Here is a 144,179-nt window from a genome sequence, read left to right as displayed (position 1 = left end):
GCCTTTATTAAAAATATTTATATGCTGCTTTTTTAGCAACAGAGTTCTCAAAATGGCTTAAATAGCAAAATATGAGAAAATGGTTCTCTCAACGTGTTTCCCCTTTTAATCATTGCTATTTTATTTTATTTTGCTTTGTAGGAGAAAAGGGAGATTTTTAGAGTGAAGGAAACTAGTGGGAAAAAGAGTGTATATCTTTAAGAGAGCATGAAAAGGTTTAATTAGCAAAAAATGTGGGGAGGCTGTGGGACCAAGTCCTGGATCTTTTAAACACCTAGCAACACCTCTGCAAGGGAAAGAAGGAGAGGGAAGAGTGGCAGGATTGTCCATGCAAAATCTGGTATTGGCAGGTATGTTCAGAATTTCTTCTAAAAATACAAAAAGAAATCAATCTTTCCCTGAGTGTATTTTAGTGTAAAAAGTAGTGAATTCAGCTAATGTAAGGGGCAGGGCAAGAGAGGGGGTTGGGAGTGGAAGAAAAGGAATGAGAGGAAGAGCAGAGAGGACGACGACGACGACATAAGGTGGTGTGAGGTGGACACAAGGCTATGTGTGGCTCCCCAGAGGTGCATCCGATTCTAATCTAATCTAATCTAATCTCTAAGAGCCCCTGGTGGCGTAGTGGTAAAACTGCCGCCCTGTAACCAGAAGGTTACAAGTTCGATCCTGACCAGGGGCTCAAGGTTGACTCAGCCTTCCATCCTTCCGAGGTCGGTAAAATGAGTACCCAGAATGTTGGGGGCAATATGCTAAATCATTGTAAACCGCTTAGAGAGCTCCGGCTATAGAGCGGTATATAAATGTAAGTGCTATTGCTATTGCTATTGCTAATCTGGCCCACCACCAGATTTGAGTTTGACACCCTCTGGCATAGTGCATTTGCAAGAGAAAGACAATCCAGGCCCCAATATTTTTATATGGGGTGGGGGTGGGGAACTTTTTATGGGGAAAAAATCCTGTTGCACCCCCTGTAATTTCCTGCTGGATCCACCCCTGGTCAACATATGGGAATCCTTGTTAGAGGGAACACTGTGCATGAGATAGTTTGAAACAGACCTTTATTTCATCAACAAAATTCCTGAAAACCCATAAAACAGCATGATTACACATGAGATGTGCTCTCTTTGATCCTAAAAGCTCTCCTGGTTGTATAATGCAAACAGTGCAGTTTTATTTTTTAAGCTGTACTTTCACAGCCAGGCATTTAGAAGGTGCATCCTGCGGCTCTTTAAGTGCTATCAGCTGTTCTTTCTCTCTTCCTTCCCCTTTGTCTCCTTTGGCCCTCTTTTAGCTAGCCTTTTCGTTATCCCATGGGGTACAAGGTTTTGTTGTTTCTGAAGTGTTCTGAGTGTAGATTCTCTGGTAGCAAATGAGATTTTCAATGACAAACCATGAATCCACTCACATTTGCAATCAGAGAATCTACACTCGGAACACCACCCACCCCACTTTTGTGCCCCTAGGTGCTCCACAATAGGGGATAATGGGCTGGTTTGAGTCCCTTATACCCTATGAGAACCCCCCCCCTAAAAATTCATTAAAAAATTGTACGAGTATCTGATTGCTTTGCGGGTTGGGTGGTAGGCACCCATGGGTGCCAACTACCACCCCACCCGCTTCTGGAGGTTCGAACCAGTTCAAATCAGTTTGAACCGGTTTGAAACTGTTTGAATTCAAATTGAACTGGGGTGGATGGGTTTCGGGCAAAACCAAAACTGAACTTCCCCCTCCTGGTTCGAACCCAGTTTGAATTCAAACCAAACCGGGCGAACCAGTTTTGTGTACATCCCTATGGGTGATGCTTCATCTTATTTTTAGGAGACTCTCCTATAAAAATAACACTTAACTCTGTGATCCCCTCACTGGAATGAAAGGATTCCTGTAAATCAGCAGCAGTTCTGCTCATGAACTAAAAATGTAAATGTGAAAAGTCATCTGTAGTTGTGAATGCATCACTCTGTGCATTTCATCAATCATGTTCACCAACAGTGAGAAAGAAGAACCAACAGCTGCATTCCAGAGAAACAGCAACATAATTAGGATCGAGACAATGGAGAAACCTACTACAGCAACAGTGGATTGTACCCATCCTTGTACAAAAATAAGTAGGCTTGTGCAAGGAAGTTTTCATGGCCCCTACTCCCTGCAGAAGCCCCCTTCCCCTTTTAATAAACCACTCCTGAGGTTGGGAGGACCCTTGGAAGTGGGGTGGAATGGGACATGGGGAGCTGCATTGGGAAGGGAAATTGCCAAAAATTGCATTGAGGCACCTTGCATGAGCACAGCAATACCATTAAAAGGTACTCGGATATTATTTTCTTGCTCCACATTTGATCAATCAGTTCTCCCAAAGTTCAGTACATAATATCTAACTTCGTTATCTATTAATATATATGATTGGTAGTGTTTAACTATTAGTGATGTTCAAACATGTTCGACGTCCATGTTCGACATCAAACCAATTTGGTTCAACTGCTTGGGGGCGAACTGAACCACCCCCTGTTCGGTCCGACCCTGGAACGAAACCCCCTAGCTCAATCCCCCCCCCGGCCATTTGGGGGGTTTGCGAATCATATTTCCCCCCCAAAATTTATTTATTTATTTAGAACTTACTCCTTCTAGGGAACTTGCTCTAGGTGGTGGTGTCTGTGGGGGTCCCCCCTCCCCCTGCTGGCCTCCTTGCCTCCCAAACCAGCCCATTTGGCTGGCTGTTCCCCCCTCTGGTGTGGAAGCCATTTTGGAGGCTGCCGCGCCTGCGCAATCAGCCTCTGCATGGCCTGGAATGAACGAATTTTGCGGGGGTCATGCGGGTGCCAGGCCTAACTGGCCTGGTTCAGGTCTGGTGCAGACTTGAAGTGGGCCATCCAGTTCCGTGCACACCCCATGTAACTATAATACTCAAGGTTCACCACAACATACATATATGAGAGCATTCAGGACCTCCATCTTGGAAGTACAGGTGCACCCCATTATTCACAGTTCTGCTGTTTGCAGTACTACAGGTGAAACTCAGAAAATTAGAATATTGTGCAAAAGTCCATTAATTTCAGTAATGCAAATTAAAAGGTGAAACTGATATATGAGACAGACGCATTACATGCAAAGCGAGAGAAGTCAAGCCTTAATTTGTTATAATTGTGATGATCATGGTGTACAACTCATGAAAACCCCAAATCCACAATCCCAGAAAATTAGAATATTACATGGAACCAAGAAGACAAGGATTGTAGAATAGAACAATATCGGACCTCTGAAAAGTATACAGTGTACTGTGCTTGATTGGCCAGCAAACTCGCCTGACCTGACCCCATAGAGAATATATGGGGCATTGCCAAGAGAAGGATGAGAGACATGAGACCAAACAATGCAGAATTGCTGAAGGCCACTAATGAAGCATCCTGGTCTTCCATAACACCTCATCAGTGCCACAGGCTGATAGCATCCATGCCACACCGCATTGAGGCAGTCATTGCTGCAAAAGGGGCCCAAACCAAGTACTGAATACATATGCATGCTTATACTTTTCAGAGGTCTGATATTGTTCTATTCTACAATCCTTGTCTTCTTGGTTCCATGTAATATTCTAATTTTCTGGGATTGTGGATTTGGGGTTTTCATTAGCTGTACGCCATGATCATCACAATTATAACAAATTAAGGCTTGACTTATCTCGCTTTGCATGTAATGCGTCTGTCTCATATATCAGTTTCACCTTTTAATTTGCATTACTGAAATTAATGGACTTTTGCACAATATTCTAATTTTCCGAGTTTCACCTGTATGTATCTGCAGTAGGGATGTGCACGAAACTGGCAGGGGCTGCTTCAATGGCGGGGGGGATAACTTTAAGGGCAGGAGAGGGTGCACTTACCCCCCCGCCCGCTGTGCTTTCCCCACTGGCGCTCACTGAAAAAACAGTCAGGTGGGGTGGCTGTCCTGTCTGCTCCCTGCTGTCCTGTCTGCTCCTTGGACTGAAAGTGACAGGCATTTTTATTTATTTATTTATTTATTTGATTTCTATACTGCCCTTCCAAAAATGGCTCAGGGCAGTTTAAACAGAGAAATAATAAGGTAGTAGTGTGCATGCCCGACGTGTGTGCGCACATGCCAACATGTGCATGCGCACACACTACTTACTGTCACTTCCGGTCCGAGGAGTGGATTGGGCCGCAGGGAGGTATGCTGCCACCCCACCGGACCAGTTTTTCAGTGAGTTCCGGCAGAGGAAATGCAGCGTGGGGGTGGGGGATGCAGTGTGTGTATGGGGGGGGAGTGCACCCTCCCCTGCCCTTAAAATTATCCCTCCCTCTGTCAAACACTTTGAACAGGCCCATAAAAAGGCCTCCGAACAGGTTCATGCACATCCCTAATCCACACTCAGGAAATATGCACCCAGCCTCAATATTCATATTATAGTGTCCTGTGTATCTGCAGTTTCTGGCATGCAGGTCCCTCCATATATGGTTGTGTTCTTGCTGTACATGCTCTATGGGTACTGAGAAGGAGACAGAGAAGCTAGTGTGTGCATGTGTGTTCACTTTAAAAACACTATTTCCAGACCTTTTGGCAGCCTTGGATAGCCTTTGGTGTCCAGCCATTGAGAGTGTTTTGGAGCCATTGCTCTTGAGCCTTTGGAGCCGTGTGTGTCTGTGTCTGTGTCTGTGGAGCCTTCCCAAGCCTGTGGGAGCTCTTTGGAAGTATTTCCTCTGCAATTCCGGTGGGGCTTCTTGGTGGAACTTCGTGCAGCAATGTGCAGCACTGGTAATATGCTAAGTATAACTTTAATCGATTTAATTTCTTATGAATTTCTATTTTTAAGTTTAAAAATTTAAATAATTTTTAAAATTTTCATCTTGGTAATTAATTATAGGACAGTACTGTACCATATAAGCCACCATATAAGCGGGGAAGTAATGCCTAGGAAGCAAGGGGTTGCTGGTTCGGATGCCCGCTGGTATGTTTTCCAGACTATGGGGAACACCTATATCGGGCAGCAGCAATATAGGAAGATGCTGAAAGGCATCGTCTCATACTGCGTGGGAGATGGCAGTGGTAAACCCCTCCTGTATTCTACCAAAGAAAACCACATGGCTCTGTGGTCGCCAGGATTCGCCAGGGACCCGATGGCACAACGTTACCTTTTACCTTACTGTAGCGTTAATTTAAATAACAATTAAATATGTAATTATCCATTACATATTGTGTACAGTACAATACCCACAAAAAATATTTTAAGGATCCATTGAAAAACTATTTAAATACTGTGTACACTGAAAATTAAGGATCCATTGAAGATTATTTTTGAATACTGTACTATATCCATTGAAAATTGATTTTAAGCATCTGTTATAAATTTATCTTAATTATCTACTACTGCCCTGGTCCGTACTTTATCAATGTTGTGTACACAGGCGGAGCCACCATTGGGCGAATGGGTTCAAAGCTCCCGCGCCCCCCCAGGGGCTGTGCCTTGTAGCCCCAGACATGCCCCCGTGTCTGATGTCAGAAGTGTGGGGGGCGTTATTTCGCTCCCAAACGGGACCACGCAGCCCCATTTGGGATCGAAATCAACCCACGCTGCTTTGGTAGCACAGCCAGAGTGACTTTCTGAGCCTTTTAAAGGCAGGGAGAGACATTCCTGGCCTCACTGCCAATGCAGCGAGGCTGATCTCCCTCAGAAGCGCGGCCCCATTTGGGAGGGAGATTCGCCTGCGCTGCATTTCAGTGTGGCTGGAATGGCTCTGCCTGCCTTTAAAGGCAGGTTGAGTCACTTTGGCCATGCTGCTGAAGCAGCATGGGCTGATCTCCCTTCCAAAACGGGGCCATGTGGCCCCCTTGGGGAGGGAGACCATGCCTCCGCGTCTGTTGTCAGACGTGGGGCCGTGGCTAGCAGGGACCCTGCATCTGACATCAGATACTTGGGGGGGGGGGCGGGACAGGAGGCCGTGGCGGCCGAACATAGGCTGACATCAGCTTCCCTCCATGCGTGTGTGTGTGTGTTGTCTGGCACAATTACTGTTCTGTACTATAGACTACTGTACAAACTTTTCCTTCCTTTAGTCAAAATGAGCATGCGCACAGAGGAGAACTCTGCTGAGGGGAATAGCAAAGATCTCAGAAAGTTTCACCCTTGAGCGAGAAGGTGAAGCTGCCGGACATGCTGTCTCATGGGGAAAGCACAGCATCCATTGCACACCGTTATGGCATCAAGAACACTGTCCGCTCCATCAAGAAAAGAAAAGCCAGTATCCATACAAGTGTGGGGTCTGGCATGTTGCAGAGTCTTAAGGTGGAATTCTATCCATGCGAGTCCCACATAGAATGTTTGGAAAAGGCCCTCAGCCTGTGGATAGAAGACCAAGCCCAGAGAAACGTGCCACTGAGTGGACCAGTAATCCATGAGAAAGCGGTACAGCTCTACAGGCGGTTTGCAGCAGAAGGCGGTCAAGCAGCAGGAACACCCAAAGGCACTGAGCATGGTTTCCAGGCAGGCAAGGACTGGTTCGAATGGTTCAAGCTCTGCTACAACCTCCACAATGCAAAGGTGTCAGGAGATGTAGCATTGGTGGACCACAAGGTACCACTACGATATCCAGCGGAACTCCAGTGGCTGATTGAGTCTGGAGAGTACAAGCCAGAGCACATCTTCAATGCTGATGAGCCAGGCCTGTTCTGGAATCGGATGCCATCCCACATCTTCATCAGCAAGGAAGAAATAACTGTTTCAGGTTTCAAGGCAGGCAAAGACCACCTCACTCTGCTGGTGTGAACAAATGCTTCCTGCATGAGGTGCAGAGATATTTGGCCTCCAAGAACCTGGCTTTCAGAGTCCTCCTGCTACTCAACAATACCCTGGCCATCCCGAGGCCCTGAGGTTTGCACGCTTGGACCTGCAGATTGTCTTCTTGAGGCTCAGAACCACCTCATTGATCCAGCCAATGGACCATGGTCTGCTATCAACCTTCAAATCCTATTTCACTTGCTGCACCTTCAGGAAGCTGCTGGATCTCATGGAAGCCAACCCCTCTCTGTCAGTCAGCAATTGCTGGAGGAGCTACATTATTGTAGACTGCATAGAGAACACTGCAGCATCCCTTTTAGAGATCAAGCCCCATACATGGAACACGGTATGGAAGAAGTTGTGGCCTGGGGCAGTCACCTCTTCATCAACTGTGGCTCATGAGGTGCAGAGGATGAGGTTCCCTCTGTGGCTGGTGAAGTGAAGCAGATTGCCAACCTTGTACTCACTGTTGATGCAGAAGCCCTGATAGACCTTGAGTCGCATGAGGTGGAGGAGCTCCTCCAATCCCATCAGGAGGAACTCACAGAGGAAGAAATGGAAGAGATGATCCAGGCAGCTCCCGAGAGCGAAGGAGAGGAGGAGAAAAAGTAAGAGATGCTTCCCAAGCCCTTCAACACAAAGGTGCTCTCCAAGATCCTGCATCTGGGGACCACCTTGGCGGACAAAGTGTTTGAACTTGATCCCCAGATGGAACATAAGAACAGCCCTGCTGGATCAGGCCCATAGCCAATTTAGTCCAGCATCCTGTCTCACACAGTAGCCCACCAGATGCCACTGGGAGCCTACAGGCAGGAACTGAGAGCATGCCCTCCCTCCTGCTGTTTCTCCCCTGCATCTGGTATTCAGAGGCATCCTGCCTCTGAGGCTGGAGGTGGCCTATAGCCCTCCAACTACCGGTAATAGCCGTTGATAGACCTCTCCTCCATGAAGTTATCCAAACCCGTCTTAAAGCCATCTAGGTTGTTGGCTTTCACCACATCTTTTGGCAGAGGATTCCACAAGTGGATTATGCGTTGTGTGAAAAAGTACTTCCGTTTGTTGGTCTTAAATTTCCTGGCAATCAATTTCATGGGACAATCCCTGGTTCTAGTGTTATGTGAGAGGGAGAAAAATTTCTCTCTATTCATTTTCTCCACACCATGCATGATTTTATAGACCTCTATCATGTCTCCCTGCAGTCATCCTTAAAAAAAAACAAAAAACCTAAACTAAAAAGCCCCAGGTGTTGTAGTCTTGCCTCATAAGGATGATGCTCTAGGCCCCTGATCATCTTGGTTGCCTTCTTCTGCACCTTTTCCAGTTCTACAATGTCTTTCTTTAGATCTGGTGACCAGAATTGTACGCACTAATAGTTTTGTATAAGGGCATTATAATATTAGCAGTTTTATTTTCAATCCCCTTTCTGATTATCCCTAGCATGGAATTGGGCTTTTTCACAGCTGCCGCACGTTGAGTGGACACTTTCAACGAGCTGTCCACCACATCCCCAAGATCCCTCTCCTGGTCAGTCACCGATAGCTTAGATCCCATCAGCATATACTTGAACTTGGGATTTTTTGTCCCAATGTGCATCACCTTACATTTGCCAACACTGAACTGCATTTGCCATTTTGTCGCCCACTCACCCAGTTTGGAGGGATCCTTTTGGAGCTCCTCACAATCTGTTTTAGATTTCACTACCCTAAGTAATTTGGTATCATCGCAAATCTGGCCACCTCACTGCTAACCCCATTCATAAATTATTCATTTATGAATAAATTAAAAAGCATCGGTCCGAGTACAGATCCCTGGGGGACCCCACTTCTTACTTCTCTCTGTTGTGAAAACTCTCCCTTTATACCTACCCTCTGTAGGTATAGGGCACAACATCAAATTCAAAAGTCAGCTGGAGACTGATTTGGAACCCTACAAGGACACATATCAGGCTCTGCAAAGCAAGGGGAAGCAGATGACCACCACTGGCTACTTTGGAAAGGTAGCTACACACACCACCACAGCTGTGGAGTGGCATTGGCCATCATCATCTGGAAGACATGCACTTTCACCAGCTTCGAGGAGGATGGTGATGACAATGACGTCAGCACATCTGCCTCTACAGGGCCAGCTTCTGCTAGGTGAACTGTGCTCCAATCAGAAGGCTGAAGATGCTGCCAACTCCAGCAGTGGAGTAAAGGAACTCCATTGCTTTTTCAGTTAGATTTTTTTCTGCTGTGGGCCAGAGCCTGGAGAGAGATGGAGTGCTGCAAACTCCAGCAGTGGAACCATGGAGTGAAGAAATTCCCCTGTGTGTGTTTACTTGAACAACAACCAATTCTGTGTTGCCTCTTTGGCCAATCTACCAACCAGTGAAGACAGGTTTGTGCTGCTAAGTGTTGGACTTCAACTGTGGGGTGGGGAAACTTTACTATTACACATTACTGAAGAAGCTGGGGACCACTGCTAGAGCACCTGGAGAGTGGCAGAGCTGAGGTGGCCAAGGTACAGTGCTGTGTGCTCCATCCTTATATCTACGTTCTTCCTGGTTTTTGTGTGTGATTTTTTGGGGTCATTTTCTGGGGCTCTGGAACCTACCCCCCTCCAATTCCTATAGACTCAATGTCTCATTATTCAGTTTTGTTATCCAGTTGTAGGTGTGAACCCTCATGAATAACGAAGTCCACCTGTATCTGCAGTCAGCTAGCCTGAATGTAACTTTGATGGTGCTAAAAGTTATACAGCAGAATAGAGAATAAGAGAGTTCATATCTATGCACAAGCCTTCAGATATTTTGACTGATGTTTTTTTATTGCCTTCTCTTGCTTGTGATATCTGGAACTGTTAGATGATGCTGGCATTATACACCAAGCCACAGAATCATAGAATGTCTGAGTTGGAAGGGACCCCGGAGGATCCAGCTCTCTGTCCAGTGCAGGAATCTCCTTATAGCATCTTTGACAGATGGCTGTCCAGTCTGTGTGCAAAAACCTCCAGTGAAGGAGAAGCTTACCACTTCAAAAGGCAGACAGTTCTTTTTAATGTCTAGACTAAATCTGCTTTCTTGCAATTTTTACCTATTGCTTCTAGTTTTGCCCTCAGGAGCAACAAAGAACAGGTCTGTTCCTTCTTCTGTTTGACTGACAGCCTTTCAGATATTTGAAGACAGCTATCATATCACTTAGCAGGGGCATAACTATAATTAAACAAGGGGGGACAAATGTCCCTGGGCCCATGAGGGAGGAGACCCACTGGCTGGGAAACAGCCCACTCTTTACTTTCCCCTCCTGCCTCCCTGACATAGTGGCGAGTTCTTGGCTCCTGAACTGAGTGTGGATATTATTTGCATAGGACATGTCAAAAACATTTTGGTTTTCACCTTATCCACATCGTTCTGCAGCAAAGACATGGGACAGGAGGAGAAAGCAGCCCATCTTCACTTCTCATCCCAGGGCCCATTTCAACTTTGTTACGCCCCTGCTTTTTATTCTTCTCTTCTCCAGGCTAAACATAACACTTCCTCCAACTGTTCCGTACAGGACTTTGTTCCAGACCTCCCACCATTTTGGTTGCCCTTCTCTGAACTTGATCCAATTTATCAATACAGGTTGAGTACCCCTTATCCAGACATCCAAAATCCAGAATGCTCTAAAATCCAGACACCACGCCATAAACAACTACCACCACCCCGCCTCAGCTTACTTTAAAAATGTGGTCAAGCCGCCTTCCTCAGGGCCAGGGCCGTCCTGCCTCAGGGCTGGTCTAGGCTGTCCTGCTGCTGCCGCCGCCTGCCTCAGGGCTGGTCCCGGCCGTCCCGCTGCCGCTGCCACCGCCACCAGCGGCGACTCCCACCTCCTTCACTTGCCCACCTCCTCACCGCCGCCATTGTTTTTGTCACTGGAAATTTTGCATGCTCTTGCAAGAGTTCCGCCTCACTGTACTATTTATGGACAATTCCGGAACTTATCCAGTCCCAACTTATCCAGTCCCAAGCGATACTCGACCTGTACCCTTCTTAAGATGTGGGGCCCACAGCTGGATACAGTGGCCAACATCCAGTGCAAGCTTCTAGTAACAGGAGGGCTATGCTGGATTTGGCCATGATTCCAAGCGTGGTCTGACCAGTGCAGAAGAGTGGAATGATTGCTTCTCGTGGTCTGGACACTACACTTTTGTTAATGCAGCCTAAGACTGCATTAGCTTCTATAGCATCTACATCACACTGTTGGCTTATCCTCAACTTGTTGTCCACTAGGACACCAGGGCCCCTTTTCACATGTACTCCTGCTGACTTGTGCATTTGATTTTTCTTACCCAAATGTAGGACCTTATATTTGTCTCCACTGAGGTTCATTGATTTTTGTCCAATATTCAAGCCTCTCCAGATTAGATCGAATCTTGTTAGTCTAATAAGCTATGGGTTATTTCCTCACGCAGAGCTTGGTGTCATTTGCAGATTTGATAAACATCCTCTCCACTCTCTTCTCCAAATCATTTATAAATACGTTGAACAGCACAAGGCCCAAGATGGTATAGATATTGTCCTCCAGGATGATGCAGAGCCATTAAGGGGTACTTGCTGGGGATGCTTATCCAATCAGTTATGAAATCACCTAACAAATGCATTGTCCAGCACAACCAGGATATCATGGCAGACTTTGTAGAAAGCTTTGCTTAAATTACACCACATCCACAGCATCACTGTGTTCTACTAAACTAGTAACTCTGTCAAAAATGGAGGTGAAATAAGTCCAGCATGACATTTTTGCGACAAATTCATCTTGGCTCATCCTGATCACCAGATTCCTTTCTAAGTGCTCACAGACTGTTTAACAATCTGTACTAGGATCTTGCCAGATATAAACATCAAGCTGAGAGGTCTATTGTTTCCCAGCTCCTCCTTTCCCCGCTTCTTGAAGATAGCAACAACATTTGCTCGTTTCCAGTCTTTGGCACTTCATCTGTTCTCCAGGAGCACCCAGTCGTTCTAAGACCACATCCGCAGGTTCCTTCAGAATCTTGGAATGTACTCCATCTGGGCCTGAAGACTTAAACTAATTTATGGTAGCTAGTTGTTCTCTTAGCATCTCCTTACCTGTCTTGAAGCACATTTCCCTTCTTTCTTCATTTGTGCATCTGTTTCCTGGCAGTAGATGCAAAAGAGGTGTTACGTAGCTCTGCCTTCTCTCCCTCACCTGTTACTAGTTCACATCTACCCGTTTCCTTTTGTGAGTCTTTTTGATACACAGAAGCCATGGGAGCCAGTGCAAACATGCAGACAATATAGGTAATAAGCAGAAAGGGCCTGAGGGCAGGGGTTTGCAACCAGACAAGCCAGCAAGAACCAGTCAATCAGCACATTATTGAATTCTAGTTCCCAGATACGTTGGTTCAGGAGTAATAAATATTTTCGTTACATCTAATGCTTGTGGAGAGGGGATACTTTGCATTAAAAAAAAAAACTCTTATAAATGGAATGGGGAAAGGGAGGACCGGATTCAATTTAATGTCCCACTGATATGCACAAACTTTCTAGTGATGCTAATATAACAGAAACCCTGATTTTCTAACCGAACAAACTATTACAGCAATAAAAGTAATCTTGGAATTGCAGCCACCTTCTCTGATCCTTTCCGCACACTTCGCCAGACTCTATTACAATGTCACACTTCTCCCTCAGACTAAATGCCTGTTCCATGGCACCATTTAGTTCTCTTTGCAATTATCCAAAAGTACTATCCTGAAAGGTGCTGGGTGCTATCATTTTGCATTTCTAGTGCCCAGTCTGTCTCCTCCAGGCCCTAAGGTACTGTTAGTTATACATATACTATATCCTTGACTAATTTGCATGCCTTCAGTGTATATAGCATCACAGGCCTAGAATGGGCCAGAGGGTCCGGATCACATGTATTCTGTCCTGCCAGAATCTTTGCTTTTCCTGTGACCAGAAGAATAAAGTATGCACATGAAACACATTTAAACAAATGTGTTTGATCTGCATCATGTATGTAGGTTGCTGGATTCTGCCCTTGGTGGTGCAGAATGTTACCGTACTGCACAATTGTTTTGTCAACTTTTTTTTAGTGGCATATAAGCAGCTTTACAGAAGATCTGCTTACACATATACTTATCTACATATCCTGTTGCACAATATAGTGGATCCACAGAGGAGAGGGGAAGAACAATTCATATTGAAGGATGGTGCTGGACTCTACAGTTTGCCTAGGAGCTTGCCCCTTTCAAAGGGCACAATGTCAAGAACAAATGTCTGCAAGTAAAAGCTGGACTAGGTAACTGGTAAAGGGTGGACTTGGAGTCAAGAATGGATCTTAACAGCCAGCTGTGTTCAGTGTGGAAGTGTTGACCTTCACAGGCAGTTCAGCTAAGAGAAGCAGTTTAAAGAGGCTTAAGGAGAAATCATTCCTTTACTGAATAGTCAGGGTTTTTATTCCACTCTCAATCTTTTCCCAGCCAACCTAACCCTGGATGGCAGGACTGTCTACCCTCACAGAGATGAGGGGCCCACAATGTATGGGGCTTTTCAACTCAGAAGCTTCTGAAAAATTTGGATGTGCAACACAATGGCATAGAATTCATCAGATGAACATATATTGCACTCATTACCTACATATGTCCAGTTGAGTGTAAGAGAGTGTTAATAATTAACTACTGCATGACCTGGGACAGACCCACACCTTCTGTCATCCTGAATTTATCCTCTATTTCAGGGATATAGCTGTGCAGAGAAGCATCCCTGTGTCACCACTGATGCTCATAAGTAGGCTACATAGGTTCAGGTCAACCTACAGTGGCTGCAAATGCCAGAGGTGTGGGATCAGTTCCTTTATAGAGGGAAGTAGTCTGGAGATACCAGAGAGGCTGCATCAAGGCCCAAGGTAGATTATCCTGCCTGCTCTTCAGTCGTACTGTTAATGACTTTTGGATAAGGAAACAGCTGGTTTCCAGTTTGCTTCCACAGCGGAAATGATATATATATATATGAATACCAATAGCCATGGGGCAACAAGGCCACAGGTCCCTGGCTTCCCAAAGCTGCTATTCTTGAGCTACAGCAAATTCTATGCCAGCCCTACAGGTGGCAAAAGAGTATTCTACAGGGAAACCCTATGAACAGGGGAATTCCTTGCTCTGCTCTGTGCCAATTCTTAATAGCTATGGTCAAATTAAAAGACTAGCTGATATTCTTTGTGGGGTAACGTAGATGGTTCAGTGCTGCCCACACTCCTATGTGTCTCCAGCACTACCTGTGGGGTTGCAGGATAGCCCTATTCTGCTACAACTTAAAATTGTGCAATTGCAGTTGTGCAATGTGGCACCCATTTCCAATGGACGTCACAAAACTGCAATGGTGCAGTTTTAAGTTATACTGGAACAAGTCTGTTCCACAACATTGTGGGTGGTGTTTCAGACACATGAAGAGGTGTGGGCGGGTGCTGAGCTCTCTGTGTATCCTGTGGAGAATGTCAACTATTATGTTTTCAAAATCACTTTAAGGCTAATTAAGGATAAAGATGGGTGCATTTAGCAAGGGGGAGACCATTTTTCTTAAGTTAGAGAAATCCAAATATGATTTCTCCACTTCACATAGCATTTTTTATAATTTATCACAGGCAGCCTGGTTTTATTGGTTTACATATACTAATGCAGCTTAGTAACTTGGGTGATGGCAAACCCGCCTGTGGTGCTGTTGGGCTCTAAAACACACAGCAATGCTGCTATGTACCGGGACTGCTGACTCTTGTATGACCAAATGTTGCAAACAGCTTCCATTATTCCCAATGGAACAGTAATGGCAGGAAGGACTTCAGGGCCAGCCCGACAGCCAAGAAAGAGTCTTAGAAAGCTTATATGAAGGAGCAACTGAAGGAGCAAAGTGGAATTGACAGAGGGAGTGCGACTCTGTTGATCCTTTAAGATCTCTTGGTGGCTTTTGATACCATCGACCATGGAATCCTTCTGGATCTCCTGCGGGGACTGAGTGTAGGGGGCACTGCTTTGCAGTGGTTCCACTCATACCTCCCAGGTAGATTTCAGAAGGTGTTATTTGGAGACTGCTGCTCTACAAAGCGAGATCTTTTGTATGGGCTCCATTTTGTCTTCAATGCTTTTTGACATCTACATGAAAATGCTGGGAGAGATCATTAGGGGATTTGGTGCAGGGTGTTATCAGTAAACTGATGACACCCAGATCTACTTCTCAATGTCAGCTTCATCAGGCAATGGCATAATGTCCCTAAATGCCTGTCTTGAGGCAGTAATGGGCAGGATGAGGGATAACAAACAGACTGAATCCAAACAAGATGGAAATGTTCACTGTAGGAAGGCACAGTTCAGGAAAAGGGATAAATCTGCCTGTTCTGGATGGGGTTACACTCTCCCAGAAGGAACATATTCTCAGTTTGAGAGTACTTCTGGCCCACCTCTCTCCCTGATACCTCAGGTGGAGGTGGTGGATGGACAGGAGTGTGTTTTTATCTGCTTTGACTGGTTCACCAACTGCAACCTGGAAGTGAGTGACCTTAATACAGTGGTACACATGCTGGCAACCTCCAGGCTTGACTACTACAATGCACTCTACATGGGGCTGTCATTTTATGTAACCCCTCCCAAACTGAATAGTGGAATTTGGACATATATGCCATATAGTTTGCTATCTTCATTGATATGGAGGATAAGAGTAGATCTTCCGCCCTATAGCATCCAGCTTCCAACCTTCTTTATCAGTGGGAGCAGGGTACTTGCAATCAGATTTATTGCCCATTGCACGGTCCACAACTAAAGACTTCAATGGAGATGCTTGAACAGGAATTACAGTCATCCTCCTGGACTCTGTATTAGTTCTCCAGTCTTTTGGAGTATGATGTTGCCGTAGATGGGGCATCCCATCCTGACTTGGTTGAATTTATTAGCACTGGAAGCATGGGAAGCGCCGCAGGTTGAGAGGTGGAAGTGGAGGCCACAAAATTGTAGACCAGGTCCTTTAGAGCTTGCTGGGGATTTAGGTTGGAGGCCAAGGACTTTAGCCATCTTGGCTACTTGAATCCGATATGACTTGGTCTCTTCCCTTGGAGAATTTGATGGATTGTTTGGCACATTGCCATCCGGTGAAGGGTCGGATGGGTTCTCAATGTCTGAATCTGATGAAGAGGTACAAGTCATCAGAATAGGGTCTTTTAGCTAAAGGAGTGGTCCCATCCTTCCAACGCCTGCAGAAGGGGTAGGTATTCCAATAGGGAAAGCTAGAGTAGCCAGTTCCACAGGCCATAGCACAGGCAGCTGTGCTGGTGGTAATGATGCGAGGAGCTGGGTCCCAGGGATGTTTACATGAAGTATCAGCAGTAGGTTGGGATAAAGAACTCTGTGATGCAGTAGTCGACTTGAGTTTAAGATTCCAGAGCCTGAACTCCTCATAATCATATGGAAGAGCTGGTGAGGGCATGCATGTATGTATGGTCTTTAAATAAGCCTAGTTTTCTGACATACCCTGAATCCAGGGCTCCAGGAGAGCTCCAGTAGTCCAGTCATCTGCGATAAAGTGAGTAGGTGGATAGAGAAAAGTGTAGCCTTTCCTTCCAGGGCTGAAGCAAAGATGAGATGGAGAACAATGAGGAGTTGCTCTTCATGGAGCCTTTGGAATCTCCAATGCACCAGAGCTGTTATCATTGAGGCCGTGGAGTGAGAACCCTTAAAAGTAGAGCAGGATGGTGTTATAATTGGTGAGGCCAGAGTGTAGTTAGTGTCCTGGAATAAAGGCAGGTTTCTCGCCTGTAACTGTAGTTCTTCGATTGGTCTTTTGTGCATCATACATGGGCTTTGCACCTGTGCAGAGCCACCACCCGGAAACTTCTGAAGCTTTACCTTATTAGGAAAAAAGAATGGGAAACCCAGATCCCCCTATCTGATGGTTTACCTCACTCCCTCAGTCCTGGCGATCGCCACAGCTCTAAACCTAGTCTAGATAAATAAAAAACACAACACTATACTGCAGTGGGGAGGAAGGGTAGATCATATGAATGCACAGAAGACCACTCAAAGAACTACAGTTACAGGTGAGAAGCCTGCCTTTCTTCATGGTCTCTATGCATCACACATGGGAGAATAGCAGGTTATCATATCTGGATGGAGGGTACAGCCCAGACCAAGGAGAAAAAACCTTACAAAAGAAGCTTAATGGGGGTGGGTGTGGGTGGGGGGAATTATCATGGAAAACAGAGTGAAGTACAGAGGAACCAAACATTGCATGAGGCCTAGAGTGGATGTCTAAGGCATAATGCCTGACAAAAGTAGTTGGATAGGACCACATAGCAGCCTTACAAATGTTGGCATAGAGACACCCTTATAGAAAGCTACTGAGGTTGCCATTACCCATGTGGAGTGCACCCTAACTGGGGTAGGCAAAGGTTCTGAGGGTAACTGATATGCCAGAGAGATAAGCTCTTGGACCCCTGTGGCAATCCATTGTGATGAAACAGGTAAGCCTTTTGAGGGCTCTGTATATGAAACAAATAAGGACTTTGACCTGCGGAACTATTGTGTTCGGTGTATATAGAAAGCAAGGGCCCTTCTAACGTCCAGAGAGTAATAAGCACATTTCTCATAGGTTACAAGCGTAGGAAAAAATGTAATCAAGGAAATTTCTTGTGATAAGTGGAACTCAGAGACAACCTTAGGAAGAAATGAAACATCATTAAAACAACTCAACCTCTATGAAAAAACAGATATGGTGCATCAGAATGCAGTGCCCTCATTTCGCTCACTCTTCTAGCTGAGGTAATTACAACCAAAACACTTTCTTTAAAGACAAAAATTTAAGGTTACAGGTAGCCAGACTCAAAAGCTTTCTTTAACTGTCTCAGGACCAGCAATAAATTCCAAGGTGGGGAACACTTGAGAGCAGGGGGAAACAAATGAACGCATCCCCCTCTGAGTCTGGGTCCATTCCTGCCCTGCTGCAGAACCTCGCACACTGAGCGTTCTGGGCTGATGCAAACACATCTAGATGAGGTATTCACACAAGTGAATATGAGGTATACACATGAGGTATACACAAGTGACAAATCTCATGCAGTATGCACGGATCCAGGTGCCACTCATGAGAGAGGGTGTTCTGGTGACAGTATATCCACTAGAGTGTTGACTTTCCCTGGAATGTGCACTGCAACCGGCCAAATTCTCCACTCCAGGCACAAAAACCAGAGGTGCATCGTCAGATTGAGCAGGGAATGAGATGCTGTCCCTCCCTGCATGTTCAGGTATGACCTGGCCATGTACTGTACATGAGGACTAGTACCGGGAACCCTGCTATCCAATGATGGAAGGCCTTGAGTGCCGGAACATTGCCATAAGTTCCAGATAATTGATATGACAGTTCTGCTGCCTTCGAGACCAAGTCCCAGAGACCACTAGGTCCTTGAAATGCACTCCCCACTTGGTGTTGGATGTATCTGTGGTGATTGTAAGGGTGGGTGCCAGTTTTTGGCAAGGAGTCCCCTAAGCAAGATTGGAGTACTTCATCCACCAGGAAACAATCCTTTGCACTCTGCGAGGAGCTGTAAGCACCCTTTGTTGAGAGTATATCTGGGGGCGAAAATTTCACAGGAACCAAGCCGATAACGCCCGTAGGCAAAGACGAGCCTGGAGAAGTACTGCGGTGGTTGATGCCATCAGGTCAAGTAAACATTGGATAAACCTTGTCTCCGATATGTGCAGAAAGTGTGAGCCGCCTGTTGTATCAACTGGAGGAAGAGTGGCCAGCAAAGCGTTTGAGTCCAGAATAATGTCCAGAAACTCTATGGACTGCATTGGTGTTAACTTTGATTTACTCTGATTTACTGTACTAGTAGGCCCAAGCAATGACGAAGATGAAGGGAGAGCTCTAAATCCTTTACAAGCTGGGTTCTTGTGGAAGAAACGATAAACCAGTCATCTATGTACAGAAAGACTGTACATAGTCTTTATGTACTCCGAGGTGTCAGAGTCTCAGGTGGGCTGCCACCACTGCTATGCATTTGGTAAACATGCACGGAGCGGAGGCCAGTCCGAATGGAAGGGCAGAATATTGGTGAGTCCAGGAATCCATGTGGAATCTCAGGTATTTGTGGTGGTGAGGCACAACAGAGATATGGAAATCGGCGTCCTAATGGTGCAGTGGGGAAATGCTTGACTAAGAAGTAGAAGGTTGCCAGTTTGAATCCCTGCTGGTATGTTTCCCACACTATGGGAAACACCTATATTGGGCAGCAGCGATATAGGAAGATGCTGAAAGGCATCATCTCATACTGCGCAGGAGGCGGCAATGGTAAACCCCTCCTGTATTCTACCAAAAGAAAACCACAGAGCTCTGTGGGCACCAGGAATCGAAATTGACTTGATGGCACACTTCAAGTATGGACGCGAACCACACACCTGGGAAGAGCAAATGGAGAGTGGCAGGGATGGTCAGCATACAAAATCTCTTGTATATCACAGAGATTTACACCTCTCTGGAGAGGAGAGCTGGTCTTGTGGTAGCAAGCATGACTTGTCCCCGTAGCTAAGCAGGGTCTGCCCTGGTTGCATATGAATGGGAGACTTGATGTGTGAGCACTGCAAGATATTCCCCTCAGGGGTTGAAGCTGCTCTGGGAAGAGCAGAAGGTTTAGAGTTCCCTCTCTGGCTTCTCCAAGATAGGGCTGAGAGGGATTCCTGCCTGCAACCTTGGAGAAGCCGCTGCCAGTCTGTGAAGACAATACTGAGCTAGATAGACCAACGGTCTGACTCAGTATATGGCAGTTTCCTATGTTCCTATCCCTTAAGTCAAGAATTGGCCGCAGCTCTCCATCCCTTTTGGGCACTGTGAAATATCTTGAGTAGAAACCCATGTTTTCGTTGTCAGTAACCCTATGAATAGTCCCTTTCCAGAGTAGGGAGTCTACTTCTGCCACCAGCTGATGAGAGGGAGGTGTGGTGCAGATTCCCAAGAAGTTGGGTAGAGAGCAGAACTCCATCTTGTATCTATTCCTCACGATGGCAAAGACCCAGGCATCTGATGTTATCACCCTCCAATCCCTGTAAAAAGACAACAGGGGGTTGCCTCACTATGGAGTCACTGCCGCTTAGGGCAGGACGCCTTCAGTTAGAAGTTTGACTGTGGTCTGGTATTGAAGCCTGAAGCTGGGGCCTTTTGGTGCTGGAAACACTGCTGCTGATAAAAATAATTCCCTGAGTGGTAAGAGGACTGCCTAGACTGAGTGTAGTGCGGCCATAGCTTTCATCTTGTCATACAAGAGGTGGAAGCAGAAGGCTGGGAGAAACCCATTGATTTCACCATGGTGCATAGCTTCTGGACTCTCTCAAGCATGTCATCGGTCTTGTCGCCTAACAAGGCCTCACCGTCAAAGGGCAAATCCTCTATATGCCCTCCAGCCTCCTGAGATAGGGAAGAAGACCTCAGCCAGGGATGTCTGCTCAGGGAACCCGCAGATGCCACAGAAATGGTTAACTAACCAGATTCCCCCACATGGCAGAGGGTGCAGCCGTTCCACCCACTATTCTAGAACTCTCTTGAGTACCTCTCTTCTAAATTTGGCTTCAGCAGCCATAAGTAGGTCTATGGCATAATGCTTTATGAAATGTATATGTGTAGTCCAAGTGGCAGCTGCACACAAGTCCTTAAAATGGAGCTCAGAAGTGATCAGTGGAAATAGCATACAATCTTGTGGAGTGTGCTTTTACCACCTTTGGAAATTGCCAGGTCTGTAACTTGTATGTTAATTAAGAAAATCAGTTCAACAAACCAATGAGAGAGCAGTTGTCTCAACACCGGCATGCCCTTGGTCTTGCCTTTAAATAATACAAAGAGCAGCTTTTACGTTGAAAGTCTTTTGTCCTTTTCAGGTAATGGAGAAGGCAGCGCCTGACTTCCAATAAATGTAAAGCGCGTCTCATGTTCTTGAAAAAATGACAGAAGTAAGATATTTTGATTCAAACGGAATTCTGTTACTACTTTAGTTAAGAAAGACTGATCAGTATGCATAACCACCTTGTTGAGGAAGAACTGCGTATATGGTACATCCACCCTTAAAGTAGCCATTTCACCAACATGACAGGTAGTAGTTATGGTGATGAAAAAGGTGGTTTTCAGCATCAAATAACGTAAGCTCGCCTCATTAGGCGGCTCAAAAAGAGGTTCCATTAGTGAAGCCAGTACTAGAGATAGACTCCACTACTCAACCAGGTGGCATATAGGAGGGTATAGGTTATTGATGCCATGCAGAAACTTTTTGCATTGAGGATGAGAGAAAGCAGTCCTGCTTTGCCAGCCTCCATGCTTAGCTGAAATAGCAGCAAGGTGCACCCATAAGAATATATTCACCAGAACAGATTCTTTCAGACTGGTTAGGTACAGTAGGACCTAATCTGAATGGGTCAAATCCATGGTCCTTAGCATAAGTGGTAAAATGCTTCCATTTACTAGTGTAACTCTTCCACGTAGAAGGCCTAAACCAGTTTAGCAGGATTCTCTTTGATAGCCGACCTTCCACACTGTCAGCTGCAGTGTCCGCAGAGCCGAATGCACTATTCAACCTCTGTCTCGTTAGCAAATCTGAGTCAAGAGGTAGATGGCAATAATTGTTCCCCGTCAGTCTAAGTAGCAATGCGAATTACGGTTGGTGTGGCCACCATGGCATCACTGAAATAGTTTTTGCTCCATCTTGTATCAGCTTGCCTACAACTCAGTTGAACAGGGGCAGTGGAGGGAACATATATAGTATGCCCTAGTTCCAATTGTACTGAAAAGCATCCCCAAGAGATGCTTGCCCAATGCCCACTCTGGAACAGAACAACAGAAATTTTCTGTTCTCTTCCATTGCAAACATATCCACCCCGGGAATACTCCATGTGGCGGTTAGACGGTCCAGGCACACTTGCTTGAGCTCCCATTCGTGATGCTGTTGATTCTTGAATGTCCTGCTCAAGTCATCCACTAAGACATTCTCCACACCTTTGATGTGGATGGCAACCAGGAACAAATTTTGGGATATGCACCAGTTCCAAAGTTGTGTGCTTAGCACACAGAGACCTCAAAACTGTGCCTCCCTGACGACTGACATAGGCAATCGGCATAGTATTGTCCATTTGAAATTGTACTGTGGAATCCCTTATTAGGGGCACAAAAGACTTTAGAGCCAGAAATGATATGTATCTTCCGCTGCTGTGCCATCCACAAGCCCTGAGTTGCATGACTCCCGTTATGTACCCCACACCCTGTCAAGGAGGCATCTGTTGTCACTCACCTTGTCAGAGTCAGAGGTTCAAACATGCCTTGAAGTAGATTCTCCCGCACTTTCCACCATTGCAAGGACTTCAGTACAGGCAGGGGAATTTCCAGTAGATTCTGCTGACTGTCGACATTTGGGCAGAATGAGTGAAGAAACCAAAGCTGCAGTTGCCACATACGTAGGTGAGTATGGAGGACAGTCACTTTGCAAGAGGGAGAGCAACCTCTGAACCAGATCGACTTGCTGTAGCGGTTGGTTTTCATACGCCTGCACCAGAGAACAAATGTGAAGATATAGTTCCTCTGGTAGGTATGCTTGCTTAGACAGTGTGTCCAACACTGCTCCAATGTAGTCTATCGATCTTGCTGGCTGCAGTTTCAACTTGGTCCAATTGACCAGGACTCCCAAGTCCTCCAATAGTCGCAAGACATACTGGATCTGGGACTCCAATTCTGACCTGTCTTGGTGCTCCAGGAACCAGTTGTCCAGAATGGGAGAACGATGATACTTTGCATGCACAGGTAAGCTATAATTGCTGCCATACATTTGGTAAACACTCTTGGTGCCATAGACAAACTGAAGGACAAGACCCTGTACTGGAATACTGAGCTTCCTACAGTGAACCGCAAGTACTTCTAGCGGTTGTATTGAATCTCAACATGAAAATATGAGTTTTTGAGATCTAATGTAGCAAGTTACTTCTCTTTATTGATTGATTGATTGATTGATGCATTTATATACTGCCTTTCGTTAAAAGACAACCCCAAGGCGATTTACAAAAATTAAAACATACAATAAAAAGGCAATAAAAACATCAAGCTAAAAATATAAAAACATATGAAATACAGGCATAAAAACAATACAACAGGCAAAAACACACAGAAGCAGCAGTAAAAACGATTATGTAAAAGCCTGGGTAAAAAGCCAAGTTTTAACAAGCTTTCTAAAAGCCATGATGGAGTCCGAGGAGCGAATGGCCACTGGGAGAGCATTCCAAAGTCTGGGAGCAGCAACAGAGAAGGCCCTGTTCCGAGTGCACGACAGCCGGGCCTCTCTCATTGTCGGCACCCGGAGCAGGGCCTCCTCAGATGTCCTTGTCAAGCGGGCAACAACCCCTTCTCTTTGGCGAGAAGTGGAAGAATTCCTTGCAGCATCCCACAAGGCGAGTGCTGGGGGAGTGATCTTCATGTCCTTGAAATCTGGCAAAGTTTTGAACTAAATTGCTTAACACATATTGATAGTTCTTAAGACCCACTGGTCTGATGTCATCTGATGCCATGCTAAAGCATGATTGGCTGGTCCGATGACACAGAGTGGCAAAGGAGGAGATATTACAGGCATGCCACTGATAGCAGTACTTCAGTGTTCAAAACTCCAGCAGGCGATGATGGTATGTGCAGGGAATGATCTTGGGAATCAAAGGGACTGCTTGGAGGCATATTTTCTAGCACAGGGTCCTTGATTTTTGTTCTTCTGTCCAAAGCCCTTTTTGTAGTATGGCTTGTATTGTTTCTTATAATCTTTATGGTCTTGATACCGGAAGCGAGAACGTTGTCGATTGAAGTTCTGGTAGAAAGAAGAGCATTGAGTAGTCGTCATAGTAGATGAAACGCTCTTTGTGGTAAACTTCGATTTCTTTAAAGTCTCCATCGTAGACTCTGTTGTCTCACTGAGATCTTTGCCACTGAACAGCAGATTTTCAATGTGATCTCTCATGTCATTCTGCAGGGTCGAAGAATGTAACCAGGCATGGCACCTGAAACTGCAGTGGTCATTGCTCTAGATTCAGTTTCTGCCAAGTGTTTAAATGTACTTAGCTGCTGTCTGGTAAGTTCAGCTGATTTGTTAATCATCTCCTCATATTTAGACAAAGTCCTCTGGTTTCAGCGAGGAGAGCTCCTTCTGTAAGGAGTCCCTACAGGCAATAATTGTAATGGGCCATACAGGCCACATAATTTGCAATATGAATAGACAGGCTCGCAGTTGAGTAAACATGGCAGCCAAAAATGTCCAGCTTTCTACCCTCTTTATCGGAAGGGGTTGAATGATGGTGGCCCAATTTGGATGAGGCTGTGCAGTCTATTACTAACGAGTTCAGAATTGGATGCTTTAAAAAGGTAAGCATTCTCCTTCTCTTGGATGTGGTACAAATTCTCTAGACACTTGGAAGTTGGGGTAGAAGTTTGCAAGACTTCTCATGCTGTCTTAGCCACTTTAGTGATAACTGGTAACATGAGCAAGGCAACAGGTTGTGTCGATTGTACTGTGGCCATCATCTTGTAAACAGGATCCTCAAGGTCTAGAGCAGGACATTTTATCTCTAGACCTAGGAACTCAGCCATTTGCTGTATCATCTTAGTGTATGATTTCAATTCCTCATTAGGTGAGGTGGAAGGTTTCAGGGGTACGTCTGAGGGTGGGTCTGAAGGATGGTCTGGAATTCCCCCTTCACTATCTGTGCTCAGCTCCAACAAAATCGGAGGAACTGTAAGAGTTGTTAGACCGTTGGATTATAGTTGTCAAACCACCTCCGGAACAGATACTGGGGCACCCACCGGGTGTGCAGGTGGGGGCAGGTGCGCACTATTGCCAGCAGGAGGTGGCGTTATTGGACGCTGAGGTAAGGACAGTGCCACAGGCGCAACAGGCACATCAACCGGAAAGAGTGTAGTCTGAACCCCCGGCTCACCCTCACAGATGCCACAGCCATAGAACGGGGTGGTGGGAGGCAGCACATATTGCTGTACAGAGTCAAGTAGTTGTTGTGCAATATGGCCTTATAGCATATGCTGCACCCTCCATAACTGAAATTCTGCAAAGTCCAGTTGAGTTGCACAGAGGCATTGTGTGTCTAAAATCACACACGTGTAGGGTCCCTTTGCGGCGCTAAAGATTGTAAAGGGACAAACGTAGAGGACAGCCTCCAGAGAGTCGCAGTGGTAGTAACCGGCAAAGTGGCCATCAGTGTAGCAGGTCGTACTGGTTGGAAAGAGGAGAGACCTGTTCAGGTCGTAGAACTTGCAAAAGGTGACATGGATGGAGTTTTAGGAGTTGAGTCTCCATCAGCATCAACATCAATATCCAAGCTGCCATTCAGGAACCCCAAAATGTGGAACCTGAAGGAGCGCTGGTGGCAGAGTCCAACATACTCATTAGCAACATTGCAGTGCTCTGATCTAAGAAGGTATCATCAGTATTGTAAAAAAACAGCGGAGGAGACCTCACCGGTGTCCACACTGGAGATGAGACTTGTAGGAATGAGGAGACACTGTTGCCAATGGTGAACTCTGAACATTCCGTTGAGTCAATCTATGTTTGTCATCAGCCATCGATATGACACGCTTGGTATCAGGGTCAGCATTGATGTCGACGCCAACATCGACATGATCAACGTTGGACACATTAGAGGGCCAGTGGAGAGTAGAGAAGTCTTCAATGTTGAAGGGTTCGGTAATGAAGAATCCATCGATGTAGACTAATCTCAACATTGAATCGACATAGGAGAGGGAGTCCTCGATCTTGATGGATGTGGAGTCTTCGATTTATATTTCTTTGGAGGTGGAGAGTTGGTGTTAGAAGAGACTCGATGCCGTTTATGTTTCTTATGTCTGGCATCGGAGCTCCTCGGCTTTTTGAAGATGATCTCTTCTGGGTCACTCACCAGGGTTTTAGACTGTGCACGCACAGACCCTGACTCTGACATCGTAACAGTCAATGTCGACTTTGCTGCCGAGCCCATAGATGTCGATCTCGATGTCAACTCCGGTCTTGGTGTCGGACACAGCACATTGCCATACAAAGCCACTCTGAGGTGCAATCAATTTTTGAAAGTTTGTTTTGAAAACCATTTGCAAATCCTATATGTGGCAGGGACATGCTGTTTACCCAAACACAACAGGCACAGGTCATGTTCATCAGTAGAAGGCAATTTTGCTCTACATTGAGAGCAACATTTGAAAGTAGTCTTTTCCTCTCTGCTCCCTCCATTCTAACGGCAAAGCCTTAGAAATCCAAACAACCAAGTCCAACATCCAAAACCCAACAAATAGTAAACTCACAGTCTGTAGGTCAAAAAACACAGTCTAATCCAATCAAATAAAGTTTTCTTTTCTAATCATTGAGAAGCAACAACCCGAAGGTCTCAATGCATCAATGATTGAAAAGAAACTGAATCAAAATGGCGTCCTGCTGCCAAATAAAAGGAAGGCACTGAGCACGTGCACGACAGGGAGGGGCACCTCCCTGAGAGGAGCCAATTAATCGATCTGGAAGGTCCCTGCACAGGTGCAGTAACCCATTTCTCATTATGACAATGGATCACTTCCAGATCTGTGGATTATTATATCTCTAATATTTGCATTATTAGAACCACTGTGCAGCATTATAAGTTAGTCATGACTAAGTCCCACTGAAATTAATTGGACTTGCGTTAGTAGTTATTTATTTGTCTCTTAATTTAGTGGTGCTTAGTCATGACTAACTAATCAGGATGCCCACTGTATCATCCTATTCATTAGTAGGAGTCCCACTATATCTAGTAATGATAATACTAAGGGCAGAGTTACCGGTGCAGCAGCATGGTTGCTGCATCCGTGTAATAGGATTCTCCCCTGCCACTACTAATATTTAACATGGCAGCATCACAGGCCATGGTGAAGGTCTGCCCATCCCGCATGGTTTCCCTTTTCAAATGTTACTAGTGCAGTATGGAAGCCAACCACATGAAAAAAGCAATCACACTGCCTGAATAGTGCAAGACTCCATGTGTTCCTTTTGAGAGTTTAGAGCAATTTTTCTGAACACACACAGCTTTTATCAAGCAAGATACAACAGGCCCAATTCTTGACTTCCGGAACAAACATTGTCTGTGTAAGTGTTCATTTGACAGGAAATTAAGATTGATTTTTTCCTGTAGTATTACGCTTGTGCACTTTTCCTATTATGAATATGAGCACAGAGATAAACACAACTTTAACCAAAACATATTTTGATGTGGTTAACAGAGAAATGCAAAAATTAATTTTGCATTAATTCTGCCGATGGCATAAAATTATATGATCTCAGTCTTTCAAGCCTCAACTTGCTATTCTTATCCAGAATTACAAAGAGTAATGAATGAGTTTATTTAATGAATGATTTTTGTCAGGCTGCTCTGTGCCTTAGTCAGATGCAAATATTTGTGGGACCTATAAACTTAAAATTAAATATTGGGACTGATTCTCAAAGCACTCTATCAGCTTTAGTGCTGATAGTTCTTGTACTGGTGCTTTTGAAGACTATTGTCTGTGATTCTCAAGGCTGCATTCCTAAAATTGTGTTCAAGCTTGTGCAGTTTCAGGACTGCAGCCGCAGGCTTCCTAAAGGATCCACCCGCCCCCCACCCCGCAGACCAAGTGCTTTGAGAATAAGTCTACAGTAGTTATATTCCCAATGGTGCCAGTCCGAGTGTGAAGGACAGAAATGGGAATGTAGGATAAGTAGGTAACATGAGTTTTGTATGCCCTCCTTTTTTTCTGGCAATTGGATCAACACTGTGCATTGCCTCAGAGCAAGCAGGAAGAGCAAATAAGCATGAATCAATCAGCTTTCACGCCTGCTTCTCATGACAGTATAAACACAGAATAAGCACAGTCTTGTGTCTGTAAGAGAGAGAAAATGTGAACATACAGTAATACATTTTAAAACTAGCCTCACATTTGCTCCAACACACCCATTACAAATGTGGTTTTAAAAATATGCAAAAGCATTGAATAAAAGCCAGTTACTTAACAGGAATGTTTATTTTATATAACAAAAATGTCCATCTGATTTTAATCTGGCTCAATAAATAGGCACTTCAATAAAGTATATATTTACAATGGCAGTTTGAATGCTAGGCATCATTTGAAAGCATGGTTCAGCTACAATGGGTGGGAGATGGCAACTACTTAGAACCTAATGCCAACATGGATTATAACAAATCCAGTGAGTATTTTGTTTTTCAATTATTCATAGAAAATTTAATCCTGATTAAGTATCCTTGGGCAGGAATTCATGGGTAGTTGATGACTGAAACTAACATTTATTTGAAATGCTTCTGTTAATTTAATCTGTGTATATGGCTTAATTATGATTGAATCCTCAATGTAAAAGTAATGAATTATATCAGGATTAAAATTCTAGTACTGCATCACATATTCCATTTCCACCCTCAGTTTAAGAGACACAAGCCTGCTGTTTTTATCATGTTGCAGTTTCTTAAAAAAAAAAAAGAATCTGCTGTAGTTAGCCCATCACTCCTCTGCTCTTGTAACATTTATCAGAAATATAGAATGTAAGAAGCCACTGGTGATCAAGCTGAAATCTGAACTACTTTCCAGATCTCAAGGCAAGAAAGTGCTTTTCTCTCTCCTGGTAAAACCCACCCCCAAATAAATGAGAACTACAGTTTTCTGTAAACATTTTACACTGGTTTCCTGGAGCTATTACAATTTCCCTTTTTAACTTATGCACACATTATAGTTTGTTTCAAAGAATACACGAAGAAGTAACCTCAAACCAATACATTATTTTAATTACAAAACTGTCAGTTTAAGCTTGTCATTATTGAAATTTGGACTTTATAAGATGAGGAAGTTTTGGAGTGAAAATATTGTGGCTAAGAATTTGCTTTATCTATGTCCAAAATAACAAAACCAACATCTTTGCTTGTCACTACATTTGATAAAGGTTACCTCAGATCTATACTTGTTCAGATCCAACTGTGAAATGCTGTATTTTGAGTAAACATTTTCAGGAAAACCTCTGTAGTGTATTTACTGCTGAAACAGATGCATAATTCTCAAGTATTTTCTTTATTGCACCTTTGTCAATGAATTTCCCAGAAACATCTCAGAAGTGATGCCGGCTTTTATGTCCAGATGCTACAGTAAGTGGCAATGTTACTGATGAGAGCGAAGACACTTCCCAATATAGACTGTGGGAAACAAAAAGTCGGTACAGGAGGACCATGGAGAACAACTGGCAAAGTACAACGCCTATGGTTATGATCTAAAAAACAGAAGGAAGGAGTAGGGAGAGAGAGAAAATAATGCTTTTGTAGAAAAACACAAAGTATTTACTGTACAACATATGGAATTTACTGGATATAGGGGTAGTTTAGAAATATCCAAGTGGAAGCTGAAAATTTTCAGCTATGATTGTTGGCTCTCCCTTAAACAGTTTCAGAGCTTTGGGCAATGTAAAAGTGTAACTCGGAACACAATAGCTTCAGAAATCTCCATTATTTTTGAAATGTTGATGGAGTTTTCCTCTGGATCCAAGGACTCCCAAATTTACAATTATCTTAGAAACCAATGATACTATTCTCTACAAGGGCTACATTTCTGTAGATTTTCCATGAAAGTGTGCTGTCAGAAAGGTGCAGGAATAAGCAGTGCACTCAATATATTCCTGAGAAACAAAAACTCTGGCATTAGCATTCCTGGAAATGGCGATGTGCATTCCCCATGCCTACAGCATTTCAAACTTCTATCTTCCATGAAGGAAGTCACTCTGGAAAGGATTCAAGGAGGGGAAATGTGTTGTGTGGATGGGTCTTATAATATTAAATAATTATACATCAGTATTTTGGATTGTATCTCTATGGAATAAATTTGTATCTGCAGTTTGACGCAACAAAAATGCCACAAACACGTGTACAATAACATGTAGAGCAGTGAGGTTGCTATGTCACATCTATAGCACATGGTTCATGGTCCCAACCAAGCTGTTGCTTATAAGCATACTAACAGATGTTGAAGCTCCATTATACTATAATTCTCTAAAGTAAAGCTTAAATTGGTTGCTTTACATTTGATAATGCTTTTAATTTCTTAATTTCTTTAAAGCAAGATGGGTTTTACTTCATCATAATAAAGAGAACTTCACATGTGCAAGTTTGTCACTTCAGCCACAACAGAACACACAGATTTAGAATAGTTTCACACCACCAGAAACAATACACTTTTCAACTGAGTAGTTCAACATAGTCAGGTCTGGTCTGCACATGTGGAAGAATGAGGCGGTAGACTGGACAATGTCACTTCAGACTGCAGTTGGCTGATAAAATTTTGAATATTTCCCTACCTGGAAAACACTCCTCAAGTAAGTTGATATACTGGAAACACAATACACATAATGGATTTGTGACAGTATTCTCCCCAGAACATTTTATTGTGTAAAATAAAAGGAAAAAACTGCAACAACATGTTTGTTCCAGTTCTTTTCTTTTCTTTTCTGCAATAAAAAGGTCTGGAGAGAAGTACTCTTCAAGTAGAAAAGTGCACAAAAGAAAGTTTGTAGCCCACATTCTCTCTTGAAGTGCTAGTTCTTTATTTGTGGGGATCGTTTTACATGGGAAGTATTCAAAAATGCAGCCCACCAGCTGTCATCTGAAATATGACATTCCATAGCAGTTTATTCTGCTGCACATATAGATCAAGCTTCAGTTGCAAATCTAAAGTAATCCAGTGGAATACATGCTGTGAAGTGAGGATCAGGACTGACAATTTTTTCTGGAGGAATTCATATCAAGAATAGTATAACCAAAAAGCGTTGATGTAAGGCAAGATTCCTCCCCCGCAAGTTTGAGGTATCACTGTTAGTGCGATAGCTATGAGCAATTTGACCCAAACCTAGAAGGCATTCCCACACAGTATTTCATCTTTTTAAAGATTCAGGGCATTCTAAAATATGGAAAACCAAAAATATACTGTTATGTATACACATGCAAAAAGCAAATGACAGGAGACTCCACTTAACATGTTTTAACAATTTGTGGCTTTTTTCTTTAAAAAAAAACAACAAATGTGATTGCTGGCTAAGAACGTAAATGTTTGAATGACTTGCTAAGTACATGGTATAGCTGGTTAATATAACTGTTCATCCGCATTTTGTCTTCTACAGTGCCTGCATTCATACAACCCTTCCCACAACAGTTTTTTTGCAAACAGCAGACCACAGCATTGCCTGCACTTGTAACTTCTAGTGCATGGCTCAGCAACAGATACTTTGCAGGTGCAACGGATCAGGTCCAGTAACCTTTTGGGGGCTGGATCAAGTTTGGTGGATACAGGATGCAGTTCCCCATTCATACTTTTGCAGCCAAAGTGTGTCAGGTCAGGAATATTCATGCAGAGTCTTCCAAATGATATATTGGAAATTGACATGGAGGAGATGAGCTTTCTGTTAGAAGCAAAAAACAATGTCAAAGGCATTCCTTGTGGAAGCAATTTTCTTCAATTATTGTTCGTACCGCAGCAAATTCAAGATATCCTTCTCAGGATTTCCACCATACACAAACACAAGAATTTCATAACCAGCACGGTCAGCTCATGAACAGGAACATCTGCTGATTCAAAGCCCCAAAGCCTGTAGCATATCTGAGTTGCACAAATGTTGAGACACTACTGATTTACCAACAACGCACTAGTTGCATCACACTCTGACAAAGCATGTGCAAAAATAATAATCTGGCAAGATTTTTCAGTTGCCTGTCTCACTGCATGTATGTCACACATTTATTTCCCTGCAAGTTGTGGTGGATTGCATTGCAATGTTCTGTCTAGCATACAGAAGCATCATCAAGATGTCCATATCATCATTAACCACTGTCACATGTTCTGATGAAGTTAATGCTGTTTTCACAATCACTGTTCAGTATGAATGACATTACGACCTTGGTCTTGCAAGTAGACTCCAAGCAAAACTACAAAGAATGGTTGATTATCTTTGTTGGTAAGAAATGGTGTCTTGTTTATGAGAACTGGTGAGCTTCTGTCAAAAGGTATTGTCATGGATGATTGCCTAGCATGTCGGTTTTGTTCCAAATCCCTTATACCGGATGCCCCATATCCATAGAAGACAATTGTCACCGTTCCATAGTGCTTCACACTATGTATCTCATATTGCTGCAATTTTGGCCATGGTAATTTGTGAATCAGTGCACCACCATCAAGAACATAATGAATCTCCTTCAAAGTGGCACTTGTCATGTTGCTGTCAACATGGTGGCTCTTGCCACCATGCCTTTCTTCAGTGCTTTCATTGTTAAAGCTTGAGAGGTCTTGGCCATTTTCAGACAGCTGAAAGATTTCCCTGTCATGTATTCTCCAGCCAATATCTTCAGCCTCATTGTCAATTACTTCTTCTGGCTGTCTAGATGAGCAGTAAATATATTGCACAGGTCAGGAAAATACTGACTGAAAGGATTATGATATGTCAGGAACTGCAATATATTTGTCATGTCGTACAAATTTCTTTGGAAATCCCGGCACTGGAAATAGCAATGTGCTGCACATCCTGTAACTACCTACCTTGGTCCCGGCCCCAACATGTTAAAGGACCTGATCTACTGCACATACAAAGTATATGTCACTGAGCCATACACTAGAAGTTGCAAATGCAGGCAATGCTGTGTTCTGCTGTTTGGAGTACTATTGTGGGAAGGTTTGTACAAACGCAGGCACTATAGAAGCCAAAAATGAGGATGAGCCGTTGGATCCACCAGCTATACCCTATATTTAGCAAGTCAATGAAACATGTAGATGTTTTCACATTTCAATAAATCACATTTCAATAAAAAATAAAATAAAATAAAGGTCACACATTAAAAATGTGCAGATTGGGTGTCTCAGCCAGTGTTTTTGCATTCACAAAAGAGTTTCACAATAAAACCCCTGTCATTTGTTTGTTTGTTTGCATGTATATATAACTGTATATTTTTGGTTTTCCATGTTTTGGAATGTCCTGAATCTGAAAAAGCTGAAATATAGTCTGAAAAATATCCATTGGGCTATTAGTGAAAGGTGGCTACAGAAAAAGTTAAAGGTTATTATATTATTAAACAAACATTGTACATATGTAGAAATCCTTCTGTAACTGATACTCAGTTTTAAAGAGCACTTCTATTATGTTGTATATACTTACCTTCTCTCTCTGGTAGTCTCTAAATATTAGAGAAATGGACACAAGACTAGGATGACATAAAAACCACAGAATACAGCCCTGAAAGAGAAGAACCATGTTGTTTGTCAGTTATGGCCATCTGTTAATATTTATTCATTCATTCAATTTTTATACTGCCCTTCCAAAATTGGCTCAGGGCAGTTTACAAATGAAACAAAGACAGTCAACAATTAAAAATATAAAATACCATAAAACAAACAATAAAACAATTTAAAACCCTGAAAAACAGGTACATTAAAATCGCTTTGTAACAATTTAAAAGCCCTGGAAGGCCAGGCCAAACAGATAGGTCTTAAGGGCTCCCTTAAAAACCAATAAAGAGTTCGAATTACAGATTTCTGCAGGGAGCGCATTCCAGAGTCCAGGAGCGGCTACAGAGAAGGCCCGCCTCTGAGTCATCACCAGACATACCGGTGGTAACTGGAAACGGACCTCCTCAGGTGACCTTAACGTGTGGTGGGGATCATGCAGAAGAAGGCGCTCTCTAAGGTAACCTGGAGCTATTAAAAGTCAATGCGACCATTAGTGGAATTCTATTTATATATTTCAATTTTTTATTTCACAAGCCAAGAATTCAATGTTCTGCAACCGTTTCCTCCACATCAGGCCACAGAAAGCTATGAAAGCCTGATGTAAAATTGATTGATTGATTTGATTTTTATACTGCCCTTCCAAAAATGTCTCAGGGCAGTTCACACAGAGAAATAACAAATAAATAAGTTAAACAAAATGGATCCCTGTCCCCAAAGGGCTCACAATCTAAAAAGAAACGTAAGACAGACACCAGCAACAGTCACTGGGAGTACTGTGCTGGGTGTGGATAGGGCCAGTTACTCTCTCCCTGCTAAATAAAGAGAATCACCACATTAAAAGGTGCCTCTTTGCCAAGTTAGCAGGGATCCACAATTAAATACCACAACCTATTTAATCAAACCTAAACACTCTTATTTTCCTCCCAGACAAAACTAAGACGCTCATGCAATATGACTCAACAAGAATATATCCAGCAACATATATAAGGTTTCCATAGAACACATATACCTTTGTAAAGGTAATATAGAATTCCCTTTTCAGTGTACTTCTCTCAGTTCGGATGATCTGGTAAAGACCACAGCCTAGTGACAGAGCTAGGCAAATTCTCAAGCCAATGAGAAGTCCACCTGCTAAGCTCTGGTGTGTGTGGTAACTATGGTGATTAGTATCTTCAAACTGCTCCCAAATTAGTAAAATACTCTGTAAATGAACAAGGAACAGTTTACAACAAAGATGATACGCAGATGAAATATTACTAAATAGTTTTGTTTATATGTTAACTATAACTATAAATATCATTAATTCATTCAGTTTGTTTACCGCCCTTCCAAAATGGCTCAGGGCGCTTTACATTAAAACAAAACAATTAAAATCAAGTAACAGTTAAAAACAAAGATTATCAAACCCCATAAAATAATAACAATCAAAACATTCAAAACATTTTTAAAACCAGGTTACAACATTAAAACCATTCACAACAATTAAAAAACCCTGGAAGGTCAGGCCAAACAGGTAGGTTTTGAGGGCTCTCCTGAAGGCCAATAAAGAATTCAAATTACAGATTTCTGCAGGGAGTGCATTCCACAGCCCAGGAGCAGAGAGAAGGCCTGCCTCTGAGTTGCCACCACAACTCAGATGGCTGGAGATGGACTCCTCAGATGACCTTAACGTGAAGTGAGGATCATGCAGTCAATATCATGGTTACATACTGTTAGCCAGGAATGCGGGGTGGGGGTGGGGAATGGGGAGAGGGAGAGAGTAGTAGGGGAATATAACCTCCTTAGTAATCTACAAATACAGGTGAAACTCGGAAAATTAGAATATCGTGCAAAACTCCATTAATTTCAGTAATGCAAATTAAAAGGTGAAACTGATATATGAGACAGATGCATTACATGCAAAGCGAGATAAGTCAAGCCTTAATTTGTTATAATTGTGATGATCATGGCGTACAGCTCATGAAAACCCCAAATCCACAATCCCAGAAAATTAGAATATTACATGGAACCAAGAAGACAAGGATTGTAGAACAGAACAATATCAGACCTCTGAAAAGTATAAGCATGCATATGTATTCAGTACTTGGTTTGGGCCCCTTTTGCAGCAATTACTGCCTCAATGCAGCGTGGCATGGATGCTATCAGCCTGTGGCACTGATGAGGTATTATGGAAGACCAGGATGCTTCATTAGCGGCCTTCAGCAATTCTGCATTGTTTGGTCTCATGTCTCTCATCCTTCTCTTGGCAATGCCCCATAGATTCTCTATGGGGTCAGGTCAGGCGTGTTTGCTGGCCAATCAAGCACAGTACACTGTATACTTTTCAGAGGTCCGATATTGTTCTATTCTTCAATCCTTGTCTTATTGGTTCCATGTAATATTCTAATTTTCTGAGATTGTGGATTTGGGGTTTTCATGAGCTGTATGCCATGATCATCACAATTATAACAAATTAAGGCTTGACTTATCTCGCTTTGTATGTAATGCGTCTGTCTCATATATCAGTTTCATCTTTTAATTTGCATTACTGAAATTAATGGACTTTTGCACGATATTATAATTTTCCGAGTTTCACCTGTAAAATTGAAATTTTAACTGGTAGTTATTTTTATTACTTGAATTGGTGGGGTGGACAAATGTCTTTCCCTTTTTCAGCCAAAATCAGTTTTGGATTGGTATGAACAATGTTGTTCTCTTAATTAGTTCTCAGTTAAGTGACAGGTTCTATCCTTAGCATATGACAACATCATGTCTTCTTACGTATGGCTAGACAGCAGCCAAGATATCAACTGGGTTTTCTAACTTTCGGATAAGAAATTATACAGTCTCAGACATTTGTTTAGAAACTCTTTGGCTATAGATCAAGGCCATGTGTCATTACAGCTTATTAAAAATACATAACCTTCCACAAGTCTCAGAGCAGCTATCAGTTGAAGCACTACATACAAATCCCAAAGGCATATGCAACATTCAAATGTGTCATATCTCTCACAACTCTTATAAGAGCTGACATCCTAACTAATGAAGCACATGTGTTAGGAGGGACTGTGGGGATGAGACTGGGGCTCACATGCAACTCCCCCAATCCCCCTTTTCATGCACCATTGTGCAAATGTGTGAAATTCTCAACTTTGCACTCTGGGAGCTCTCTGTAAGAAAGGGAACACACCACTGAAGGTCAGCAATATATTACTTCTCTTACAGATCACTTCTGGAGCACAGGCAAAGCTGACCCTCAGTGACGTGTTTGTGCTCTTATGATTGCTTCCAGAATGTGGGCAGAGTGTGCCCAATGGCACAACAGTATGCATTTAGAGGAACTTGGTGGAATTCTTGTGTCCCTGCAGGCTCTCCTTACACATGTGGTTTGATAACTAGGATGTCAACCAACTTTTTTCTCTTTATAAGCGAAGCCCCGAGCAAAATGATAACAAAACAAAACAAATAGAAAAACCTTTATTAAAATCTGTATGGCTGTACAGAGCCAAATAAATGGTGTCAGCCACTAGTTGGCTGGTTCAAGAGGATTCCATCCCTTCTTATATCTGAACGAATATACTACCTTACTGGTTTGATTTGAAGCCTGATAAGTAATAATACTTAACATTGATTGATACAGAGCTTTTTATAAGTGTTCAAAATGCTTTGTATAAATTAATTCCATTTATCTCAATGTTCCTTACAACTCTGTAAGGGATGTTAATATTAGTATCCCCATAGTTCAGATGGGGATCTGAGAGGGCAGGCCACAAAGTCAGTTCATGGCTGAGGGGAGATTTGATCCAGGGACTCCCCATACCACACTTTTAGCCACTACACTATACAAATGTAGCTATGAGGAGAGTTTTAGTGCCCGACTCCTAACCCTGAAAATAATGCCTTTTATCTAGCAATCCATAAAGGTTTGGGAAATGTATCTGTCTGCAGGCATTCAGGACTAGTACTTTTAGTACTAGTACAGGAAGTTGGTATTATACTAAATTCTCAGTCAGCTGGCAATAACCCTTCTGAAGCATTTTTCAATCCGTTATACTAGAACCATAAGCAATTGCAGAAAATGCCACCTTTCAACCTGCCTTTGGCACAGTTTTAACAAATTCCTGTAAGAGCATCAGGATAGGATGGCTCTTCTCTACGGGAAAGATGATTCTACGGGAAACATTAGTTGCTTATTAATTTTTCTTCAGTACCCAAAGGAGCATTTCTGCAGTAAATAAAATACACAATGAAACAACAGACCTGTGCTACAACAACAGCTATGGCAATGGCAGTGGAGGTTGGAGTAGAATCCCACTGGAGAGGCTTGCTCTGAGATTTCTTCATTCTGCCGATTGTCCATCCCATACACAAACTCAGTAGTAGGTATAGCATCTGCATCTGAGAAACTATGTCACACACTAAGGGGAAGTACAAGAACATCAATATAATTTAATCACATTAAAAATTGCCTTAAGGAAAGCTGCTATATAAAATGGCCCTTGATTCTATAAAATGTATATAAAAGAAGTTAGCATCATTATTGTAAAACCTTGAGTATTAACTACTCGGAGGATTTTGTCAAGGTAAATAGCAAGCTAGCTGAACATCTAGAGTGCATTCAGAGCACCACTTTGTTATTTATTTGCATTCCAGTGTTGTCTTTCAATAGCCTCAAATTAATCTTTCTGTATATACATACTTCTTTGTCCTAGGGCTGTATACTCAGTATAGATTTTTCATTGTCTAGACCAAGGGTTCTCAAATGTTTTGATACCGTGACCACCTAAATAATATATGAAGCTATGTGACCCCCCCACTTGTTTAAAGGTACTTACTGGCTGACATCCTGACAAATGATATGTAGACCAGAAACATATCGCTGAGGGTCAAGCAATGTGTTTTCAGTCTAGCAACGCACTCCCAGAATGCAGGCAAGCTCCAAAAATTTGTGCTCTTGCACAGGAGTGCAAGAGTACCTGCACTTTGGAAGCGTGGCAGACCAGCACAGGGGCTAGTGCTTCACTGATGTTAGGAGCACACACACACTGTGTTAGGATGTCAGCCATTGATTTGAGATAGATAAAACACATTTACATTTTAAATGAGGATGAGCTTGCTTGCTCCTTCTTCGTTTTCCAAAACTGGGCTTTATGTTTGAGACTGCCAATCCAATTTTAGTCTCCAAGTTATTTCTACTTTGCTCTTTAACTGCTGACAATTCTGATACAGGAAAATGTCGATACTCACAGGGGTTCTGTTCCGCTCTATAACCGCAGATATGGAATCCGCAAATATCGAGTCATTGGGGTAATGGAGATGGGTGGGGGTGTTAGGTTCCTAGCGACGGTACCTTTTAAAACTACCACTGTGCAGTGGGGATGGCTTTAGAGGCAGCCACAGCAGTGGAGATGGCGGCGGAAGCAGCAGCATGGACTCCTTCTCCCTTCCTGGGACCTTTTAACACTGCCGTTATGCAGTGGGGATGGAGGCGAAGGCAGAAGCGTGGACTCCTCTCTCTCCCAACTAACCGTGCGGGCCAGTCTGCATCGCATTTCAGACCGGACCGCGTGGTCAGTTGGGAGGGAGAAGGAGTCCCTACTGCTGCTTCTGCCACCATCCCCTTGTTGGGGACCCCCCCCCGACCCCAACATTAAACCTAGAGCCACCAACCCAGAATTATATGGAACCCAGGCCTGTGTCTGATTCCATTTTATAAGAGTTCAATTAAATGCCTGAACTCAGGGTGAACTGACACCCAGGTCAACTGCTCTGTGAAGGAGGAAGCAATCCAGCATTGTATTGTGAAATGGGCACTCATAGAAAAACAAGGGCTAGGCCTGAGCTAATCAATATGCTAAAATGTAACTCACTATCAGAAAATGTCTGTGAAAGAGGCCAGGGGCTGATCTCCCCCTTCCTGTTGCAAGAAGTCTATGTTAATCTTTGTCAATGATTGCTCTGCTATACTCAATTGCTCTCTATAAAAATTCAACATAGGTAAATGCACACAAAGAAAACACCTATAGACTTTAATTCTTACTTTACTAACTCCTTAACACCTCATGGGATGAGGCTGGCAAATCTGGGACAAGAGAAGATGCCCATTTGCAGCTCAGAGATGCAGCTTTGCCTTGGGCAATGTCCCCTCCTCAAGATAGCAGCTAACAGAAGATGAGATTAAGATCTCCCTGGACTGGGCTAATATCCTGAATAATTAAAAGACATTATCCAGAAGGTAACAGCATTGTCACCTTTTTGGGACCCAGGAAAGATGATGGGAGATCAAAGGAAGATACAACTATAAGAAGGAGTCTCTGGACATGGCAGATTAGCAGTCTCTTGCCTACGGGCAGTCTTTTGCCTACAAACAAGATCTGCTCATGAGCAATCCAAGGGTTTGCTGCTAAGCCGCGGGGCAGCAAGCAGGAACTCTGTCCATGGACAGGAACTGTCTGTGACTTCCACTGCGCAGTGAGAAGTCAAGACGTCCCCAGCCATGATACCTTCACTCTCTGCCTCACTCTGAGCAAACTGTTTGCTTGACCACCAGAAGCCAGACCACCGCTCCCAAGTTGCTGTTCCCAGCCAAAGCCTCTCTCCTCCAGCTGAAAGATCCACCGTTCTCAAGCCTCTGATCCTGGTAATATGCTGCCTTCACAAGCCTTGGATCCCTCTTCCCTCCTTCCTACTAATCACTGCTACCCACTTCCTAATCTCCCCTACTTCCTCCTTCTTCTTTCTCTGCTTCTCTCTAAATGTTTTATTTAGTATTTGTTAGATAGCTGTAATTACTGATTGCACAAACATATGTTAGTTAGGCACATTACACTACACTTTGAATCGGAAACATGTTTTTATTTTGTCCTGATGAGCAACTTTTTATAATAAAGCCCATTGAACTTTCTGAGTGTGTCTCTCTCTCTGTTTGCGCGCCCAGATCCTACATGGTCACCATCTCCAAGAACCAATTCAGTTTGGGTATGATGTGACTTTGCCTCTTTCCCTCTGAGCATGTACAGAGTGTGAAACCAGGTGTAGTTCACAACATCCACTGCTGCGGCTGCCTCCAAAGCCATCCCCGCTGCACAGAGGCTGTTTTAAAAAGGTGCTTCCACTGCCACCCCAACCTGTGGATACGTGAGTTCCACAGAGTATTTTTTCATGTATGCCAAGGTTGGGTGGCTATTCCCTGACTAAAGATACATGAAATTGCACTGTTGAACCCGCAGATAATGAGGTTTGCCGATACACACAAGTAGGAATCAAGCGAAAGGAGTCAGTATGTTAATGACTTTCTCATTTAATTCTTTGTTCTCTGCTTGCACACTAATCCAAAATTCAGGTAGAGACATTGTTGAGAACTTAAAGCAAACAGCTACTCCGACTCCTCTGAGGCATGGGGAGGCAGACAGGGAGATAGGAACTGAAAAGCATCCAACTCGTCCACTGCTCACAAAACCAAGGCACAGCAGTGGCACTTTTTTGACCACTCACTAGAGGAATTTTGGCGAGTGTTTCCTGAGAGGGAATAAGTGCCACTGTTGTGCCTGTCTCTGACTTTGTGAGTAGCAGAGGAACCAAGTAGTTATTGGCTTCTATCTTCATTTGCTTCCCACTGTTCCTGACTATCTCCACACCTTGGACATGTTGAGTAAGGCCTCTACCCTCCTGACAGCTCCCATCTCAGTTGTTTGGGACCCCTTGGGGGGACCTTACCCCCAGTTTGAGAACTCTGGTCGAGACCTTTGCTTGTGCTATTACTTTACGCACAGAATGGAAGGGGACTGGGATACAGAGATATCCTTTCATAGAATGTACTGGCTGACATCCAGAAGCACTGGTGCGTGAGTGTGTATGAATTTTGATAACTTTCAATTTTCCCTGGAAGCTTTCTGTCACCTGAAAAGATGTCCCTGAGGGCTGCATAATATTCAGGGACATATTTCTGGGTGGCACCAAGCACTGTCTGGGGAAGGAGAGGTCATCAAAATTTTATACCACCCGTCACTCTGCTGAGCCAGAAGCAGAGCTGAATTAGTTCAACTTTTCTGAAGCACCAGTGCTTCATTGGTCAGGATGTCAGTCAGTGTTTTAAACCAACCTTTTTTTTAAAAAAAAGTATAAAACCAGCACTGGACAGAACAGACACAGTGTCCAAAGGGAAGAAAATAAAAATCAGAAAAATATTTGTGCAATGGGAGGGTACAAAATGGTGTGGGCAACCGGAGAGGGACTCAATTTCATTTCCCCTATTTTCACCTTCTTCAGTTTAGAGCTGAGGTGGGCAAACCTGGACCCCAAGCTGATGAAGAACTACAACTCCCATCATCCACAGTCACAATAAACTGTGGCTGGGGATGATGGGAGTTGTAGTTCAACAATAGCTTGAGGACCAAGTTTGCCCACCCCACATTCAGAAACTGCCTTGTGTTGATGTGCCCCCTTCCAGTAAAGCACCCCCCTTTTAAAGGCTATATCCTATTCAAATTCATCTTCCAATATCAGTGATACATCTAATATGTGAAGATTGCTCAGATCATGCACTGATGCATACATTCATGTTTATGTCAAATAAAATAACAGTTATCAGAAGTGTACTTACACTCTCCAAGGCTTCCCATAAAAGGTGCCCCTACTCCATTTTTAGAGTAACTAATGAAAACAAAACAAAACAGCATCTGAATTTAGACAGAACTCTAAACTGCTCATTCAAAGCTCCCCCCCCCCATTAAAGCTCTGAATAATTTTGTACAATGTAATTAAAATGGAACCTACAGAAATAAATATCAATTATTTTGTACGGGCTTTAAGAATAAATCAGACTCTTTTTTAAAAAAATAGGGACATGTTAATATTTGATAAATAAAGCAAATATATGCAGATCTGAATATATTGGCTTATTTTGCCTGACTTACAGAGGGCATAACTTTCTGCAAAACTGGAACAGAGGCGTTTTGTTTGTTTGTTTAAAGAAACATAGTACTGGTCATAGTGGATCATAAGCTTAACAGGGACTGTTGTAAAGCAATCAAATGCCATTGAGGGGTTCCATATTGGTTCCCCCCCACCCTTCCTTTGTCCCAAGTAATTCCTTTGCTTCCCTCTCACCATTCTTAGGTTAGAGTGTAAATTCTTAAACTGACTACTTAACATGTTTATGATATATGCCATGAAGTATTATTTTTAAAAAAGCAAGTTAGATTGCATTATCACTTATGCATGAATGTATGTATATTTTTCTAAGTAAACCAAAAGTCAAGGGAGGTAACTATGCCACTCTATTCAATATCCGTTAGGTCTTAGTTAAGGTTAAAAAGGTATATGTTTTAATAGCGGGAATACCATCCAAAGCGCAACTTGTTTAGACCTGGCTAAGTCTTAGATGTGCCTGGTCAGTCTTAGATGGCATTGGGTGGTATTTCTCACTATAAAACCTAAATCTGCTCTGCTAAACTGCTATCTCTCACCTTATGGGTGTGCATCCACTGGGGGTGGTATAAAGGCAGCAAATACGTTTGGTGCAAGTACACCAGTGTTTTTTGCAGTAGACATGTAATGTGTGGAAGGCATATACTTGTGGCACTTGCATGTAGGGAGTCTGACCTAGTTCAATCAATCAATCAATCAATCTTTATTACGGTCTAAGACCAGCACAATCTGACCTAGTTAGAGTTCCTAGATGAAGTATAGCACTGTGACAATAAGTCACCTGGAATCTGCCTCTGAAAAGTGGTTTAATTCTAGTAGTTGTTAGGCCTGTGCATCACATTGAACCAATAATTGGCTCTGAGGTGATGCAAGCCTCAATGGGACATTTTTCATTGGAAATGATTCCAATGAAAAATTCCTTAGATATTCATGGACTATTCAATATTGATTGACTGACTGACTGTTAAATTTTTGGACTAAATTTTTATACTGCCTTTCATTAAAATAATCTCAATACACTTTCTGAATTGCATTGGTATTATACTGAATAGTATTGGAAGGTGGGAGGCTTATCTTTGAATGGAGTTCCAGACATTAGAAATTAGCTGCCTTCTGGGCAGCTGCAGCACTGACATTTCAAATTATTGTATTTCCTTCCTTGGTTTTGCCCTATAATGTACCAGGAAAGAAAGCAACATAATGATGCTGCATCCTTTTCCTGGTGCATAGATGGGGGAAATTGCTATGCCCTGTAACTATAGGGTGTGGCCATTCCACCACCCCTGCCCCCACAGTAATGCACCAGGAAAAGGACCCAATATCATCATGCTGTTTTGCAGAGAAAAGGTTCAATTCCTACCACCTCTTGTCAAAAGGATCTTGGGTATCAGGTCTGGGAAAGTCCTCCATGACCTGAGACTACCACAGCCAGTCCAAGTACAAAGTAACTGTTAAACAGACCAATGGTGGTACTCAGTATGTTACGTTCATATTCCTTGACTTTCCTATTTTTACCTTGAAAAATGCAGGTAGTTTGCAAATGCTGAAGCAGCCTGCAACAGCAAAACAGTTGATAGAACCTTTAACACTGTGTTCATAGGCCCTCCTTTCTTAATGGTTTGCCACAGTGATTGAGCATATATGCAGGCAGCAACAAAATATGCCAGGACAAGCAGGAAGAAGAATTCATGTAGGCCTGGGAAAAAAAGTACCAGCTCAATTCATTTCAGCATATATAAACACACACACACACACACAAGCACTGTGACAGGACAAATGTTCTCCAGCAGGACAATGTTGAAATGCTGGTATAAGAACCTATCATTTGTGTATTAGCATAAAGAGCATTAGGGCCAATTATTTTAGAGAACTGGTGAAGATGTGAGCAGAGAATTTCTTCATAAAAACTATTTTTTATTTTAAAAATCACATGCTACAACAGGAATGTCTTAGAACATCTAGATGGTAACATGGATTTGGCTATTGTGCATACAGTATAAAGCTTCCTATGCAGCCAATTAAGTGTTAGGGCTGACTTTGTAATTCAAACATATACATAAGCTAATAATTAGTAGTCTAGCCTAAGTGCCAATAAGAGGCTTAGCTCTTATTGGCAGCTTAGAATTCTTATCAATGGTTCCAAAATATGTTTAAAGTGGCCACATACAGAGTAAGAAGGGCAATTTTCACTCATCTCCCTTTCTTGTCTACCCCCCGCCTCATATGTCCCTGAGGGTTTGAATACTTTTAGAGACAGATTTTCAAGAGGCACTGAGGGCAGCAAAGGAAAGGGATGGAAATCAGTTATAACTGTCCCTTTTCCCCTTGAGCGAACACAGCGTTATTTTATATGTGAGCCACAGCTTTCATCTTCTGTGTGTCAACAGAGAGTGGCCCTCAAAGGACTTTCCTGTATATATATAGTTGCCAAGGGGGAAAAATCACTTCCACTATGTGCCTTGTTTGAACAAGGAAAAGAGTGCAATATATACCCAGGAAGACACATGAGTTTGTGTCTCACCCATTGCGAGTGAATATCAAAGCCAACATTCACTAGCAAAAATGTTTTGCTTCCTGTATACACTTATCCCTCTTTCCCCCATGATGTAAGCAAGAGATGTTTGCAGTGTATCCACGGCAAGTCCCCATGGTGATCACAATGTTTGAAGGGGCAGCTTCCACATTTACAGTTTGTTGGCAGACAAACATTATGCTGGATACACTGCAAACACCTTTCATTTTTGTCTTAGATTTACAAAAGCTTGAACACTTGATTTGTGGAGATTTTCCTATGATGACACAAGATAGGCCTGCAACAGTTATTTGTGGTACCTCTGTCTTACCACCAGGTGTCACTGTTGTAATACTTAAAAAGTCATATTGGTGTGCTCTGTAGTTTAGTCAATCCTATGCATTTGATCACATGAGGTACGATTATAAGAACAATATTTTAATGGCAATAAGACTGTAAATGGCACTAACCTGCATATACAGATAAGGAAAAGGTGGACTTTAGGATTCCTAACAATACCCCTGCTAACTGAGCAATTTTAAAGTGTTGATTCTCTTATATATAGCAGGGGGAGAACAACATATCCAACCCTAGCACCCTAGCACAGCTGGTGGTGTCTAGCTTAAGTTTCTTTTTAGATTGTTAGCACTTTTGGGACAGGGAGTCATACTATTATTATTTTCTATGTCAACTGCTGTGAGAGCTTTTATTGAAAAGCAGTATATAAATATTCATAGTAGTTATAACATAAGGAATAGGTTGATATTATTTGTGGTTCTCAATTCAGGTATTTTCTTTTATATATTGATGGCTAGGAATTTGATGCAGTTTGAAGAAGTCATTTTGGGAGGCTCTCTTTTCTTACACTGCAAATTCTTATGTTGTCAAGCCACAAAAGCAGTTATCAGTTGGAATCAATGAATGCTAATTGTCTAATTATTAAACCGAGCTGCTTAATGATTAATGAGTAACTGGATCTTCTAAGGCACCACAGTTTGAAATTAATCCAAATTAGTGGTCAAATATAGGATTAATCATCCACAAAAGAATTTTCTCTCTAAGGTGTACAAATGGAACAAAACTGAAGTTTCAGATCATTCTACAGAATAGAAAAAGGAGAAGAAGAAAATACCCTGGTCTATGTGAGTGACTTAAGGCAATCCAGCACTCTAAAGTCATTGTTAAGTGATGAAATTCTTAGACCTCTTTAATGCATACAATAAAACAAGCAAATAAGAGATCTTACAAATTGAGCAAACGCTTTTCAATGTCCAAACATAATCAATGCTCTGTTTCAAGATGCTGGGAGCAGTTGAGATTAAGTACAGTAACTGAAACTAGATAACCAATCCAAGGACATGGGGAAAGTGGCTTTTCAAAAATTAACCCTTATAGTGACCAATAATTTTCATTGCCTCTCTCATTTCCTCCTCAACACTAATAGAGGGTTGTAACTGCTCAGTACACATAGCCTTTTAAATCTTACGCCTCACTATATTTCCTTCAATAGCCAGAACAAGCACCTCTTCCATTTTGCCCAGGGTTTCAATCTATCTTTATTATATTGCATATCAACTAAATGCCCTTTATACCTTTTTACCAGGGGTCTCCCTGTCTCCCCAATATAAAATTCCTCACATTTCGAACATGCAATCTTATACACCGTTTCCTTAACTTAGCACCAACCCTCCATCTCACAAATCAAACAAGCCCTCATCTCACATTTACTATCATTAAGTTTAGACATGACCAAATGCTGTTTTAGAGTCTGATATGCAATATAATAAAGATCAATTGAAACCCTGGGCAAAACATATGAAAGAAAAATATGAAGGGTTGCACAAACAAAGGTGCTTATTCTGACTATTGAAGGAAATATAGTAAGTGTAAGATTAAAGAGGCTATGTCTATTGAACAGTTACAATGCTCTATTTATGTTGAGGAAGTGAAAGAGGCAATGAAATGTATTGGTTAGCTGTACACATTTTTAATTGTATGCATTAAAGAGATCTAGGAATTTCATCTAAAGAACAGGATCTATTATATTAATTCTCTTGGGTGTGCCTTGGAATGTGCATCCCAGAGCCCAGCTGATTGGCTGGGCAGCAGACTCTCCTGATTGGCTGAGGCGCACCCAGGAGGACTGGTTGCCACAGCGGCAGCCCAGCCGTGGAGGCAAGGCCCAGGAGTGGGGAAAGAAAGTGGGGGGGGGACAGAAGTGGCAGTGGGGAGCAGAGATGGCTGGGCCCGGAAGCAGAGACTGGGGCAGAGGTAACCGCCTGCCCCAAAGAGCGCACAGATGCTCTGTGTGGGGTTGGCTAGTTGTGCATATTTCATTGCCGTTATATCAACTTGTTGGTGGCCACATTTTTTTATATTGCTATGAGATTAAGGTCTCAATTTTAGGAGTTGTTTTACTGTTTTTAAAGTAATTTATCTTGGATGCCAGTATACTGTTTTATTGTGTGTAAATACCAGCCACTATTTGTGCATATTAGTTATATTTGTTGTTCTGGATTTTATCTTTTGGCTGGCCAATGGCTGTAATAAAAATTGATCGATTGATCGATCAGCTTGTTGTGAAGTGATTGATTGTTTGCCTTTTCCAAGCAAGAAGACGAGAGCTCTCTCCTTGTCCTACAAAGCATTCTAAGACATTATGTAAAGGTTTCTTTGCCTGTGAAAATACACTTCCTAAAGATAAAGTGTTATATGTTATTCATTTGCCACTTTCCCAACTTCATACTTGCCCTCTAAAGTCAAGAAAAACATCTTACCTGATTCCCCTGCACTAAAGTGATCTAATGGATTCCCTTCTGTATCTGGGTTTAGTAACACCATTTCAAACTGAACATCCTCGGATTCAGAGTTTTCATAATTCTTCTCACAGGTAAACTTGTCGACATAAAACACATACCATGTATCTGGGTATGGAACCTGGGACACTGTCAAATTTTGTTCTGTGCAGTTCATGTTCACTACAAAAAGAAGCAGATTAAATCAGCAAATTTAAAAAGTTAGTAAGCAAAAAAAATTTCAGATTTGGGAACAGCTAAGCAATGCACACACATTTTCTGCTGCATCTACATTCAACACAAGAGCTGTAGTTAGTCCTGGATCTCTGCAAAGAAACCATATTAAACACATATTTTTCAGTGTGCATGTGTGAGGCATGTACACAAAATTTTAAACTGTGTGTACACACCTTAAAAATCAGAGGACACAATCCATCCAAATTAAGCACTGTTAATTATTATTGATTTCAACGGGAGAGAGTAAAGTATGCGCTTCACCAACTCAATGAATGGGAGGGAGCAAAGCACGTGCTTCATCAGCTCAATTATGGTATGGAGAGGCTTTATTATGGCACCTGATTTCACAAGCTCCAAACGATCTCTCCAAGCTGAGGAAGTGGGCAACAAAATGACAAACGTGTTGGCAATTGTAAAGTGATCCATTTCCCCCACCCCTAACTTCACATATACGCTGACGGAGTCTGAGCTGTCGCTGACTACCCAGGAGAGGGATCTTGCGGTTGTGGTGGACAGCTCATTGAAAGTGTAGATTCAATGTGTGGCAGCTGTGAAAAAGGCCAATCCTATGCTTGGAATAATTAGGGGGAGTGAAAATAATACTGCGAGTATTATAATGCCCTAATACAAAACTGTGGTGCGGCCACATTTGGAGTACTGTGTACAGTTCTGGTCACCAGGACTGTAACTCTTCAAAGTAACTTCCTGCTGTGAGGAGGGGCCTATATCCCAGTTCCGGGACTGTAGCGAAGAGTGGCACTTGAGAGGAGAGAGTAATCTGGATAGCCAGTAAATGAAGGGAAAAAGCTGAATATAAAACAGAGTTAGAAGGAGAACAAATATGCACGGATGGAGACACATAAAATAACTCGTGCTGTGAGCCCTAGGAGCTGACTCCACCCCAAATTGTGTCAAAGACACCCATACCAACCAAGTAAGAAGAACACCAAGGAAAGCTCAACTTATAAAGTGCATCCAGGTGGGCACGATGAGCTACAGACACAGGGAAAAAGAACCCTTCATGGTAAGACCAGTGTTCCTTTCCCCTCTGCGCTAGAGCTCATCATTGATGGGACATGCCCAAGCGGAAGGATTGTAGGATGGTGATGTACTAGACTACTTGCTCTAGCACTCTATGCCCAAAGGCAGTCTGACATGCCGAGAAGGAAGCTATCTTGTAATGTCAGATAAACGGAGTAATGGAGGACCATGTCACTGCTTTACAAATATCCATGTGCCATGATCCCACCTGGAAGGGGGAGGTTCAGAGTTTTGTAAGTGAGCCGAATACATTCCTTAAACCATCTAGACAGAAGCACTTTAGAGACCCTGAGAAGATGGGCAAAAGGCCACAAAGAGTGCATCTGATTTGTGGAACTGTTCCATGCACTTGAGGTATCTATGAAGGGCTCTGCGGACATAGAGTTTGTGCCACATCTTTTCTCTCTGGTGGACTGGAGACGGACAAAAGGCGGGAGGGACAATATCTTGAGACTGGTGAAAGGAGTTGTTGACTTTGGGAAGGAAGGTGGATTCCAACTTGAGAACGATGGCATCTGGCTGGAAGAGGCACAGTTATTTTCGAATTGATAGAGCGCCAAGCTCTGAGATCCTGTGGGTGGAAGTGATGGCCACTAGGAACAGGACTTTGTAAGATAGGAGCTTTAGACTAATTGAGGATAAAGGTTCAAAGCCGGGGGCCATCAGTGCTCTTGATCTTGTGCCGACCTCGTGACTGATATGGGCTTTGGTAGTAACATTGTCCATCTGGATCAGGATGTGGACTGCCCCGTAGGAGATGACTGAACTCCAAGAGGGCAAGTCTGGCTGCCCTGAGCTATAGACAATTGATATTCCTCCTGCTTTCTGTTGCTGACCATGTGCCTTGTGCCAGGTGTCCTTGGCAGTGTGCTCCCCAGCCTTTTAGACTGGTGTCTGTTGTGATGATGATTCTTTGGGGAACTGTTAATGGATGACCCACCGCAACAGCTGGTGAGAACCACCACTGGAAGGATTGGTGTACTTTCCTAGGTAGCACCACACTGGGCGGTGAGTGCATGCCATGATGGCGTCCTGATGAGGAAAGAGGAGCCACTGAAGGGGGTGTCAGTGCCACCTGGACCATGAAGTACATTCCATGTAGGCCACCATGGATCCCAGGGAGAGGAGCATCAGGTCGACTGATGGAGCTTGAAGTAGCAGGTGGAGAAGCGAGGCAATCTTGGTCTGCCTTTCCTCTGGAAGAGAAACTGAAGCCTGTGCCGTATTGAAGAGGGTGCCCAGGTGTTGGAGGGTTTGGGATGGCAGGAGATGACTCTTCTCTTTGTTCACGATGAAGCCATGGTCCCTGAGACATAGCAGAGAGTGATGTACTGCTGATTTGGCTTGCTGGAAGGTCGGAGCTCGTATGAGCTCATCAAAAAATGGGTAAATGTGCACTCTCTATAGGTGGAGGTGTGCCTTAAGGGAGACCATGACCTTCATGAAGACCTCGGGGGGGGGCATGATAGTCCAAACGGGAGGTCCCTGTTATGGAAATGATGGTTGTCATAAGTGAGTTGAAGGAATCTCTGGTGCTGAGGAAGAATAGGGATGTGGAGGTATGCTTCTGACAGGTCCACTGAGGCTAGGTAGTCATTAAAACATATGGCCTTCCTGATGGTATGCAAGGACTCCATCCTAAACTTCCTTTTCTTTATGAATCTGTTCAGGCACTTGAGATCCAGGACAGCCCTCCAGGGGACCCATCTTTTTTCAGCACTAGGAATAAAAGAGTAAATGCCGGAGCATATTTCTGTGGAGGGAACATGGTTCCATGGTCCAAATGGAACCAAAGGAGATGACAAACTGCCTGAGCCATCAGTTGCCCTAGAGAAAATGGAATTAGTAGTTGTAGCCTTACTAACAGCTGTGGAAGCCTCGTGAGTTTTTTAAAGGAGTGAGTCACATTTTCTATCTTTAGAGACTCTTAGTAGTTCTTGTCCTTCAGTGTTAAGGATAAACCCCAAGACCATTTGTACCACTGGAGCATCAATGCGGAGCATAGAGAGGAGAGAAGAGACCTCCTGAGGAAGGGAGTAATGCTTTCTAGGGTAGCTGCCTACGGGCCATGAGAAGGCTGGTTGTTGCCATTCTGAAAGCATGACTTTATGAAAAAGAGCGAGGAATGGCACAGTGGCTGCTGAAAAAGGAAATACATTTTTATCTACATCCAGATCCATTTGAGAGGGCTCAACAGAGGCAACGTCATTAATTGCTGTTTTGGCTTTAGACAATTATACTTCAAAATCTGCGGACAAAAAGAGGCAAGAAGAGATGGGGACTTGTTGAGAAGCTTCTTCGCCTGACAGTTCTCCCTCCTCAATATCAGAACTATCTGGATGCATTGGGACTGAGGAGCCAGGGTTCAATCCGAGTCGGATACTGGCATAGCAGGGGTGGCTGGGCCCGTGGGCAGGACTGGGTTCACAATAGGAGGTGCTGGAGCAGGGTCAGCAGTGGGCAAGATAGGAGGGGTGGGTGGGATTAACGGGAGGATTGGATGTGGTAGGGTAGGCAGAGGTAGCACAGGAAAAGAAGGAACCAGAGGGGGAATAGGCTGAGGCTTAGGAGCCGGAGGAGGATTCCGAGGAAGAAAACCTACATTTACACCTGTAGCCTGCTTGTTTGGATAGAAAGCGGCCACGCTCCAAGGGTGAGATAGTGTTTCTTCTGGGGCTAGAGTCAGGTGAAGAGGAGGAAAGGCGGTTCCTAACAGGCCTGGGCCTGGCCAGTACCACTGGTGTAGCTGGGACTGGTGCTTGGGGCTTGTGGAGGGTTTTTTTGGGGGGGGGGGGTTGGTGAAGATACAGTGTCCCAAAGAGCAGAGCCTCCCTCACCCAAGAACTGCCGAAGCCATTCCACCACGTTCGGGGGAACAGTGGGAACCGGCCCATGCAGAAGGGAGATGGGGTTACTCACTAGGATAGATGGTGTAGGCTCTTGACCCCTCAATTTCCTCAGGTAGGATCGGCCGGTTTCTCCTTTGGTGGTGGCGAGAAACGTGGAGCGGAGGGTGTCTGGGGTTCCTTAGGTGTGGGTGGGGTGGTAATGGCGCCAGAATATCTTCGAAGCCAGGATCGGGCCAGGTGCGGTGGGACTGTGCGGACTAGCCGATTCCCCCTCAGGTGCCTAACACCACAGGTGTTTTGGTAGGGGACACCAGGGGATCACCCTTCAGGCACTGGTTGTTGGCTCCATGTTTGCCGCCTTTTGCTGAGCCGCTTTTTAGGCACGGCTTCGTCCTCCGGCATACATCCTTGATGAGAAGATACTTGCTCAACTGCACAGAGGATGGAGATTTTTTCTTTTGGGGCTGCTCTCTGGAGAGGTGTTTGATTTTCCTGGTGACTTTTTTGGGTGCCGCTACCATTGCGAGCAGGGCCGCTGCTTCTCCGAGAGGAGTGGGATCGGAGAAGCCAATTTTGCCCTAATGGGCAAGATCACTGGTAGATCTTTGGCAGTAATTGAAGGGCCTTTTGAAAGGGACCTCCTCAAAAGCTCTTCTGTGTGAGCAAACTCCATGACCAGGGGAGCGAAAACACAGGGAAGTAAAACAAACAAAAATCTTTTTAAAACCTCGAATTGAGATGAATGGAACAAAGAATCTTTTTGGAATTGGTAATAAAAAAGGACTAAGATGGCTCCTCCCCCACCCTCGCACAATCTATGGAAAGGAGAGGGAGAAGGAGAAGCCAGAAAAGAAAGGACTAGCCTGAGAAAAAGTTCTGAATATCCAAAAGTTAGATAGCTCTCTCCATGACCTGCGATCTTTAGCGAGACAGGACCAGAACAGGGATACAGGCGCCTCCTGACAGCAGGAAGTTACTCTGCAAAGTTACAGTCCTGTCTCTCGAGCATGCTCAGTCCACAACCCATCAACGATGAGCTCTAGCACAGGGGGGAAAGGACATTACTGGAGAAGAAGGCAACCAAGATGATCAGGGGCCTAGAGCACTTTCCTTATGAAGCAAGGCTACAACACCTGGGGCTTTTTAGTTTAGAAAAAAAGACTGACAGGAAACATGATAGAGGTCTATAAAATCATGCATAGTGTGGAGAAAGTTGATAGGGAGAAAAAAATTTCTCTCACACACATAATCCTAGAACCAGGGGTCCTGCCATGAAACTGATCACTAAGAAATTTAGGACTGACAAAAGGAAATATTTTCTCACACAATGCATGAAATTCTCTGCCAGAAGATGTGGTGACAACCAACAGCCTAGACAGCTTTAAGAAGGTTTTAGAAAAATTCATGGAGGACAGGTCTAACAACGGCTATTAGTTCTGGGGACTATTGGCCACCTCCAGCCTAAGAGGCAAGATGCCTCCAAATACCAGTTGCAGGGGAGCAACAGCAGGAGAGGGGGCATGCCCTTAGCTCTTGCCTGAGGGCATCTGGTGGACCACTGTAGGAAACAGAATGTTGGACTAGATAGGCTTTGGGCCTGATCCAGCAGGGGTGTTCTTATGTTAAGTCATTTGAAAGGAAAAACTCCCTTTTTAGTTAGAATTATTCATATCACAGCCAATATATAATACTAAAATCATGTTTTTGGTATCTAATTCAATTACATAATTATTTATGGTTATTAATGCTATATTGCTCATCTGAAATGTAATTTGCATTTCCTTGCTTTGATAATACACACATTAAGAATAATCTTGATTAGCACTTTTTTGAAAGTTGTTGTTAAGAGGATCTTCAGTATTTTTGCTCATCAAATACGTGTGATCCACAAAAGTGACATTAGGCTTTAAAGTCTGAATTACTGGCTTCATTTTCAATGAGTCTGTAACGGGGGGAGGTAAGAGTCATCTTGTCAAAACTAAATTATTTTTCCAGAAACTAGATAACAGTGCATGCTTACCCTATAATAGCATAATTATTAATTCAAATATTAACACTCAAGATATTCAGTGATCAACAGTTAATTACATAATTAAGCAATGAAACAATTTTGTTTTAAATCAGTTACACGGAGAGTTCAGTCTTTTAACCATGTAAGAAAAAACTTTGAGAGGAGATGACAGGCAAATATTATGTTAAAAATGTAAAACAAACACAACTTAGAGGTTCTAAGAGACTTATTAATTTACCTCAAAATATATACTTGATATGCTTTGAAGCGCTTGGCATTTAAATTAACAAATATTAAATTTGTTAATTTAAATTAACAGTCTATTTCAATAACTTCAGAAAGGCTTAGCTCGAAGGTTAGAACATTGCTGTATTTGTTCCAAAAAGAGGATAAATACTGACACTGGCTGATATCCTGACCAATGAAGAATGCACGACTTTGAGAGACTGCTGGGGTGCTATGGGAATCCTTGCACAACTTCCCCTTTCTTCCTGTGTCCTTGTTTTTGCACAAGAGTCATTAGACTTCCAAGCATTGCTCATACTCCAAAAAGCCTTCGCAAGATTGGAAACACATCATTGACTTTTTAGATATATAAAGCATTAAGCTTATAAGCAGACATAAGACCTGTTGAGACAATACTTTTGTCCTGAGGACTGATCAGGAACATACTTCAGATATAATATATTGTACCTGGAAAAACGTGACTTTTCCCTCTCAGACGGGATTATGATTACAGGATGAAATATGGTTGGACAAATGTCATGAGTACCATGCCAGATGTTACTTGAAACGTGATGAGCAATACAACTCCTCACTATCATATGGTGAAGAGATTTTTATTTGAAAATTTACAATACATCTTTGGACCTGATTTGCCCATTGCTATAAAACTTATGAATGGCTATGCTCAAATAGCCATTTTTTTAAGTGATAAAAAAGAAGCGCTGCTATCTTCCTGCAACAAAGTTATCTCCCTCCCTCTATCATGTGCAGACAAGATATCACACTTGCCAATGAAAAGTCATAAATGGCTGTCTTCCATATGCCCATCCCCCATTAAACTCACTTGTCAACGGAGCTTTGGACAATTTCTGCACACAGTTGTATTCTTGAGGGCTTTCTTGAAGCTTTAGCCATGCCTGAGCTTGAAACAGGTGAAGTTTGGCTTCTTTTCCAATAGCTGTTGCTACATTGTTGATTCTGACATACAGAAGAGCACAATCACCTTGATATTTAAAAAGAAGTCAAATTCTATTACACAGATAAGAACAGAAATAGTACCAGTTGATACTGGCATTTTGCCTCAAAACAGATACAGGTGAAACTCGGAAAATTAGAATATCGTGCAAAAGTCCATTAATTTCAGTAATGCAAATTAAAAGGTGAAACTGATATATGAGACAGACGCATTACATGCAAAGCGAGATAAGTCAAGCCTTAATTTGTTATAATTGTGATGATCATGGCGTACAGCTCATGAAAACCCCAAATCCACAATCTCAGAAAATTAGAATATTACATGGAACCAAGAAGACAAGGATTGAAGAATAGAACAATATCGGACCTCTGAAAAGTATACAGTGTACTGTGCTTGATTGGCCAGCAAACTCGCCTGACCTGACCCCATAGAGAATCTATGGGGCATTGCCAAGAGAAGGATGAGAGACATGAGACCAAACAATGCAGAATTGCTGAAGGCCGCTAATGAAGTATCCTGGTCTTCCATAATACCTCATCAGTGCCACAGGCTGATAGCATCCATGCCACGCCGCACTGAGGCAGTAATTGCTGCAAAAGGGGCCCAAACCAAGTACTGAATACATATGCATGCTTATACTTTTCAGAGGTCCGATACTGTTTTATTCTTCAATCCTTGTCTTCTTGGTTCCATGTAATATTCTAATTTTCTGAGATTGTGGATTTGGGGTTTTCATGAGCTGTACGCCATGATCATCACAATTATAACAAATTATGGCTTGACTTATCTCGCTTTGCATGTAATGCATCTGTCTCATATATCAGTTTCACCTTTTAATTTGCATTACTGAAATTAATGGACTTTTGCACGATATTCTAATTTTCCGAGTTTCACCTGTAATTGCCAAGTGTTCTAAGAAGGCCTGCTGTTTACACATCACAGGACTAAACCATGGCTTTGTGAATTGTCTGCAAGTCTTGGGCTTGTGCACTAGATGGCTGTTAATGCTGGCATATAACCTCCATATACATCACTGCCACAATATAGACTGCTGCCAAATGCTCTAACAACAGCCTGGGTAAGACATCAAGCAAAACCAGGATTAAGTCATGGTTCCATGCAATTCCATGTAAGACCTGGCTCATGTATTCCCCTCTCCTCTTTGTGCATGAGGGGAAGAAGTATTCTGCTACTGAACCTGGTTTAAAACAAGCCAGGATTCACTGTGATATCTGAACCCAGCAAATCCTGACGTGTTCTAACCAGAAATTGAAAACAATGAACAGGGCTACAAAACTAGGAATGAATCTACAATCAGAAGTAGAATTCTTTCTCCCCCTCACGTTTTGAGAGGAAGGGGGAGTACAGAGGCTTAAAGCTTGGAGATATCACACCAAAGCACACTTGAATTCTGCATACTAGTTCTGAATGATGACTGAACTAGGTCAGAATCTAGTTCAATTAGCTGACTCTAGTTTAAATAGTTTAGAAAATGTCTGCATTATTATTTTCCAACTGATATCAAGACACAGAGGTCATTCATACAATCAAGAACTGTATTCTATACAGGTTTGGGATGTGTGTGCTCCCAATTTTTGGTTGTGTGGAAGCAAGGTAGGAGGAAGACCTGGGTAGCTTTTCCTCCTACCTTACTTCCATCCAATCACTTCTACCCAAATTTTCCTCCTACCTTGCTTTCACACAACTGAAAATTGAGCGCACAGAACTCCCAAACCAGGGTAGAACGCAGGTTTTTTTTAAATTTATAACACCATAGTTCAGATTTAGAACACCATAGATCTTCACACCACAACTCCCATGGGTTCCCAATTGTAGCAATTTCTTCCTGAAGACCTGAAGGAAATAGCCTTCACACCAAACTGTTACACACCCCAATCTGAAAAGTGTGCAAGCCCAACATACATACACACAAAAATATTCGTGGGCAAGCTTCAGTGGGGTGGGGGTGGAGCAGAACAATTAGTAAACCGTTCATATTCTTAAAGATGTGTCCATGGTGAAGAGAGTCAAATGTTTATGTGGTTTTTCTCCCTGCTGACACATGTAGCAAGCGAGAGAGAGAGAGAGTGTGTGTGATGTTCTCACAGGCAATCCTCCAATGTTGGGACAACTTACATCTGTTTCAGAGTATTTGAGAGAGGGGATGATAGGTGTACTCTTCCTTGCACTGCACAGCTAATCTAATCCAGTTCTCTAGTCTAAAAGCCAAGGCCATAATAAATAATAATAGTAAAAGTAATAACAAAACTTTGTTAGCTGCCCCATAACAAATTGTTTTCTGGGCAGCCATCCATCCATGTCACCCATCATTCCATGGTGCCACAAGCAGAGAGCAAGTGCACAACAGAATGGAGATGGCCTTATCTTGAGGTGAGACTGGACAGATTTTGAGTGTCCTTAAGGATGACAGATTGGGAGACAAAGAGACTTGGTCCATGGGGCACAATGAACAGCTACAGGAGATGAGCATGGCTACAGCAGCACTATTGCATGGCTTATTCATTTCAATTATTTATTCAAAATGTCTTGATAGATTGTTAATTAGTGAAAGGAGGACGACAGCATTTGGCCTTTCTGACTCAGACACACACATGCACTGAACTGTCTCTGCTGCAGAAAGGTACCTGCAAAGCAAAATCACTTCAGATGGCACAAAGAAGACAGGCAGACTGTGGGAAGTGAGAGATACTTTAAAATAGTATTTGGGCTATGTGCAGAGGTGCAGTTCAGACCACTACCAGGCGATTAAGGGACAGCATGGACTGGAGGAGAAAGAAATATGCACTCATGGCACACACACATCTTTAACACATGGGGAGGGGCCAGTTGGATTACCAGGTCCAGAACCAGAGACTGAGGGGCGCAGTTTGTGAGTAAAAGGGCGGCAGGCAGATGAAGGGAGGGGGCCTGACAAGGTAAGCCCAGCAGTCAGAGCAGCCAGTGGCAGCTCATTTAAAAAGCCCGATGAGCACAGCGTGCCTGCCTGTGCAGCGGGTGTCAAAACCTCCCAAGCCAAGCAGAACCCAGCCTGCCCCCTTAACTGCGGCCCCTCACCCTGAGATGTGAAATACTCCCAGAGGCAGGCAAAGGCTGCCCCCCTCTGCGCACTTCCACGGGAGTGAGTCAGCCCCACTGAAGCCAGAGGCCCTGCTCCCGAGCAAACGCGGCTGGCTTGTGCTGGTGGCAGGCAGCAGCCCCGCAGCCTTCATTCCGAGCAAGCCCTGAGAGAGGCCCTTACCATGGAACTGGAACTGAGCCACCACCTGACCGCCGCCGGCCCTGGCAGCGGCGCTGGAGAAGCCCCCTTGGACGGTCTTCGCTTGGGCTGCCCGGAGCCAGAGGCAGGCGCTGCTCCACAGGCTGAGCCACCACAGCAGCCACGACTCCCGCCCCATTGTTCCTCCCCGCAGCGCAGCCACCTCAGTCACCCTCTCGCCATCCCCTGTTCCCCTACCACGTCCACAGCTTTACCGAAGCGGAGAGAGATTGGGAAGTGGGCAGAGGGATCAACGAATGGAAACTGGGCTGAACGGAAGAATAGCCAATCGTTGCCCTGAAAAAGGGAGTGGGGTGGGGACAGAGGGCGAGGCTGGCTGAGTTAGGCGGGGACACGCGTTTCTTTGGCCCGCCTCGCGCAGGACATTTCGCCAACCGGCGTAAGGAGACGGTTGCTAAGGGGAGGGAGCGGCCAAACACCTGCGTCAGTCAAATTTTATGCCAGGGGGCGGGAGGGGGGGAATGCGCACTTTTTAACTCTACGATGGGCGCGCGACTTGTACACAAAGAGATTGTCTCTTTTTCGGAAGGAGTGGCGGTGGGGTCATGCAAATACGAGACTGGAAAGTCAGAGCAAAGAGATCTGAAAAAGAATCAGGTGTTACAGGCAGCTTCGCATGCTGTTCGGCTCAGACTCCTTCATATATGGGCAAGAGTGGTAGAAAGACAGCGAGGTTAAGATGAACTCTTAACTAAAACGCACGAAAGTCGAAGATCACCTTGTCGGCTCATTAGGGGGAAAGTTCTTAACTTAAGCCAAAGTGGGGCCATATCTTTATTAGGATTGCCGGACATGTCATAAAGTAGTGAGGAACCTTCTTCAGGCTGGAGGGTAAGCTCTTGCTTTGCTTAATATCCGGTCTACAGTAACAGGAGAATTCTGGAGAACTCAAAGGCTTGCTCCTCTCTACTTTCTGACTTCTGAGTCGGCTCTCATGATGAAGCCGTTACCCTACTTGCGTTTTTAGATAATACACAGGAGGGGATGGAATCTCCTTTTTCGATATCTGGCTGTAGACCACGGAAACCTATACTACGGTAAATGTCTTGGTCTTTCAGGTGCCACAGGGCTCCCTCCCCCCCCCCTTTTTTTTTTTTTTGGCTGCAGCGCACTAATGGGGATGCTTCTTGGAAATATCCCTTTTGTTGCAACTCTGCTCTGGAATAATCATGAGCCCTTTCTTTCTGAAAAAAAGCTTTTATTGGATTAACCGGAGAACTCATTAGCAGAATGCCTCCGCAGAGAATTCGCCGTACTCCAAGCGGGAACCGGACGTCGCGCTAGGCTTCAGGCTTGTACTTTCTCCAGGGCGGCAGAAGAAGGGAATAGGGAGGCTCTATAGCGAGGGGGAAGCATCAGCAAAGCCTCCCCTTGAGCTGTCGTAGGCGGAAGTGGTAAGAGGAAGCCGCGGAAGCGCTGCTGCGCTGAGACGGGGAAGCAGTCGTCTGGGGCTGGAGGATGTCTGGGGGTCTCCTCGGAGGGGAGGCGGCCCCGAGGCCTCCAGATTTCCTCAAGCGGATTCTGGTGACTGGCGGAGCGGGCTTCATGTGAGTTGAGTGAGGGCCTGGGATGGCAGGCGCCTGGCTTGTATGGACATGCTATTATAACCGTGCTTGGAATTAGTGATTACTGTATGTACAATGAGGGTGCATTCTTGCGGTTACAGTCGTGGCAATTGGAGAGGCAGCGTCCGGGAGCTGATCGGGTGGGTACATTGTCTTCCAAAACTTCACCCTTGCACGCGGCTTTTCTGTGACCTGTAAGTGCCCAAGCAGTCAGATCAAAATCACAGGTATAAAGGCAGTAGAAGGTGAGCAGTCGTGCTATGATGTGGTTATTTGGAATAATGAATATCTCCCATCCCAAGAAACATGCATGAATATTTGACAGTACCATTGGACTAATTAAGCACATTTTAAACGCAAAACAATCTATTATATTTGTGATGTCAGTTTAGCTTTTTAAAAAACCAGTTGTTGGAAATGCTACCGATATCTCCTATGTCATCTACATTTGAAATATATTGATGTCTGTTTTCTTTTTCAAACCCTGCAGTGCATCTCATGTGGTGGTTTCTCTTGTAGAAAAGTATCCAAACTATATGATCATTAATCTGGATAAGGTAAGATATTTTGCTTTAATAAAAATAAATGAACCACCACCAAACGTTTATTATGGAATCAACGCCACATGTGAAAGTCTCTACACTGTGGTTTGGTATAAAGTGTAACTTGTGAACATATACTGCTACAGTGATTTGATGCTTAATACCATTTATCTATATTATTAATTCTCCAAGACGGGCCATGCGTGGGGATGTGGTAGAAAGGAGGCGGTTGGCTGACAGAGTTTGCAGGCAGAAGCACCTGATTGGGCAGTGGAGATTCCATATGCAGATAGGGAGAAGGAGCCTATGAGAGCAGAAGCACCATGGTGATTGGGCAGTGGAAATTCCATATGCACATAGGGAGAAGGAGCCTGTGAGAGCAGAAGCACCATGGTGATTGGGCAGTGGGGATTCCATATGCAGATAGAGAGGAGGAGCCTGTGGCACTGTGGTGATAGGCCGGTGGGGATTCCCTATGCAGATAAGGAGGAGGAGCCTGTGATGGTTAAGGTCAGTTGGAATGCAACTGCTACTGGTCAAAAGATGTTCTTGATTGCAGAGGAGAGGAATATATGGTCTGCAAAAAGACAGGTCGTGAGGGAGGAAAGAGCCCCTTCAGGAGAAGAAGGATGCCGTTGTGTGAATTAAATGAGGAAACAAGATGAACAAAATCTGTTAACTCAGGGAGGGAGGGAGAGAAAAAAAATGAAGGGAGGGGAAGAAAGAGTGGGGAAGAGCGAGTGGAGGAGAGAGAAAAAGAAGGGAGGGGGAAGAGAGACAGAAGGAAGGGCAAGGGATGGGCCTGAGCCTGTCAGCAGCCTGAAGGGAATGAGTGGCAATGGCGGCACTGGCAGCAAGGAAGGGTCCAGGCAACCACTGCTGCTGTTTGGGGTTGCTGAGGCCATTGTAAGAGGGAGGCAGTCAGGCAAGGGATGGGCCTGGGCCTGTCAGTGGCCTGAGGGGAACGAGCGGCCATGGTGGTGGCAGCAGCAGCGAGGAATGGCCCGGTCAACCACTGCTGCTGCTCCTGAAGGGAGGAGCGGGAGCGGGGCTCCGGTGAGGGTGGGGAGGTCTCTGGGGATAGGGGGCTGCAGCTTGGCCAATAGGCGGCAGCAATGCTGCAGCCATGACCAAGAAGGGTGAGGAGGATGGAAGCAACGGGATGGAGGAGCAGCAGGAGTACAGCTGAGGTGAGGGTGGGGAGATCTCTGAGGTGAGGGGAGCAATCAAGTACTAACGCAGAGATGCTCTAAAGTGTGCGAGAGTTCCATCACTGAAGTGGAGAGAAATAATGCCGGCGGCCAGGATGCAGAGATGGTGGGCCAGCGGGCGAAGCCCCTCTGGCCAGAAGAGGTGGGTGGATGGCGGGCCGGCCAGGAAGAGGAGGCGGTGGTGGGGAGAAATGATGGCGGCGGTGAGGAGGTGGGCAGATGGCGGGCAAAGCCCTACCAGCCAGGAGGAGAAGGTGGGAGGTGGTGGTGGAATGGCCCGGACCTAGCCCGCCCAATGGGGAGAGCTACAGGGGGAGAGAGAGCGGCGGGGGGAGAGAGAGGCGGGGGGAGGGAGAGAGCGAGCGGCGGGGAGAGGGAGAGAGCGAGCGGCGGGGGGAGGGAGAGAGCGAGCGGCGGGGGGAGGGAGAGAGCGAGCGGCGGGGGGAGGGAGAGAGCGAGCGGCGGGGGGAGGGAGAGAGCGAGCGGCGGGGGGAGGGAGAGAGCGAGCGGCGGGGGGAGGGAGAGAGAGGCGGGGGGGAGAGAGAGAGAGAGAGAGCGGCGGGGGAGAGAGCGAGCGAGCGAGCGAGCGGCGGGGGGAGAGAGCGCGAGCGAGCGGCGGGGGGAGAGAGCGCGAGCGAGCGGCGGGGGGGAGAGCCAGCGAGCGAGCGGCGGGGGGGGGAGAGCCAGCGAGCGAGCGGCGGGGGGGGGGAGAGCCAGCGAGCGAGCGGCGGGGGGGGAGAGCCAGCGAGCGAGCGGCGGGGGGGGAGAGCCAGCGAGCGAGCGGCGGGGGGGGGGGAGCCAGCGAGCGAGCGGCGGGGGGGGAGAGCCAGCGAGCGAGCGGGGGGGGAGAGCCAGCGAGCGAGCGAGCGGCGGGGGGATGTCACAGGCTCAGTACACAACTGCACAGATGCTCTGTGCGGGGTCAGCTAGTTGAAATCTAATCAAAGACATCATTTACCTTGAACTAGATACACACAATGTAAAGCGGACCTGAATATTCATTCCTATGCCACTTGAACCCAAATATTCTAACTTTGTTTCTCTTCCACTTTTAATCTGCACTTTTTAAAAAATGCTTTTATTACTATTATAAGTAGAAACAGAAAGGTTACATCTATGAGAATCCAGCAAAACAAAACAAGTTTACATACAAGGTCTTATCCATCAAAACCAAAACAAAAGAAAAATACAATAGTATTATTTGAATCTAGAAAGTCCTTAACTAGGCATCAGTAGCTATCAATAAAGAATCTTGAACTCCTCAAGGGAAAACTAAAAAAGAAAATAAAAGAAAAAGTCTGCCCCAGCATGATTGATCATCCTACTATCAGGCAGTCTAAAGAGGAGAGAACCAACCCAGCTATGACATATAAAATAGAAATAATACGAGTAATTCAAGCGCAGAGTGAGACATCTCCAGTACTCTGTGGTTTGAGCACCACAAGCTCAAAAATTGTTAAGTATTAATGATTAGATTCTGTATTCTATAGGAAAGAGAGTATAAATTCCCTTGCTCTAATTTTAATCTGCACTTTTAATCATCTATCTTGCATAGGTATTACATTCTCGTGACTTTTATGCTTGTAGTCTTTCAACAGTCATCATAAATAACTGAATTCAGATAATTTTGGGAAGCTATGGCCAGAATCCAAATAGTTGCCTAGACTTGTACAAAGAGGTCGTGTTAGTACAAAGGGATTCTTGACTTTTTTTTCTTTGAACAGCTGACACTGATGCCATATCACAAAGTGCTTTTGAAACTCACCTCTGCTTCAAAAGCAGAATATCATTGTGGTGTTTGGGCATATGACACTAGTTTCATATTATTTGGATCTCATCAAGGGTGTAGCAAGGTTGGAATGGGCCTGGGGACAGGATTTAAAAATGGGCCCCTCACTGTTGATTAACAAAGGAAACTTTCAACCGTACAGTACAATCGTATGTATGTTTTCTCAGAAATCCTAACAAATTCAGTAAAGTTTGCTTCCAGGTAAGTATGTGGAGAATTGCAGCCTCAGGCAGAAAATCTAACCACATTTAGCTGGAAGCACATTTCACTGAAACCTAAAGGACTTTGTAATTTTCTGTCATGAAACAAGCCACTTATAGAACGTTTTGGATAGTATTTTTTAATTTAAAAATTATTAAAAACCAACCATTTGTCCAATCCACTTCAATTTAAATGTACATGTTCCTCCCACTCTCCCCTACATCTCTCTGCTCAGTACCAAAGCCCTATGCCAAGTCATTCCAGGTGATCTAAAGGCTGGGGTAGAAAGGTTTTTGTTGTTGTTTTTTTAATAAAAGCAAAGGGCAGATTCTTCCATATGGGAGTGGAATGATGCTCTAAAACGGGGGCTTCAGTTCCAGACAATTTTGGAATGTTCTACCATGAAACAAGCCACTTATAGGACTTTTAATGGTTTTTTATTAAAAAATTAAAAAATATATTAAAAACCAGCAAATTCCTCAATCTGTTTCAGTTTAAATATTCAGAGTCTTTTCAATATGCCCTACACCCACCCCCCGCCTATATTAAAGCCCTATGGCAAGCCAATCCCTAATTTTCCAAGGAAGGGGGAATAACCACAAAAAGGAAACCACATCATACCTCCATCACTAAGCCTGATGAGACAAAGGCTGGGCAGAGCTATGGTGGGCAAGGGCAGCCAGTGCCTGCCTGCCTTCCTTCTTTGCTGCCTACCTGTCAGCTGGCACTAGAGGCTTCAGTGAGGCCTGCATGGAGGCCTCTCTGGAAGCCCACCCACCTGCCGAACAGCTGAGAGGTGGAGACTGAAGGAACTGTAGCAGCTTGCAGGCTGCATAGCTCGCCTGGCCAGAGCAGGAGGGCCAGCAGGCAAGGGGTCACAAAAACAACTGGTCATCTTTTCTTCTTTAATATAAAGAAAACTTGAACAAAACCCCAACAGGCATCTGAAGAACCAATCAGAGAGTGGATTAAGATTGTTCCACTTATGGTTGCTTCTTATTTACATGCTATATTTAGGAACAAATTATAAAGCTTCTATATTTCTTTTTCGATTGTGAGCCCTTCAGGGACAGGGATCCATCTTTTATTTATTTATTTCTCTATGTAAACTGCTTTGGAAACTTTTTTGTTGAAAAGCGGTATATAAATATTTGTTGTTGTAAAGGACAATGCATAATCGTTAACAAATAGTGCCTGCTCTGCATGTATCCATTGTGGAGTTTGCCTGCAAAATATAAGTGGACATGCTCAGCTCACTTTGAACTTCTTTTTGTATTTATGGAACTGGTTCCCAAGTACAAATTTTAATTTATGAGACTATAGGTCAGTTCTGTGCCATCAAATCATTGCTTCATATAAGTATATGATATATCTGCTACCATGCCAGGATATTATCACAGACTATGATGCTGTTCTTGACTGTGATATAAAAAGATATGAGGGCACAAATACATTTTCAAGGCTGCTTCACAAACATGTTTTTCCTACATGGATATAGTAATTACTAGATAGGAAAAAGCACAACATTTTTATACATTGATTTTTCTCTTTTGTTAATTGCACATCTGTGTTGGCTATATATATGGAAGCCTGCTTCTAATAATTTATTTATTTGATTTCTATGCCGCCCTTCCAAAAATGGCTCAGGGCAGTGGTTCCTTAGTAGATAGGGGTATGTATTCTGTTAAAAAAAGTAGGCTGTTTCCAGCCTTTGGTAATTAAATAATATATATATCTTTTTCTGTTGTTGTTTTTTTAAAGCTAGACTACTGCTCAAGTTTAAGAAATCTGGAGATAATTTCTGAGAACAAGAATTACAAATTCATCCAGGTAAGCTGGATTTTTTGGCATTTCATTGTGGGCACTAAAACCTGGCACCTGCAAGCCTAAACATTTGATTTTACTGAATGATCACTTTTGAAAGAAATAATGAAGAGCTAACTGGGGCATATAGCCACCTGATGGCGCAGTGGAGAAGTAACTTGCCTAGGGAGCAAGAGGTTGCTGGTTCAAATCCCTGATGGTATGCTTCCCAGATTATGGGAAACACCTATATCGGGCAGCAGCTATATAGGAAGATGCTGAAAAGCATCATCTCATACTGGGTGGGAGATGGCAATGGTAAATCTCTCGACACCAACTCAATGGCACAACTTTAATTTTAACTGGGGCATGCTCCTCCAGAATGCTGTAAATTAAATTGAACTTTCTGCCATTAAAAAAAAAATCAGAATATAACATTTGATGCAACTGAATAATGCTGCTTTAACATATGGCACTGGTGTTAACTACTAATTTTATGTTTTCCCTTTTTCTTCTTAGGGGGATATCTGTGAGCCCAATTTCATAAAAGCATTATTTGAGACTGAGAAAATTGATATAGTGTTACATTTTGCAGCTCAGACATATGTTGGTGAGTGCATTGTATCACTGTAACTCCAGCATGTTGCACTACTGAGAAAATATTCTTGAAGATCTTCTAGTTACTCTGGGAAGAACAGAGCCAATGCTTCATTGCTCATGTATATGCCAGTTCCACTGAAGTAGCTGAAGGCATCTTTTGATATGGTTTGTGGTGGTGATATGCATCTGCATGCACAAACTGTGTATAACAACTTGCTTTTTATATGCAAGTTCTATATTTGATCAAGGGGGTAATATTGCAGATTGCTCCAATTTATATACCGCCTGACTCCAAAGGCTCTAAGTGGTTAAATGTAATTTCAACAACAATTAATTTACTTTGGGATTAGTGTTTGGTTATCAATTACTTTAAAAAAAATAGTTGTGTGGATTTCAATGTTAGAACACCTTTTTTTTTGTTGCCATGGACCACAGTTCAGAAAAATCATATGAACAAACTCTGTGCAGCCATTGGGATTTGTGGTTGTTTGAATAGAAGGCATTTCTTCCAACTTGTACCTCTGTGCTTCATGGCAAGCTGCTACTTAAACTTTGAATTTTGAAAGTAATTTGATGTGTTATTTTGGAGGTGAGGAGCAGCTATTCTTTAGAAGAAGAAGAAAAAGTGCTAGTTAAAACTCAGAGCTTCCTCTACAGACTTTAAGCTCTTAATTGCGTTTTAGTACTTAAGCTGAACTCTTTTTTCTTTCTTTTTTTGGTCCTGGAATACAGACCTTTCATTTTGGCGCAAACTTGAATTCAACTATGTTAATGTTTATGGAACTTATGTTTTGGTTGGTGCTGCTTATGAGGCTAATGTGGAGAAGTTCATATATGTCAGTACTGATGAAGTTTATGGTGGAAGCTGTGATAAGGTGAGCTCGAACCAAAGTTAGAGGGATATAGTCTCTTCTGTGTGTGCTTGCTTTTTGGATGAATTAAATAGGGCAAGAATTTACGAGAACTATATGTGATATAGGTCACACAGCCTATAAAACTGAACAGATATTAGCAGTTGAGTGTCTCTTGTTTCAAGCATAGTAAGGTTTTTGTCTTATGTTTACAGCAGTGAATGAAAATATTGAAAAGACTAAGATAATATTACAATGAAAGAATGTGCTGGTCCAAATTTGACCTACAGCATTTTTTGATCCTATTAAAAAAATCACGTGACTTTTAAAGATAAGTAGTTTGATATCTTTCGTGAAACATTACATGTATATTTATTACATGTATTTGTCTTGCTGAGATTACTGAAATCTTGAACTTGAACAAATAAGTTTTGCCTAGTTTTTGAGTGATGTATAAACTAAATATAAAAAAACTATACTGAAACAGTGCAAAAGATCATGCAAGTACAAAAAATCATGCAAGTAGATTCCTGCAAGTGAAATATTTCAACAGCATCCCCAGTTAATTCTTGAATTTGCTAGTAAACATTTTAAGTCGGGCTATAAAATATTCATATTACTATATAATTGGATGATCGCCTGTCTTTTGTATTGTTTAGTGCTTCAAAGGAGACTAGGCACATTACAAACAGTAAAAATGGACAGTCCCTACCCTCAGGCTCAGGAGTGGCATCAGGCTGAAATCCAGAAGATTTCTTCTGGAAAGAAATCTCATTTTCACAAAAGAGGAGAAGAGGAGCCACTGCTGGGAGACTTGGTAGTGTTCTGTTCCTCCTTTCACCATACTTCTTAACAAATGAGTGTGGGACATGACAGCTTCTCCCACCCTCTAAGGAGGAGGATTAACTGCTGCCACAGTACCCCCCTTTACTGTGGGTTGAGTGTGGGAGGAGTCACCACTGCCCATCTGCTAGTAGGCTTGAGAAGGATGTGCTGAGGACAGGAGGCCTGCATATTGGAGTCTGCACTGTAAAGGCTTACAGTCTTTTAAAAAAAAGGCAAGTTCTATGAATCCTATGGAATCTAAAGGGGGGAAGTAAAGACAACTTGTAGGCCATGATCCAAAGGAATGTCAAGTACATGCTCACACACACACACACACACTTTTCTCAGAGATTGAAAAGCAGCCAAATGTTTGTTTGCTAATTTTTCTGCAATATTACTGCTGAAAGGACAAATCGTTTTCAGAACTGCTGGAACTGATACAGCAAGAAAAAGTCATGTACCTTGTGGTGTCCTCTGTGACATGTGCCTGTCTACTGTTGAGATCATGTCTAGGAAGTCTTTTTAAATGTTCAGCCTTGCAAATTACTTTCAGTGCTGCCTCATGGGAGGTGGAAGGGGGAAAGTGTTCTAGAATTCTGAGCATTTAAAAGCATCTCTCTGAGGTTCTGAAAGAACCTGATCTGTGTTCTTTCTAATTTTTTTCATCTGTGTGCAGATTGAGTTTTGTTCTGGGAGGCAGTATCAAGGCAGTGTGTGTGCACATGCATTCAGAGTGAGGCCTTCCTGATTCAACCTCAGCAGGATCTAAAATTAACTGAGCTGACATCAAAAAACTTGTGAGTGCACGTGCACACACCTTAAAAGAAACACTGCACCTGAACAGTGATCACAGGGAACAGGGATTCCCAGATGTTGTTGACTAAAACTCCCATAATTATTAGCCAAAGGCCATTGCAGATGGAGATGATGAGAGTTGTAGTCAACAGCATCTGAGAATCCATGTTAAAGGGAACACTAGACCTGACACAGCTATAGCATCTTTGGGTACATACATGGAAATAAAAAGCATTCATTTATTTTCTGTGGGCTCTTGCTGTGTATGTGACAGGGTTTTCTAACTGGATGGTTGCTAATCTTTCTAGTTTGGGGGTTACCCATATTATTAATTAGAATCATTTTTAATCCAGCTGGTCAATTATATCAACAGTTTTTAAGACACTGAAATGTGTCTGAAGTGTAAAAAATGTTTTTATTCTAGGAATTTGATGAATCTTCTCCTAAACAACCCACAAATCCTTATGCGACATCCAAGGCTGCTGCAGAATGCTTTGTTCAGTCTTATTGGGAAAGATACCAGGTAAGCAGAAAAGAAGCTTAAGGTACTGGGTAGTGTTAATAATTATTAAGATTTCTGAAGGTTGTCCCCATGTCCAAAGATCTCTGGTTACAAATACACTGGCGGGGGTGTGGGGGAGAATCACAAGAACACAATAAACAAAACCAAGCAGCTAACGGCAATGATTCTTCCTGTAGAGACAAACCTACACTTGCTTGCTTGTGCTTCCATTTTGAAGTTTTAGATACAGTGTGTAATGATGCTGTATTACAAAAAGAGTAATACAGCATCTTTTTGCTGCACCTTAATAAAATTGTATTACCAAATTTTAAGTAAGTAATGGTTTTCCTGTGTATAAAACGTGGTGGTAATGTTTGCTGTGGGTTTGGACATTCTCTTTCAAAAGTAAACAACCCCCTCCTGCCCACTAAAACTTGGGATGTGATACCATTGAAATTAATAGAGCTAAACTTGCATCCTGGGGTGCAACAACTTTCTGGGAAAGGAGATGATGACAACTGGCTTTGCACTCTTCCAGGAACACATTCCTCCCCTCTCTGGCTCTATAGCAGTGTTTCCTTTAACTGGGATTCCCAGATGTTGTTCACTACAACTCCCAGCATCCCAAGCTGCAATGGCCTTTGGTGGGGGATTATAGGAGCTGTTAGAGGGAACACTGCTCTAGAAGCTCCAATGCCAAGCCTTTAAGTGAGATTAGTCATTCCAGTTGTCTCCTTGCTGCTACTGCTGCTCCTCCATGTTAGAAGCATGGAATTCCGAAGATCAGCACTGATGGTTATTGCTCAACTTGTTGGCCTCTTTGCACATTGTATTCATTAGATATACATATAAGATGTTCCATGAGTACACCTAAGCATGTAAATTAGAACTATATATAAGTATACCTGTGAAGGATTAATTATTATTCATTTGTGGGGACTTCTTGATGAATCTAGCTTTGCCATGTATAGTATGTGTAAAAGTCCAAAGTCTAGATTGTTCTGCTAAGTATGTTTTGATGCTTAGTTGATATTCTCTAGAGATACTATAAATGTACCACTTTTTTTCTGTCATGGAAGAAGGTACTGTAAGCTTGTTATGGCTGTTCTGATGGGGTTCGAGCTTGTTTGCTCATAATGTGTATTTTAAAGTTTCCAGCGGTTATCACGCGAAGCAGCAATGTTTATGGACCCCATCAGTTTCCAGAAAAAGTAAGTTAGATGATGGTGCTTTTCATGCACATAGATGGCACCTAATAATAGCCAAGTAGGCAGGCTTCATAATAAAGTTGCTACCGTCTAGCAATAATAGCTTCACAGTAATGGATTACATGTGCTCAGGCATTGCATTACTGTTTACATGTTACATGCAAAATCTAATCAAGTGATGCAGGATTAAATTATGCAATATCTCTTGCAAACCAAATACATTTATCTTTTTTCTTGTGGGTGAAACTGGACAAAGATCTCAGTTTATAACCCAATGGTCTTGTTCTTGTGAAACCAAATAACAGTGTTTTGCCGCCCATTTATTAAGAATTGTATCGTCTCTGTTCCATAGAACTACTGCTTCTGTGGCTGACATGTATGCCCCAGTAAAGTTAAGGGGGTGGGCATAATACATTTGATATGTTCTGTAAATACTAGCCAACCCGCACAAAGCATATGTGCTCTCTTTGGGGACGGCTGATTCCCCTTCCCTCCCTTCTGGCCCACATCCTTGCCCCTCTTCCCCTTGCTACCGCCCCACTCTCTCTTGCTCCCTCCCCCTCCCCCTCTCTCACCCTCCTGCCTCAGTCTCTCCTGCCCTCCCCCTCTCCCCCCACTCTTACCCTCCCCCACCGCACTCTCTCTTGCCCTCCCCCACCCCACTCCCTCTTGCCCTGCCCCACTCTCTCTTGCCCTCCCCCACTCTCTCCTCCCCCTGTATTTTATTTTACAGTACTTACCAGGTGGCTTACGCCGCCGCTCCTCATCCCGGGCGGCAAACACGGAAGTCCTGCTGTCCGATTCCCTCCCACCCCAGCCTCCCGCGGGTGCCTGGACTCAGTGGCCGGTCCCGCCACCGCCTGGCCATGAGCCACCTCGGCGGCCGGGCCCAGCGCCTCCGTGGCTTGGCCTGCTGCCAGGCCAAGTGCCGCCTTTGCGGCCGGGCCCACCGGGCCTGCTGCCGCCGTTTGATAACCTCTGCAGCTGGCCTCTTTGAGGCCAGCTACCTCTCCCCCCACCCCCACTTTCTGCCCCAGTCTCCGGGCAGGCACGGGCCCAGGCTGCCGGGCCGGGGCCTGCCGCTGCCGCGTGCGGGCCCACTGCCTCGCCTCCACAGCCAGGCCGGGGCCTGCAGGCACCATCGCTGCAGCCTGGCCCGCTGCTGGCCAAATTCTCCTGGGTGCACTGCACCAGCCAATCAGCTGGGCAGCTGGGATGCACATCCGGAGGCACACCCAGGAGAAATATACATATAGATTGTATATCTTTTATTTTTATAGATAGAAAGAAAGGTACCTGTTAAACTGTGGGTCCTTTTTTGGGGAAATAGCCTGACTTAATGAGTCTAATTTCTTTTATTTTCAATACTCATTAGGTTATTCCCAAGTTCATTTCTCTTCTACAACAGAACAGAAAATGGTATGTATCAAGATCATATTCATTTTAAAAATGTACATAATTTGGCAAGCTGTGTCATTGAATGTCATACACTTGAAGCTGAGCATTGAGGGATCCTATGGGTTTTTTTGGGAAAGGTTGAAAAATTGTTTAAAATAAACCCCTTGCCCTTTCTTTTGTGGGTTGGGTGGTAGGTAACACCCATTGTGCCCTACCACACAACCCACTTGGGTATACCTAGGAAATAACTATGAGGAAAAATGGGGTGTTTCAAGTTTCCCAATTGTTCCCAATGGCCAGAACAAGCTGCACTCACAGAGCGCACAAAGTTTTTGCACTGCAATTTGCAATGCATTTTGCAACCCTGCTTTGAAAAGCATTACAGAAGCACATAGTAAAAGGGAATCTGTCCCTCTCAGCACAGAACACACATTTCAAACACAGTCCAAAAATGGCCAAAAAAGAATCACTGACGCAAAATCCACTGCCAGCCACAGTGCCTGCACTGCAGTAATATCATTGTCACAAGTTGCTCTCTCACACACAATTGTGACTTCTTACTTCGTAGCATTGCAGCAGCTGCCACAGCAGTACCCTTAGCAGCAAGCATAGCCATACGCTCAACTAGGGTTAGCCACATTTTGACTGAGTAAACCTTGCAATGCAGATTGTAGAGCAGATCAGAGCATTGAGTGAAGCACAAGTTAGTCTCAAGGCCAGATATGGGCCTCATCACAGCAATTGCCAAGAAATACCTACCTACACACACAACTGCCACTGTCCATTTCTCACCACACAACACTATCTCACAAACAAAAAAACCCGTAACTCAAGGAAGGCAGGCACTCAAGTTCTGCCTTTGTCAATGTGAGATCCAGCAAAACCAGATAGTTATAGCAGCAATAGCACAGCATATTGTACTTAGCAATGAGAAAAGAAAACCACAAATTCAAACCTTCCTTGATTCCTTCCTCATCTCCTCCTGATGTATTCTCTTCAAGAGAGGTGTGCTATAAGGGCTCTCTCTGCTGTTAATGGAACTGCCCAAGTAGTGCTAGCAACATTGTCTCCCAGTCTGCCTCAGCACTGCCTCCCTTTGAATACATTTTGAAATTCCCTCCTTTTCTCTCCCTCCCTCCTCCTTCCCCCTCCCCCCAGCCAATGGGGGCACAGTTGACCATGACAACATGATATGATAACAAGAAGCAAGGAGATCGGAAGCCAATCAGAACCAGTGACAGAAAACCAATCAGATGGAGGAAACGGGCCTCCAAAATGGCGCACAAAACATTTTGATTGAAGTGAGGTTGTTTTGTTCTAAGCTCAAAACAGGCCCTTTATTTAGAGGGCATTTTGTTTCGAGCTCAAAGAACTTGAAATGGCCCATTTCGAGTCAAAATGTTTCAATATTGAAACGTTTTGCACGTCCCTAGTTTTCTTCTGAATCCTGTCCTGTCACCAGGGATCATGCTGGACATTCTCCCTATTGTGCTCCTTATTGACACACAGTGAAGAAAATAGTGTTACTTTCCTCTTTGTCTTGTGTCGTCCACTCTCATTGACTTTGGGTTTGGACCGGCTCTATAACTTCTAATCTGCCTGGCTGGCCCCTATCAGCAGTGCAGTATTTGTCATCTGATGTACTGTTACAGCTGCTCTGCTGTAACCATTTTTTCTTACTAGGAGTGCCACCAGGTTCATTGGCAATGTGGCAAATAGCCTCAGTGAAGGACATAGTAGTTCCTTCTTTTCCAGTTTTCTAAAACTGCTTCCCCATCACATAGTCTACAGTATGTACTCATAAAATTAAAGTTTCTAGAGGCTCTGGGTTTGGGGTAAGTTTTATTTGAGTTTGCAACCTTGAAAATCTGACTAGTATTTTAGCAAAATAGTTGATTGCCTTGCTTTTTAAAAGTCCTATCAAATGTAAAATCTGGCCTTTCCCCTCCTTTTAGTTGCATTCATGGCTCTGGACTTCAAAGAAGAAATTTTCTTTATGCCAGTGATGTAGCAGAAGCATTCCTTACTGTAATGAAGAAGGGACAGCCAGGTGAAATCTATAACATTGGGACCAATTTTGAGATGTCTATTACACAGCTTGCAAAGGAGTTAATCCACCTAGTGAGTAATTGAAAATTGGTGGCTAAGCAACAGCAACCATTAAAATAAACAAAAAATGCTTTAAATTGCTTTTCAGTGAACTGAATAAGTGATGCTGAAGGGTGAGAACAATGTACCTGATGGCACTGGAGAGGTACCCACTCATCCATGGTACTGAATGTTAAGGTATTGCACTTGAAGCAAGCTGCTGGTTTATGGTGCAGTTCAGATGTTTGCATGTCTCCTCTGAGATATGTGTACAGATGTACCTGAGAACTGGAGCAGATTAAGGGCTTTGTTTTGACTGTTCCAAGCACCTGCCTAGTTGTCTACATTAATGTTTGCTGTTTCTGAAAGTTATTTCCCTTTGTTTTTTTAACACTTGGAAATTTTTTCCAGCAAGAGAGTGGGGTGTGGAACTACAACATCATGTTCTATGGGCCACTGTCCTGAAATGTCAGTGAGTAACACCAGAAAGAAAAACACACACATGAGGATTTTTCATTTATTTAATTTTGCAGATATACAGGAACAAATCTACACTGAAATCTCCCAGGAGCCACATTCAGGGTTTTTTAATCTACTACCCCAGATACACAAAGCAGGCGCTCCTGGTGCCCATGGATTTAGGACTTGACTCTATCACAGTAGGAGCATCTGGTCACTGTTACCATGCCTGGTTGAACACATGTATTTCACACGTGTACATCTGGTTTCAGGAACACAAACTAATTCACTTTCAGGAACAAAATAATTCTGGGGGAGTTATTTGGGGAACCTCTACCTTCTGCAGCAGCTGGGGTTGAGGAGAGGTAGCTAACGGTTCAAAAGAGCCTGGTCAAAATACCAGCACCTTTAATAAAATTAGCAAGAGCAGCATACCTAACTAGTTGGGGTATTTTGTTCCAGTTAGTAAAGTTCCAGTGAAGGTATATCGAAAGAGAGAGGCCAGAACATATCATATAAAGGATTTTATTAAAGGAAGGCAAATAACAGATTTAAATAAGGGAGTTGAAGATTGTTTCAGTGAAGGAGTGAAGAGGAGGGAGAAGGGGTTCAAAGTGGAGGAAGAAAGATGAGGAAGAGGGCAAGAGTGGTGATTTATCCTATTCAATCTGTTCAGCAACACATCTTGACAGGGAGGGGTTGATCCCAAGTGGGAGGTCAGAGTTCAATGCTACAGTAAAGTTGTTACCTGGCTAGTGAAGTGTCCTAGGGTGCTTGACTAGCACCTAATTCAAGGGGTACCTGAGGGTATCTGGAACATTTGATAAGGATTCTTAGTGGGGCTTGTGTGTGGCATCTGCCAATAAGCCTGGATTCAAACTGTGAGGTATGGGATAACTGGAATGCAACAGCAGGGCACTTGAGTCTGAGAAACTGGGGCAATGTGTGTACCCACAGCTTATTTTCAGAATAACAATTATAGGGGTCAAAAGACAGGAGAGCCATCTGAAAAGGGGCTTACTTGGTGACAAAAGAACAGGGTGTAATCATGCTAATTTCTAGACAAAGGATTTTGGAGAATGAATAGGTGAGACAGTACTAGCTAGCAGAAAAGTGTAGCAGCAGTTGGCTCATCAAGAACCCCATCTGATCAGAGGCAAGGCTCCAATTGATTGCATTTGGGTGCAGGTTGAGGTACACTGCTTGGACTTCTATTGTCCTGGGGGCTTGAATACTTGACCAAGCCACTTCATGTTATGCAAAGTTTTGGGAAGGGGGAGAAGTTCTTGTCATCTTCAAAAGTTGTTTCCAGCATTATCATTTGCCTACATAAGCAACTCATCTATACAAAACATCCTTTGATCAAACATGGGGCTGATTCAGCAAGAAACATTAATTTTATTACCTGGCCTTTTGCCACCAGTACTCCTAGCTATTTACAAAGCACTGCTGACTTCCTGAGAAAGCATCTTGGAAGCCCTTGGCCATCATTCTCCTCTCCTCTTTCTCTCACACTTCCTCTTCCACTCTGTCTCTTTTCAATATGGTATGCCTGCCAAAGAGGAAGAATGAAGTGACCATGCAGTGGGGAGAGCAAATTCAGAGTGAGGGCAACAGTGAGAAGGAGAGCAACAAGGGTGAGGGTTCTGCAATAGCTGACAGGCAGGGTGGTGGGCAGAGGGTGGCAGCCAGTACCTCCCTGTTCCTGATAATTTGCTACCTGAGATGATTGCCTCACAGTGCCTCATTATGAGGCTGACCCTCTAGCTGTAGGTGATAACCAGTAGTATTCTGTCCTGTAGGTTGTTCCTGGGTACCAGTCTGGTACCAGTGAAATCTGTGTTTTCACGTTGTTGGCTAGTATAGGTTTAAGAATGCCTGTTGCAGATCTGTCTGATGAGCTGGAACAAACATAGTTGTTATCGTAGGGCTTGGCTATAGAGAGTGAGTTGTGCACTGTATTATTCTGGATGCTAAATTATTGAAATGTATGTTTAATTGTTAGTAACAACAAAGCCTGAATCAGTTGAAGTGGCATGTTCACTTTCTCTGCACTATAGGACAACTAAAGAATGGATGTACAAGAACTGTTTTATACCTCAATCTCACTGATTGCAACATACATCTAAAACAGATATTTTTAAAGCCTGCTGAATGGTACTACACACACCTGACTACCAAGTATTTTCACTTTATCCTCTCCTACTATCATTTTGGGTTTTGCATAGCTCCACATTACGACAACATATTCACGGCTGCCTTAAAACAACACTTTCTCAGCTCCGGTCCTGAAAGGTATCTTCTTTGAGATACACTGATGACTTCATTATCATTTGGATTTACAGGCAGGAGAGCCTTGAGAAATTAATCAGAACTTTAACAACATAAATTGCATGCATGATTTGAGTGAGTAGTTGTAATAAGTGGGGAGGATGAGGGTAGATCAATATATTATTAATATTTCTGTTTTCTGGAGGGTGAGGACAAAGTGGCAAAGATTGGTAACCAGATGTGTGTAGTATCATCAAGGATAATATTTGGTTATCACGGGGGTTGGGGATGTTGAGGGTGGTAGCAAGAAGGAGGAGGGCAGCAGGTGAAGTGGGGTTCCATCATACCCAGTTGAAACCACTACATCATATCAGGGACCTACAGTTCTTGTCAAGAGTCTTGACAATGACACTTGTTTTTCACAAGCCTTGAATGGTAGACCCGTCCTTGCTTTCAGACAGTCCCCCTGTTCTAAGTAACTACCAAACAGTGAGAACAGACTTCATAACAGAAGCACAAACAAAGGGACCACATTCTGCAATGAACCCAGATGCCAGCACTGTCCCCATATCTACTCGGGTCTCAGAGTTGAATAGAGTTCAATTAACATAGCAGAGGTAGAAGCATTTTGTTATCTCCAATCTCTGCTGTTGTGAATTGTCACTGTAAATTATCTTGTATACATGTAAGCTTTACACAGAATGATCATATACAATATCTCTTGCATTTCATGGCCATTTGTTCCATTTACACTTTTCCCTCTCTTTTTCAGTGCTCTGTATATCTGTGCATACACACACACCTGCCAACTGAGGATAACATTTCATGTATCTGACCAAGTGAACTGTAGTTCATAAAGACTTATGCCATGATATATGTTGGTTTGCTCAGTAGATTCAGAAATCTATTGGAATTGTTAGAGACTTCTCTTTTATTGTCAATATTCAAAGACTTTGTTACAGTATGATCCATTTGTGTGTTGCTTAATGTGGCAGTTCTTTAATCGATTAAAGACTTTGACTACAGCTGTCTAGCACTGTATTTCTAAGTCCTTTAGTCTCCTGAACAGCTCCTCAAGGTGATTGCAGATGTCGTCTTTTTCTTTTTTCTTTTAACCATCTCTTTGCAATCTGGAGTGGTCTATATAGTTGTAGTGATTTAATTATCAGCATTCTAGAAACTTTTTGCACCATAAACAAATTGTGCATGCTATTTCATTGAGAGAACATATCAGTAATAGCTTAAAATAAAATTGAAAATGTAGCATGCAGTGATAATTTGAACTGATCCATATGGGAGCTGCCCACATTCATTTATCAGAAGTTTCTGGACATAACAAATACAGTTCTATGACAGTGTAAGTTAAAAAGTCTTTCACCAGTAACGTTCTTTTTCTAATTGGCAGATAAAAAATACCAGTTCAGAAGCTGAGACAGAATGTTGGATGGATTATGTTAAAGACAGGTAGGCTATTGATTACTACTAGGAGTCATTTTTATCTCAGATAATTGCTTTTAATTTTTGTAAAATGTTCATTTGTGCCACTGTATTAGAAAAGTAACCTTAATTTGGCTGATATCTTGTGGCCGCTTATTGCAGGGCTTGACAAATCCCAGGCACTAGGGAGCCATGGCACCTAGAAATTTAACTCTGGCACCTAGTCTAGGATATTCAGAGGTGGAGTTAGTTAATAAAATCTGTATTTGTTCCAGACAACCTTGTTTCTGTTTCTGTTCCAGAAAAGCAGATAAAGAGAAGCCAGCTTACTCTCCCACCCCATAGTGTCCATAATTAAGTCAAGTGTCCCTTGTTTGACTCATAAATTTGTAGGCTGGCTCCTAGATCCAAAGAAAACTTGTCAAGACCTGTCTTATTCATTTTAGTACTCTGAATCACCCCTGAATCTACAGCTTGTTCATGAGCACCAACAGCAGACTTGTGTTAAAAATGCAAGATACAATACAATACAACGAATATTTATATATTGCTTTTCAACTAAAATTTCCAAAGCAGTTTACACAGATAGCATATATGTTGTAGATGATTGGCTAGAAATGTATTTTTACAGGCTGGATGGAATGAGGAGTATACCTTACTTTTAGTAAACTGCTTAGCTGCTTTACTCTTTGTTTCACTACCTGCTTTTTCTCCTTAGCATGTTTTATTCATGCAATAATTCATAATCTCTCTTTCCTTCATCTTCAGTCTCAATGTCTACAATGTTCACATTACTAGAATTATTGGTTGCCCCCTCTAAAATGAGTGATCCACTGAAACAAGACACAGTCGGACAGTGCCTCTCAACATTTTAATGGTGTTGATGCTCTTTTATATTACTGGTTTTAGAAATATTTATGAAGAGCAATTCCTCTTGAGTCAGAAGATGGCAGCATTGAAGTATACATGAAGGGTGCAAAAGAATAGGGTAATCTGTAACAGTTGGGGAGAACTTTTGAGAGCTGAGATATATTAAAAGAAGAAGTTGCTTGTGGGTAATAGCTTGGGTAGATGTTGGCAAATACTATTTTAATCTGGATTGAGATCTGTTGAGATCCATAAGTATGGGATCTGGTTCGAGATCCGTCGATGCCCATAAGAATGGGTTCTGCGCCTGCGCAGGAACCACACGGTAGCCATGCCTGAGCTCGTCGAAGCGTCTAAGCCACGCCCCACGCTGCTGCGTGCTATTTAAGGCGCGGCTAAGGCGCGTAGTCCCTCAGTTCTTTTCCGACCGCCTTGTGTCTTGGACCTGCGGTCTGTGCCTCTTCGTCGTACATAGTACCTCTTTCGTTCATCCTATCTATCCTCTTGACCACGGACTGGAATTTTGGACTTCGTTGGCTCTGACTACGGAACGGCATACGGTGATTCTCTGGCTTTGACTCGGACTGTTTTCTTGGTGACTTCTGGTGAGCGGACGCGGAACGGCTTTGACCACTGACTATGGCTGACGGAAAGAAATCGTTTAAATGGTGCGAGGGTTGCAGGGCTAAGTTGCCTTCTAAAGACCTCCACGACCTCTGCCTTTTGTGCCTTGGTGAGGAGCATAACGTCTCCTCCTGTAAAATCTGTCTGTCCTTTTCAAAACAGACACGAAAGAATCGGGCTCTTCGCCTTCGTGCGGCAATTTATGATAATGTTCTGAGCCCTTCTACACCTGGCACACCTCGACCTTCGACGTCTACCGCGCGTGCCACTCCGACACCGAAAACGCCGAAACTCTCATCGACGTCGACAGCGCGTAAACCTTCTGATGCGGTTCCCGCCAAAACTGTGTCGATGTCGAAAAGCCCCTCGACATCAGAGAAAGGCTCGGTGTCGGTACGGTCTTCATCGAAGAATTCCTCTTTCACCTCGAAGTCCTCCCGTCACTCTAAAGAACGTGACAAGGCTTCCAAACATCGACGCGAAGATGTCTCCACTCCGAGTGGTTCTAAACGTCAGAGAACCCGGGAGAGCCCACGGGGCCATACGCCGTCTCCCTCCTCGGCTCAACCATTGATACCGGTTAGTACGCCGAGACCTTTGACATCGACATCGACCGACTCCTCGACGCATACGATGGTCCCACAGGTATTGCCGACTCCCTCGGCATCGATGGTCATCGATATTGATGCCCCGGCTCTCCAGCTTCCCATTTCGGACACGTCGACATCGATAGTAATAGACGCCGAGCGATCCGCCGAGACTGTCTCTGCACATGCATCGACCTCATGCGACGTCGAACAAGATTTGGTCCTTCCTCACTCTTCACAGCCTTCGATGCCGACAGCAAGGAGTCTTTCTCCAGCTCCTACGCCTTTGGCATCTTCTGCTTCGCCTTCGACACCACAAGCTTCGATACTTGTTCCCTCAGCATTGCACACTCCAGTCCTCTCGACTTCAACTCAAGTCACTCCTCGGTATCGAGCGCCGATACCACCGTTCCAGGTGGTCGATGCTGAAGCTGAGGAATCTTTACCAGCTGCAACCCGGTCGCTTTTATCACTTTTGGACTCGACATCGAGCGGCCGCTCGACATTCACTGGTTTCCCGTCAATTGGCTTAGATGCTCAAGAAGTGACAGCTCCTTCGTCACGACCTCCTGCTTCTTCATCCTCCAGCCGTTTACCTCAGACACCTTGGCATTCTTGTGGGTACCGCCACCCTTCATTGGGAGTCTCTTCTCCAGCTGGTCCTTATAGAGATGAGACGAACCTGCCCTGGAGACCGGTTACACCTTCTCACCCCTTCACCACCTTTGGGACAGTGTCCACTCAAACACACAATTTCGCAGTGATCCACCGTGCCACACAGACGTCGTTAATCCAGTTTGCGTCTACGTCCACACAAGCGAATCTACTGCCGCTTCTGACTACTGCTGCTACTCAAACTGCCCGTCATCGCGATGAGGGTGACCAACCGCCACCTGCCTCTCCCTCAGAACATTATGGATCTTCTGATTTCGAATCTGATCCGGAAGACGCTGGTTCTATTGTCGAACCTCCGACTGACGTGGCTCCGGTGACCTACGTTTCTCCAAACGATGAAATGAAATCGTACCACAAGCAAATTCGGGCCATGGCCGATGCGCTGGGCTTGGATGTCCGTTCCCAGCTAGCCACTATTGATGACCCTGTGTATAATTTCATGTTGAAAATACAATCAACTGCTCCAGTAGCCCTACCAATGTTACCTGTAATTACAAGGGCGGCTAAATGTGCTTGGGATGTACTCCATACCTCTACCCCGACCTCAAAAAAACTAGAAAACCTCTACAGAATTCAGGACAAAGATAACGGCTATCTCCTTAAACACCCGGCACCTAATTCATTGGTGATCGATTGCGCAGCGGCATCTAAATCTGGCAAGAGATTCACTGTGCCTCCAGACAGAGAGGGCAGGAAACTTGACTTACTAGGAAGAAAGATATATTCGACTTCCTGCCTTTCCATCAAGGTGGCAAATTATGCAGCATGCACTGCTAAATATTCGCACGGCCTGTGGGAAGATTTAGAAAATGATATGGACTGCCTCTCCTTTGAAGACTTTAAGAAGAAGTTCCGCCAAACCCTGGAGAACTCCGGAGACTTAACGCGCAGACAGCTCAGTATTGCCAAACATTTGGCTGAGAGTGAGTCGCGAGCAATGACTGCAGCAATAACATTAAGAAGACATGCTTGGCTGAGATCTACCAGCCTCCAGATGGACATGAGAGAAAAGATAGAAGGCTTGCCCTTCGACGGCACTGGTCTCTTCAGTGAAACAACTGATTCTACGATGGAGCAGCTTAAAAAATCTAAATTCACTGCAAAAACCTTTGCCTCTCATCCTTCTACCTCTACCTCTACGTCGTCCTCTTCATACCGGAACAACTACGGTAGATTCCGATCTTCTTACAAACCTCAAGATAGACGTGACTTTAGGAAGCCCTACTCCTCTTACCAACGCCGCCAGTTCTATCAGAGAAAGAAGACTCCTCAATCCCAGCGACCGAAGACGCAAGATGCCCAAAAGCGTCTTTGAAATTTTGGTTCGCCCATTGACACCTGCCCGCCTCCTCTCTCCGCATATCCCCCCTTTCCCGCCAGCAGGGGCACCTCCATCTGCCTTGACGGATCTCTCCATCCTTCCGTTCCAGCCCTTAATCAGGCTGGCAGGCCATGCCCCTGCGTGGCACCATATAACATCGGACCGGTGGGTCCTAAAAATAGTATCCTCTGGCTATGCGATCGAATTCAGGACTCTTCCACGTTTTACGGGGATGAAACTCACTCCGGCCTCGGAGCCGCTGCTTCAGGAAGTGAGGGAGCTTCTGGAGAAAGGGGCTATCGCCCCGGTGTCATGGGCAGACAGGCAAGGGGGGTTCTATTCAACATACTTTCAGATCCCGAAACGGGATGGGGGTCTCCGCCCCATCATGGACCTCCGACGCCTGAACAAATTTATCCACACCAAAAAGTTCCGTATGATGACGTTGCAACAGATCCTCCCGCTGCTTCAGGGGGAAAAGTGGCTTGCGACGTTGGATCTCAAGGACGCCTATTTTCATATCAATATACGTCCATGTCATCACAAATACCTGCGATTCACTGTCGGCGACAGAGTGTTTCAATACAATGTATTGCCCTTCGGATTGTCCACCGCCCCAAGGGTCTTTACGAAATGTATGGCTGTGGTGATCGCACATCTAAGGACCAGGGGTGTGTCAATCTATCCGTACCTGGACGATTGGCTCCTGTCTGCAAGGGACGAAAACGAGTTAGTTTCGCACGTCCATTATGTAGTGAACCTGCTCCACGACTTGGGTATCCAAATAAATTGGAAGAAATCGCACCTGACGCCGACACCCGTACTCTCCTATATAGGAGCACTCCTAGACACGGCGCAACAAAGGGCGTTCCTCCCGGCAGACAGATTCACCTGCATCCAGAATCTTATCTTCCAAATTCAAGAACGTCCTCTACAACCGGCCAGGGTGATTCAACGCCTATTGGGTCTGATGGCATCCTGCAATACGGTGATCTTCTTTGCCAGACTCAAAATGAGGAAACTTCAGCTCTGGTTTCTTTCAGTTTTTCACCCTATCAGAGACAATCAATCGAGACGCCTTCTACTTCCATCAGAAGTCCTTCAATCACTCACCTGGTGGGCAAACCACAGGAACTTACTCGAAGGAGTGCCCTTCCAGTCTCCTACCCCTTCGGTGTGGATGGCCACAGATGCCTCTCTCCAAGGGTGGGGAGCCCATTGCGGCAGCCACAAGATTCAAGGGAAATGGTCCCTCCAACGGTCCAAGCTGCACATCAATTTCCTCGAGCTTCTGGCTGTCTTCCAGGCCTTGCAGTCCTTCCTGCCAATACTTCGAGGGAAGGTTGTCCAAATCCACCTGGACAACACAACTGCTCAAGCCTATATAAATCGACAAGGAGGAACTGTCTCCCGCAGTCTGTGTGCTCTCAGTGTACAAATGTGGCACTGGTGTATTCTACACCGCATCTATCCCCTGGCTGTACATATCAAGGGTCTGGACAACACTCTGGCAGACGACCTCAGCAGGGTCTTCTTGCAGGACCGCCAGCACGAATGGGAAATCAGGACAGACGTGATAACTCCTTTCTTCAACCAGTGGATGAGGCCCTCTGTGGATCTGTTCGCTTGTTTGGAAAATGCGAAATGCGACCGCTTCTGTTCAAGAGCAGGCCACGACAATCTTTCACTGGGGGATGCCTTTCAGTTGGATTGGTCTCTGGAGATGCCATACATGTTCCCCCCCCTGCCGTTAATACCCAGGGTGGTAGCCCGCCTTCTTTCCAACCCGACCAACTGCATCCTAGTAACTCCTTGGTGGCCAAGACAACCTTGGTTTCCTCAAGTACGCAGACTGGCAAAGAACTGCTACAAGCACCTGCCTTATTATCAAGATCTCCTCACTCAGGATGGAGGTCTCGTTCTGCATCCAGACATTCAAACCCTTCATCTGACTGTATGGAGGATAATCTGTTAACTCACATTCTGCTCAATCAGCGTAAGGAATCTACGCGCCAAAACGACAAACACAAATGGAACCGTTTTAGGTCTTATGCACGCACCAAGGGATTTCTCCCTCGGCGAGCTTCAATCCGTGAAGTTCTACGATACCTTACATCTTTGAAGACCAAGGGTCTTGCTAACATGTCCCTGAAGGTCCACTTGGCTGCCTTATCCGCATACCATCCTGGACACGATGGAAGTACGTTGTTCTCACATCCACTAAGTAAAGCCTTCCTGAAAGGCCTGTCTCGAGTATATCCTGCAGTCAAGATACCGGTAGAACCATGGAGCCTATCGTTGGTCCTGTCTTCACTGACTCAGGCTCCGTTTGAACCCATGGCCACGTCCTCCCTCAAACTACTTTCCTGGAAGACAGCCTTCCTGATTGCAGTCACATCAGCAAGACGTGTTAGTGAACTGACCGCTCTTAGAGTTGACTCGCCTTACACAGTTTTTCACCCAGACAAAGTCCGCATGCGCCTCGATCCGGCGTTTCTACCGAAAGTTGTTTCTAACTTCCACTTAAACCAGGATATCATCTTACCTACTTTCTTCAGGAACCCTTCCTCTGCCTTGGAAAAATCATTACATGCTATGGATGTGCGTCGTGCCCTCCTATACTACATGGATCGCACGAAACCCTTTAGACTTTCCTCTCGTCTATTCATATCCTATACGGGACCGAACAAAGGTTCTCCTATCTCCAGGCAAAGATTGTCCGGATGGCTAGTGGAACTCATTCTGCTAACTTATCGTCTACAGGACAAATCACCTCCTGAGGCCATTAAAGCCCACTCCATCAGGGCTCAGGCTTCCTCTGCTGCTCACCTTTCCGGGGTCTCATTTGGGGACATCTGCAAAGCTGCTACCTGGTCTTCAGAATCCCCGTTTATAAAACACTACGCCATAGACGTACGCTCTGCTGCGGAGGCTACCTTCGGGAGAAGTGTATTAAAACAGGTGTTACATTAGCCACTACTGCTCCCTCCTCCTATTGGAGCTTGCTAAACACCCATTCTTATGGGCATCGATGGATCTCGAACCAGATAAACAGGTTGCTTACCTGTAACTGATGATCTGGTAGAGATCCGTCGATATCCATAAGACCCTCCCGACCTTCCCCTCTGCAGTAGTGCTACGTCTCTGTGCGTACTGGTGTGTGGCTTCTCCTCTTCGGATCTTCTGTCCTGTGTCATGGATGAACTCACCTGATAGATGATCGTCCTCTGCGGCGGTCGTCCAAGAACTGAGGGACTACGCGCCTTAGCCGCGCCTTAAATAGCACGCAGCAGCGTGGGGCGTGGCTTAGACGCTTCAACGAGCTCAGGCATGGCTACCGTGTGGTTCCTGCGCAGGCGCAGAACCCATTCTTATGGATATCGACGGATCTCTACCAGATCATCAGTTACAGGTAAGCAACCTGTTTTTCTGCGCCTGTGCAGGAACCACGCAGTAGCAATGCCACAGCTTGTTGAGGCATCAAAGCCCCACCTCCACACCTCAGGCTAACCTACCTCACAGGGTTGTTGTCGGGATAAAAACAAGCATGTACACCGCTCTGATCTCCTCAGAGGAAGAGTGGAATATAAATGTAAAAAATAAATAAAATAGAGTAAAAACAGTTAAAATTGCACAAAATACAGTAAAAAAAATCTCATAAAATAAAAACTAATTAAACAGTTTAAAATTAGTTTCAGCTAAAAGCCTGAGAAAACAGGTGCATCTTGAGGGTCTTCCTAAGAAGGAGATACTCTTATTTCAACAGAAGGAGCATATTCCAAAGGCCCGGTCCCAAGTCGAAACCAAACGAGCTGGTGGCAGCCGTAACCGGGCCTCTCCAGAAGATCTTAATAGGCAACAGGGTTCATGACAAAGAAAATATTAAATACCGTGGGCCCAAGCTGTTAAGGGCTTTATAGCTAACAATCTGTATTTCTCCCAGAAACATATGGGCAGCCAGTGCAGTTCTTTCAGAAGTAGTGTTATGTGGTCCCTTCAGGTTGTCCCAGAGACCAGTCTGGCTGCTGCATTCAATTGCTGGTACATAATTGTAGTTTCCAGATTAGGTACAAAGGCAGCCCCACATAGACTGCATTACAGTAGTAAAGCCTGGAGGTTACCAGCATATGCAGCACTGTTTTAAGGTCATTTACCTCCAGAAGTGGACGTCGCTGACGTATCAGCCAAAGCTGATAAAACATGCTCCTGGCCACTCCTTAACCTGAGCAACCAGAGAGAGTTTTGGCTCCAGGAGCACTCCCAAGTGATGTACCTAATCTTTCAGGTGGAGTGTAGTCCCATCCAGATCAGGCAGTTCTAAACTATCTCTTGAGTCCTGACCCCACCACCACTACAGTCAATACCTTTGTATTATTTGCACTTTATTTTTATTAGTTTTCTACATATCAATCTGACTTCCCGTTCATCTTTCAACACAGTTATACTGCAACATCCATATTTGCTCTCATGTAAATATTTTCTTTGTATTTATATATCTGGTTATTATGTCCTAATCCTTGAATACCTTTGTGTTATTTGGATTCAACTTCAGTTTGTTATCCCTCATCCAGCCCATTACCACCTCCAAGCATTTATGGAAGTTCTGCCATTTCCTGATGAGGTTGATATGGAGAAATCTGAGTGTCATCAGCTTGCTTGTTTGCTTGCTTGCTCATTCATTCATTTATATTTAATTTATATACCGCCTGACTTGGAGAGGAGAGCTGGTCTTGTGGTAGCAAGCATGACTTGTCCCCATAGCTAAGCATGGTCTGCCCTGGTTGCATATGAATGGGAGACTTGATGTGTGAGCACTGCAAGATATTCTCCTCAGGGGATGAAGCTGCTCTGGGAAGAGCAGAAGGTTTCAAGTTCCCTCCCTGGCTTCTCCAAGATAGGGCTGAGAGAGATTCCTGCCTGCAACCTTGGAGAAGCTGCTGCCAGTCTGTGAAGACAATACTGAGCTAGATAGACCAATGGTCTGATTCAGTATATGGCAGTTTCCTATGTTCCTATGACTCAGGGGTGTAGCTATAATTAAGCGAATGGGTTCAAAGACCCCCCTCCCCCAGCTCCATCCCTCCCTATTTTCTTCATTATCTCCCTCAGTCGGAGGGTCTGCCAGGGAGATGGGACCTGTGTTGAACCCAGGTAGAGGGGTGAACACAGGCCTCCTCTCCCCTAGCTACGCCCGTGGCCTGACTGAAGGTTCTAGGTGGTTCACAACGGTAAATACAATAAAAACACAATTAAACAAACTATTAAAACAACAATGAGTTAAAACAATTTAAAGCATTCACATGTTACTACAAGCGAGGCTAATATTAATAACACCCTGTGCCAAACTTCCTGATGATCTCTCCTAGTGCTTTCATGTAGATGTTAAGGAGAACTGGAGACAGTATGGAGCCTTATGGAACTCCATACAATAGTTCTCGCTTTGCAGAGCAGCAGTCTCCAAGTGTCACCATCTGGAATCTACTATAGAGGTAGGAACAGAACCACTATAAAACAGTGCCACCCAATCCCACCTTCCTCAGGTGACCCAGAAAGATACCATGGTTGATAGTGTTGAAAGCTGCAGGGAGATCCAAAAGAGAAGCACTCCCTCTGTTGATAGCCAGTTTGAGACAACCAAACCTACCAAGGCAGTCTCAACCTAGTCTCAAATACTAGATCTGGAACTTGGAAAGGCTAGTTCTGAAAACTTCAAATACCTTTTAGCATATGGGAGCAACTTGAGTGAACTACTCAAGTGCATCAGAGGCCAACTATCTCTTTATTAATATCAGCTAGTTCAGGGGTAGGCAATCTTAGCTTTCCAGCAGCTAATAAACTTTACTGAACTACAACTTATCATCCCCAGCCACAATCGGTTACTGTCAAAGGTTCCTGATTTTATGTATTTGATGAAATTTTAGACTTTGTTTCTGTTTTTGTTTTCTCTCTTTACTGTGTATATTCTGATGTTTGATCTAAGATCGTAAATAAATAACTACATCCCCAGCCACAATAAGCTGGGGATGATGCGAGCTGTGGTTCAATAACAGATAGAGAGTCAAGGTTGCCTGCCCGTAAGCTAGATTTTACAAAAAAAATTGCAGTCACTTTTAATTGCTAGAAGGGAATGTACAGCATTTCTGCAGTTAAACAATGTTTTCAATTCTAGAAAAAAACCTAATATTTGGATTTGGATGTAAAAAAATTATAAAGTTGGATCATCCATGAAAGCAGTTCAGTTAAATAATGCAGTGCTGTGAGATACGTTTTGTACACAAAGTACTGGAAATAGTTCTGAATGTGGCATCTTCCTGTCTGTCTCCTTTTCTTTCTGTTTATCAGTAGTGTTTGCTTCATAGCCTGACTTTAAAAATGTTGGGTATTAAAGTGTGGCTTTCTTGTGTGATGTTATGGTAAGTTAGAAATAATAAACAATGAAGTGTTGTGGGTATAATGTTGAACTTGGATCAGGGAGACTGGGGTTTGATTCATTGTTCAGCTATGAACTTGTGCAAGCCTAAACATCTCCCTTAGGGTTGTTTATATAACACTGAATCATGGCTTAGGGTTGCATCTGAACTGGGCCTAGGTGCTTTTGAGTGTAAATGGGGGTAGTGGGGAGTTGTGTAAACTAAAAACAAACTTCACATAATGCAAATATTCTAAATTGTATTCTTTTGTTTGTTATAACTACCTCCAAGGGACAGTCGACTGAAGAAAACTAATTGTAACTTTTAAGTACCTAGTTTGACTGGTATTGTAGCCATTCATTATGTTACTAATTATCTCATGAAATCTATTCTTGGAAATAGAAAAAAAATTCTACCCTCACTACTAAATGACTAATCTCTCCTATGATTACTTGTGTGTAGGTTTATGGTTGCAGTCATCCAAATGGAGATTAGAAATGGCTTTGGTGGCTTGTGTGTGTGTGTGTGTGTGTGTGTGTCCCTGTGTGCACACACACACCTCACACGTACAGATAAACTCTATTTGTTGTACATAATTCAAGCACATTTGGTAATGAGAGATAGAAGTAGGGACAGCATCAGTGTAAGAACTGATCCAGATAAAGAAAAAAGCTGAATTTGTAACTGTATTTTTGAGATAATTTATAAACATTTGGAAATGACATGGTTTAAATTAAAAATTTCTCTCATTTGTTCTTTTTAAAGACCTACAAATGACTTGGGATATCCAATGGACTCTGGAAAAATGCACAGCTTGGGATGGAGACCTAAAGTACCTTGGAAAGAAGGAATAAAGAAAACAAGTATATTATGTTGACAATGCATCTGAAGTGGGGATGGAAGGGGGAAACTGTAGTTTTCAGAGGAGTTTGTTTTAACTTGGAGAGTGAGCTTGTCACTGTTCAAGCTTTAGCTATTCACAACATTAGACAACAGTGGCTGCCATTTTAACATGCCTTTTTATTTTTATTTGTGGGTAGTAGTAAAGGTAAAGTGTGCTGTCAAGTCATAATGGGAACTAAAAGTGAATTTGACTTTATGAGCTTGAGAGTGTTAAATGTGATTGCGTTCACACAACATCAGTACCATGGTGTGACAACTATGGGAATGAGCCCTGATGTAGGCATCAGACTTGCACAGCATCTCCGCCTCAACCCCGTCTGCCTTAATCTATGTTTTCAGACACTGGAGTAATCAGTTTACTATTAAACAGAGATCAGGAATCCTGAATCCCTGATGTGTGAGGGAAGTGGGCAGCATGAGCTCTGCGGGAGCTTTTGGGACTTGTGTGAGCCCTTGGGAGTTGTTCCCATAGCATCAAACTGTGGTTCAGCATTGTGTGAATTTAGCCTTTGTGATGAGGAAAAATGAGAATACAAATTAACCTCATCAGGGTGTGACAGACTTGGTCTGTGTGTGGGGGGGGGTGTTTAAGGATGTTTTCCTTGGATTTACCCCCAGTAGAGAGATTGCTCTGATCCCATGTCAGGAGCATGCCACTACTTCAAGATAGGCTGCCACCAGTTGAAGACTTCTAGATCCACTGACTAGCCTCAGACACAGTTTCCGCATACCATAGAGCTGTCCGACCTGGGACATACTCACACTGTACAGCCAGAATCCACAGAACCCAGCTCTAGACAAACAATAAGTTCAAAAACAAAACATTCAATGACCTTGTGAGGCACATGGGGAAGAGTTTTGCAGGTAACCCTCTAGAACTTTTGAAAAATAGTCGGAAGCCACTTTTGAGTGTGTGGGGTTTTGTTTGTCTGTTTTGTTTTGAGAAATATGAGTTGCACACAGAATAATGAATTAATGAAATAGGTGAAAATGGGAGTAGAGAAATACACTCAGACTAGCTGGGTCAGGTGTAGAGCATCTGCGCCTCTAGTCCCCCGCCCACCTGCCACTGTTTTCTTCCCCCCTCCCCACTGCCATTTTGTCTCCCACCTTGCCCGCAAGCCTGTCCACCGGGCGCTTTCCTCTCCCCCTGCTGGCAGCTGGCTTGCATAGTTTAGCAGGCCTTTGACTGAGGGAGCTTTAATCTCTTCTTTGTCTTCCTTTTCACACCAGTAGCAAATAGAAAATGGTAACAATTTGTTAAGCTCTAGGCTCATTCACATATAGGTATTGAAGGGGGAATGCTTCACCCACTTGTCTAGTGATAGTCAGCTCTTGGATCCATTGAGAAGACTCTGATGTAACACTGGTGGTGGGCCAGTCAGGATTTAATGTTTTTCCTCCAGGCTGGAGGTCCCTCCACCTAAATGGGTCTGAATTTACATGTGGATCTGCTTTGAGGTGACTACCTGTTGTGAAAAAGGGATTAAGACTGTACTTTGATTGCTGAGGCCCCACCATACCAAGAGACAAGATTGCCCTCTTGTGAATGCTCTCATTCAATAACAAAAGGGGAATGAATGTCCCCCTTCAGTGTCTTAAGTGGGGAAACTAAGCTGGGGGTGTATGGACTTCATCATACAAGGCAAACATCTATACTTGACAATATAGTTTGCTCCGTTACAGGAATATGTGACTTAGCACCAAGATTAAACTGGCAATTGACACAGCAGAAGATAGCAACTAATGCAACACTTTTGTCTGAACATAATATGTGTTAGATTGCAGCTGATGTAATTCCTTTTGTACAGTCTCCATTGTTTATGCTTAAATGCTCCATGAAATGCATAGGTTTTAATAATGGTCCATGTAGAATTTCAGGTCTCAAACTAAGGTTTTATAGGACAAATACTTGCTCACAGGTGCTGCCATAAGAAGCTAATGGCTGTGATAGGTCTTGTGTGCTTTCAGAAATCACTTTTGATCATGCAATCCTCTCTCCCCATTTTTGCCAACTCCTTTGTTATAATGTCATTCTGGAGGATCACTGACCCCTCAGGAGCATCTTTTTGAGGGGCATACGGAGATGTAATGTGTGGGGTGAGGTAGGAAAGTCCCAACTGTGTATGTGAAGTTTCACTTATCCTTTTCTGGATCCAGTCCACAACTGGTAAACAACTATATGTGCTTGGAGCCAAAATGGGCTTCCGCACTTTGGAATATTCTAGATCGCTGGAGTGATCAAGGACCCTGGTATTACTAATCCTGACTGTCCAATACTCTTGTCCTTTATAAGATAGTTATTTAAATGTAAAACATCATAATTGGAACCTCTTTTATTTTCTGAAGCTTTAGGACATGCTGTCAGCATAGCTTAAAACATTTCTCCAAAATCATGAACTTGAAACTGGAAACACATCTTTATTATCATGATCATGATTGTAAACCCCAGCACCTTTAGGAGGCAATTTTATGTGCTCTTACTTAGGAGTAAGTCTCGTTAAAGTTTCATGGCTATTTTTGTGTAAACAGATGTAGGCTTGTGTTTTAAGAGTTCATGTTACACTATTTGTGTGTTAAAATATTCCTTTTCTTATGCTAGTTGAATGGTATCAAGAGAATTTCCACAACTGGAAGAATGCAGAGAAAGCTTTGGAGCCTTTTCCTGTTGTAGAAGAATCTGTATGATGATCTGCAGCAAAGCTGAAAAGAAGAAATGAAGGAAACTATTCTACCTCTCAAGACCACATTGTTATAAGAAAAAACTGTATTAACGTTGCAACAGTGAGGGCCCCTTGTGTTCAGGAAATATTAAATGTCAAATATCAAAATTATAAATGAAGAAGCGGAATAGAAAGGAATTTTAGTACAGCATAATTTTGATACATTTTGGGGTCCAGCTTAATTTAATCAGCATTCCAGTGCAATACTGAAGTTTTAGAATGAACATGCACTCTTTAAAAAACATAAATTTTTGAAGAAACAAAGAAAAATTTGTATTACCAGTGTTAACAATTTTTTTTAAAGTCTAAGAGGTACTTAAGAGATTTTCTGTGAGTTATAGATTTCTGCAATTTCAAAGAGTGGAGGTCTCTTCCTGACTTCTTAGAAGTCATTTCTTAATCACCTGTTCATTTAAAACAGAAGAAAAACTTAAGAGTGCTGTGTAGTCTTTATTGTAATGTGAAGAATGGGGGGAATACCTCCCATTGTTCTACAGAAGTGATCATTTGTAGATAACCAAAGACTTTAGTGAAATCAAGAATACAGGCTGAAAAATTATGTAAATGCCTTTGCCAAATATTTCACAGGGCTGCTCAACTCTGGCCCTCCTGCAGATGTTGGCCTGCAGTTCTCATAAACCCTGGCTGTTGGCCACTGGCTGGTGATTATGGGAGCTGTAGTTCAAAAACAGCTAGGGGGCCTAAATTGAGCAGGCCTGATTCAGAACAGCAGTAATGCTTATTACATATAAATGTAACTTGTCTTCCTTTTTATAAAGACTTTTTAAACCTACAGATATGCGAATTGATATCAACTGCTTTTTAAGAATAGGCCACATATCCAGTGGTGCTTTTTCTGGGATGCTTAAGGAGATGTGCTTCCTCTTGTTTCTGAGTTCGATTCAGAGCAGAGTAGTGTCTACCATTCATACTTCTGTACATTACTTGCTTGCTATACTGCTCCTTCTTTAGGTCCCCACCTGTCACTCTAATGTGTGCCAAAGTAGCATCAATAGGAGTTGAGAGCAAATGTAAGAATAGTACCCAACCAACCTGGTCTGTAAGTTGCTTTTATTGTAATCATGAGAACATGCTTTAACACAATCTGTGCTCACACAAGTGCTCGCTGACAAACCCCTTCAGGATTAATTCTAAGAGCACAGTAATCACATCCTGTCATACCAACAGGATAATGTGAATTGACCATTACTCTGTTTCTACAGCTCTCTGTATAAGAAAGCCCTGATGTTCTGGCCTCTCCATATTTATTAATTTAAATATTAATGCTGGCCATTGCAGAAGCACCAACACATGTAAGCATTCCATATGATCACTGTCTCATATAAATCCTCTTTTCTTCTGGACTTGCACAGCTGCCATGCTAGTGCCATGTTTGCCAGGCCCAAAGTTTGGTGGTATGTTAGTGCTGTATGTGAAAAGAAAATGTAAACAAGGTGCTAGTTCTGTGGAACACATATGTGACAGACTTGAGTGGCTCATCCATTTAGAAATATTACAAAGAAAGGAACGTGTAGTCCTGTCTCCTCTATATTGTAAAATAGTGCCCCTTTCCATTAAAAATAAGATGTGATAACTGCATCACCTAATTTTCCTTGTCATTAAAAACATGAGACTGGGAAATTAATCCTAACTATTGAGTTCATTGAGGAACTCAGCTGATATAGTAAAGCCTTCACTACTTTTAACATTTTAACCCCTGCTAACTGGGCAAAGAGGCACCTTTTAACGTGGTGATTCTCTTTATTTAGCAGGGGGAGAGTAACTGGCCCTATCCACCCCCAGCACAGTACTTCCAGTGACTGTTGCTGGTGTGTGTCCCATGTTTCTTTTTAGAATGTGAGCCCTTTGGGGACAGGGAGCCATCTTATTTGTTTGTTATTTCTCTGTGTAAACCTCCCTGAGCCATTTTTGGAAGGGCGGTATAGAAATTGAAATAATAATAATAATAATAACAACAACAACATTGCTGACAACAACAACATTGCTGAGTTCCTGAAAGACATTTTCATGAGTTGTGAAGAGCCATTCATTCATTAGGGTAAATCCAGGATTCTGAGAACTATTGCTTGAAAGCTCTGCGTCATGTACACTGAATGTTCATGTCCCCCCACCCCACTTTTCCTTTCCTCTGCAGCATAAATTAGCTCATGCAGCTTTAGCTGCTACCCATAAACTGCTGGTAGCAGCTGGCTTTCTCTACTGCTGGGAAAGATGCTCTGCAAGTGATCACCAAGGTGTGAGGGCTCACTCTTGTTCCACTGTATAGTGATTTGCTGTACTGCTGCAGTTTGTTTCTTACCAGCTTCCTGCTTTTCTACTGTACAAAATTGTATTTTCTGCAGAAATGAGGGCTTTACTACAATTTCTTGTCCTCTAGTAACTTGTTGACTGGACCACTGTAATATACCCTATGTGAGCCTGCTTTTGAAGACAGGTCAGATGCTTCAACTGGTCCAGAATGTGGTAGCATGGCTTTTATTAGAGGAGAAACACAGGGACCATATATTACTCTTATGAAATACTCATTAACAACTAGTTTCTGGGTTAATTTTAATGTACCAATTCTAACCTTTAAAACCCTAAATGACCTGGATCAGGATCCCATATGGAACTTTTCTCCATATGTATCCCATCTTTCTCTGCTGAGTTAATTGGGCTGTGGGATACTTTAGGTGTGATCACCAAGACAGATTAGCTGGTATCAGGAGTAGGGTGGTCTGGTGACAACCATATTGGTGGGGCCCTCTCTCACATAAGAACAGCCCTGCTGGATCAGGCCAAAGGCCCATCTAGTCCAGCATCCTGTTTCACTCAGTGGCCTACCAGATGCCACAGGCAGGAGCTGAGGGCATGCCCTCTCTCCTGCTGTTACTCCCCTGCAACTGGTACTCAGAGGCATTCTACTTTTGAGGCTGGAGGTGGCCTATAGCCCTCTTGATGGACCTCTCCATGAAGTTATCCAAACCCCTCTTAAAGCCATCCAGGTTGTTGGCTGTCACTACATCTTGTGGCAGAGAATTCCACAAGTTGATTATGTGTTGTGTGAAAAAGTACTTCCATTAGTTGGTCTTAGATTTCCTGGCAATTTCATGGGATGACCCCTGGTTCTAGTGTTATGCGAGAGGGAGAAAAATTTCTCTCTCTCCACTTTCTCCACACCATTCATGATTTTATAGACCTCTATCATGTCTCCCCGCAGTCATCTTTCTAAACTAAATAGCCCTGGGTGTTGTAGCCTTGCCTCATCAGAAAGGTGCTTGGTGTGTTATCCAAACATGAGCCAGTTTGGATGACTTTAGTAGAAAATGCTTTTAATACATTTGAATTGGTCTCACCTGCTATACAATGAGCAACGCTCACAATGAGCACATTGATGTAGTATAAGGAAAAGATATGCTGGCAAAGTGACCGTAATGGGCTCGTGCCTGTCCTTAATTGTGTGGTCCAAACCAGTCCACAGTTTCCAGAAGATCAGTGAAAGCATTCCTTTCCTGCCAAGTTCTTGAGGTTGAATCTGATTGCTGGTGTCAAGCTTTGGATAGGCTGTTCATGTTTTGAATGACTAGTGCTGCTTTATATTGATTTGAACCCCTTTTGAGGGCCTGATGGGCAAAAAGCAGGATGAAAAACAAAAAGCTAACTAGCTGACCCGTGCGGCCGCCGCCGCCCTGCGGGGGCCGAGTGCGGCCGCCACCACCTCGCCTCCATGGCCAGTCCCGCCGCCTCGCCTCCGCGGCCCGGCCAGTCCCGCTACCTCTCTCTCTCCTCCCGCCCCCTGTCTCTGGCGGGGCAGAGTGCGGCCGCCACCGCCAGCGGGCCTGGCCGGCCCCAGAGTGCCGCCGCCGATGCCGCCGCCTTGCCTCCGCAGCCGGGCCCAGCCCAGCCAGTCCCGCCGCCTCGCCTCCACGGCCCGGCCAGTCCCGCCGCCTCGCTTCCGCGGCCGGGCCCGGCCCCGCCGCCTCGCTGGGCCCCGCCGCCTTGCCCCGCCTCGCTGGGCCCACCGCTCGCTGGGCCCCGCCACCACAGCCTGGCCCGCAGCCCTGGGCCCGCCGCCGCAGCCGCCCAGCAAGCGAATTCTCCTGGGTGTGCTGCCAACCAATCGGGCGCCCCCTGCAGCCCAGCCAATCAGCTGGGCTGCCGGGACGCATTTCTCCTGGGCACACCCAGGAGAATTATATATATAGATTAACAACAACACACACCCTTACACCTTTTCCCAGCTACTGCTGCAAATGTTTTCTTCACCCGTACAAAAATACCTACAGTTGTTGCCGCTCCTGTATTATGACTACCTGGATTGAAAATCTGGTTTTGATTGGTGGAGCAGGACTGAAGGCTATTCAGTCTGTCTACTTATATGTTTAATGTTGCACTGTGCTGTTACACATCTACCTTGTAGTATAGAGAGCCAGTGTGGTGTAGTGGTTAGAGTGCTGGACTAGGACCGGGGAGACCTGAGTTCAAATCCCCATTCAGCCATGAAACTAGCTGGGTGACTCTGGGCCAGTCACTTCTCTCTCAGCCTAACCTACTTCACAGGGTTGTTGTGAAAGAGAAACTCAAGTATGTAGTACACCGCTCTGGGCTCCTTGGAGGAAGAGCGGGAGATAAATGTAAAATAATAATAATAATAATATAATTTCTTATATATGACCCTACATGTGGATGGGTGGCATGCTTGTCAGCTGAATAAATGGGGTAAATGTAAGCAAGTGTTATTTATTTGGCCATGAGTGATGCACAAGCACCAAATAAAATTCAAAACAGTACTTGCAAACCAAAAACAGGGTAGATATGTGTTCCAGTGCTGGAGAATGTGCTTTAACTGCAACGTGCACATATTCAGGGAGGGTGGTAGTGGATGCTTGGATTTGCAGTACTACAAACAATCCTAGTGTCCTCTCAAATGGCAAAATGTCTTTAGCCAGCCTCATTTGTCTACCATGTGCTGTCCTATGTCATTGGAGAACTAGTTGGTAACCCCATGTTATAATTAAAAGCTGTCAGGTTATTCCTCTTTGCCCAAGTGGGAGTGGTGTGTGTGTGTGTGTGTGTATTTATTAATTATTAGAAGCATTTAATATACCGCCCACTCTGAAGACTCTGGGCAGTGCACAAAAACATGCAAACAAGGCAATATTAAAAATTACATTCTAAATTTAAAAACTAAAGCGACTAACAAAAAACAAATAGGTAAACTACAGGGCAAAAGCCTGGCGAAAAAGAAAAGTCTTCAGTAGAGATTTGAAGATCAGTAAGTAAGGGGCTAAACAAAACTGGAGGGGAAGAGAGTTTAAAAGAAGTGGGGCAGCAACTGAAAAGGCCCTTTCACCGGCCATATATATATGTGTCTGTGTGTGTGTATTCCTGCTGCTCTTTGGCTTCCAAGACTAAGCTTCTCTCCCCCTTTGTTAAAGCATCTGTGATCATCTAACTTCTTCTATATATATAATTCTCTAAGGCATACCCGTGGCTAATCCTGTGTGTGGCAGCTCTCGCAAGAGTTCGCAAGCAGAAGCACCTGATTGGGCAGTGGGGATTCCATATGCAGATAGGGGAGAGGAACTTGTGGCACTGTGGTGATTGGGCTGTGGGGATTCCATATGCAAATAGGGAGGAGGTGCCTGTGATGGTTAAGGTCAGTTGGAATGTAACTGTTACTGGTTGCAAGATGTTCTTGATTGTAGAGAAGAGGAAGATGGATGGATGGCAGGAGTCTGCAAAGAGAGGGGTTGCGAGGGAGGAAAGAGGCCCTTCAGGAGAAGGAGGCTGCTGTTGTGAGAATTAGATGAGGAAACAAGATGAACAAGTTCTGTTAACTCTGGGAGGGAGGGAGGGAGAGAGAAGGGAGAGGGAGGAAGGAAAGGAAGAGAGAAAGAAGGGCAGACAAGGGGCGGCCCTAGCCTGTCAGCAGCCTGAGGGGAACAAGTGGCCATGGCGATGGCAGCAGCGAGCAAGGGCCCAGTCAACTGCTACTACTGCTGCTCATGGGAGGAGCAGGAGTGGGGCTCACGTGAGGGTGGGGAGGTCTTTGGAGATAGGGGGCTGCAGCTTGGACAATAGGTGCCAGCAACTCTGCAGCCACAATCAAGAGGGGTGAGGGGGATAGAGTAAAGGGATGGAGGAGTGATCAAGAGGGTGGAGTGGGGTGGAGTGGAAGCAATGAGATGGAGGAGTGCAGCTCAGGAGAGGGTGGAGATGTCTCTGAAGTGAGGGGGCCTGTGGCAGGAGATGAGGGGAGCAATTAAGTATATAGGAAGCTGCCATAGCCTGAGTCAGACCATAGGTCCATCTAGCTCAGTATTGTCTTTACAGACTGGCAGAGGCTTCTCCAAGGTTTCAGGCAGGAATCTCTCTCAGCCCTATCTTGGAGATGCCAGGGAAGGAACTTGGAACCTAGATGCTCTTCCCAAAGTGGCTCCATCCCCTAAGGGGAATATCTAGTACTAGCGTGCAGATGCTCTGTGTGTGCTAAACTAGTTTCCTTTAATCAAATACATGCACTCACACAATGGTTAACACAAATGGATCACTACTGAACAGCAGTAATCCCCCAGGTCGTACTTTCATGGTAGCTCCTTAACAATCCTTGATTAATATTGTGTAGTTGCTCTGGTGTTGGAGTCCTCAGTTAATCCCAGTTTAGCTATGGATTTCACTGGGTGATCTAGGGTCAGTCACATGCTCTCAAAGTAATCTACTTCACAGGGTTGTTGTGAAGATAAAGGCAGGGTAACTCCACATACACAGCCTTGAACTTCTTGGATGAAACACTGAATAAATGTTTAAAAATGTACTATTTTATGACAAGTGTGACTGTATAGTGTGACTGTATAGTTTTGCACACACACTCTCTCTGATCACAAGTGTGACTGTATAGTTTTGTACACACACTCTCTCCCGACCAGATCAAGGGAGATGTCTGCTTTTCAGAGTAACATAGGTGAAAATGCTAGAAGTTGGAACTGGAAAGTCCATGCTAATTCAGAAGAGCAATGGTAACCGCCCCCAGCCCCCTGTATTCTACCAAAGACAACCACAGGTCTCCATGGTCGCCAGGAGTCGACTGGACGGCACACTTTTTACTCCAGGGCACTTTCCAGATTAGACCCTGCAACGGGGTCACACTGGATCTCGGAAGTGTGCTTTCACACTTCCTGCATTGCGACACCGCAGGGTGCCATTCACATTGCCAATGCCTTGTCTCAAATTTAATCGCTGCGATATAGAGTTAGGACATTAGGAAGTTGCTGTTTTGGGGAGCTGTTAGCTGCTGCGAGACTGTTCCCTCTGCTGTTTACATGTTTCAGTGTGACTTGCCTAAACGTAAGCCTTTTGCTGCTTTTGAGCAGCTAGTCTGGAAAGCGCACTGGTAAACTCCGAGTAAGCATTAGTGCATTGGAAGACTGGGGTATAAATATTTTAAATACATAAAAACTGGGGTTAGAAGTAGACTGCTGGCGCTTTCCTGGATCACTGGCGTCGGGGAAGAGAAAAGAGAACATGTGCCTTTAGTCCCCATGCTCCCACGGTCCCACGTCATCTCTTGCATCCACTGGCCCCGCCCCGGCCCCAGATATCGGTATGTGTGCAATGTGCATATCGTTAGATTGCTCCTCCTATTGTGCAAGTTCCACTCCACACCCCACTTTTATTGACTGACGATAAAAGTGACCCTTTCCCACTTCTTAAAGAGGAATGCTCGTACTTAATTCTGTTTTAGGATTCTAGATAAATATCCTCTAGAGATGTCTATTTTTGAAAACTGCAGTGACAGAATCTGTTACTCTAATAGGGTGTCGTTATAGCCATACTTTTTTGCCATTACCAAAGAGGGATGGCGGGGGGGGACAAACACCATTCTGTTCTGGGTTGCTATATAAAATTATTTCAGAGTTATTAGTCAATAGAGCAGCCATTTGTTGTCCGTCCCCCCGCTTCCGTTGCAAGTAAATTTTAGTTTTCGTTATTTAACGTGTGGGTTTTATTTTTAATTAGAGTTAACCTACAACAATTATATTTAATGTGTACAAAGATCTAATATTCAAGGGTGTGCCTTTAGAGCCAATATTGCCTTAGGAAATGCATGCTGACATTTGATTCTTTAGTAGAAGTGTATTTTTAAACATATTTCTTCGAAGAAGCCATGCACTTTTTCAAGCCTCTTGAGCTTTTTAAAAAGCCTTTTCGTTAGTAGGAATCGCGTCGTTCCTTTGAGAGGCTTGCCAGTACCACTAAATGCAGAAGGATAGAACCTGCAGGTAGTTAATTTGTTTAGTTGTGAAGCTTCTCCAGAAAAAACAAACAAACCAATGTCAAGCAATATGCAAATATTCTCGGAATGAAAAAAAAGACCGGTGAAATATTGTTAAAGACAAAATTCAAAGTCATTTTTCCAGTTAGTCTTTGAAGCCCACAAACCAATTGCCGAAATAGCTCAGTTGGGAGAGCGTTAGACTGAAGATCTAAAGGTCCCTGGTTCGATCCCGGGTTTCGGCAGGTGATATTTTCTTGGCAACAAAGTCTTTTTCATTCGTTCAACTATTTCCTATACATTCTGTGTTTCAGGATGGTGAAGTCCAGACCTTGCAGTTACTGTTTACCTCGTGATTTAGAGACCAATCATACTAGATGAAAGATGTTTTCAAAGGACTAGTAGTATTAGCCTGTTCTAACAAACACAATAGAGTCATGTGGCACAAAAGCAGCAAAGAATCTAAGCAGTTAAAAACGAAAGCATTTACTGTATGTAACATATGCATCTCTTCGAACGGCCATTGCATAGGTTTGCTTTAGATCCTTGGACACGAAAAACCTCGCTGTGCCTCTCTCTCCCCCGCCCCATCAAAAGCGAAAGTGTTAAGAACTTTTTCTTTGAAAAACCAGGATAATAGGATTAACTTTGAAGAAGTGTGGTGGGGATGCAATTGGAGTTTGCAACAGAAAATGAGACACAAAGAAGAGAATTCACACAGATCAAAATGGTTTGAAAGGCATTTCACCCCTCAAAAGTTAAATGCATTTCTGGATGCTACAAACTGCACACTCCTGGAGCACCTTCAACATGCTCCCTTTCCCCACCTCAGTTCTTTTGCTTGCCATCTAGTCTGATGAGAATGAACCTACAGTTTTGCATAGAGTTACATTTTTTACAAGACCGTAGAAAAGAGCTAACTCTTTGGACTCGACCCATGATCCTCAGTACTGTATTTAATTTACCTGAATCTAAAACTACTTTTTTTCCAGGTTCTTTGATGTTAGAAATTTTGGGGGTTGTCTTCTGTTTGGGTAAATGCAGGAATAACCTGTATTTAACTTCTATTTTTTAAGGGAGCCTCTTAAATACAGTTGGGCAAATAAGATATTTGAGATTCAGGTTGGAGATATGATGCCACCCTCCCCGCCCCCACCCCAAAGTTGACAGGCCTATGAGCAACTATGCAAGCTGGGAAAGGGACTGTGTGTGTTTGGGTGTCAAACTATCTAAATATAATGAAGGTTAAATCATGATGATGATATGATATAATATTTCCAACCAAAAAAAGTTCAGAACAGTTTACATAGTAAGATCAGTGAGAAGTTGCTTCCTTGTTCCAAAGTAGCTCACAGTTTAAAATGAAACATAAGGGAGACACCAGTAACAGCTACTAGGAAGGATAATCCTAGGAAGGATAATCTGGGCTAAATGGGGGCAATTCTTCTCCTGGATAAGAGACCCACCAGTTTAAAAGGTGCCTCTTTGCCCAATCAGTGGGGCACTAGCTACTATACTAGCTTGCTTATTAATGTTTGCTTTCTGGGTGAAGTCCTTATGCCTATTAGCCGTTTAACTTGGCAATTAGTTCTAGCATTTAACTTGGCAATGGATCTAGCATTCAGTTGGTCCTCCCAGAGGTAGGTTGACTGCTTAAGCCATGAAAGCACAAAAATGGCAAGAGGAGAGTGCATTCTCATAATGAATCAGGCCCCCATGGCTTCTTTTGGTCCACTTTCTGCTTTACGTCCATCTGTTCATAACAAGTTTAAGGTTAACATGAATTTTGGTCCACTGTGCTTGGTGTCATCTAGTCTAGAAGAGATTTCCGTGAGAAAGCAGAAGAATGAACTAACAGAATATTAAGGAATTTCTGAGAGGTGGTTTTTTTTTTTTTTTTTTAAAGTGCGGTGGTGGTTTACCAGGAATAGGTACCAGAAAAATAAGAGCCATCTTGGTCAGCAGGGGCAGTGGGAATGTATGTCACAGCTTCATCTACCTCACAGGATTGTATGTTATCAGATGACAATGAAATAGTCATCTGGACTATTTCACAGGAGAGTGGAGTGGGTGACGCTGTGGTTTTTGTCATCTGGCCTTTTACATCTCTGGCTGGGAGAGAATTCTGCTAGTTTTCTGTGCTGAAATTTTGCTCTGCTCTTCTGCTGTCTTCTGACATGTAACACCTCCTGGAGGGAGGCCACAAGTGAGAGGCATGGCTGGCTCTTGTGCTGATAAGAGGGAGAAAAAGCAGGCCATTTGGCACAGCCACTGTGCAGGCCGCCTGCAGCTGGACACCAAAGGAGGCTGGTCTGTGGTGGCGGTTTTCAGTGTGGGATGGAGGGTGGGTTATATTTGTTACTCTTGTATTTTTGACAGCCTTTGGGTGGGGTTGGAGACATTTAGAGCCAGTTGGGGGAACTTTCTCTGGGAGGTCCTTTCCGTGATTATGAAGGGACTCCTTCTGCTCTTTTTTCCTGCCTGGCTAATTACAGCAATGTGTCAGGACTCTGGTACAGGTGAGGGAGTAGGGGATGCTTCTGGGGGTTCTGGAGTTACAGCAGTGGTGGGGAATAGAAGATTTGGCACTGGCAGGTCAGCAGGCTGTTTCAGGGAGATCAGAAATTTAATAGCTGTTTCCCCTTCCGGGTGTCCTATCAGCTCTCAGGCCTCAGTGAGTAGTTCCAACCACCCACATACAGTAACCTGACCTTGCTCCTTTGCAATGCCAGGTTGGTTCAAAATAAGACTGAAACCATCCATTATTTGGCCATGGATGAGGAAGCTGACTTAGCATGTATAACTAATGGTACGGTATGAGCTCAGCTTCTCCCTGCTGAGTACTCTGTGGTGGAGCAGGTTAGGGGAAGCGGGGTGGTGGTGGGGAGGTGGAGTGGCTGTGGTCCATTGGAATAATATCTCCGTTACCAGAATTCCTGGGAGACAACTGGACCAGATTATGTACCTTGGCCAGGAGACTTAGTATAGATTGGGGTTCTTTTGATGTACTGAGCACCCTGATGCCCAATGGAGTCCCTAACTGAACTGATGGCTGGTCATGGAGTTGGTGTTGGAATTGCCCAAGCTTTTGGTGTTGGGTGACTTCAATGTTCACTTCAGGGCTGGTTTGTCTCGTGCCGCTCTGGAGTTCATAGTGGCCATGACAACTATGGGCTTATTCCATTTTGTCACAAGGCAAACACACACTGCTGGTAACACTCTTGATTTGGTCTGTTGCTCAGATCAGGGTGGTGTTCCGTGGGCCTCCTAGAGTATCTCCATTGTCATGGATGGACCACCATCTGGTTAAGGCTGGTTTCATGACCACAACAACCCACCTCTTCAAGGATGCAGAACCTATTAGGATGGTCCACCCAAGAAGGCTATTGGATATTATAGGATTCCAAGAGGCCTTGGAGGGTTTTAGAATTGGTTCTGTCAGTGATTCGGTTGATGCCCTGGCAGAGACCTGGAACAGGTCGCTTACCAGGGCAGTAGACACTATCCTCTCTGTCCTCTTCATTCCGCTTCAAAACTGGTTCCATGGTACACTGAACAGCTGCAGGAGCTGAAGCAGCAAGGGAGAAGACTAGAGATTAAGTGGAGGAAGACTCGACTTGAATCCAGCAAGACACAACATAAAGTCCATCAGAAGGCTTATTCTATGGCAATGTGTGCAGTGAAGAAGCAATTCTATTCTGCATGTATTGCACCCACAAGTTCATGTCCAGTTGAGTTGTTCTGAGTTGTGAAGAGATTGACTCTGGTTCCCTCTTCACTGAATTTAGATCTGGATCTTTCAACATCCCACTGTGATGCTTTTAACAACATTTTTTTGTGGATAAGATCTCTCACATTTGAGCTGACTTGGATTCCACAGTTTGGGTAGGGTCAATTGTAGAGGTGTCCCAGTAATGCTTCTGGTTCAATTAGAATGGATCAGTTTCAATCTGTGACTCCTGAGGATATGGATAAGCTTCTTGGAGGTGTTCGGCCTACTACTTGTCCTTTGGATCCATGCCCAACCTGCCTTATAACATCTAGCAAGGAGGTTGTTAGAGATGGCCTAGTTGACATCATAAATGCCTCACAGAGGGAGAGCAAGATGCCTCCATGTTTGAAGGAGACAATTGCGAGACATTTACTTAAGAAGCCTGCCATAGAGTCCTCAGTGATGAATAATTATAGGCCAGTCTCCAACCTCCGTTGGGTGGGCAAGATGATTGAGAGGGTGATGGCTGATCAACTCCAGGCAGTTTGGGAAGATACAGATTATCTAGATCAATTTCAAACTAGCTTTAGAGCAGGCTTTGGGGTGGAGACCGCCTTGGTTGGCCTGATGGATGATCTGTACCACGGAATGGACAGAGGGAGTGTGATTCTCTTGGTTCTTTTGGACCTTTCTGCAGCTTTCAATACTGTCAGGGTCCCTCCCTGACAGGCACACGCCTCTCAATTCCAGAGAGGTGGTTTGTTTTTATTGTGTTGTTCCATGACAATTTAGTCTTCTGGGGATTTATTTAGGGTTTTTTGTTTGTTTGTTTGTTTTGTTTTTTACTTTCCCTCACTTCCACCATATAAATTCTTCTTACCCTGCTCTCAGTTCCTTAATACCTTTGGCTAGGTAGCCTAGCAAGCGTAGGATAGGCATATATTCAGGATATAAATGAAACAAAACTTGAAGTATATAATGAAAACAAGAATGAGTTTTTTATTTACTGATTAGAATAAAGCTCTCTGCAAAGCAGGGAACACAAGCTTCTCTACCAAGTTACTAGGTACATCTGCTGTACAACTTTCTGAGTGTTTCTTTTCATTTGGATAAAATGTAACATATAGGGGGCTGAGATAACTGGGACAGAGGTAATTAAAACTGGGTTTGTAAACTTAGTGAATTCTTCCAGATCTTCTTGTTTGTTACTAGGAGCTGCCCAGTACATTGCTGATTCTCCAGCCTCCATACATTCACTCTTTAACTTCAATGCCGCCCCCGCCCCGAACAAACTTCCCAGTTCAGAACACCCCAACCAATCTCTCAACCCAATACACCTCCTTCTCCCACGCTATTAACTTCAACTCTCATCCTTCTCTCTCTGTCCCAACTGCCTTTTATTTTAAATAAATCCCTCCCACGCAGAACCTTCCATGCGTGGTTACTAGAGTAACTCACACACACTCACTCACCAGCTCCTATATATATATCCCATCACAGATACTATCAACCTTCTGGATCATCTGGGGCCTTTGGGAATAGGTGGTACTGCTTTGTAGTGGTTCCATTCCTATCTCTCTGGTAGATTCCAGATGGTGTCACCAGGGGCACACCTAAGTAATTTGGATGCCCGGACCACCCAGCCATGAGGCCCATCCCAGTGTGAGCCCCTCCCCCACATGAGGTCCTCCAAAACCTCCTTTGGGGGGCCCACTGCCAAACCTCTTTTTTTGTTTGTTAAATCATTACCACAGCTGAGGGGTGACTGTGAAGGGTGGAGTGGAGCAGTCCTTCTCCCCTCTCCCACCTCCCCTGGCGATGGGGGATGGAAGAGTGAAGCTGGGCTTGTCCGTTTGGGCCAGCGTCTTCTTCCAACTGTGAGGCCCTCTCTCCAGTCCTGTAGCCAAGAGTGTGAGCTGCAGCCCGCCTGCCCCCTCCCCCAAGCAGGTTTTCGGTGACTCTCGATTTCCCTTTTGTCAGTTGGAGCGGAGGAGAGCGGCAGAGGTTGCAGCAGAAAGGCTTCTTGAGCTCCTCCCCCTCTCAACAACTGAGTGCAGTTAGGACAAAGCTGGGACTGGGAGCTAGCAAGCTGTTCAAATGGAAAGGAAAGTCAAACGACTCTTATCTGTGTGTTTTTTGTGTGATTTTTTTGTGTGATTTGGTCCCCCCCCGCTTTATGGAGTGTGTGTGTGTGTGTGTGTGTGTGTGTGTGAGAGAGAGAGAGAGAGAGAGAGAGAGAGAGAGAGATTTATGGAGTGTGTGTGTGTGTGTGTGTGTGTGTGTGAGAGAGAGAGAGAGAGAGAGAGAGAGAGAGAGAGAGAGAGAGAGAGAGATAGATGGTTTGTGCCTGAGCTATTTTAAACTTTTATAAAAATGCCTATTATAGTGGCATTCGTACTATCTGGATCGAACCATTTTTAAAAAATAGGCCTGGCCAATCAGAAGAGTATTATATCTCCTATCTTTTGGCTGATCGACATGCAGCTGTCACAGTGGGGACAGCAAGATTCTGTGCAGCAGCCTGTAAACTGAGACAGGAACGTCTGAGTAGTTGTAACTGAGATTTTTGTATCACCTGATGTTTTGTTATCTAATTTTACTGTTTTGATTTTGTTTTGTTTTATGCTGATTTACATTTTGGTGTGTATGTTGACTGGTTACTGACCGTAATTTTGTTTTATTTTGTCTTTATTGTGTTTATTTTTGTGAACCACCTAGAGGCCTTTGAAGTCAAGTGGTATATAAATATAATATAATATAATAATAATTGTAATAATAATAAATTAATAAAGAATTACCATATATTGGAGTTTGTTTAGAGCTTTTGGGAAAGGTGGGTGAAATGTCTAAATGAAACTTCATGGCTCTGTGGTTGCCCAGAGTTGATACTGACCCGACAGCACAATTTTACCTCTACATGTTTGATGTTCTCACAGTCTGGCCTGGCTATGCTGGCAGACTTCTTACCTATCTTCCTTTAGATATGGTTTCTGAAGGCAAAATTTTGGTTGAATAATTGAAATAGTAATGTTGTTAAATTAATTTAGGAAATGAATAATTTAGGCAGATTGTTAGGTGCAGGATTGTACAAGAAAACAAAGATGAACAGGCCTTGTGAACATGAATCAGGGCATGTAATCTTCTTTAGGTGGTGGGTAATCAAGGGCATACCATTTCAGAAGCAGGGGAAAGAAAGCCAACACTGTTAGGAAGAGTCTGACTTTGATGCCATGTGGGTCTTGGATGCCTCTATGAACTGAACCTTCGACTAGCAGTGCCAAGAAATAAATGTTTAGGAGCATAGAGTAGCGATTGATCCAACGGCTGCCTGAATTAAAACATGAAATCATGCTGCCATTGCAGAGGCTTTATGATGGCAGTGTAGGCAAATATGCTGGGACAATATCTATCTATCTATCTATCTATCTATCTATCTATCTATCTATCTATCTATCTATCTATCGCCTGATATGTACATCTCTAGAATGTACATATCAGGCAGTATGTACACGTTTAGAATGGGCATGCCAGTGTTTGAATGAAGAACAAAAGTGTGTGAAAGGCCTAAGAATTTTAACTTCTTTACTAGGCCCTGCTTCTCTGCCTTTGACAACACTGGGATTTGCAGGCATTAGCAAGTGACCATTAGCTTATATCCAGGCTATGAGAAGCTTCATCTGCTGGGTCTATGGATGAAATTGCTATAAAAAGTGCAGGAGCAAGCCAGGTCTTTTTTTCTGGTCAGCTGGCAACCCTGGGAACTGAATTCTCAGAGAATTCCTAATAGCCTCACCAAGTTACAACATCCAACGTTCATCTACATATATATTAGAGATGTGGGCCCCTACTGAGCTGTGAGTCTTTCCTTTGAATTTGAGTGTGAAGGTATACCAAAGGAATGCACTGTTTCTGGGCAAATTCGTCACTCCACAGCTGACTCAGAGGCAGGAAGATGTTGACCCTCCCTCAGTCCCTTTCCCTCTGTCCTAACTGATCTCTTTAGGAGGACTTACATTAGGTAAATGAGTTTAAACCTGATTTGACTGTGTACTATGGATTGTTCCCCAAGGGACAAGTGTAAACCTTTCATATACTTTAATATCTCTAATTAGTCATGTTTACATGCTGCAGGCTAGACACTGAACTAAATCAGGCTGGTCTATGAACCATGGATCAGATCAGAGCTAAGCAGCCATTTATCCCAAGAGTTTATCCTGTGCATTGGCTTGCTGATTTTGAAGGCAGCAGCCAAGCCAGACCTATTGCGAATTAGATTTTTTAATCAACTTTTATTTTAATTATCAGGAGGGAGAATCATGCTGGCATCTAAGATGCAATATTTGCAAATTTTAAAAGGTTGTGCTGGAAAGCTTGCAAAGGTTGCTATACCAGGACAGAGTTTGTTGCACTATAGACACTGATGGATACATGGAGTGTCTTGACCTTTGGTTGATGCCAAAATGATCAGAAGCTTATGCATAAGGCAAATAGGTTGTGACTAGCGTTTGGTTGAGTCTGTAATATGTGGATCTTCTGGATTATTATCATTGCCATATTAATAGCAAATACCAAGGATGGCATAACTCAGGTTCCCCAAAGGTACTACCGGTAGTACTCCTAGGGGTACTTGAAGGACTCCGGTACTCAGAGACCTCCTCTTCCTCAGTCTGCATCTGCACTATTTGTTTTTCATCTGCTGGCTTGAAGCCAATGCATTTCTGCAGAAGGGGAGGGAGGAGGGTGAAGACCATCCTCCTCTGCTTCTGATTGGTTGGCTGGCTGCATGATAATACTCAGTGGACCCCTAGTGTTCTCTCTCTTTTTATCTGTGTGCGGAATGAGTTTTGTTCTTGGCAGCAGTATCAAGGCAGTGTGTACACATGTGCATTCAGAGTGGGTTCTTCCTAATCCAACCTAAGCGGGATCTAAAACTGACTGAGTTGATATCCAAAAACATGTGAGCGCGCACACGTGCACATGCCTGAGAGGGAACATTCCCTCAGCCTGACAGGCTTCCAAAAATTAGCACTGAGTACCCATTGAAATTAATAGGACAAGTAAAATTATCCCATTAATTTCAGTAAGACTGCTTCTGAGTAACTTAGTGTGGATGATTGGAGTAGCCACACACGCTCACATACAAATTTAAATGTTACAGTTATAAGATGGGGTACTCCAGAGACTGGCTTACATCCAGATTAAGTTACTCATAAGCAGTCCTATTGAAATCAATGAAACAAGTTCCATATGAGGTACCTGAGCTGAACGTTTGCAGCAGAAGGAGTACACTTGTTTTAAAAAGGTTGGGAAACCAAAGATGCTGTGTGATTCATCAAAGTTGGTTTCAACAAAGATGGCTTTTAAAAAACCACCACTCTTGTTTCAGAGCTTTCAGTTGATGCTATTATGGTGGACTCAGAACTTTTTGAGTTGTGTCATGACTAAACTCCACTTTTATTGTCTTGTAACAGGAAGAAAACAGGAAACTCCTGACTCTGCCCTTGATACAATTACATCCAGGGGCGTAGGAAGGTTGGAATGGGCCCAGAGACAAGATTTTAAAATGGGCCGCTCGCTGATATACACACACACACAAACTCACTTCACAATACATAGTGCACTCACACTAACATCCCCATTATGAATACAGTGAATATCTATTTCACATTGAATCTAGTTCACAGGGGCGGATCCAGCAGGAAATTACAGGGGGTGCAACAAGACCCCCCCAAAAAAGATTCCCCCCCTCATATAAAAATTAGGGCTTGGATTTTCTCTCTCTTGAAAATGCACTATGCCAGGGGGTGTCAAACTAAAATTTGTTGGTGAGCCAGATTAGATTCTGATGCACCTCAGGTGAGCCACACATAGCTTTGCACCCACCTCACACCACCTATCTTCCTCCTCCTCTTTGCGTGCCCAGGATATGGCGGTGGAACTCTCGCGACACTCTGCGAGAGTTCCAAAGTGAGGACTGGGGAGCAGAGGGGGAAGAAAGTGCTGGTGGTGGCCGGCCGGCAGGCGGGCAGAGGAGGGGGGAGAGAAAGGCGGCGGCAGGGGGCAGCAGGCAGGGGAGAGAAAGGCGGTGGTGGGCAGTGGGCGGGGGGACAGAAAGGTGGTGGCGGGCAGCGGGAGAGAAAGGCGGCAGCGGGCGGGGGGAGAGAAAAGCTGCAGGGGCAGGCGGACGGGGGCAAGGAAAAACAGTGGCGGCGGGGCCCTTCTTGGCTGCCCGCCGCGGCTCTATGTGTGGGGAAGAACAGGAGGAGTTTAGGGCTAGAGAGCACGGGCCGGAGGGAAGGGGAAGAGAGGAGAGACCGGGGCAGGAAGAGGGAGGGGGAAACAGCCAGCCCCAAAGCGGCAAACAGATGCTCTGTGCGGGGTTGGCTAGTTCTTAATAATGGTGATGATGACACTAATCCACAGAGGTTTGCTTACATGACTCTGTGGGACAAAGGCATGAGGTTCATGTGTTACAGAACAGTCAGTGCTACCTATGAGATCCTATCTATTTCTGATACATGCTGCATAGAGCAATAAAGAACTCTAATTAAGTATCAGCCCTCTGCCAGAACATCAGATGATCAATTTGAAATCAGTATTGGCCAAAGTACATACTATGATAATAACATGCTTGGCTCTGATGCTTGGTTTTTATTATCTAAATAGATCCAGATCAGGACTATGGTGTGTAGAGGGGAAGAACTTTAACCCTTTGAGGATCTGGATTGATCCTCCCTGCCAATGCCCCCATTGAGAGAAAGCTCCCAAATGGAACTCTCAAGGAATACACATATTTTTGTTACACTGTTAATTCTGGAAAAGCAGTTTTGGTATTTAAAAGAACTGCAAAACCTATTTTACCACAGAAAACACTAGGACAAAAGAAATAGTGTGTTCCTTGTGGGAAGTGAAACCTCTCTCAAACGGCTTTTAACTTACTTATACATTATGTCTCCAGTTTACTGATGTTGATTATTTACAGTGTTGATTATTTGGTAAAGGTTTTTCCAGTGAATTACTATTATTACGGTCAAAGGCCAACACAGGATAAAGCACAGATAGAATATAATAAAATTCATGCTAAATGAAATATAACTCTGGAAGCTAAATATGATTATAATAGTAAAATACAACTCTAAAAACTGTATGGTAATTAGTAAAGTAAAATGCTACTGGCTAAGCCTAAAAACTGTGGGTAAATAAGTAAAGTAAATGTATAGCTGTCCTTTAAAGTGGGCAAAAGTGAATTACTATCTTAACCAACATATCTTCAAAAAGTATTATGAAGTCCCCAAAGAAAATTTTATCTCTACTCATGCTGCCACATTATCTTTGATGCCAGTCATTTCACAAAGCCCATGAAAGACAAGACAAGCAGTAGCAAATCAAAGGCATTTTATCCCCTCCATACAGAGCCAAAGTCCTTTACAGCTCATATCTCTCCCCCCACCTTCCCATGGGCCTCTTTTTGCCCTTTATGTCATGTGCTTAAACACGAGAGTTTGTAGAAGGCTAATCTTTTTAATGAGGACTTTTCTGACTCCGAATATAAAGCCCCCTGGCTTTGGCCTCTTGGTAAGTAACAAAGAGCTAAATTGTCTGCCTTTCCTGTCTAGGATTAAGCAAACACCCGAAAGTATAACACAGTGGGCAGTGCAGGGTGGGAGATCATTTTTGGTTGGGTAGAATCTGGCTTGCGGGTCTAGCCTAGAGGCTGCTAATAAAATCACCTTCCCTGAATTGCATGCTGAGATTTACAGACTGTACAACTATCTAAAATAAGTTCTCGAACTTGACACCAATGGCCCTCCAGTTGCAATGGCAGAGGCTTCTGTGCTGGGCTTTCTTAAGTTGCCTTAGCCTTTGGTGGCTCCCTGAGGTCATGGCACAGTTTCCGCGAGCATGTATGACTGTGGAGATGCTGACATCCAAGCAATGCTGTCCAGCTTTGGGGTCTAATCCTAACAACATATGTGGTTCACAGCAAGGCAGGGGCATCTGCAAAGAAGTGCAGGTAGATACCAGACCCTGGAGTGGTCCCTACACTCTCCGCAACGTGGATGACCGGGAACGATGGCCACTGAAGTTCTTTAATCGAAGTTGCCAGTGCACAGGTGAGAGGATGAGGCAGGGAGGGAGGCTCACCAATCCCATCATTACTTCAGCCCGGGGAGAAAAACCTGGAAGATTCCAGAACATTCTGGGGAGAGTCTGCAATTCTAGATTAGATTCCATCTGCATTGCATGCCTATTCAAATGTATACTTTTGCTGAAGCAAAGCTATAATTTATAGATAATGCCCCCTCCCCCGCATGCTGAATACCTCTGAAGCTTATTAATAATTATTTCTGGTGTTACTTACTTTTTTCATGTTTTCATAATGCTTGTAAAGAAAAACTAAGAAGCAGCTGCAAGTGTACATCTTTGGAATGTGTTTATGTTCAGACTGAGTCTGAGACACTACAGGGCTGCTCAACTTCGGCCCTCCTGCAGATGTTGGCCTACAACTCCCACAATCCCTGGCTATTGGCTACTGTGGCTGGGGATTATGGGAGTTGTAGTCCAAAAACAGCTGCAGGGCCTAAGTTGAGCAATGGCTGAGAAATCTTCCAGAGCGTTTCCTGATATTGTTTCAGATGATCCCCACTTTAAAAGGATGCATCTGTGGCCAATTTCTGGCCACTTGTGAAATGTATAGATTGTCTGTCAACAAAGATACGAAAGGCAATATGCTCCCCACTTCCCTGAGAGGAGAGAAATTCTGGGCAAAGCCCTATAGAGCTTGCTTTTCTTTATATGAAAGGGCATTAGATACTTAAGGTGTCTTTGTAAGAATTGTTTTATTTGAAAATATATAAGCTGAGCATATTGTAAGTGATCAGACACTCCTACAGCAGACAGTCGGTCTCAGAGAGAGCCCCCACACTCCAAGGTGCTTGGCCTCCAACCCTCTTACTCTCTAAGTTCAGATTCCTACTCTCTAAATTCAACCTGTAAACTCTCTCCAACTGTTTCTCTGCCCTTCTCCCCAGTTGGAGGGTTTCCTTCTCCAAGCTCTGATGGGTATCAGATTCCAAAAGGAGAGATATTCCCAGGTATCAGGAGGCAACCCCTTGTCATTAGTTCTCCTGATAAAACCTCCGTTATCATGGCAATTTGCCATCAGATTGACAAAAGGATGGGCAGCCAATATGTGTAACTGCACAATAATAAAACAACTACCAGCAAACAAGGTGGCAAAGTGAACACCCTACCGAAAAATAAGATCTCCCCCAGAACATTTTCAAAATGTGGTGAGAGTAGTTCTTAATTGGTGCCATTTTTAATGACACGTATAATCAAATTTCACAGCAATTTATGCCTACAAAGAACTTGTTTTCAGAGGCCACAGTTCAATGCACACTTACAGGGAAAAGATTGCACTGAAAGTGGGGCTTGTTTCCAAACGAATAGACATAGGACTGGAATGTAGATATCAAGAAATATGACAACCCCTTGTTGTCCTCTAAGGCTACAAAATGTTTTTCAGATGACATGCGCAGTGTGTTGTATATCATTTGGGAACTAGTTCAGCAAAAGGAGTTGTGGAAGTTGTTGGATAAGCTTTATTTTTAAGTGGATTTCCATACCCTCTGTCCTCACTAGAATGCTTTCTGGTATACATATTTTGTTTTTTAGTACTACTTTTTTGTTGTTGTTTCAAACCACCAGCCCGTTTTGCTGGTAATATTGAAGTGTACTGTACATGGGGTATTTTCTGTCTTTACAGAAAATGTACTGTCTGTGTGTTATCTGCAAGAACACAGAACTGTTATACGATCTCATGTAAGAACTCTTTGTGCAGCAGGTTGAAGGAGTGTTTGGAGCTGACTGAAATGTTTAATTTAAAAGTGTCCATCTGTCCCAGATCAGATGCCTTAAGAAAACCAACTTGCCCAGAGGCAGGGAAGAAGACAACAAGGCACTGTAAAGTTTAAGTCTTTCAAATGAGGCAAATGTGGCTGCCAAGTTTGTTTTATTTATTTACTTATTTATCTATCACAAACTTTCATCTCTGGGCAGTTAACAATAGCATAAAACAAAATCATCCACAAATTAAAACATTAAAATTTTAAAGAACTGGAAAAGCTTGGGTGAAGAGGTGGGTTTTAAAATGCTTTCTAAAAATTGTCAGAGATGGAGAGGATCGTATCTCAGTAGGGAGTGCATTCCACAGCCTTGGGGCAGCAACCGAGAAAGCCCATCCCCGTGTGGCTGCCAGCAACTGGAGACGGATCTCTCCGGACGACCTCAATGGTCAGTGGGGCTCATGATGAAGAAGACGCTCTCTTAGATACCCAGGACCTAAACCATTTAGGGCTTTATAAGTTATGACTAGCACTTTGTATTTTGCCTGGAAACCTATTGGCAGCCAGTGTAACTCTATCAACAAAGGAGAGATGTGGTCTCTCCGAGATGACCCAGAGACCAACCTGGCCGCCGCATTCTGTACCAACTGAAGCTTCTGGACTACGTATAAAGGCAGCCCCACATAGAGCACCCTGCTCCAAGTTGCACCTTAGATATCCATATTCTCTATCTAACTTCATTCATCTGTATCTAATGTCATTTCTCCCACCCCTCCTGTTCATTCCCTCCGTGACAATCCTCTTGTCCACCCCTCCACCACTGCCCTGTGGCATGTCTGAAGTCTTGTTCATTATAGCAACAGAAGGCAGGGGAAGAGAGACAGCAAGAGGACTAGGGAGGGAATGAATAAGGAGCTACTGCTGTCTTGCCTTCTACTTCAATGGGGAATTGAAAAGCACAGTGCAAACCCCTGCCTGGCTAGCAATCTGGCAACTTTTAAACAGTGTAATACACTAAGACTGAGGGCAGGGATGGGATAAGTGGCCAGGATACTGAAGACTGAATGCTGCAGCCCCATTGCTACTGCAGTTCCTCCTTGCCCTTGACCACTTATCTGCTCTGTCCTCTGGTGGAGGGTGGGCAAACAGGTGAGGGGAAAGAACAGCACCAGCCTCTACCTAACCATCCCTGGGGAAGAGAGTGAATGTTGAACAAGTGAGTCTTCAACAGATGCTGAGTATCCTTAGAACTTAAGAACAGCCCTGCTGAGTCAGGCCAAAGGCCTATCTAGTCCAGCTTCCTGTTCCACACAGTGGCCCACCAGATGCCTCTGAGAAGCCCACAGGCAAGAGGTGAGGGCATACCCTCGCTGTTGCTCCCCTGCAACTGTTATTCAGAAGTATCTTGCGTCTTGCCACCAGACTAGTAGCCATTGATTGATCTGTCTCCCATAGATTTGTCTAAACCTTTTTAAAAGCCATCTATGCTAGTGGCTATCACCACATCCCATGACAGAGAATTCCATAGATTAATTATGCTCTGTGTAAAATAGTAACTCCTTTTGTTGGTCCTAAATTTCCTGGCAGTCAGTTTCATGGGATGATCCCTGGATCTAGTGTTGTGAGAGAGGGAGAAAAATCTCTCTCTCTCTCTACTCTCTCTACTCCATGCATACTTTTATAAACCTCTCCCATGTTTCTGTGTAGTCACCTCTTTTCCAAACTAAAAAGCTCCAGATGCTGTAGCCTTGTCTTGTCTTGTAAGGCAAGACAAGTCTTGCGCTGTCTTGTGCTCCAGCCCCCTGAACATCTTCTTCTTCTTCTTCTTCTTCTTATCCAAGGAGCCCAGAGCAGTGTACTACATACTTGAGTTTCTCTTTCACAACAACCCTGTGAAGTAGGTTAGGCTGAGAGAGACGTGACTGGCCCAGAGTCACCCAGCTAGTTTTCATGGCTGAATGGGGATTTGAACTTGAGTCTCCCTGGTCCTAGACCAGCACTCTAACCATTACACCACGCTGGCTCTTGGTTGCCCGTTTCTTCATCTTTTCCAGATCTACAATATTCTTTTTAAGATATGGTGTCCAGAACTGTATGCAGTACTCCAAATGTGGCTGCAACATCAATTTGTATAAGGGCATTATAATATTAGTATTTTCAATCCCCTTCCTAATGATCCCCAGCATGGAATTTGTCTTTTTCACAGCTGCCATGCACTGTAGACACTTTCAACAAGCTGCCCACTACGACCTCGAGATCGCTCTCCTGGTTCATCACTGACAGCTCAGATTTAATCAGCGTATATGTGAAGTTGGGCTTTTTTCTTTTTTCTTTTTTGCCCCAATATGTATCAATTTACACTTGATAACATTGAACCATATGTGCCATTTTGTTGCCCACTCCCTCAGTTTGGAGAGATCCTTTTGGAGTTCCTCTCAATCTGTTTTGGATTTCACTACCCTAAATAGTTTGGTGTCATCTGCAATTTTGGCCACCTGCTTACCCTAACTTCTAGATCATTTATGAATACATTAAAGGGTACTGGTCTCAGTACAGATCCCTGGGGGACCCCATTTCTTACTTCCCTCTTTTGTGAAAACCTTCTCCTTATTGTCACTATGTCTTGCAACACTCTCTTGATTGCCTCCAGTTGATACTCCATTCACACATATACACCTCTCTAGGGGTGCAACAGGGAAATGCTTGGTTGTCAGTTCAAATCCCCGCTGGTACTATACTGGGCAGCAGTGATATAGGAAGATGCTGAAAGGCATAATCTCATACTGCGCGGGAGGAGGCAATGGTAAACCCCTTCTGTATTCTACCAAAGAAAACCACAGGGCTCTGTGGGCACCAGGAGTCGAAATTGACTTGATGGCACACTTTACCTTTAGACATAAAATGTTTGCTGAATGTGTTTGAATCACAATATTCATTGCAATAAGAAAAACCAGATCCACTGTATGAAACTTTCTATTATTTATTTATTTATTTATTTACACAGTCAGACAGGTGTTATTGACTGGTTTGTTTTATCCAGACATCGAGTTTTTCCCAAGGACCTGGGATGGCTGAATTTTATTGGCAATGTTGTTGCTCTTGTTATAGATATCGTCGCAGAATATAGGCTGTTCCCAGTATTATTTGTTTATTTGTTTATTTGTTTATTTGTTTATTTGTTTGTTTATGTATGTATGTATGTATGTATGTATGTATGTATGTTTAATTTCTATACTGCCCTTCCAAAAATGGCTCAGGGTGGTTTACACAGAGAAATGATAAATAAATAAGATGGATCCCTGTCCCCAAAGGGCTCACATTCTAAAAAGAAACATAGGACAGACACCAGCAACAGTCACTGGAGGTACTGTGCTGGGGGTGAATAGGGCCAGTTACTCTCCCCCTGCTAAATAAAGAGAACCACCACATTAAAAGGTGCCTCTTTGCCAAGTTAGCAGGGGTTAAACGGCTGAATGGATTTTTGTTTATTACATGTACAGCAGGGATATATGCAACAGTGGAGCTGGTGGGGTGGGGTGGGGTGGGAGAACTCAGGCAGTGATCTTGGATGACTATATGGGTGTTTCCAAAGCAGCTGTCCCTATTTGTATATATGAAATGCTGGAAGGTGTGGAATAACAGCCTCTTTAGTGGGTGGAATTTGTACTTGCTTAGGGCACTTTCCTGCAGTCACAAAAGTAGCAAAATGTGAGAACAAAATTACATGTTATTTTCAATGTGTCTTTGTTGCTGACATGCTTATTTTCTTCTGAAACGGGAGTTGTAAGGGGAAAGATTGATACAGATTGGTGTGTATATGTGAGTGAGGGTGGGGGAGAGTCTTTGCTTCCCCATGATCCCAATCCAGAATGCATCCTTTATGGATGTATGGAATGCATCCATACCATGGCTGCTATTTGCTCTAGGAGAAAAGCTCCCATTGGCACTGATGGCCTCCTGGTCTAAATGAAAACTATTTGCCCAAACTAGGGGCATGAGGCCTGAGTGTCCTGATGTTCACCCTGAAAAGGATTGAGCTTTTGTGCATGCTCTAATCAAATGACTGCAAAAACTTGATTGCTTTATGAGAAGTTGATTGGACAGCTCACAAAAGACTCCAAGGTGCCCTCAAAATGCCCATCTCTGCCCCCAAACCCAAGTACTTATTATCTATGGGGCAGAGAAAGGTGGTGGCAGAAGTGGCAGTAAAGAATGTGGTGGTGGAGGAGGCAACAGAGAAGATGGATGGCACTCCCAAGGCCCCAAAGGAGAGAGGAGAGCTGGTCTAGGAGAGGAGAGCTGGTCTAGGAGAGGAGAGCTGGTTTAGGAGAGGAGAGCTGGTCTTGTGGTAGCAAGCATGACTTGTCCCCTTAGCTAAGCAGGGTCTGCCCTGGTTGCATATGAATGGGAGACTAGAAGTGTGAGCACTGCAAGATATTCCCTTCAGGGGATGGAGCCGCTCTGGGAAGAGCAGAAGGTTCCAAGTTCCTTCCCTGGCTTCTCCAAGATAAGGCTGAGAGAGATTCCCGCCTGCAACCCTGGAGAAGTCACTGCCAGTCTGTGAAGACAATACTGAGCTAGATAGACCAATGGTCTGACTCAGTATATGGCAGCTTCCTATATTCCTCTTCCTATGTTCTGAGGACTACCACTGCCAGAATCCTTGGTGGGAAAAGGATGCAATTTATAACCCACCAATCCCATCACAATTTACAATTTATTTGGCCCATCAGGGGCCTGATAAGCCTTATATTGTTGTTTGATGTCTGCATAGGAATGCAAAAAGCAGTTGGGGTGGGTGGGGATTGTCAAGCACCTGAGGGGACACAATATATGGCTGGAGGGCTTCATTGAGCTAAGAGTATAATATGGTGAAGTTGTCTTTAGACAGAAGCCTGAGCTAGCTGGATCCATGAGTGAATGCGGGCATGGTTGTCCTAAATGCCCCGTATGTTAGTGATTAGATGCAAAAAGGCAGTTCCTATCTAAAATTATGTAGAACTATCTCCAGAACAGTACTGGTATTGTGGAAGACATTCAACTTGTAAGCCTGGTATTATGCATCAGGAGTAATTAAATATGAAAAGCTGCTCAATTCATGTTTGTTTTACCCATTAATACTGTGTGGAATGTGTGGCAGGGAGCCTGGCTATTTCGGGTAGAGGTCATGAATATCATATATAAGCAATTATCAGCAGTTATTGTTCTTGGATTGCTTAACTATGCATCTTTTCTGAATGTGATAAATCCCCTTGTATGCTGAGAGATCAGCTTGAGAATCTTTGCTTCATGCACTTTCCCCCTGAAGTTATCTCTGCTAGCGCTTGGAATCAAGCTTTCTCACTGGCAGTGGCAGAACTGTGGAAGGACAGGCCAAGCCCTGCATGTTATATACTTTTATTTAATTCATGTGTAACTCTTCTTAGATGTTTAGGCACATATATGTTAACATAGTTGGCTCCATGCTGTATGAAAAGCTCATATAATTGTACATAGGTGAATTACTCTGTTATCTTGACTATATATTTTTTTAAAAGTAGCTCTGCCCAGCAACCATATCTTTAGAGAGCAGCCTGACAGACAGAAATTGGGCAGGTGAAGTTTTCCCAGCACTTACTTGTGAGGAAAAGCTCACCACATCCAACATTTCACAGATGAAAATAGGACACTCTTCCCATACAAGTGTTATGGTCCAGGCCTGATTTATATACTAAATATGCTCATTAGCTAGCATACAAAATTAGGCCTGTCTCATAGTGTCACCAAGTGACCAAGTTCTTTTATATAGTGACCATGTAGGATCTGGGCGCAAGGAAGAAAGGAGATCAAACCAATCCTAAATGATTCAATGGGCTTTATTGAGTATAAAAGAATAACAACATCAATCTAACTCAGCAGAAAGCAGAACACTCAATCAATATTACTAACAGTATTTCAACCCTAGCCAGCACCAATATTCACCCAGTGTTCCTAACTAACATATGTGTGTGTATTAAATCTTCCTAGAGCCTAATATAATTCAGATATAGACGGAAAAGGGGGGGGGGGGAGGTAAGGAAGGCTGAGGGCTGGCATGGTTTGGGGAGATCAGGAATTAGTAGAGGGACGAGGGGAAGGGAGAAGAAGGGGAAAGGATGAGGGGATCCGAGGCTTGTAGAGGCAGCATATTACCAGGATCAGAAGCTTGAGAGCGGTGGATCTTTCAGCTGAAGGAGCGAGGCTTCTGGCTGGAGACAGGAGCTTTTGGATCAAGCATGCAGTTTGCTCAGAGCACGGCTGAGAGTCAGAGCATCATGGCTGGGGAAGTCTTGACTTCTCACTGCGCAGTAGAAGTCACAGACAGTTCCTGTCCATGGACAGAGTTCCTGCTTGTTGCCCCGTGGCTTAGCAGCAAACTCTAGGATTGCTCGTGAGCAGATCTTGCTTGTAGGCACAAGACTGCTTGTAGGCACAAGACTGCTTGTAGGCAAGAGACTGCTTGTAGGCAAGAGACTGCTAGCTCTCTGTCCAGTAGCCTCATTCTTTATCGTTGTATTTTCCTTTGATCTCTCATAGAGTCTATTCACATCTCCTCATCTTTTCCTGGGTCCCCCAAAAGGGTGACAAAGCTGTTACCTTCTGGATAATGTCTTTTAATTATTCAGGATATTGGCCAGTCCAGAGAGATCTGAATCTCATCTTCTGTAAACTGTGTGCTTAGAGGGGGGGGACATTGCCCAAAGCAAATCTGCATCTCTGAGCTGCAAATGGGCATCTTCCCTTGTCCCAGATTTGCTAGCCTCATCCCAAAAATGTGTTAAAGTGTTAGTAAAGTAAGAATTAAAGTCTATAGGTGTTTTCTTTGTATGCATCTACCTATGTTGAATTTCTATAGAGAGCAATTGAGTCAATCATTGACAAGGATTAACATGGACTTCTTGCAACAGGAGAGGGGAGATCAGCCTCTGGCCTCTTCCACAGACATTATCTGATAGTGAGTCACATTTTAGCATTTGGATTGTTCTGGCCTGGCTTTTGTGCTTCCTTGAGTACCCATTTCACAATACAATGCTGGATCGCCTCTTCCCTCACAGACCAGTTGAGATCTGGGGTGTCAATTCACCCTGAGTCCAGGCATTAATTCATTTCTTAATATAGAATGAAATCAGACACAGACCTGAATTCCATATACTTCTGGGCTGGTACCTCTGGGTCTAATATGTTGGGGTGCCCCTAACACTAGTAGACCCCAAAACATGATTGTGTTATTCACACTTGTATCCCTGCAGCATCAGTTGCTCCCATTCATGTGTGTGAACAGCAACTTACTCTTAAGTAATTGTCGATGCAATTTTGGCCTTAGTTGGCTAGGAAATTGGGTAAGACCAAGGAAGGAAAACAAAAGATGTAACATTCAGAGTGAAATTTGCAGACTGACAGGTCTGAGTTTGGTGCTTTTACATTGGCATCAGTCAAGCCAATCTGGCCAAATAATATAATGGAGACAGTCTCAGGTCCATAACTCATAGTAGATGTGATATTGTAGGTACACAACAGTCACATCTTCTGCACAGAAGCTTGTGAGACATCTTTTACTTCTGTGGCCTCTGCTTATTCATGTCTACAATGTGGTATAAAATGTTGATCTCTTTTAATGCAGGCAACTTTGCTGGATACAACTGTGGGGATTGCAAATTTGGCTGGGGTGGGCCCAGTTGTGATGCTAAGAAGCCTCTGGTTGTCCGGAAGAATATCCACAATTTGACTGAAGAGGAACGAGAACAATTCTTAGATGCTCTAGAACGTGCAAAGACAGCCGTCCACCCAGACTATGTGATTGCTACCCAGCATTGGCTAAGTCTGCTTGGTCCCAGTGGGAATGACCCACAAATTGCAAATTGCAGCATCTATAACTACTATGTGTGGCTTCATTATTACTCCGTCAGAGACACTCTGTTAGGTTGGTGCCCTTCCATTATTATAACTAAAAAATTATTTATATACCACTGTTCAATAAAAAAGTTCTCAGCATGGTTTGCATGACAAAATGTATGAGGAAATGTCTCCCTGTCCCCAAAGTGCTCACAATCTTAAAAAATAAAACCCGCACACACACAAAGGAGACTCCAGCAACAGCCAATAGAGAGACATTATGCTGAGCTGAATAGGACAATTGCTCTCCTCCTGCTGAATATGAGACAGCTACCACTTTAAAAGGTGCTTCTTTGCCCATTTACCAGGGCAAAGAGGGGTTGGGGTTATAAACAAGGTGGAATACCATATGAAACAGATAAATAGGCTTTTAAAATTGCATATAATTCTTTAAAATTCCAACACGGTCTATGCAATTTATTTAGAGGCTGTTATTACAGTCAAGAACCTTTTTCTTCTTTTGCGGACCAGAGTAACTGCTTTTGTGGAAAGACCACTTGAGAATACAGTTGCCAACTGACCAGCAAATGATTGGCTTGATGTGCTCTTGTGCCTTTAATAGGAGCTTGAGCTGCAGAAATGGGTGGAGCTTTTTCACCGCATGGAGATAAGACAACTTGCTAATGTTGGCAGGTCAAGCTGCTATTAGAGAGACAGGATAAAAAAGGGTGGCAACCCTAAATTGTTGTTAAACTCTTTGCTGTAGTCTAGTTCTGCACAATTTGTACTCTCCTGAGCTAAACATGGCACTCCAGCAATATATGTCAGCTTTCCAAGGGCTCCGGAAATGTCTTATTTTTGTTGCATGTCTGGAATTTGGAGAGACATTGGCCTGTTGAGGACCTGGCCAGCCACAATACATGGCTGGTAAGCTGAGTTCAAGTTTTTTAGGCCTGCTATTGACTTTTTCCAGAAAGAAAGCTGGGTCTTTCTGCAGGGTACTCTTACACCAGAGTTGTCTAGATCAGGGTTTCTCAACGTGTGGGTCCCCAGATTTTATCGGACTTTATTTCCCATAATCCCCAGCCCCAGTGGCCTTTGTTTGGGAATTATGGGAGCTGAAGTCCAATTACATCTGGGGACCCACACATTGAGAATCCCTGGTCTAGATGAGGATATTTTGCCAAACATGAGGAACGGTCAGTGTGGGCAGCAGAGGGCCCTGCTCTGATCTGCCAGACTGATTCTGTGCAGTGGTGGTGTTTTCTAGAGTGTAGCCTGCCAACAGAGTGGTAGTATCTTGTATGAGGCAGCCTGAAGGCTCATGTGCGTTGAGGCAGTTGTGCTTGCATATCAGGGCTTGAATTAGGGTTAGGGTAACATAGGGAGCTCTTAATGAAATCTTCAAGGACATCTAGGGAGGAAGATCTAGGGGAACTCTTAATACAATGTAATAAATGAATAAATACATACATAAAATAAAATAAAATAAAAAGCTTTCTAGACAGAACCTAAGGGGTGTGTGTGTGTCATAAAAAGGACAAGGGGGCTAGCCCCTCCCCCAGCCTCCGACAAGCACTGTTGCATGTTAACCATTTACAACATAATACAGTATTTGATGTGAAGGGTTGCATCTGTGAAGACACACCAGCCCATTCTGTGCATTTAACAGGTTTGTGTGATGACAGACCAGTGCAAACCTAGCAAATGGCTCACTGTTCCAGATATAATGACAGCGTCCAGCACATTGGCATTCAGAGTCTGTGCAATGGCATATGTTGTCATGTCATGCTCTGTAGTTATTTGCAGTTACCTCTTATTTGCCAGCAACCCTATCCTGCTCTCTCATTTGCCAGCACAAATATTCATAGAATCAGGCCTTAAATTAGGCACTTAATTACAAAATAATAATTTGGGGTGTGACAAATATAGCCACTTGCTTCAAAAATGCTCAGTTTTTTCATTTTTCATCATTTCAAAACAGAGAGCGCTGAGTAGTTTGGGGTCAACAGGACTCCCTAGGACAGATTCCTAAAAAGAGCATGCACCTGCTCACATGCATCTCCTGTCAGCCTTGCCCTTCTCTCTCTTCCTTTCTCCCCAGGGTGCTTTCCATATTGCCCGTTACCACAGTGTCACAACGTATCCCTGAAGTGTACTTCTGCACTGCCAGCACTGTCCCTGCGCTATAAGCAAGATGCCGTTCACATTTCCAATGCCTTCTTTTGGATTTTGTTGCTGCGTTGTAGCTCTATAACGTCACATACACGTTGCAGAAAAATAGCTGTATTTCCCCGTTGTAGCTTACAACGGATTTCAACTGCGGTTTGAATTCAGCACACAAAATGTTGCAGTTTACACCACTTTTTGCGTTTGAAGGCTCGCTATCTGGAAACCACCCAGAATTCTTTGTTTCATCTAAATTTAGATAGTAAGGACTGGGGTTTTATTTTGCTTTGGATACTCTGTAAAGTGCCATGTTCACCAATGATGGTGTGTACACACACACACACACACACACACACCCCTACCCTTTTACTGATGCTCCTATCAGATGGAGGGTTTTTCCCCTTTCTAACCTTAATTCTTCTTGTACTATCATCTTCCCAGGCCCTGGCCGTCCCTTCACAGCAATAGACTTCTCACATCAAGGACCTGCCTTTGTTTCTTGGCATAGGTACCACTTGCTGCTGCTGGAAAGGGATCTGCAGGTTAGCTAAAACACTTTCCTGTAGATGCTTGAAAGATCTATGTGGGGGCACTTGCCACTTCCCACATTACCATAAGGCATGGATTCTGAGCCTGGTGAGCTTGGGCCCACGACCTTCCTGTGTTTCTGTTTTGGTTTTGTTATCCCATTACTTCACAGCTGATGGACATTATTCATGAGAGCAGATAAGAAAATGGAAATTGAAATGTATCCGTTCTTGAGCTACTTCTGGACTTTTCAGCCCCCCCCCCCAGTGCCAATTGTTCCTTTGTGGAGGGAAGAGTTCTGTTTTGATATGATTGGTTATTTGGTGGCCAGTCAATAGAGGGTTTTTTAAGGCAGATAGCAAGTCTGCCCCAGAGGTATCCTTAATTAGGCCACAGCAGGAGTATAGCTACAAATGAACAAGGTGGGGGGACAACCATCCCTGGGCCCCTGAGTGACAGCTCACTCTTTGCTCTTCCCCTTGCCCCTCTCTGAAGAAGAAAGCAGGGAAGCAGAGGGGCCCATCTTCACCTTTGTCCCATCTTCACCTTTTGTCCCAGGGCCCACTCCAACTTTGCTGTGCCCCTGGGCACAGGTATATTGGCACTGGAGGACAGAGTGGTAGGAAATTGATTCATGTAATATATAGCTTTGAAAGGCATTACAAAAAGGTTGTTTATTTATCATATTTTTATACCGCCTGATATGTACAACTCTAGGTAGTGTACAAAAATTAAAACAACATAAAAAGCAAAAACAGATTAAAAACCCATAAAACACAATTGAAACACCCATAAAACAAGTTGTTAAAGGAAATTATTAAAATTAATTCCCATTAAAAGCCTGTGAGAACAGGTGCGTCTTGAGGGTCTTCCTGAAAACAGGGAAGGAGATGCGCTTTTTTCAATAGGCAGCATATTCCAAAAAGCCCTGGGGCAGCCACAGAGAAAGCCCAGTCCTGAGTCACCACCAAATGAGCCGGCAACAACCTTAACCAGACCTCTCCAGAAGATCATAGTAGGTGGCAGGGTTCATGACAAAGAAGATGCTCTCTTAAATACTCTGAGCCCAAGCTGTGAAGGGATTGGGTGTTGTTGAGTTGTGATTACAGGTTAATATGTGGGTGTTGTTGAGTTGTGGAAAAAGTATAAACAAATACTGATTCCTGCATAACTGTGAAGAACAATGCAAAGATATTTCATCTCTCACCCTCTCCCACCCCTCCCCTCTCTCTTTTTCTTGCCCCATCCTGTTCAGCGGATGATTGGCAATGAGTCCTTTGCACTGCCTTTCTGGAATTTTGCTACAGGCAGAAATGAGTGTGATGTTTGTACTGACCCACTTCTTGGAGGATCAAGACTGGATGATCCAGATCTAATAAGTCGGAATTCAAGATTTTCACAATGGGAGATAGTATGCAATAGGTAACAAACCTTTGAGGATGCTGAGATATTAGGAATAACAAGCCAGCTTCTTAACTACTTTTTTTCTAGGTCTGTCAACTGAGCAGGTGATTTTTTTTTTGGTTGATTAATTGTCTGCATTTTAATTGATTATTCAGTTAATTCATTGAAAATGTGAATGTGAACGTGTTTATTATCAAAATCCCAATATAATTGTCTTTTTAAAATTCTGAAATATTGGTAGACAACTTACAATTTTAATAAGCAAAAAGTCCCACTAATTGTTAGAAGGTAAATCTGTTTTTAATATTTCAGGCACAGTACACCCATCCCATACACACACACACACACACACACACACACCCCTACCTCCCAGGACTGCACTGGAGGGAGAGAATCCTCAGAGGAGGTCTTTAACTCTCCTTGTGTGTGTGCCTATGGGTCCTTCCAGACTGCAAAAAAAATTGTGCGACTTGAAGATCTTACCCACAAGTTGGAAGCGGGCATTTACTCCGCCTCCAGTTATTCCTGCATACTTGCATCTTCTTTCCAGTGTGAGCTCATGGGCTAATCACACAGCCAGCTGGGACTTTGTGCAATTTTGCAGCACTGTCTGTGGGCAATCCTTGATGGAAATTAAAGTATGTTTAAAGTAGTTTCAAAAGAGAATTTTCATTATGGGTTACCTGCAAAATGGCCAGAAGGTGGCACTGTGAAACTGCTTGAGGCCCCTGCTGACTGTGTGGCCCTGCTGGTTCACATAGCCGTAGAGATGTACAATTTCTGGAAAATTTGAAGTCATGAAAACACCCATCCCCCACCCTGGTTTTTTTTTGGGGGGGGTGGAAATTGGGGGGGGGGAATATTGAACTATATACAATACTTTTTTCCTAGCGCCCTTTACTGGTCTAAAGTCATATTGTTTCTTTAAGAGCATTTATTATGTGTAACCTGCTTTGCTCATAACAGTGATCATATTTGGTAAATTACATTTAGGAGTATTGTATCACGAGGCAGTGCTTCTTCAGATCCTCCACTTTTTGTCATCTTAATGACTTATGAAAACTGGATTGCCTCTATTGAGACAAGCCTCTCTACTTTTCCACATGTTCCTTTATTTCCTGATATTTATTTATTTATTTATTTATTCATTAAACTTCTATACCGCCCAAACTTTTGTCTCTGGGTGGTTAACATAAAAACAATTAAAACACATATAAAAGTTAAAACAATGCAACAATTTAAAGATATGGTATCTTTCCAAACATAGAACAGTTTCTTTCACATGCTGTGTAGAAGATGGAGGAATCTGAAGCAAGCGAGAAGCTTGGGAGAATAAAAGCCAGAACACCTTTCCTTATCTGTATACTTCAGATAGGTAGATTCTACACTTCGCTCCCTCAGAACATTAGTGCATCTGCTACTCAAGCATCACTGATTAAAATTTGCCTCAATGACTAATAAATGAACACCTTAGTTAACTATCTGATTAAACCAATTAAAACTTATAGCACGATCTTTTGCACTTTTAAAAACCAATGGCAATGATCCTTAGCCCCAAACCAAGCCTGACGTTCAATGTCATTTTGTTTTTCTCTAAGTTTGGATGATTATAACCGTCTGGTTACATTGTGCAACGGGACCAATGAAGGGCTCCTCCGGAGGAGCCCATTTCGCAAAGCTGGGGATCGGCTGCCAGACATGGAAGATGTTCGGAATTGTCTTTCACTTAAAGATTTCGACAAGCCTCCCTTCTTTCGGAATTCTAGTTTTAGCTTCAGGTCAGTTCTTTGAATTCTGTAGGAGGTTTTGCTTAACAACATGTTCTTTCAGAATACTGTAGCAGTTCCCTTGATGGTAATCCATTTCCTTGCTTACCACAGGAATGCTTTGGAAGGATTCGATAAACCAGATGGAACCTTGGACTTGCCAGTCATGAATCTCCACAACTTGGTTCATTCTGTCCTGAACGGAACCAGCGCCTCCCCTCATTCTGCAGCTAATGATCCTATATTTGTGGTAAAGTCACTTTTCTTCTCCCAGCTTCATTAAAGTGCTTGTAACCAAGCATGCCTAGAAGGAAACAGTTCTTAATAGAATTACTGCTCCAGTTCTACATATGGGGGAAAAAAAAGTCTCCTCTTGATTATACAGTGCCCACACTAATGCTTTTCACCAAGGAGGAAGGAATGTTTCCATTTATTGTGCAGGGTGCAGCCAGAAACCCATATTTCTGGACAAATAGTTCCTGCTAGAAAGAGAGGGGTATCCTAATCTGATGTACTGTGTGGGCTTGTTCTGTGTTGCCAACTTACCAATGTTACCAGTTTCCCATTGCTGCATCCCGTACAGCTCTGATATCAAGTGTATACAGAAAAAAACAGATGGGTTGGGCAGATAATACTGATATATAGGAAATCAGGTCATTCACACATCCATTGTGATGATTTCCTGTATTGGAGTGTGTGGACATTACACATGATACTGGAGTGTGTGAGTGCAGCCACATGGAACTGGCAGCTGTAGAATCCAGAGGAAAGAGTTGTGGCACACAAGGACAAAGAAGTAGAGTAGATTATTAGAGTAGAATATTAATTAGAGTAGAATATTAATGGTTTAATGAAATAGATATTATTTACAGGGCGGCAAGTGCAGATTGCTGCTGGTTGTTTGTTAGACCCACCTCTTCTCCAGGACTGGACTAAAAGTATCTAAAGCACCATTCAAAAGCTGGCTTGGTTCAAGGAATGGGTTAACCAAACACACCTCAGCAACTATGCCACCCTGGTATCGAAAACGAAGGACCATCGTGCTTTGCATCATGCCTGCTCTGTGGAAGTGCTAGAGGTTTTCAAAGGATATTGCTGCTGTTTACTGCCTGTACAAACAAGTTTTGCTATTGCTGTAAACATCTATGTGAATGGTTGAGCTTGTAGGAGCTCCTCAGGGGCCTGAAGAGTCTTAGGCCCAGATGCACCAGTAACCTCACACAAGTTCTTTCACCAATATACTATTTTCTGACCTGGGTCTTTCCCAGTGAGTTTTAAGCAGGGGTACCTCCATGAAGAGAAGAACTGAGGTGAAGGCCTCAGGAAGTGAATGTGCTGTGGGGTGGTGAATGTGGGCAACTGGCCATGCCCCCTGCCACCGGAATCATCCCTCCTGCTGCCTGCTGCCACCTCTCCTCATCTCTGCTGCCACACCACCTTTCCTGCCACCTCTTACCCCACGGCTCCTCTTTTGGGGGGCACTCTGCCTGCCCCACCCTCTGGGTGTCATGCAGGGCTGATGGAGGCAGTAGTGCACAGGCCAGAGAGCTTGCAAGCCAGTTCCTGCTACTCAAGCAGTAATGCCACTGATGCTCACAGAACGGATGGACCCTGGGAGGGCAAAGCCGGATGCTGCTTCAAAGACAGGACAGCAGTGGCAGCGATGGTGGTAGCAGCAGTGTATGGGCGAGCAAGCAGAGCACACCCTGCGAAGGGGAGGCACCAAGGAAAAAGGCCTGTCAGAAGCAGGCCAGAGGATGGTTTGGATGGAGCATGCCCAAGAAGGAGAGGAGAGAGGCACAAAGGTGATGCAATAGTGGAGAGAAAAGGGGGGGGGTAGCAATGGGTTCTGTCCCGGGGGTGGAGCTGGGGGTGGGATGGGATGACAACATGGGGGATGTCAACACTTTGCTTTAGGTATCAGCTTTGATTGAGCCACCACTGGTTGTATGTAATAAATAGTCAAATTATTGGAAGAAGCACATGGTGTGTGCTGCTGTTCTCACATATCCAGTACGTGCTTCCAGTTTGTGAAAAACATTCTGTGTTGCAAACTATTAAGGATGGACGTTGATTCGGTAAAGCATCCCATTAGTTAGATAGCTGACCATTGTACAATCTACAGATGCCACACTATATATGTAGGCACAACCCTCTATATAACTTTTCCAAATAGCAAGGTGAGTAGGAGGGCTTATTTCCCCAGATGAGGGCAGTTGTTGTCCAGGCTGCTAGGAATAGTTTGCCAATCTACTTTCCATAGCACAAGTCACTGTTTGAGGCATTTTATTTGAAGCAGATTAGGTTGTGCACTGTCATGATTGACAAGAATTCCACATCTCTCTCTCTCTCTCTCTCTGTCTCTTTCTGAGACCCTTTTTGTACTCTTTGTCATAATAGCCCCTTAGGAAGAGTCTCTGGCCACCTTAGCAGATAACGCCAAACCGGAGGTGAACAAGCCAGACATTCGATTTCATGGTCAGCTGAATGTGTGAAATTGCAGTCTCGTCACCAAACCAACCCGAGGTTTCCATCCCCAAACCATAATCTGAACCTTCAGTTAGTAGTAGTGAGTTTTGCTGCTTGAACCTCTTTTGCTGCTTGAACCTCAGGTTTGAAAGTGGCATCATGTTATCCAGATCCTACTGCTGTCGTCACCTGGGTTCCATGCTGTGGCTGCTCCCAAAATTGTAGAGAGGATGGCTCAGAGCAGCCCAGAAACATGCTCTGTGCATGTCCCACTTTTCGCTGGCCACCTCTCTGATCAGTTGTCCTTCCCTGCACAGTCCCCGGACTCCTCCTGCTGTTGCCTGGCAACTGGGATGCTGCGTTGTCACATCCCAAGCTTCAATGCATGTAAGGGCAGAGAACTACATTGGGGGGAAGCCTGTTTTCTCAGGGAAGGGTACCCCAGCAGCACCTCTGCTGGTCCCAGTGACTGGTAGAAAGCAGGAGTCAAAGCATTCCCTCTGGCAGTCTGATCACCCCTTAACATATATGCATGGGTTTGGGTTTTTTTTTTGCCCAATACGGCTACCCAGCTTGGCAGAGATCATTGAAAACAGTGGTTCCCCTGACCCAGGATTCCCTGCAGCAGCCAATCTACATTCGCTGCAATGCTGGCCCCAGCCTGGGATTTTTGAATGTGTCCCCGATGTTACCCAACTCTGCCTACCCAGAACCGCCTGGACACATGGAGTGGCTCCTTGGGAGTCTGTAAGGGTTGAGTAGTGAGGGGAAGGTGTTCTTTTATTAACCAGAGATACCAGGGGGACTACATTAGTGGGGCCCCTATAGTTGGATGGCCTACCTCATGAGAGAGTAGTAGTCCAAAGGAGACCCGAAGCTCACTGAGCCTCTGGTCCTCCCCAGAGGCCAAAACCCTAGCCGGCAAGCTGGGATTGGGGGCAGGAGTGTGCTTGGGTGTTCCTGGATTCATGGGCTCACAGATTAACCACAGGTTTATCTACCCGGGGTTTCACGCTATGTCCAAAGATGTCCAAAAGAAAAGAATGGAACAGAGCTGTAGAAGCAAGGGGAGGCTTCGATCATTCAGAGACAGAACTGAGATGCACATGGGAATTTTACAGGAAAAGAGAGCACAATTGGATTCATTGTTTATATTGTCTGTGCACGCATCCTTTGTTGCCCAGAGTCACTTTCCATGACATGCAGAAGAAACCTACAAAGAATGGGAGAAAATCCTCAGAACTGGAAATCTGACAGCACAAGTTGCAGAAGAGTGTTAAATACAGTGGCGAGGACTCTCTGGGGAGTAGCCGCAGAGTCTGCAGAAAGCATCTTTGACAAGGGTGGGAAGAAAAGGCACACTCAGTCAGGGTCTGGGTTCTAGAGGAGCCTGAATGACTCACTTCACTTTCTCATGGTTATCAGCACCCTTTTACATCATCCAACAGAAAACAACTTTTGCACGACTTGAATTTTCGAACTGCACAAATGCTCTTTTAGAACTGCATTTTTTTGTTTTCGGAACTGCATGTTTTGTGTCTGGCTGCGCATTAGAAAAAGCCCGGATGTGCTGCATTGTTAGAGCTAAGCAGGTTTTGCCTTGGCTGGTGTCCATGTAAAATGCTCCAAATTTCATGTAGTAAACATAGCTGTTCAATAAATAATACAAATACTAATTAAAACTGAAAGAAAACTGCCGTAGGCATCTCAGAGCTGGCTTTCTAAAGACTACAGTCTAGGTAAGGTGACACAATAACTTCTACATATTTCTAAATCCCGATGCAAAATGTTCTTGAATGGATATGTTAACCAAGAGCAAACAGACTGTGGCTCCATTAACTTTTACTATTGGAATGTGGTGCTTTCCTGCAGGATCAGAGTACCTCATTCCATGCATGATGCTCCTTTATTTGGCTGAACAAGAAGCTCTTTAAAGCACATAGTCTCTGTTCTGCCAACAAAATTGTGTTTGGTGAAATACATTGTGGAAATCTGCTCTCTTTCAACACCAAAGCAAATTGTGTTCTTTCCCCGGATCCCATAAACTGGTAAACTGGTAAACTAAGCCAGCTTGAGCTACTATAGTTAGTATGGCAACTGTGTGCTCTAACCTCCTTCTTCTTTCACAACTAGAAGCATCTCATACTTGGAGCAATTGGATTTGCTGGTCAATGACCGAGTAAACTTATCTATCTGGAGCCATTGGAGCCGTGCATTGGCGTTATTGGATAACTGAGCATTACCTCTAGTGCAATTGGAGTTCCCTGCGGGCAGAACTAGGAAAGGCTAGGAAATCCCTAATGGGAATATGCATCATAAAAACAACTCCTTTGTGGCTTTGAAGTTGCACTACTTACCGCAGATTCCTAGGCAAGGTCATCATCTGGCTTACTCTTTTGTTGAGCTAGGGAAGCTGATGGCCTGGAGGAGCAGCCAACTCATGCTTTCTTTCATTGCTCAACGGCAGGATGTGTTTAAGTACAACAAACAAGCCAGCTTAAAAATAAAAGGTCTTGTGCATTCTACTCCAGGCAGAATTCAGAAGCAAATGTGTGGTTCTGTCTGTAACAGATGCTAGAATTTTCCAAAATCCCTCACTTTTACCAGAGGTTTGGAAGGTCTCATTGACAACACAGACCTCTTCAACATGCACAGAGGCAAAGCCCGATGCAACAGTGTAGCATTCTGACATGTAGCTGTGCATGCACAGACCCAGTGCTGCACTGGTGAAAGTTCTAGTGCTGCTGGAACTCCTCAGAATCTTCTGGATTCCGATATGCATGCCACTGGAACAAGAGACTATGGAATCGGAAGCAAATCCCCGAATTGAGATTGGAACTTTGGGTTGAAAATCAGACTGCGGAAGCTTTTGCAGAGATGATATGGGAGTAAAGTAAAGTGTGCCGTCAAGTCGATTTTGACTCCTGGCGCCCACAGGACACTGTGGTTGTCTTTGGTAGAATACAGGAGGGGTTTACCATTGCTGCCACCCACGCAGTATGAGATGATGCCTTTCAGCATCTTCCTATATCGCTGCTGCCTGATATAGTACCAGTGGGGATTCAAACCGGCAACCTTCTGCTTGTTAGTCAAGCATTTCCCCTCTGCGCCAGGGTGACATTGATATGGGAAGGTCTACCCCATTTCTACCATATACAAGCTTTTGCTTTCTTGTGACGGCATTACATGGGACTAGCCATGTCACTCCATCATGGAGTAATATGGGAACATAAAATTTGGATTACCAGCTGATTTCAAGGAGCTAGTCATCCCCCCACCCCACCCCCCAGTATCATATCTGCATGATCATATTAATGTGAATGTAAGATCTGTGTGGATTGAATTTCTAGGTCCTTCATTCATTTACTGATGCTATTTTTGATGAATGGATCAAACGATTTCACCCATCTGACAACATGTGGCCTCAGGAGCTGGCACCAATTGGCCACAACCGGATGTACAACATGGTGCCTTTCTTCCCTCCTGTGACCAATGAGGAACTGTTTCTGTCTGCAGAACAACTTGGCTACAGTTATGCCATTGACCTGCCAGGTAACGTATGCAGTTTTTATAAGGCATTTTAACCTGATGTGGGGAAAGAAAGTAGTACATAGTGTGTATTAGTTGCTGCAGTGTTCTTATGGTCTCTGTAGCATACTGTAGTCAAGGAGATTCAGTCTGCAGTTCTGGGCAAGGTTAGGTGCATCTAAGCCCATTGACTTCAATGGGCTTTGGTGGTGCACCTAATTCTGCATAGGACTGGGTTGTAAATAGCACAATCATTTGTACTTCTGAATGGGTCAGGAAGTGATACATGATGACTGCTTGAAAGAATTTTCATTGTGTTATGGTTTTGGGCAGATGGATAGGGAAAGGATTGTACCACTCTTGTCCGGGCATGTTGGTGCAATCCATAGACTTTAAAACAATCTTTCCAAGTCTTCCCTCTTTTTCTTTTCTATTCCTTGTCCTCATGGTGTTGCATAAGATTGATTCATATCAGACAAATGTGATAGCATATTGAAAACTGGAAGTAAAATTTTATACACACACACACACACACACACACACAACCTCAAATTTACTGAGTTCAGGGTAGAGGTGGAGAAGCAACTGAGGTCCATTACAATTTAAGATCTACAAATCTAATTTGAACCCATTTACCCTAAACTAGAGAAAGTTTAATCATACCATAGATTTATCTAGCTAATCTTGGCATAACTGAGCTAAAGGGAAGCATTTGTAAATCCTAATTGTTTGAGTGGGAAGGTGTTAAGCACAAGTTTCGCTTTCTCCTGCAAATGGATGGGATGTTCATGTTCTTAACTTAGGCTGGACTGTGTTTATTTTATGTGTGAGGAACAGTGACTGACATCCTGATGAAATTTGCTCAAGGAAGTCCCATTTAAATTAAAAGGACAAGTTAAGCCTGCCTCATTTGTCCTTTTAATGCCAATGGGACTTCTTGAGTAAACTTCATCAGGATGTCAGCCAGAGTCTCCAGTCCAGAAAGGAACATGGCAAATGTATGAAATGGGACTTCACACTTTTTCTTTTGAACTACAGCTCTCCCATGCTGCAGCAGAAGCTGCTTCTGGTTGTGTGGGTGTGTGTTCTGCTTTTAGGCATCTTTCCCGGAAGCAAGTCCCACTGAGTTCATTGGGACTTCCTCCTAAGCAAGCATGCATAAGATTGCCGACTCCTGCTGCAAACCAAAGGTGCACTCATGACCCAAATGTATGACAGGCCAGAATAGGTGTGAAAAACAATGCTTTGATTGTGTTTATTATTAGGGATGTGCACTAACTGGTTCGGTGCTCCTTTTCTGGAGTGCCAAACCGGTTCGGCAGTCCAGTGCTCGAGCCGGTTCGGGGCGGGGCTTTAAGGGGCAGGGAGGGTGCCCTTACCTGCCCCACGACTTTCCCCCGCCAGCGCTGTCCCCAAAAGTATCGGTGAGGCGCTGCAGCATATGTGCTTATGACATACACACGCCGGCCACTTCCGGCACGACATTCACCAGGGCTGCAAGCAGGCATGCTGCAGCCCCGCACCAATACATTTGGAGGCAGCACTGGCAGTGGGAAAGCGGTAGGGCAGGTAAGGGCACCCTCTCAGCCCCTTAAAGCCCCACTGCCTCTCAGGAGTGCACGGACCAGTTCATGGACATCCCTATTTATTATATGCTACTTTGCACGTTTGTTTGTTTTTAAATAGAAACGTGACCTAAAAATATCACGAATAAATACATGTGAGGATCTGGTGTGGTTATTGTGATAAGCAGACATCTTGGGAGCTCCCTAGTGCACAGGCGTTATCGTACTGTCGGGAGCTCCCTAAGGTATGGCATATGGAGCAGTGCCTTTCCAGTAGCTATTGGCTCTCAAAGGGTTATTTTGTCTTCTGTGGCTTTTCTTTCCAGGACTGATTTGCAGGAGTGAAACTTCCCCGGAGTTATTTATTTATTTTCACATTTATACGTAAAATGTAACTGACATTGTTTTTCTGCCTTTGTAGAGTCTGCTGAAGAGATCCGGGCTTGGGCTCTTATGGTTGGATCAACTATTGGAGGAGCTCTGATAGCTTTAGTAGTGCTGGTTCTTCTGCTTGTTCTCTTCCAGCACAGGAGACACAGGAAAGGATTTGAGCCTCTGATGAATGCAAGATTTAATGCAAAGATGTATACTGAAGAAGGCTAAGGTGGTGGCTGTGTTTTGCCATGCTTGTCTCTGAAAGCTACCTTAAGTAGTTAATTGAGTAGTTCAGTATCAGGTATTGGATAAGCCATGTCCATGACAAGCCAAGCCTTATCAGTTGTTGGACAAGCCATGAGAGTTATCAGTGCCCTGGGCATCCTATAGCTATACAAATTGCTTAAGTGGAGTTAATTTTATTAATAACTTTCCTTTTATTATTTGGGACTACCACACACCACAGATAACATGTCACTTTTTAGGGCAAAGGACAAGTATTGGATACAGATCTGGACCTCCAGGCCTCAAATTACAGGCCCGTAAATCCTTCCACTATGTATGACTGCATGCTTCATACATTCGGAAAGCATCCTCCATGGCTGCCACATATGACTGAATCTTTGTGAACTGCATTTGCCCACTATTGCTTTATGATGGCCTTGAAATCATAGGTTCTTTCAGATGCCACAGATGGAGACTAAGGCTGCTGTCCTATGCTCACAAATGGGGAGATGTGAGAGTTGATGCATACATTCGGAATAATCAGAATAAACTTCTGCTAGGACTGGACCACTTAACCACAGGAAGGGGAGGTGTGCATTCATATATCGGGCAGATTTAAGTTGAAGTCCGTGTGAGATATCAGGGAGCATTCCATACCTTATTTGGGTTTCCCCCGCATTATCTCTGCACTAAAAAGTTCCACTTTTTACAGTGGCTTTTTAGTATACTTTAATATATCCAATATACAGCAGTGTTTATTCTGAGATATATGGAGAACCCATGTTGCTAGAGCACCTTTTCTTAAAGCCTCACTTTAAAAATAAAATAAAAATTAACATTTGCTTGGTGATCTTGCAGAACATCATTCTATGCACCCAGACGGTGCATTTTATTTTCCTCTTTTCATAAAATTTATCTCTCTCTCTCTCTTTTTTTTTTTTTTGAAAAGCTTCCTGACTCTGTTTGACTCCCAGTGGTACTTTATTGTGAACATAAGAACATAAATAGGCTTTTAAAAAAAGCTTCACTTTTTTCTATTTACTTTTAAAAACATTTGCTTGGTGATATTGCAGAACATCATATGTACCCACACCCACATGGGGCAGGTGCATATGATGTTTCACAAGATCACCAAGCAAATGCTTATTATTGTTGTTGTTTAAAAAAGCAAAAAGCAATGCTGCAAGAAAGCCTATTTATGTTCATCATAAAGTACCATTGGGAGTAGTACATCCTACACGGGCTTGAACGGTATATGGTATGAACGGTGCATGGAAAAAAATTGGGAAGAACTGATAGGAACCCTATTAAAGCATCCCTATTTGAACAGCCCCCAAGTTTCTTTGAATTATCACTTATATGCAGTTAACTATTACCTCATAATTTGCTTTACTTTACCCCACTTAATTCCACTGCTAAGCCCACCTTCTAGGAAAGGCCCTCGGGGTGTGTGTGTGTTCATTTTTAAATGCTACCTTGTGTTCAGTCAGTCAACCAACCAACCAACCAACCAACCACTCTTTGACATTTTGATTTAGTCAGATTTTTTGTTAGACTTTCTGTTTCTTTAGTGTGTGCTTTGTATATCCCTGAAACTGTTCTTCTATTGTTTAACTGCAATGCAATTAAGCTAAGAAACACTAACCTATGCCTGTCCAGCCAGGGTGTTGCAAAACACTCTGTAAGCTTTTAAAGGTGCTTTTGTATTTTCTTACATACCTGTTCCTTGCAATGGGGTAGCCACGATTTTTAAAGTGTGCCACCTCAACATCATCCGGGGTGCTTTTTGAAGTATTCTTGTAACCTACTGAGTATTTTTACCTGTAATTAAAAGCTGAGAGAGCCTCAGACAGAAGCAGTCTGTAGCATTTGAATAAAACTCCCCCCCCCCGTTCTTTTATTCTACAAGCCTCTCTGAATGGGGTTTTTAACTGAGGAGAAAATTGGGGCTGGGAGGGGGGGTCTTACTCAGGTGCAAGCACATTCTCAGACACTCAGCAACTACCAGTTTTCTCACCACGTGTAAGCTTGCAGGTGGAGGATTTTTGTGTACTTTTCCAATAGCAAGAGAAAAAGAGTTTCCCTCGGATTTTACCCCATGCCCAGGGAGGGTCAAGCTCCCCCTATTGTGCACGCAAAACGTGCGCCCCCCGCACCCCAAGCCATGCCCTTTGTGTCTGAAGTCAGATGCAAGGGGTGGGGCAATAAGCATCTTGCCGCTAACCCCACCCTGCCCACCCGCTGCCTCTTCACTGGCCCCTCCACTTCTTAGCTTGGCCTCTGGGGGGTGGGGGTGATCAGAGTGGGGCAGGCCACCCCCCATGGCAGTGGTGGGCAGGCCACCTCCCATGGCAGCGGTGGGCACGGGGGTGGGAGCGGGCCTCTCTCCTCTGGCCAAACTGCAGACCTGCGCAGTTCGACTATGGTGGACGTTGCATGCCTGTGATGTCACAGGCATGTGATGTCCACCACATTCGAACAGTGCAGGTGCACAGTTCGGCTAGAGAAGAGAGGCCCACCACCACCGTGCCCGCTGCTGCCATGAGGATTGGCCTGCCCTGCTCTGATCACCCCCAACCCCCAGAGGCCAAGCTAAGAAGTGGTGGCGGGGCAGCAGCAGCAGCAGCGGTGGGACAGCTGCAGCTCTGGGGTGGTCTCTTTGGGGCCCCCTTGGGGGGTCCCTGACCCATTGGGCCCAGGGACATTTGTCCCTGCTTGTCCAATGGGTGCTACACCCATGCTGTTTCCCCTTTCTGATTTCTTCTGTTCATGTCTGCCCCACATCTACCTCTGTTTCCTGCTTTGCCAACCAATCCCAGCCATGCCTTCTCCCCGAATCTGCCTGCTTATGTTTTCATTAAACCCCATTTGTGATCTGAGTCCAGACTTGTCCATGTTTTGCCTCCCCATTGCCAGCCTCTCCCTCTTTCTCTTTTTCTGCTCTTTAGTGCACATATGTAATTAATTAGCGTAGCATACAAATCAGAGTCCGCATTGAAAAGCTTAAGTATTAGCGCCCAGGCATGTGGTCCATCTTGTGTGTTCAGTGACACATGGGAATGTGCTGCTCAGTTTGTATTTTCCAACGACTCCAATCTCATTTTTATTCAATAAAGTATATTTGGATTTGGATTTTAAGCCTGTGATTGTCCATTTCTTTTGGGAAACTGCCTGTTTTATAAGCTTAGCCTTCCAATCCCCAAAAAGGGGCACAATGGCATCCCCTCATTACAGCACATGTGGGGCTGGGACTGGAGGGCAGCTCCTTTGTGGAAGCCTGCTTCCATGTGCAGATGGTGTTTGCTAGATGTTACTTAAGTGTCTTTGAAAAAACAAACCTGCTGCATAGATGAATGTATATTTTGTAATATGCTTTGATTTCTTAAACAATTCCTTACCTAATGCACTTTGAGACAATACACACTGGAGCACAATCTTTCTATGCCCTAATGGCCCTTATTACTCTGTCTGGTCGATGACATTTCGTTATTCCACTCACAAATTATTGCTATAGATAGTCATAACTGAGACAGAGATATTATTACAATAATAAAAGTGCAAATGGTATTTAAAAAAAACACTTGGAAATTAAAAATGACTTTCCAAATACAATGAGTACAAAACGGAAACCATTTTTACAGGACACATATGCTGTCTAAGATCACAGGATGCCCTCTTGTGGCTTGCTTGAAAACTTCATGTTGATGTTCTAAAAGTTATCCTTTGTCGTCGTCGTTTTGCTTTGTTTTTGTTTTCAAAGTAATTGGTTTATGCTGATTAGCAATCAAGATTGAAGGGGACTGTTTATATTGAATCCAATCACTTTAAGATCAGAAACACAGGGTCCGCTGCAGGGGAAGCATCTTGAAGCTGATGGAGCAGCCCGGCTCAGTGAAGGGAGATTGTAGAGGATTAAGGCCTAAACACCCTGACTGCGGTCTGGCTGAAGTCAGTTGTGACTAAAAGTGTGTTCATTATGGATTGAACTCAGTGGGACCTATTTCCTAGTAAATACGAATACAATTTCAGAAACCCCACTGGAACCACTTAGTCACGACTGAGTCTCAACGCTTTCAAGAAGACTTTGTCACAACTAAAGTTAACGTTAGCCTTATGTCCAAGGCATCTTTGAAGAAGCGACATGTAATACAGCACAGAGTCAGGAAGGACTTCTTGCTTATAGATCCTCAGGTCATATCTTGAGTGTAAAACTATGATAGTCAGGGACCGCAGAGAAGAAGCTGCTCAGAGAAGGGGAGCTGCATCTTCTAACCAGAACATTCCTCTTCTTCACAATCCTGCATATCCGCAGGGCTCAGAAACAGGACTTGGTGTAGCAGAACAATGACACCATCTCTAGTTTTGCATTCTCTTCATTCTTTTTGAAATTCTAAATATAAAGACTGTGATTATAAGTGAAAATAGCCCAAGATTTGCCGTACACACAGGAGGCTATACTCATTCTTTATGTTCTTGTAACAAATAGTTTTCTAGGTAAGCTGTTCACTGTCACATTCCACTCATGTGCAGCTAAATCGGGATAAGTAGGCTGGTACTACAAGCTTTACTGAGATCAAGTGGAGCAGCCTTTTTTCATAGAAACATAAAATTTAGCCTCTTTTACACGGTAACAGTGTATAATGCCACTGCAGGGTACAAGTATGATAAGTGCAAGAGGGGCATGTGCCAAGAGATTTTAATTCTGTGTGCCACCATGGAAACATGTGCACACACACATGAGGCTCGTTCAGACATTACAGAGCACAGTGGCGCTCATGGTTACAGTTGTGAAAGTGAGGAGGAAGTCCCACCCCACCACTGTCACTCACCTCCTCCTACTGGTGTTCATGGTTATGGCACTGTTTGTGTAGGAACATAGGAAGCTGCCTTATACCAAGTCAGATCATAGGTCCATCTAGCTCTACACTGTCTCTGTGTAGACAGTGTTGGCTGCACAGACTGGCAGCAGCTTTCCCAAGGTTGCAAGCAAGAGTCTCTCTCAGCCTTATCTTGGAGATGCCAGGGAGGGAACCTGGAACCTTCTGCATGCAAACATGCAGCTGCTCTTCCCAGAGTGGCCCCATCCGCTAAGGGGAATAATCTTACAGTGCTCACACATGTAGAGGCGCATCACACGATTAGTGTTAAGTGCCGTTAGGGTTTGTGTGGGCAGGGAGCTGTCCCTGGGTGTCCGAATCGGCCACCCACACAATTGCCAGCTCCGTCACGGAGCCAGCAAGGGTAGCAGGGATTGGGGGCCACACGGCTCCCAGAAGTCCCAGGATGCCCAGTGCAAGTGTGTGGGGTATCCTGGGGAGACCCCCAAGACCGGGAGGCTTGTTTTAGCCTCCCAGAGGGGGTCTCCTCAAGAGTTGTGCCGCAGCATCTCACAACCACAAAACTGTTGGTCTTTTTGGATCTCTTGGCAGTTTTTGATACTACCAACCATATTATCCTTATGGAGCATCTGAGGGGATTGGGGATAGGAGGCACTGCTTTGCAGTGGTTCTGCTCCTACCTCTTGGGCAGATTCCAGATGGTCCCTTGGAGACTGTTGCTCTTCAAAATCTGAACTTTCATATAGGTGCCCCCTCAGGGCTCCATATTGTCTCCAATAACATCTACATGAAACCACAAGGAGATAAACCAACAGGAGATTTGGTACAGGGTGTTATTAGTAAGCTGATTATGCCAAAATCTATTTCTCCATTTCAATATCATCAGGAGAAGGTATGACCTCCCTAAATGCCTGCCTGGAGGTGGTGATGGGCTGGATGAGGGATAACTTCTCTGGATTGAATCCAGATAAGATGGAAGTACTTATTGTGCAGGCTCAGAACTTGCATGATAATTTTGATCTGCCAGTTCTGGATGGAGTCACACTTCCCCAGAAGTAACAGGTATGCAATTTGGGGGTTGCTTATGGATCCAAGCCTCTCCCAGGTGTCCCAGGCTGAGACAGTGGCCAGTGGTGCTGCTTCAGTTGATTCGCCAGCTGTGTCCATTTCTTGAGATAAAAGATCTCAAAATGGCAGCACATATTTTGGTAACTACTACCAAATACATATTTTGGTGACTACTGCAATGTGCTCTATGTGGGGCTGCCTTTGCATGTAGTCCAGAAGCTGCAGTTGGTATTTGAATGTGGCAGCCAGGTTGGTCTCTGGGTAATCTCGGAGAGATCATATAACTCCTATCTTAAATGATCGACACTGGCTGCTAATAAGTTTCTGGGCAAAATACAAGGTGCTGGTTTTAACCCACGAAGCTCTAAACAGCTTAGGCCCTGGGTATTTAAGAAAACTTTTTATTCACCATGAGCTCCACTACCCATTGAGATCATCTGGAGAGCTTTGTCAGCAGTTGGACTGGCCTTTCTGGTGGCTACTCAGGGATGGACCTTCTTTGTTGCTGCCCCGAGGCTTTGGAATGAGCTCCCTGATGAAATAAGAGCCTCTCCATCTCTGGAAACCTTTCAGAAGGCAGTTTAGTCACATTTGTTCACCCAGGCTTTTAATTCGATTCACAGTTTTTAATAGTTTTAAATTTTAATCTTTTAACATTTTACTTCTGTTTTAATTTGTATTTTATTGTAAACAGCTTTGGGTGGTGTTTAACACAAATATGTTAAATAAATAAAGTTCTCACATCAAATATTACCTCAACCATCAACTCACTAGGTGGCCTTAAGGAAGTCCTTGAGCTCTACCCCACTCTCTGGCAATGGTGTCTATTGTTCAGGGGGATGATACCCTTCTGCTCTCCTTCAAATAGTGCTCACTTGCATCTCTTCCTTCTGCATCCTTCCTAGCCATATCAGAGCAGTAGCACCAGAAGGGAAATTTGCACCTTGATATCAATGGGGCCTGATTTGGAGTCAATTGTTTTTAAGGTTGCAAAACATCCCAGCTAGCCTTAACTATCAGGGAAAAAAATTAGAAGATGCTAATGAAGTCACAATTAGGTTTCAATTAAATTAACAACAAGCTCTCTTAGAATTCATAATCTAATTTGTTAATCAGCCTGCAGCAGCATCTCTTGGTGGGGAGTACAGGGAGGTTAAACCAAGTGTTGCAAATCACTGAATATATTAAATTAAAACAGAACTATCGAAGGATACAGACTATGCTGCCACATCTACAAGATTTGTTTAAAGGCCTAATGCTGCATATATGCTCTCTCCCGCTTCCAAGAGCAGAACAGCACCATGTCATTTTTATGTGGTCACCATTTTACAGTACTTATCTGGCTCTGAATATTAAGTCCCTCCTCTGTTTCTCTGAAAAGGTAAAGTAAGTGTGTGTGTGTATATACAGGTGAAACTCGAAAAATTAGAATATTGTGTAAAAGTTCATTAATTTCAGTAATGCAAATTAAAAGGTGAAACTGATATATGAGATAGACGCATTACATACAAAGCGAGATAAGTCAAGCCTTAATTTGTTATAATTGTGATGATCATGACATACAGCTCATGAGAACCCCAAATCCACAATCCCAGAAAATTAGAATATTGTGAAAAGGTTCAACAGTCTAGGCTCCAGGTGTCCCACTCCAATCAGCTAATCAATCCATAACACCTGCAAAGGGTTCCTGAGCCTTTAAATGGTCTCTCAGTCTGGTTCATTAGGAATCACAACCATGGGAAAGACTGCTGACTTGACAGTTGTGCAGAAAACCATCATTGACACCCTCCATAAGGAGGGAAAGCCTCAAAAGGTAATTGCAAAAGAAGTTGGATGTTCCCAAAGTGCTGTATCAAAGCACATTAATAGAAAGTTATGTGGAAGGGGAAAGTGTGGAAGAAAAAGGTGCACAAGAAGCAGGGATGACAGCAGCCTGGAGAGGATTGTCAGGAAAAGGCCATTCAAAAGTGTTGGGGACTTTCACAAGGAGTGGACTGAGGCTGGAGTTAGTGCATCAAGAGCCACCACACACAGACGGATCCTGGACATGGGCTTCAAATGTCGTATTCCTCTTGTCAAGCCGCTCCTGAACAACAAACAACGTCAGAAGCGTCTTACCTGGGCTCAAGAAAAAAAGAACTGGTCTGTTGCTCAGTGGTCCAAAGTCCTCTTTTCTGATGAGAGCAACTTTTGCATCTCATTTGGAAACCAAGGACCCAGAGTCTGGAGGAAGAATGGAGAGGCACACAATGCAAGATGCTTGAAGTCCAGTGTGAAGTTTCCACAGTCTGTGTTGATTTGGGGAGCCATGTCATCTGCTGGTGTTGGTCCACTGTGCTTCATTAAGTCCAGGGTCAACCCAGCCGTCTATCAGGAGATTTTGGAGCACTTCAAGCTTCCTTCCGCAGACGAGCTGTATGGGGATGCTGACTTCATTTTCCAGCAGGACTTGGCACCTGCCCACACTGCCAAAAGTACCAAAACCTGGTTCCATGACCATGGGATTACTGTGCTTGATTGGCCAGCAAACTCGCCTGACCTGAACCCCATAGAGAATCTATGGGGCATTGCCAAGAGAAGGATGAGAGACATGAGACCAAACAATGCAGAAGAGCTGAAGGCTGCTATTGAAGCATCCTGGTCTTCCATAACACCTCAGCAGTGCCACAGGCTGATAGCATCCATGCCACGCCGCATTGAGGCAGTAATTGTTGCAAACGGGGCCCAAACCAAATACTGAATACATATGCATGCTTATACTTTTCAGAGGTCCGATATTGTTCTATTTACAATCCTTGTTTTATTGGTTTCATGTAATATTCTAATTTTCTGGGATTGTGGATTTGGGGTTCTTATGAGCTGTACGCCATGATCATCACAATTATAACAAATTAAGGCTTGACTTATCTTGCTTTGCATGTAATGTGTCTATCTCATATATCAGTTTCACCTTTTAATTTGCATTACTGAAATTAATG

General features: G+C 43.8%; 3 protein-coding genes and 1 non-coding gene across 15 annotated transcripts; 3 read left to right on the top strand and 1 right to left on the bottom strand.

The window, feature by feature from the left end:
• Positions 1–22,744: 22,744 nt before the first annotated feature.
• GPR180 (G protein-coupled receptor 180) lies at positions 22,745–58,300 on the bottom strand. Of its 4 annotated transcripts, none has more exons than XM_053307064.1 (9): positions 57,887–58,295; positions 54,496–54,654; positions 47,271–47,471; positions 43,497–43,677; positions 41,656–41,705; positions 37,314–37,471; positions 34,084–34,275; positions 33,004–33,081; positions 22,745–29,085 (listed from the first exon to the last, which is right to left on the bottom strand). In XM_053307064.1, the coding sequence occupies exons 1-9, from the start codon at positions 58,041–58,043 to the stop codon at positions 28,927–28,929; spliced, it is 1,335 nt and encodes a 444-aa protein (XP_053163039.1). In that variant the 5' UTR covers positions 58,044–58,295; the 3' UTR covers positions 22,745–28,926. The 4 variants fall into 4 exon arrangements, with proteins under 4 accessions (XP_053163039.1, XP_053163042.1, XP_053163041.1 ...); XM_053307065.1 differs by lacking the exon at positions 22,745–29,085 and adding an exon at positions 29,093–31,260 and having other exon boundaries at positions 57,887–58,297; XM_053307067.1 differs by lacking the exon at positions 34,084–34,275 and having other exon boundaries at positions 57,887–58,300.
• Positions 58,301–58,369: 69 nt separating this feature from the next.
• TGDS (TDP-glucose 4,6-dehydratase) lies at positions 58,370–92,373 on the top strand. 9 transcript variants are annotated; one of them, XM_053307068.1, is made up of 13 exons: positions 59,009–59,472; positions 59,592–59,630; positions 59,981–60,047; positions 64,995–65,063; positions 65,556–65,646; positions 66,369–66,511; positions 68,532–68,630; positions 69,761–69,820; positions 71,193–71,236; positions 73,171–73,336; positions 77,439–77,497; positions 88,720–88,817; positions 91,460–92,373. In XM_053307068.1, exons 1-13 carry the CDS (start codon positions 59,384–59,386, stop codon positions 91,543–91,545), a joined length of 1,110 nt encoding a protein of 369 aa, XP_053163043.1. In that variant the 5' UTR covers positions 59,009–59,383; the 3' UTR covers positions 91,546–92,373. The 9 variants fall into 9 exon arrangements, with proteins under 9 accessions (XP_053163049.1, XP_053163045.1, XP_053163043.1 ...); XM_053307072.1 differs by having other exon boundaries at positions 59,012–59,472; positions 59,592–59,735; XM_053307074.1 differs by lacking the exons at positions 59,009–59,472; positions 59,592–59,630 and adding an exon at positions 58,370–58,756.
• A 7,654-nt stretch (positions 92,374–100,027) lies between these two features.
• TRNAF-GAA (transfer RNA phenylalanine (anticodon GAA)) lies at positions 100,028–100,100 on the top strand. The gene has a single exon. It is a non-coding gene; the product is annotated as a tRNA-Phe (tRNA).
• A 2,527-nt stretch (positions 100,101–102,627) lies between these two features.
• Positions 102,628–135,298, top strand: DCT (dopachrome tautomerase). Its single transcript, XM_053308937.1, has 9 exons — positions 102,628–102,669; positions 111,351–111,681; positions 121,055–121,354; positions 123,877–123,977; positions 125,219–125,385; positions 126,966–127,145; positions 127,248–127,383; positions 132,953–133,154; positions 135,117–135,298. The coding sequence occupies exons 1-9, from the start codon at positions 102,628–102,630 to the stop codon at positions 135,296–135,298; spliced, it is 1,641 nt and encodes a 546-aa protein (XP_053164912.1).
• Positions 135,299–144,179: the final 8,881 nt, after the last annotated feature.

The sequence above is a fragment of the Hemicordylus capensis genome, chromosome 3 (assembly GCF_027244095.1).
Source record: "Hemicordylus capensis ecotype Gifberg chromosome 3, rHemCap1.1.pri, whole genome shotgun sequence".
Classification (NCBI taxonomy): domain Eukaryota; kingdom Metazoa; phylum Chordata; class Lepidosauria; order Squamata; family Cordylidae; genus Hemicordylus; species Hemicordylus capensis.
The sequence above is the reverse complement of the archived record's forward strand: the minus strand, read 5'-3'. Positions and strand labels throughout refer to the sequence as shown.

What these genes read in the sequence shown, in the direction of transcription:
- GPR180 (XM_053307064.1), bottom strand. Translation starts at nt 58,043, where the DNA reads ATGGGGCGGGAGTCGTGGCTGCTGTGGTGGCTCAGCCTGTGGAGCAGC. An exon ending in GTCCAAAGCTCCGTTGACAA is followed by an intron (nt 47,472 to 54,495) that starts GTGAGTTTAATG and finishes TTCTTTTTGTAG; the next exon opens with TGAACATGAACTGCACAGAA. An exon ending in TATGGGAAGCCTTGGAGAGT is followed by an intron (nt 37,472 to 41,655) that starts GTAAGTACACTT and finishes ACTTCCCCTTAG; the next exon opens with TGTGTGACATAGTTTCTCAG.
- TGDS (XM_053307068.1), top strand. Translation starts at nt 59,384, where the DNA reads ATGTCTGGGGGTCTCCTCGGAGGGGAGGCGGCCCCGAGGCCTCCAGAT. An exon ending in ACTGGCGGAGCGGGCTTCAT is followed by an intron (nt 59,473 to 59,591) that starts GTGAGTTGAGTG and finishes TTGCGGTTACAG; the next exon opens with TCGTGGCAATTGGAGAGGCA. An exon ending in CTTATTGGGAAAGATACCAG is followed by an intron (nt 68,631 to 69,760) that starts GTAAGCAGAAAA and finishes TGTATTTTAAAG; the next exon opens with TTTCCAGCGGTTATCACGCG.
- DCT (XM_053308937.1), top strand. Translation starts at nt 102,628, where the DNA reads ATGGATGAGGAAGCTGACTTAGCATGTATAACTAATGGTACG. An exon ending in TGGGAGATAGTATGCAATAG is followed by an intron (nt 125,386 to 126,965) that starts GTAACAAACCTT and finishes TTTTTCTCTAAG; the next exon opens with TTTGGATGATTATAACCGTC. An exon ending in AATTCTAGTTTTAGCTTCAG is followed by an intron (nt 127,146 to 127,247) that starts GTCAGTTCTTTG and finishes TGCTTACCACAG; the next exon opens with GAATGCTTTGGAAGGATTCG.